Source organism: Chlorocebus sabaeus, chromosome 5 (genome assembly GCF_047675955.1).
Source record: "Chlorocebus sabaeus isolate Y175 chromosome 5, mChlSab1.0.hap1, whole genome shotgun sequence".
Lineage (NCBI taxonomy): Eukaryota > Metazoa > Chordata > Mammalia > Primates > Cercopithecidae > Chlorocebus > Chlorocebus sabaeus.
The window spans coordinates 80,986,333-81,128,744 of record NC_132908.1 but is presented as its reverse complement, the minus strand read 5'-3'; the positions used below and the strand labels follow the sequence as shown (position 1 = coordinate 81,128,744).

Here is a 142,412-nt window from a genome sequence, read left to right as displayed (position 1 = left end):
CCTCAACCCTTCCAATGTCCTTGTTTTTTTTTTCCTTATCTAATCCACAGCCACCCCCTCCCTAACCATCCCTCTCCCCTCAATGTACCTGTCATGTCATGCCCCACTTCTTCGGCAAGTGAGGACTGAGGGCTAGAGGTAGAGCATGCGGAGGTCAGAGGCTCTTGGTGCTGGGTCACCACTGCCTGGCATAGCACTTGGCACGTAGTAGGTGTGCAGTAGGTATTTGCAAACTGTAGAGACAAATGCTGCCCGATGGTCTTACAGTTGTGCCAGCCCAACTAGCCTGACACCACCAGCATGGAGCCCGTAGTCTGACAGTCAGGCCTGTTCATCTGTGGCCCCAGGGAACCCTGGGCAGCTCAAGGGACACAGGTAAAGAGAGTGTTCCTAGGATCTTGTAGAAGGGTGGAGCTCAGGTGAGGTTTAGATGAGGCAGCCCTTTTTTTTTTTTTTTTTTTTGAGACTGAGTCTTGTTGTGTTGCCCAGGCTGGAGAGCAGTGGCGCCGTCTCAGCTCACTACAACCTCCACCTCCAGGTTCGAGTGATTCTCCTGCCTCAGCCTCCAGAGTAGCTGGGACTACAGGCACCCATGACCATGCCCAGCTAATTTTGCATTTTAAGAAGAGACTGAGTTTCACCTGGTTTTACCAGGCTGGTCTAGAACTCCAGACCTCAGGTAATCCGCCCACCTCAGCCTCCCAAAGTACTGGGATTACAGGTGACTGTCACCATGCTGGCTAATTTTTGTATTTTTAGTAGAGACAGGATTTCACCATGTTGGCCAGGCTGGTCTTGAACTCCTGACTTCAGGTGATCCACCCGCCTTCGCCTCCCAAAGTGCTGGGATCACAGGCGTAGATGAGGCAGGCTTCTGACAGGCTCAGAACAAGGCTAGGTGCGAGGCAGGCAGCATCAGGCCTAGTCTGCAAAGAGGCTCCTGTTTTTTGGGGGGCCCCCAGGTCATGATAGTTATGGAATACTGAGCCCAGAAGTGGACTGTTTGGGGCCCTTCCTCCAGGTTGGAAACCCAAGCTGCTTCCGTATCAAAGTGATTTACACCCTCAAGGGAGAGGAGCAGGCTGTTTGCTTCTTACTGATAGGATTTCACATAGCAAAGTTCTTGCAAATTGGTGATTTGTGACATGCGATAACTGCTGCAGCATGTCCTTGAAAACCAAGGTTGCTTGTTAACTTTGCGGCTGGTTTTATCTGCACCTGTTATTCCAGCTTGATGAGTGGTCAGCTGGATGTTTGTTGTTGCGGTTTTAAGAAAAGGGCCTCACTGTGTCACTCAGGCTGGAATGCAGTGGCATAGTCACAGTTCACTGCAGCCTCAACCTTCCAGGGTCACGTGATCCTCCCTCCTCAGTCTCTTGAGTAGCTGGGACTACAGGTGTGCACTGCCCCACCCAGCTAGTTTTTTTGTAGGGATGGGGTTTTGTCATGTTACCCAGGCTGGTCTCCAACTCCTGAGCTCAAGCAGCCCGCCTGCCTCACCAGGTGGATTTTTATAGTCCCACTGTGGGGGATGAGCTGCAGGAAGGAAGGAGACCATTACTGCCCTCCAGCCTGGGAGTCCTGGGGACGTGGAAGGGAGCGGGCGGATGGAGGGCACATCCTAGAAGTCAGATGTAAGCACTCAGACATGGGAAGACAGTGGGGAGGCTGCGTCCACAGTGGCTCCGGGTCTCTGACTCAGGCTGTGGAAGGGGAGATGATGCACCGAGACAGGAGGTAAACTCAGTTCTGGAGGAAAGAGGCTGAGTTTTGAGGCCCTGGTGAAACAGCCTCGTGCAGATACCTGATAAGTGTGCGGTGCTAGTGGGCGAGGTCACAGTATTCCAGGCTGGAAAACCAGCAGGTCGTGCAGGGGAGGGAGCCGGTACAGGAAGGTGGTCCCCAGGGAGGATGCATGGGGTGGAGAGAGTAGAGAGAAGCCGAGAAACTCCAGAGCAGAAGCCAGAAGGGCCCAGGGAAGACCACCAGCGACAGCGAGCTAGCCAGGGCCAGGAATGGGTGCCGGGGTGCCCACGAGAGAGCTCTAAGAGCACGATCACCAAGCGCCAAATGCTGCCTGCGGGGACCCAAAGCACCCCTTGGATGTAGTGACCAGGCCCCCGGGACCAGGTTTCGGAGGGTTTGGGAAGGAACGAGCTGAAGAAGTAGGGTGACAGGTTCAGACGTCTTGGAGTGACGAGAAACCGGCTGAAGCGGGGCACGTGGGGTGGAGGGAGTCTGTTTAGCCAGGCTGTGGAGCTGGCGCCTGATGGCTGCCGGAAAGGACCTGGTGCCAGGGAAGAGCGAGGCAGGGGCAGCCGGCAGAGGGGAGGCCCGGGGAGGCGGTCCCAAGGCTCCAGGCCAGGACCAGCAGGCCGGGGAGTCGGGGGGCAGTTGCCTGGGGCCCATGAGGCTGTACTGTGGAGGCCTCTGCAGGGGAGAGTCCCGCCTCCTCTCAGCTGTGTCCACATGGGCCACTCTACTCCCCCGGGGTGTCTTCACCCCCAAGCTCAGCCTCTCCCCCGGGATCTCCCACACGCTGGCTGCTCCGCTCCAGCACCCAGCCCAGACACCCCTTCTCCCCAGGTACCACTGCTGGCACTAGGCGCAGCCGGGCCTGAGTCATCGGCCACCCTCTCCAGGCGGCACCTTGGTAAGCACGCAGCTGGACCGGATTCCCGGGCCTGCAGCCTCTCCTCCCGCAGACCGCGGCCCCGCCTCCTCGCCGCACCCACCAGGTTCGGCCCATTCCCTGTGAGGTGCGTCACCATTGGCTGACTAATCTATTGGGTTCCGCCCCACACCTCTGCTTCCGCGATTGGGACAAATGACTGCCCCTCAGCAGTGTCGCCTGGCAACGGGGAAGGGGCGGCTCCTGAGAGGAACCCGTGGGCCGCTGGATCGGACCAGACAGGACACCACCCGGAAGCCCGGCAGGGTAGGTACCTGGGCTGACGGCCGCGGTGAGCTGACCCGGAGGCACAGGCCCAGCTGAGGTGGGGACTGGAGCAGACGGGTCCAGAGCAGGCCTGGGCCCTGCCCCTCCCTGGCCTCCCATGCCTCTCCAGGCCATCGGGTCGGGGGAGGGAGAGGTGAAGGCTGCAGGGAGGTGAGGGGTAGGGACAGCTGGGAGGGATGGAGGGAGGGTCTCCTGGGGGGATCAGAATCACCCTGCACCTCCCGCTATTCATGTGGTCAAGGTAAGAGGGTGGGGAGGTGCCTTCCCCAGGGTCAAGGCCAGCCGTGTTGAAGGGGCATTCAGAGCCTCTGTGGACGTGGAAAGGGAGCGGTGCCTCCACGGAGGAGGCCAGTCTGGAGTAGACACTGAAGTGTGTGTGGAGGGTGTCTTCCTTCTTGTGTTCTGACCACACCCGTCTGGGCTTTTCCAGGACAGTTAGCTAATAACAGTTCCCAGGCCATGTAGGTGGCCAGCGCAGGACAGGTCACCTTCTGGCCCACTGGAACTCCTTGCCCCGGCTCAAGCTGCCCCTTTGCACAAGAGCCTCTGGGCTCTGAGACACAGGCAGGACTTTGAAGCCTGTCCTGATGAGGCAGTTGGAATCTCCCCAGCTTGTGGGGGTACAGAGGGCCCCTTGTGTGGCTCTAGAGATGCGGGGCCCTTGGAGTAGAGAGTTGGGGCTTGGGAGGCAGGGAGGGAAGCAGCCATGTAACAGCCTGTTGGAGAAGCTCTGAGCAGGAGGTGACTGAGCCACTCCTAGGATACTAGAGGGAACCATGGGGGCCATCCTGCAGACAATCGGCTCTTGTCCACCCCTCCATCACGGAGGCGCAGCAACCTTCTGTTCCTTCCGAGCAGGGCAGTTTCTCTTGTTCCAAGATAAGAACTCAAGGAGCCATTCTCTGTTGTCTTGGGCCCATTATTCTGTCTCTGACCTCCAGTAAGCAGATCAAATGCCCTGGGTTACCGTATTTAATCTTCTCAATCTTATGTTAAATAAATTACTTAATGATGCTTATTAAAAGCACATTAATTATTCAAGACCTTTGCAATGGGTGTAGGGACCACAGCAATGGGATTTTGTAGTAAAGGAGAGAGATTGGGCTCAACTCTGAGTATAGCATGGGCAAGTGGGAAACCAGGGAACAGGGTGGGGATCGGTGGATGGAAAATGGCTAAGGAAACATGAGGGCGGTAAGGTGGATTCTGGGTCAGGTGACCTAACAGATTCTTACTGAAGGCAGGCTGGGGTGATCAGACATCACCTAGAGCGAGCTCGTCTAACCTGTGGGCCGTATGTGGCCCAAGACGGCTTTGAATGACACCCAATGCAAATTCATAAACTTACTTAAAACATGAGATTTTTTTTGCCATATTTGTAGATATATGAGCTTATCAGTTATCATTAGTGTTAGTGGGTTTTATGTGTGGCCCAAGACAGTTCTTCCAGTGTGCCCCAGGAAAGCTGAAAGATTGGATATCTCTGACCTAAGCTTTAAACCTGGTTAGATTGCAAGTGAACAGATAATGGCGATCAAATATCAAGGATGGGTGGTTTTCTTTTTTTCTTTTTTTTTTTTTGCTAAAGCCAGATTTTACACAGAAGGACACAGATGGGCCTAGGAGCCTGACTAAGGTCTGGTCAAACAAAAAATCTTTGTCACTTCTTATGGGCTGCTGAGACTTTTGTTTTTATTTTTTTGAGACAGGGTCTCGCTCTGTCACTTAGGCTGGAGTGCAGTGTTGTCATCTTGGCTCACTGTGACCTCTGCCTCTGGGTTCAAGGATCTTCCCACCTCAGCCTCCTGAATAGCTGGGAATACAGGCACACGCCACCACACCCGGCTAAGTTTTGTATTTTTGGCAGAGATGAAGTCTCACTGTGTTACCCAGGCTGGTCTCAAACTCCTGGCCTCAAATGATCCAGGCTGGTCTCAAACTCCTGGCCTCAAATGATCCTCCCAAAGTTCTGGGATTATAGGCTTGAGCCACCGCACCTGGCTTCCATTTTGTTCCACTGCCCCACATCATCAGAAGCCAGGTTTTCTTACCTTTATCCCTACTGATGTCTGACACGGACACTTCCTTGTTGTGAGGCCATCCTGTGCACTGTAGGATTTTTAGCAGCATCCCTGGCCTCTGCCTGCTAGATGTCAGCGGCACTCCCCTCCCCAGTTGTGACAACCACACGCTTTTCTAGTCATTGCCAAATGTCCCCTGGGGGACAAAACTGCCCCCAGTTGAGCTCCACTGGTATAAGCAACCTTGACGTGTGCTCTCAGCACCAGCGTGCATTGTCTTTTTTTTTTTTTTGAGACACAGTTTCACTCTTGTTGCCCAGGCTGCAGTGCAATGGCGTGATCTCAGCTCCCCACAACCTCCCCCCACCGGGTTCAAGCGATTCTCCTGCCTCAGCCTCCCAAGTAGCTGGGATTACAGGCATGCACCACCACACCCGGCTAATTTTGTATTTTTAGTAGAGATGGGGTTTCTCCATGTTGGTCAGGCTAGTCTCGAACTCCCAGCCTCAGGTGACCCACCCACCTTGGCCTCCCAATGTGCTGGGATTACACATGAGCCACCGCGCCTGGCATGCCTTGTCCTTTAGGAGAACTTGATACAAGGGAACCCACAGAAGTCTCGCGGCCAATGTAGGGTTGTGTTATACACAACTTGGCAGGGAAGAGGCCACCCAATGTACCAAGGTGTACTCTGAAAGTCCCATGACACCAAGAAAACTTGCCAGGGACTGAAAGCTCAGGAACTTGGATTTAGAGAGAGAGAAGAATGCATTAAAGGCCTCATGTCCTCCTCCAAATTAATTAGATGTCTGGCCTGATGAAAGAGATTGAGGCGCGAGGATGGACGAACTGTGGAACACTTTGTATCATTGCCATTTCTTTTTTTCTTTTTTCTTTTCTTTTTTTTTGAGATGCAGTCGCCCAGGCTGGTGTGCAATGGCACGATCTCGACTTGCTGCAACCTCTGCCTCCCGGGTTCAAGCGATTCTCCTGCCTCAGCCTCCTGAGTAGCTGGAATTATAGGCATGTGCCACCACGCTTGGCTAATTTTGTATTTTTAGTAGAGATGGGGTTTCTCCATGTTGGTCAGGCTGATCTCAAACTCCCTACCCCAGGTGATCTGCCCACCTCGGCCTCCCAAAGTCCTGGGATTATAGGTGTGAGCCACTGTGCTCGGCCAACCATGGCCATTTCTTTATCTTGCCTGGCACAGGGCTCTCAAAGGAGACAGACTGTCCTTGAGCCATTCTGAGATGTGTCTCTTCACCAGCACTCTGCAGGCACTAAGAATGGCAGTGCCAGGGACAGCACTGTGTTCTTAGGGGCTGCCCACCTTCCCACCTCACTGGCACCAGCCCTGGGGTTCCTACTGGGGGGCTCTCACACACCCTCCTCTCTCCTGCTTGAAAAACTGGCGTTGCCAGCCTGGCTCTGCATCCAAGCCTTTCCTGTCATCTCCTGGGCCTGCCCTGGTTTGCGCCACTTCTGCACATTTCTGGGCTCCTGTCCTGCCTGTTGGCACTTGCCCAGCCCTGCACCTTTCTCCCGGCCGTCTGGGGACGGTGGGGGCTGGCCAGTCTGCACCCTGCTTCTGTTCTCCGACCACAGTGGGGGAGCCTGTTTCTGGCAGAAAGGGGGAGTTGCAGTGGGATGGAAGTGAGGGGCTGGGTGGAGTCAGGCCAGGGCCCCTTGTGCTGCAGCCCTCTGCTGCCCTCCCCCACGTGCCCCGAGTTCCACCCTCATCTCCCCATGCTCTTGCCTGTGCCCCTTGCATGCTGTTCCCACTTCCTGGTGAGCCACCTGTGAGTCTCTGAAGACCCAGCTGGAATGTGACCTTTGGGACCTTTTCCACTCTTGACTCTTCTTGTTATATCCCCAGGCCACACCGGTCCCCATGCCCTTCTCTCTGTTTCCTCTCTCTTTTGTTTTCTTTTATTTTTGAGACGAGTCTCACTCACCGCCCAGGCTGGTGTGCAGTGGCGTGATCTCGGCTCACTGCAACTTCCACCACCTGGGTTCAACCAATTCTCCTGCCTCAGCCTCCCAAGTAGCTGGGATTACAGGTGCACAGCACCACGCCTGGCTAATTTTTTATATTTTTAGTGGAGACGGGATTTCACCTCGTTGGCCAACCTCGTTTGGAACTCCTGACTTCAGGAGGTGGTGTGGCCCACCTTGCAGCCTCTTAGAGTTGAAGCAGAGGGTGGGTCTGCTTTGTTTTGGTTGCTTGGGCTGTGTCTTTGCAGCGCCCACACTCAGCCGGTGCAGGCCCTCGGAGCTGGGTCAGCCGGCGCGGCCCCCGTGTCTCGGAGCTGGGTCAGCCGGCGGGGCCCCCGTGTCTCGGAGCTGGGTCAGCCGGCGCGGCCCCCGTGTCTCGGAGCTGGGTCAGCCGGCGCGGCCCCCGTGTCTCGGAGCTGGGTCAGCCGGCAGGGCCCCCGTGTCTCGGAGCTGGGTCAGCTGGCGGGGCCCCCGTGTCTCGGAGCTGGGTCAGCTGGCGCGGCCCCTCTGTCTTGGAGCTGGGGACAGCCCCCTGCTGCTGGATGTTGAGTCCTGGCTGGAGGTTTTCCTTCTGGGCTCTCCTGCTGCTGCAAAACTTGAGCAGTAGAAGCGGTGAGATCAGATGGGGCATGGGTGACAGCCCCAAACGGGGTCGGGTAAGCCCTTGTTTCCAGCCTGTCTCTGCAAAGGGCACCTCCATCCCCTTCCAAGGAGCCCCCTACTGGAGACTTTCTGTGCAGGGGGCACATGAGCAGTGAGGCCTGTCAAAGGCCCACGCGCTGCAAGGATGGCTGTCATATAAAAGGCGGAGAAATAACTCGCTTTAGTCGGGGTGTGGTGAGACTGGAAGCTCATGCGTTGCTGATGGGAATATAAAGTGGGGAGCACTCTGGCGGCCCCTCAGAATGTTAAACAATTACCACGTGACCCAGTAAGTCCACCTCTAGGTGTCACACTGGAAATTGGAACAGAGGGACTGAGGTACTCAGATGTTCACTGCAGCACTATTCATAATAGCCGGAAGGTGGAAAGAGCTCCGGCGTCCATCAGCTCATGACGGATAGGCAAAATGTGGTCCATCCATACAACGAAATACTCATCAGCCATAACAAGTGGAATGCTGACCCATGCCACAACGTAGGTGGGCCTCAAAAACGTGATGCTAAATGAAAAGAGACAATCATAAAGGGCCACATATCATATAATTCCATTTATTATTTTTTTAGAGATGGGGTCTTGCCCTTTTACCCAGGCTGGAGTGCCGTGGCGCGATCATAGCTCACTGCAGCTGTGACCTCCTGTGATCCTCACGTGATCCTCCCACCTCAACCTTTAGAGCAGCTGGGACTGTAAGCACATGCCACTGTGCCTGGCTAATTTTTACATTTTTAGTAGAGGTGAGGTCTTGCTATGTTGCTCAGGCTGGTCTCAAACTCCTGGGCTCGAGTGATTCTCCTGCCTTGGCCTCCCAAAGTGCTGGGATTACAGGTGTGAGCCACCGCGCCTGGCCATATAATTTCATTTATATGAAACACCCAGAATACAGAAATGCATTGGGACAGAAAGTAGACGGGTGATGACCAGGGCATGTGGGAGGGAGGAATGAGAGGAACTTGCTCATGCACAGGGTTTCCTCTGAGGGTGATGAAGATGTTTTTGAACTGTGAGGGTTGCACCATATTGTGAATGTGCTAAATGCCACTGTACACTTTAAAACGGTTAATTTTATGTTACGTGAATCTCATATCAATAAAAAGAAAAGAAAGATCCTGACTGTACCCTGTTATCCCTTGAGGGTTTGAATTGTCAGGTGTTGGTGCGGACCATGACTCATGCCCCATCCTAGTAGCATGGCCTTTCCCCCTTTGGCTAAATACCTTGGGGGAATAATTCACTGTTGCAGTGACTTTGTTTATCAAGGTGCCTGTGTGGGAGAAGGTGGTTGTCTCTCCAGCAGTCTCACTGACACTGGGTTTCCGGAAAAAGTCCAGGGCTAGGAATTAAGTCACAGCACCTTTTGTCTCTTGAGAGATTTTGTTTTCATTTCTAACCATGCTTTTTTGTTTGAATCCCCTGATTTACTGGTGCTTGACTTACTCCTTTAATGAGGTTTGTGACAGTGAACAAGGCTCCAGGTCACCTGATGTCAGTGCCAGTCTCTGTTAACTCTCCTCCAGCACCTCAAACGCATGAGGCTCGTGGGCTGGGATCATATAGGCACGCTCAGTGCCAGGGAGGTCTCAGCTCTTTGCTTTGGTTGACTTGGTTGATAATCACGGCAATCTTCTGAGGCTGGGCTGTGACTTCTCCAGCTTACAACTGGGGAAACTGAGGCAGAGAGCGTTTTAGTAGCTTGCCCAAGACTACACAGCTAGGAGGAGGCAGAGCCAGGATCACAAAGGAAAAACTTCCCAACTAGTGTGTAGCAGTATTCTCAAGGTGAGTTAATCAAATACGTGTGATTGTTCAGTCTTTGATATATATTTTCCCACTCTGGTTTTAAAGAATGAGTATTTAGATTGATTAAAATACAGATTTTTTGTTCTGCCTCTGATTATATTAGCTTGGGCACTATGTTCTCAAACCCAGACTTTTTGACAATTACGGGTGTGTTTCAGTAGGTCATGGGCGTCAGGATGCGTTTTTCCAGCTTTTTTGTATCAGCTATTAATTTCTGCCACCTTGAAACAATATTAGCCAGTTCATGTCTCTAATCCCAACACTGGGAGGCTGAGGCAGGAGAATCACTTAAGGCCAGAAGCTGGAGACCAGCCTGGGCAACGTAACAAGACCCCATCTCTACAGAAGACAAAAAAATTAGCCAGGCATCATCGTGTGGTCCTGTAGTCCCAGCTATTCAGGAGGCTGAGTGGGGAGGATTGCCTGAGCCCAGGCGGTTGAGGCTGCAGGGAGCTGTAATGGCGCCACTACACTCCAGCCTGGTCAGCAGAGTGAGATCCCACCTCAGCAACACAAAACAAAAACAGAACTCAAAACCCAATATTATGTAGCTCTGATGTGTTTTGGCTGCATTTCGTGGCTCAGTCAATATATATTAACTTGACCATGTCATTATCAACATTTATTTTCTGTGATCATTAAATTTTGATTTTTCTAACGTTGTGTCTTTTCCTTCTGCAGAGAATTCTGCCAGATACCAGAAGAGATGGGGAACAGCGGAAGCCGTGTGGGGCAGAGCTTTTGTTCACGGTTTCTTCCTGAGGAACAGGCAGAGATTGATCGATTGTTTGATGCTCTGTCATCGGATAAAAACAGTCCGAATGTCTCCTCCAAATCCTTTTCTCTGAAGGCACTACAGGCAAGAGTAACAACCAGTGATTCATGTTTAGTTGGGAGCAGGGGTCTGTAGACTGTGGCCCTCAGGCCAGAATCTGCTTGCTTGTTTTTGTAATGCGACGGATGGCAACACTAAAAAGTTCCTTTTCTGTAAAGGGCCAGTAAGTTTTGGCTTTGTGAGCTGTGTGGTCTCTGTTGCAGCTCCTCTGCTCTGCTGTTACTGTGTGAAAATGGCCATAGACAATGTCTAAACGCATCCCTTCTGCTTTTTGAAATCAATAGTCTCTTATCGGTGCTAAAGAAAAGAACCTGGAGTAGATGATGAACGATTGACGTGATGTTTTGGGGACATTTCTAACTTGAGATGAACATCAGGGGAGATAGCCTGCCTCCTGTGTCTCGAGCCATGTGCCTCCTAACTGCCCTCCCAGAGACGGGGAGACAGACTGGGTGACGGGTCTGCCCTCGTGGACTCGTTGGTCCGGGAACCATGATGTGTCAGGTGCACCTGTGCCTCTAGAATGTGTATGTGTTCGATGGCTAGGAATTTTATGATATTCCTAACGAAATCATGATATTTTAGATTCAAGGCTCATCTTGCGGGGAGTTAAAAGTGCTTGTTTGCACATGTTTTTGCCCGTTCCATGGGGCTCTCAGCTGCAGGTTTGAGTGCTCAGACTGAGGCAAGACACTGACGAGGAGATACCGTCAGCTCATCTTCCTGGGAGTCCAGGCAGCCATCCTAGTAGCCTCCTTCCTCTTCTAGAATGTGCAGCGTGGGAGCAGGTGAGGAAACTGGCCAGGGAGGTTATCTAGGTCACGGCTGTGTGGTTGTGTGTGCATGTGTTGTACATGTGTGTGCATGCATGTGTGCAGCGCCACTAGATGAGAAGCGCCCCGGGAGGCCTGTGGGAACAAGCAGAATCAGCCAGGCCCATTTCAGACTTCACTGTAGAGTGGATGTTAATGTTCAGATACATACAGTTAAGAGTTGATCAGAAGACCTTGGTGATGGAATGAAGTTTCCTTGAGGAAAGGATGAGAGGTGGCTTTTCCAGTAGAACTTTGCAGACACTGACGGAAATAGGAGTGCTCTTTTTGAGTGGCGAGGGCAGAGGCCTGCCTTCGAAGAGCTGCAGACTATTGATCCTGGAATAAGCAGTGTCCACCCAGCTGGTTGTTACAGGAGAGTCCAGCTCGCAGACCCTGCTGTGCAGGATGTGATTGGCTTGTGATTTGCTCGCTCTCTCCATTAGTTGTAAATCCAGGACCAAAGCAGATTTGATGCAGGAGCCAAAAAGGAAAACAATATTTCGTTAGAACGTTATCGTCCAGGCATTAAGAATTACATTTGCTGGGTACGGTGGCTCACGCCTGAAATCCCAGCACTTTGGGAGGCCAAGGCAGGAGCATCACTTGAGCCCAGGAGTTTGGGACCAGCCTGGGCAATACAGCAAGACCCCATCTCTACAAAAAATACAAAAATTAGTGAGCATGGTGGCATGTGCCTGTAGTCTCAGCCATTCAGGAGGCTGAGGTAGGTGGATCAACTGAGCCTCGGAGGTAGAAGCTCCAATGAGCTGTGATTGAGCCACCACACTCCATCCTGGGTGACAGAGGGAGACGCTGTCTCAAAAAAACAAAAAAAAACACAAAAAAAACCCCTAAATTTAAAATTGAAATAAAAATGAATGAAAAATGCATATTGAGCCCAAGGAACATGGACAGGAAGTAAAAGCTGGTATATTTGGAAACCCCTAATACAGAGACCAAATTAGCTGTCTACAGACATATGTTACACGTGTTAATAAATTCCGACATGCAAATGGCAGCTGCTAGAATCTAGAATGAAGATGATTTTCAAAGCACAGTGAAGCTCAGATGGTGGCCAGAGGCAGGAATGACGAGACAGGAGAGTTTGGAGGCAGGGTGGGAGCAGATTGTGGGAGGGTCTGATGGCCAAGGTGAGCCACACCCAGGACGCTTAGGTGGTGTGAGCCCTTAGGTGAGAGAACATCCTGAATCCTGGTGATGCAGGAGTATTTGGTAGCTGACAGCAGCATTGTGAAGTGGCCAAGGCTGTTCTTGGCCGCCTACTTATTTTCCTGTGATACTACTGATACGGCTCCCAATGAGTGGAAGAACACTAGGGTTCTTGGTCCTCATGCCAGTTTAGATAAAATGACATGGACACATGTGGAGTGGCTTTAAGGAGCAGAGAGTTTAATAGGCAAGAAGAAAGGAGAAGGCAGAAGGAACAGGCTCCCCCATACAGAGACAGAGGGAGGGGTGGCTCCAGAGCCAAAAGAAGAGGTCCTCAAGTGCGGTGGACACCAGCCAGGTATATATGCAGAGGCTGGAGGAGGTGATGTCTGATTTGCATAGGTCTCGGGATTGGTTTGACCAGGTATGTCATTCACGTAGCCCATGAAAAAGCTGGCCCTCCGGCCCTAGCCTTTTAAGGTGTAAATGCAGGGGGCCCTGGTTGTTCTACACACATGGGGATATGTGGAGGCGGCCATGTTGCCAGGAACATGTAGGGAAAGGGCAGGAAGGCCGTGGGAATTACCATGTTGGGTGGACCCAGTTTCTAATGGACTGCATTTGCATATCAAAGGTTGCAGGCCTGGCTCTAAGAGCTGGGGCTTTACAAGAAACTTCTTCAGAGATGCTTTAAAAAATGAAAACTTCCCAAGAGTCCCTTTTCCTCTCTGTCTGCCTAAAATAATTTAGTAACTCCGAGTTACCAAGTTCAACTTGTGCACTGTCTAACCATTTTTTCTGCTTGTCCCCGGCAGAACCACTTCGGGGAAGCTGTTCCCCTGGAGATGGTCACCAGGCTGTACGATGGCATGCGGAGGGTCGACCTGACAGGGAAGGCGAAGGGACCCAGTGAGAATGTGTCCCAGGAGCAGTTCACAGCATCCATGTCCCACCTGTTGAAAGGAAACTCCGAGGAGAAGAGTCTCATAATTATGAAAATGATTTCTGCCACAGAAGGTCCCGTGAAGGCCAGAGAAGTCCAAAAGGTAGTGAGGCCGCGAGGCCCTTTGCAGCCTCCTCAGCAGTCTTGGTGACCATCGGTGGGGGATGGGGGCCAGTTACATGGCAGACGGAGGAGTAAACGAAAAAGTATCTGAGATGGGTCTCAATTAATTGAAGTTTATTTTGCCAAGGTTAAGGGCATGTCTGGGAGAGAGATCTGTGCCTTTCTCCAAAGATGATTTTGAGGGCTTCAGAACTTAAAGGGGAAAAGCAGGCTGTAGGGGAAAGAGGGAGGGTCTGGTCCCATTACTGAATCCACATTTTGTAAGAGGAAGGGAGCAGTGAGGGGAATAGTCAATGTGTGTTTGTCTTGCATTCAGTAAATCAGCACTTTACATATGATCAGGTGAGCATAGTCACTACCTGTGGAGATTTGATTTTATTTATTTTTTGAAATGGAGTCTTGATCTGTCACCCAGGCTGGAGTTGAGTGGTGCGATCTCAGCTCACTGCAACCTCCACCTCTCAGGTTCAAGTGATTCTCCTGCCTCAGCCTCCTTAGTAGCTGGGACTACAGGCGCACACCACCATGCCTGGCTGATGTTTGCATTTTTAGTAGAGACGAAGTTTCACCATATTGGCCAGGCTGGTCTCAAACTCCTGAGCTTAGGTGGTCTGCCGGCCTCGGCCTCCCAAAGTGGTGGAATTACAGGGTGTGAGCCACCACGCTGGCCACCAGTGGAGACTTTAAACCTTTTATCTATAAGCTCTCTGCTTAGGAACAAAAGGAAAGATAGTTTCTTGCATGACTCAGCTTTTAGCTTAATTTTTCCCTTTGGCAGAGTGAATTGGAGTCCTGAGCTTTTATTTTTTCCCTCCTTTGTCTTTCAAAAATCTTTCAAATCAGAAAAATGGGGGAAAAAGGGAAAAGAAAGAAGGAAAAAGGTTGAAACATTATTTTAAAGACTTGTAGCCAGGAAAAAATTTTAGGATTCATTCCAAATTGTAGAAAATAATAAAAATTGAAAAACACTGGACAAGGCTAGAATCTAATAACAGGTGTACTATGGTTTATTTTGAAACATTTTTCTCTCTCCAATTCCCCATGTATATTAAAGACAAAATCATAGTAGGACCAACTTGTTTATAAAACAAGTTTTAGTCTTATACTTAGTTCGATTATTTGCATAACGTACAGCAAGAGTAATGATTTGCCATATAGGTACTTACTCTCTCTGTTTAAATTATCTTTGCTAGAACTTTTCCTTAAGGAGTCTGAGATTAGACATTTTTATTTTTTTATTTCTTTTTTTTTTTTAGATTAGACCTTTCTAAAAGCCCCAAGCCTAGCCAAGAATGCATCTGTACCTATAGATACCCATATGACTTGGGTGAATTCTTCTCTCTCTGAGGTTCCAAGAAAACTTGGAGTATTTGGGTCTGTCAGAAAGTGACATCCTTTACTTACCACAGGTCAGGACCCTGTAAAGGACAAAGGGTGAGGCCAGTTTGTCCAGTGGCTTTTATCAGCTCTATAGGTCAGCTTTATTTTCTCAAGGTAATCTGAAAATGCTGTTCCAGTCAAAGCCTTCATGAAATAACCAGTGTCTCCAATTATGTCGTGTTAGAAAAGAAAATAGATTCTTATTGAATGTATGCAAATAATTATATTGCCATAAATTAAGAATGCTCACAAGTAGTTTCCAAATTTTGGGGAAATTAGGTAGAGAGAAAGGGATTATGTTTTAAATTTTGCTCACTAGAGTATACTTTGATCGTTAAAAACTGTAAATAGCTTAAAAGAGAAAGTTTTCTTGACTGAAAAAAACACCTAATGTTGTAAACAAAATGTCATAAAAGATTATTTCAGTCTTCTGTTAGTTCAGCCCATGCAATTAACTTCTTGCTTGATATTGGATCAGCAATCCTCATGAATACATCAGCCTCCTATGAGTCCTAGAAGTTTTCCTTTCTATTCCAACAGCACAATCTCTAAAGTTATCAGAACTGATATTTAAGAGTACTCTTCAGAGTTCTATAGCTGATTATAAACTTCCCTATAAAAGGATCAAAGTAAAACAACAATTGTGGATGTCAAAAGTCTTGGAACAGCCATGGTTAAAGACACAATTGACAAGGAAATTTGGGTACTTCTGTGGCACACAACAACTTTACATAATAGCAATTACTATTGATGACATATACTAAGACACATCAGAATCACAGGAATCTCATACAATTTTGGAACATATACTAATAACACACTTACATAAATATGGTCCAAAGATGATTAAACACCATTTCATATTTGACAGTGCTTCTTGTATGATTGTATTATACCAAGTAAGCCCAAGATGTTTCCCTTGGAGCTCAAGGGATCTACTATCAAAACAATAATCGAGGTCAAAAGGACTGAATTTTGAATTTGATTCTGGAAAGTTTGTTTCCAAAATTTGATTCTGGAAAGTTATCAGAAGTTTGAAACACTTGATATAGGCTGGGCACAGTGGCTCATGCCTGTAATCCCAGCACTTTTGGAGGACGAGGCAGGTGGATTATCTGAGGTCAAGAGTTCAAGACTAGCCTGGCTAACATGGTGAAACCCCATTTCTACTAAAAATACAAAAATTAGCTAGGCGTAGTGGCATGCACCTGTAGTCCCAGCTACTCAGGAGGCTGAGGCAGGAGAATTGCTTGAACTCGAGAGGTGGAGGTTGCAGTGAGCCAAGATTGTGCCACTGCACTCTAGCCTGGGTGACAGAGTGAGACTCTGTCTCCAAAAAATAATAAATAAAATAAAATACTTGATATCACAAAATAAGATCACAGGTCATTGTAAAATAAGTCATTTTAAGTGCTAACTCAAAGGTTTTGAAAAAAAGGCTAAGAACCTTTATTTTTCTTCTGAGCGAGGAGACTTAATTTCCCAAACAATAAGCCCTAATAAAGACAGTACGAGGCCACTTAAATCTCTGTCAAGTCTTATAAACAAATCTATTAAATTTTAATCATCGTGACCATAAGATACAATTTGTATAAACCTTTTTATAACCTTTTATAATTCTTTAAATTAAAAAGTGGGTTATGCTCCAAGAAAACCTTGTTAATCTGACACAAGGACCCAGATGCTGGTGTCGGATCAGTGTATGTTTGATATTAATATTTAATTTACAGAGAACCTCTGAACTAATTTTCTCTGTCAAAATCAGCCCTTACAATCTCATACATCCACCTCTTCCACAATAGTCCCTGGGCATAGAGGGGTTAAATATTTTTAATTTCTGGCCCTGTGTCTTGTGAACACAGTTTGATGGTCATCTTTTCCTGGATCTGAAGATGAGGCTTTGTTTTCGGTGTTGAAGATTTAGCAGGATTCAAGTTTCTTCTAGCCCTAGGAATCACAGCCCTGTGACTTAACAGCAGAAGGACTTTCAAAGCAATACAAAATGTTACATGGATATGCTAACCTTAATTTTAAAAATTTAAATCTGTTTTCTTTTCTTGTTTTTTTGAGATGGAGTCTCGCTCTGTCGCCGAGGCTGGAGCGCAGTGGTGCGACCTAAATAGACTCCCGCCCTATAGGGCAAAGCAATCACACCACGGCAGGTTTTTGTGTTTTTTTTTCGCTTTTAGGTAACTGGTCTAACAAACAGATTTTTTGTTTGTTTGTTTTTGAGATGGAGTCTCACTCTGTCGCCCAGGCTGGAGTACAGTGGTGCTATCTCAGCTCACTGCAACCTCCGCCTCCCAGGTTCAAACGATTCTCCTGCCTCAACCTCCTGAGTAGCTGGGACTACAGGCATGTGCCACCACACCCAGCTAATTCTTATGATTTTTAGTAGAGACGAGGTTTCACCATATTGGCCAGGCTGGTCTCAAATTCCTGACCTTGTGATCCGCACACCTTGGCCTCCCAAAGTGCTGGGATTATAGGCATGAGCCACCGCCCCTGGCCAGATTTTATGAGTGTGTGTGTGTGTGTGTGTGTGTTAGTCTATTAGTCTACTGCAAAGCTAATGAAAATGGTACTTGAATTAATCAGACATAGGAAGAGTGTGTCCTGGGTCATAAAGGTTTTCAGTTTCATAGAACAATTTAGACATATTTTAAAAAGTCAAGAGTACAAAATGTTACATTAGAAGAAAACATTTCTTTTGGATTTTTAAGAGGAAAACATTTTTGGCATCAGGCCACAACAGCAGTTAGAACTTGAAGGGAAAAAAGTTCAGGAGCTGACGAAAAAGTTGAAGGAGGGAGTTATTATCTCAGGTCTTCTCAAAGAGAAAACAGCAAGATGCAGCAAAAGTTCAATTTTTGGGTTAAAAAAAATTAAAACCTCTTGTGATTTTATTCATCAGTATCTTAAAATAATCTTGTTTTAACAAATTATTTAGTGTGATAGTGTATTTTTAATATCTAAGCCTAATTTCTAGAAAGACTTATAAATAATTTCCTTTTAATTACAGCCAATTTGATCACAAAAAGTTTTTTTTTTCCAGAAATCATCTTTTTTTGTTGTTGTCTGAGTGACGAGGTCTTGCTCTGTTGCCCAGGCTGGAGTGCAGTGGTGTGATTTGAACTCACTGCAATTGTCGCCTCCCGAGTTCAAGAGATGCTCCTTCCTCAGCCTCCCATGTAGCTGCGACCACAGGCGTGTGCCACCATGCACAGCTAATTTTTGTGTTTTTAGTAGAGATGGGGTTTCACCATGTTGGCCAGGCTGGTTTCAAACTCCTGAGCTCAGGCAGTTCACCTGCCTTGGCCTCCCAAAGTGCTAGGATTACTGGCATGAGCAACTGTGCCCAGCCCCCACTTTTATTTCTTTTCTTTTTCTTTTCTGTGTGTGTGTGTGTTTTGAGACACAGTCTTGCTCTGTCACTCAGACTGGAGTGCAGTGGCACAATCTTGGCTCACTGCAACTTCTGCCTCCTAGGTTCAAGAGATTCCTCCTGCCTCAGTCTCCTGAGCAGCTGGGATTACAGGCTCCCACCAGCACACCTGGCTAATTTGTGTATATATTTTATTTAATTACTTATTTTAATTTAATTTTATTTATTTTGAGATGGAGTTTCACTCTTGTTGCCCAGGCTGGAGTGCAGTGGCATGATCTTGGCTCACAGCAACCTCTGCCTTCTGGGTTCAAGTGATTCTCCTGCCTCAGCCTCCCAAGTAGCTGGGATCACAGGCATGTGCCACCACATCCAGCTAATTTTGTGTTTTTAGTAGAAACGGGGTTTCTGCATGTTGGTCAGGCTGGTCTTGAACTCCCAACCTCAGACAATCCACCCGCCTCGGCCTCCCAAAGTGCTGAGATACCAGGTGTAAGCCACCGTGCCCGGCCCTGTTTTATTTCTTTTTAAGACAGGGTCTCGCCCTGTTGCCCAGGCTGGAATGCAGTGGCACGATCTCGGCTCACTGCAAACTCCACCTCCCAGGCTCAAGTGATTCTCCTGCCTCAGCATCCTATGTAGGTGGGATTACAGGTGTGTGCCACCATGCCTGGCTACTTTTTGCATTTTTAGTAAATACGGGGTCTCATCATGTTGGCCAGGCTGGTCACGACCTCCTGACCTGAAGCGATCCGCCCGCCTTGGCCTCCCCAAGTTAATTTTTATATTTTTAGTGGAGACAGAGTTTCACCACGTTGGCCAGGCTGGTCTTGAACTCCTGACCTCAGGTGATCCACTTGCCTCAGCCTCCCAAAGTGGAGGGATGACAGGCGTGCACCACCGCGCCCGGCCCCCACTTCCATTTCGATTTGAGTAATTTGAGCTGTCTCCCTTTTTTCTGTTAGTCTAGCTAAGGGTTCTTCAGATTTTTGTTGATCTTTTCAGTGAACCAACTTTTGGTTTCATTAAAGAGTAGCTGTGTAGTAATAACTTTTTTAGACAAAGGAAAATCAGGTAACACAGTAGAAAAGCAAGGAACTTAAGAGCTAAGAGGAACTGGTCTGTTTATACTTTTGGGGTTGAATAAGGAAACACACATTTCTCTGAGAAACGAGTGTGGCACCTTCTCTGTTTTCTTTAAGGAATCCCAGACTGTTAGACATTATTTTAGGTCCTTCATACAGCGGAGGGTGGCCAGAGGAAGCAGACATGTGTGGAGGCAAATGGAGAAGACAATTCAGTCGACTGAGGGAAAGAAATCTTTTTTTCCTCAAAAAACAAGACCCTAGGAGAGACAAAAAAGCATTTTGTCCCTTTAAATATGAACACACACACACACACACACACACACACACACACACACACACACATATATCTTGGATATTAGCTTCTGATTAAGCTGACTTTAACCATTGAGCTCTTTTAAAAAATCATTTTAAATCTCTTACTACCATGTTTTACCTGGGACAAAAATGACTGCTATTTCAAAAGTAACACAAATATCAAACCAGAAAGGATTTGATGTAGGAACCAAAGTCAGGCTGTTGAGGTTAAAAAAAAAAAAAAAAAAAAAGACAGAAACTTAGCTACTGAGCGAGAGTGCGGGGCGGCTGCCCTGGGTCTTTCAGTTTGGGCCTGGCTGGCAAAGGTTACGGAAATAAAGCCCCTCAGGCAGTCAAAATCTTTTTTTCCTTTTGGTGGCCTTGTTCTTGCCTTCTTTTTTCCCCAGCTGTGGGAATTTAGCCAGTTCAGAGGCCTTGTTTCCCCATAATTTGGATTGACCAAGTCAGGTAGAGTTGATCAAACCAAATGGGAAACAGACTGAAACAACAAAACAGAAACCACAAATAAAAACAGTTCAGCAAAACAAACACGCACTCACACGCTTTCTACAATTACCAAGTGCGCTCATGGTAAGGAGAAATGAAGACCAGTTGGTTGTTAATCTTAAGTTTTAGTCATCAGGAGAATTTTTTTTTTTTTTTTTGAGACGGAGTCTGGCTCTGTCGCCCAGGCTGGAGTGCAGTGGCCGGATCTCAGCTCACTGCAAGCTCTGCCTCCCGGGTTCCCGCCATTCTCCTGCCTCAGCCTCCCGAGTAGCTGGGACTACAGGCGCCCGCCACTTTGCCCGACTAGTTTTCTGTATTTTTAGTAGAGACGGGGTTTCACCGGGTTAGCCAGGATGGTCTCGATCTCCTGATCTCGTGATCCGCCCGTCTCGGCCTCCCAAAGTGCTGGGATTACAGGCTTGAGCCACCGCGCCCGGTGGAGAATTTTTAAGACAAAACCCCAGTTCAGCTACTTTCCTAGGGATGGGGCCCAGGCTGCAGACTGCCCTCTGCAATCTTAGAAGCAGGAAAACCTCAAACTCTTCTCTGTTGGAAGCGAGCAGCAGCTCCAGAAAGTAGTTGCCTGCCCTCTGTCGCGGCGGAAACAGGAAGCCTTGCCTTCCTTTTTGGAAGCAAGTAGAACTCAGCAAAATAAACCTTAGATCTCAACCAAATTTGGGGAGATCAGGGATTTTCTGGAGCAGGGAGCTCCTGAGCCTCAGCAGATCATCCTGTTGGTTTGAGCAATGAAGACAGTAGGCATTGTGGAGCTGTCCATCCTCGGGGAGCCCTAAACCCCAATACTGTTGGGCTGAGGTCAGAAGTCCTGGACGAAGGCTTTGGGAAAACTTCTAGGCCAGCCACGTGTATCATTAGAAAAACGAGTAGCTACATACATTGCATGACCTTTCCCCACATTATGGCCCATCATAGTTGGCATTAAAGAAAATTGCCATTCTCCATGTGGACATGACGGAGGTCTCAGGTTATGGTGGAACTGTTTTTAATGGTAAAATCGTAATCTTAAAGTTTACAGAGGATCTGGTTGGCTCTGTGGTGCACGTGCTAAGCCACCGACAGGAGCTGAGAGGCTGGCCTGGGAAGGAAGCCCCAGGGCCCGCCCCCCGGGTGCAGGTGCTGGCTGCTCAGCTGCTCTCTGAGATGAAGCTGCAAGGCAAGTGTGCGTGAACTCGGTGATTTAGGTCTTTTGCTGTAGAGCGGTACCTGCTGTCTCCATGACTATAGCTGTGTAGTAAAGCTTTGAAACCAGAAAGCGTGAGCCCTTGAACCTTCTCCTAGGTTTCTAGTTTGTTGGCATATTTTTAAATAATCCTTATTTTCCCAAAAGCAACAGTGATGTCCCCACTTCCATTACTGATCTGAACCGTTTGTGTCTTGTCCCTTTTTCCTTAGTCAGTCTAGCTAAAGGTTTTTCACATTTTTGTTGGTTCTTTTTGAAGAACCAGCTTTTAGTTTCATTAATTTTCTGTTGTCTTTCTAGTTTCTGCTTGATTTTCCCCAAGCTTTTATTTTCTCCCTTTTGTTTGCTTTAAATTTGTTTGGTCTTCTCCTTCTAGTTTCTTAAGGTAGAATATTAGGTTACTGATTTGAGATCTTCTTTTTCGTATCAGCATTTACAGTTGCAAATTTCCCTTTCAGCAGTGCCTTAGCTGCATGCCATCAGTTTTGATAGGTTATGTTTTTATTTTCATTGATCTCAATATTTTCTAATGTCGCTTAGGATTTTTTCCTTTGGCCTATTGACTATGTAAAAGTATGTTATTTAATTTCTCCATACCTATGAATGCCTCAAATTGCCTTCTACTATTGTTTTAATTTCATTTCATTATGTTTAAGAACATACTTTGTATGATTTCAATCCTTTAAAATTTGTTGATACATCATTTATGGCCTATTAGATGGTCACTTCTGGGTAGTGGTTAAAGCACACGTGAGAAGAATGTGTATTCTGTTGTTGGGTGAGAAGGAGTATATATTTAAATTTACTTGGGATTAAAAAAAACTTTGTGGCAAATCACATTGCAAAGCAGACTTGCTTCATAAATATGTTGCTCTTTTGTTTTAAAGCCAGATTTTAAGGTACAGCTTGAAAATAGGTTATATTTCAGAAATTAATTCAGATGAGGTATTTGGAACTTGGAAAGAATTTTAAAAGTATCAGTAATTTGTCTTATGGATAAACTGTTCATCTGTCTACAATTAGTAGTTTTTTTTTTTTTTTTGAGATGGAGTCTCTTGTTGCCCAGGCTGGAGTCCAGTGGAGCGATCTTGGCTCACTACAACCTCCACTTCCTGGTTTCAAGCGATTCTTCTGCCTCAGCCTCTCAAGTAGCTGAGATTACAGGTGCCCGCCACTACGCCTGACTAATTTTTTTTTTTTTTTGTATTTTAGTAGAGATGGGGGTTTCACCATGTTGGTCAGGCTGGTCTCGAACTCCTGACCTTAGGTGATCCACCCACCTCAGCCTCCCAAAGTGCTGGAATTACAGGCGTGAACCACTGCACCCCTCTAGAATTAGTATATTTTAAAAGAATCATGAAAATAAAAATTAACGTTTGTCATTGAAGTACAGAAAGTTAATTCAGACGATTAAAATTATCGTTAAGGTTTCAAGTAATATATAGGTAATGAGAAATGAAACTGTTTGAAAAATAAATGGAAACGATAGGAATTTCGAAATATCAGAAGTTGGGAAGTAGTTTTACATTTTCTGCTTAATAAAATGGGCTTGAGACAAAATGTTATTTCAGCTTAGATTCAAATTTTCACTAGGCTGGGAATTATAATCGCTGTAAATGGAGCCTTTGTGTCAGCAAGAGCTTAAAATGTAAAAGCTCCTCTGGTCCTTGTAATAACTAAGCAGGGCAGGTTCTGGCCTTACCTCCATTTTCCACCTGAGGAAACTGAGGCACAGAGGTGCAGATCTTGGCATGGTCATGCTGTTCCTGAGCTTGAGTTTGAAACCAGCTTTGGAGTCCCAGGTGTGTGCTCCCACACTCTTACCCTGTCACCTCCACTCTTAGTGGGTGAGGGATGGAAAATAGGACTCCAAGTGCTGTATGATTAAGCCTGATTAGTGGTGAATGAAACCCGCTCTTCCCAGATAAACTACAGGAGTCCCAGGAAGTGCCCTACCAGCCCTTTGACTGGCTGGGAACAAGGCCCTTCCAGTGACCTTGGCAGGACAGACGCCCTCTCATGAGCGGCTCCCAGCCCCATTGCCAGGGCACCGCCATCTGGACGGGCTCTGAAATGCTGGTTGGGGAGGAGAGAAAAATGTTGAAATTGGATTGTTGAAATCAGTGCTGGCCAACAGACAAAGCAAGCCCCATGTGAAATTTTCACTTTTCTAGGGACCATGTTAAGAGTAAAGGGAAACAGGGGAAACGGATTCTAATAATTATGTCCTAAATACAATTTTGAAATGTAATGAATATTTAAAAATTGAGATAATTTACATTTTTTTTCATACCAAGTCTTTGAAATCAGGTGTGCCTTTTACACCTCCGGCACCTCTCAGTTCACACGAGCCCTGTTTTGTGTGCTCAGTAATTGCTGTGTGGCTCGTGGCTCCCGTACTCAGTGTGGGTTTAGATAGTAGCTATACGGTGACATAACAGCCCCGCTAATGCTCACTGTCCCTTTCCCCTAGATGGCAAGAGGTTTCTGGGGCCCCAGTGGCTGGACTGTGACTGTGACCGAGCCATGATCGAGGACTGGGTGTTCAGGGTCCCCCACGTGGCCGTATTCCTGAGTGTGGTCATTCATAAGGGCTTTCTCGTCCTGTGCTCGTCCCTGGATCTGACTACCCTGGTCCCCGAGCGTCAAGTGGACCAGGGCAGGGGCTTTGAGAGCATCCTGGACATCCTCTCTGTCATGTACATCAACGCCCACCTGCCTCGGGAGCAGCGGCACTGCTGGCGCCTGCTCTTTTCATCTGAGCTCCACGGACACAGCTTCTCCCAGCTCTGCGGCCACATCACTCACCGGGGACCCTGCGTGGTTGTCCTTGAGGACCATGACAAGCACGTGTTTGGTGGGTTTGCCTCCTGCTCCTGGGAGGTGAAGCCTCAGTTTCAAGGTAAGACTTGGTAACCTGAACCTCTAGGAGTGGCACAGCCCAGGCAAAGAGCTCTGGAGAAAGGGAGAGGGCGGGAGTGCTAAATTTGGCTCTCCCATCTTCTCCAAGTGTGTCTCCAGACGCAGTTGGGGCGATAGGAAAATGTGATGCTACTCAGTGGTGTTTATCACATCACAGTTCTTCAGGACAGACTGTGTGACCCCCAGTTTTCAGGTGAGGACACAGGCCCGGTTATTACACGGTGCTGGGTCTACAGGGCATGGGAGAAGTCAAGCCACAGATCCCTCGGAGGGGACCAGGAGGTGCTGATTGGTTCAGATCGGATGTTTTCCTTCCCTGGGCCTTCCTGCCCCTGCCCCTGCCCCCACCACCATGTGTGTTTGCTTGTTGGAATTTGGAAGCTTTCTGCATGACCTTGAATGTACTGGATGAAAGGCTCTAAGTAAATTCTCCTCTTTCCCTTAAGGAAGAATATTCTGATGAAAATGGTCCTTTAAAATTATTTAAAACACAGGCCAGGTGCAGTGGCTCACACTTGGAATCCCAGCATTTTGGGAGGCTGAGGTGGGAGGATCACTTGAGCCCAGGAGTTTGAGACCAGCATGGGCAACATAGTGAGAACTCGTCTCTATCTTTAAAAAAAATAAAATAATAAGGCCAGGCGCAGTGGCTCAAGCCTGTAATCCCAGCACTTCGGGAGTCCGAGGCAGGTGGGCCACTTGAGGTTAGGCATTCGAGACCAGCCCAGCCAACATGGTGAAACCACGTCTCTACTAATAGTACAAAAATTGGCATGATGGTGCATGCCTGTAATCCCAGCTACATGGGAGGCTGAGGCTTGAGAATCGCTTGAACTTGGGAGGCAGAGTTGCAGCGAGCCGAGATCACACCACGGCACTCCAGCCCGGGCGACAGTGAGACTCCATCTCTAAATAAATAAATAAATAAATAACTAGGTTTTTGAAACGTTGACAGACGCATCGCCCATCAGTGGGCTGTCCTCTGTACTCGAGAGTGGGCCACCATCCCCAGGGTTTGCCTTCGTCACTCCCCCGTACATCCTGTATCTCACCCCGCACCTCTGGAATGGTCATCTCTCCACCAGGCAGAGGTTCTGGAGGCCGGGAACTGTGTCCGGGTGGAGTTGCCCCTGCAGGAGAGCTTTCAGCAGAGGCTAGGTGGCATCTGGCTGGGACAGGTAGCAGGGGTCCCAGGTTGAGGGTTGGGCACCTCTATCTCCTAGATCGCATTGTTTCTAGGGTTCGATTTATATCTAGGTTTCAGGATGTTCTAGATCTTTATCTTAGTTCTGGGAATGGTAGGAATTCTCCCCAAATCAAAGTTTCCAGGTGCCAGCCCTGCTGGTGGGCCTTTCTAGAGACAGCAGCCTCAGCCTTGCCATGGTCACTGTCTTCTGCACACCTACTTCTCCCTGCCTCCATGTCACAGGCATGGGGCACCAGCCCAGCCTCAGGCTCCGGGGAAATTACACATTGCTCTGCCTCACTACACAGCTGAAGGCTCAGCTTTAGGATGTGAAAAGACCCTGAGCATCATGATCAGGTTAAAGCTGCTGCTACCTCCACAGCCCTTAATGTTAATTTCAGATGGACTCTGCCGGCTCTTCATGTTTTATTAACAAGCAGACTTAATCTTCCTGAAGCATACGCGAAAAATGCAGTGGCCAAGTTTTCAAACCAGAGTTCATTCTGTTGCAGTACGTGTCCGTACTCGGGAAATAACAGCAGAGGGCAGCCTCGCACCATGTATGGGACAAATGCATGAACTTTGGGTCAAGTTCAGAGAGCGTGCTGTCCGCTTGTCCTGGAAATAATGACCTCTAATATCTGAGACTTTAAGGGATTTAATAGCTGTGGGGCAAACAATGAAGGCAAATGCTGAGGAAGGTGGCCCCCTCCTTGAGTATGGCGGATCTTTCACTGTGGGGCGATGTGGCTTCGTCAACCTTTTTAAAGGACTGTTTTCTTAGTTTTATTTGAGGAAAGAAGAATTGATTATACTTAGAGCCTTTTTTGCTTGTGTTTTCTGTGCAGTAGTTGAAAAGGCCCAAGGCTTTGGATTGAACACAGGATTTTGAGACCCAGCTCTGTCCCTGGGCAAGGTGACTGATTAATTTTCTGGGCCTCAGTTCCTCAGAATTACATGAAACCATGCTGTGTGGGCAGGCAGCTCCTCAGCGGCCCAGCGCCCGGTGGTGGCGGCATGCTTGAGTATTGTTTTATGAGAATGAGATAAGGAGCCCTTGCTGTTGGCATGACTTTTTTTTTCAGGTAATCATAACTCCTCAGGTCCTTGCCCTGTATCCTGGGAAGTGATGCTTCCCCCACCTGGCCTTCCCCATGGAGAATGGCCCTTGGGGGGGGACTGGCATCTGGGCCCACGCAGCCAAAGCCTGAGCTCCGTGGCCCCGCCACTTTGCTCCGCAGTACGACAGGCTCAGGATTGCAAAGCAAAGGGCCGCGTACCTGAAGTCCAGCACGGGAGGGTCAGGTGGGGCCAATACAGTCAGGTGTGACTGAGCTGTTCATAGTGACATCTAAACCTGCCCTCAAGCCTCTGAGGCTGCTGAAACCCCAGTGAAGCAAGCCTCAGTCTGTAGCCCAGAGTAAAGTCCTTCTCTTAGCTGGTTCCGGTGGAACTTTCTAGCCTAACTACCTTCCTTCCTCCGCCCGACGCTCTCAAGCCCCACTGTTGCCTACCTGTCCCACACCTCGTCCTCATGGGATCCCTTCTCCATGGGGGGCTCTGTTTCAGGGCCTCCCTCTTGACCTTGGAAGCTGCCTCCCAGAAGCCTCCAGGATGGCAGAGGCCTCCTGGGGATCTTTCTAGATTGGAGGCCTTGGGTGGTGTCAGCCCACACTACAGACTGGGCCCTGTTTGCTTGCTCAGGGCCATCATCCTCTTCCAGCCTCCTGGTCTTGGTGCCTCCTTCTTATCTACATTCTACCATGGTGCCCCCAATTTTCTTCCTGTGACTTCTTTCCCCCCTGATGACTAGCCCAACCCCAAATTCCTATGAGCAGCCTTCCGGCTTGTTGTGACACTTATGTATGCTGGTGTCCAGGCGGGCAACTATTTTGGCCAAGTCCTCAGAACATGGTGGGAAGCGCCCCTCGCTGGGAGCTCCGAGGATGAGGCCTGGCCTACGGCCCTCTCCCCAGTGCTGAGGTGCTTATGGAGGGAAGGAGTCTCTGAGACTGGGGACCCATAGTTTCCAGAGTTTTGACTGGTACCTTTCTTCTAATGGCCTGTGTGCCCACCCCATGCCTGTGGGTGAGAGTAGACGACCACCTTTCCCAGGCTGTGCCCCTGGGGGCAGCTCTGCACCTGCAGGTTTTCTCTCTCTGCGTGGTATGTTCTTTCAGGCCAGGCTCGGCACTATGCAGCGTCACTTGCCTGCTCGGGTAGGCTGGGCTGGAGGCCTTGGTCTCTGCGGAGTGACCGCCTGCTCCTCGCTCATAAGCTAAAGGAAGCCTGTTCTTTCTGGCTTGCATGTGCTTGGCCAGCCTGGACCGACTCCAGACAGCGGGCAGAGTTGTGATCTCTGCTCCCCCGGCCAGAGCTAAAAGATGTCCATTCCTTATTAGCTGTCCCTCTAATCCCTGCACCCCCAGCTCATCCACCTGGGTCCCCAGCAGCTTGTCCCAACCCCCGGTCTGCCGACACCTGGATATGGGTGAGAGGGGTCTTGGCCGTGCTGCTTCCTGAGCCTCAGCTTACTGGCATTTCTGGCCCTCTGGGACCGGCTCAGACACTGACCCTGTTTGTTTTCTTCTCTGGCCACTTTCAGGGGATGACAGATGCTTCCTGTTCTCCATCTGTCCCAGCATGGCCGTGTACACACACACAGGCTACAACGACCACTACATGTACCTGAACCACGGACAGCAGACGATCCCGAATGGACTGGTGAGCCTGGGCGGAGCGTGGGGGTCTCGCCTTGGTGATATCCCCCCGCGAAGGTGTCAACCCCGAGGCTCAGCTCCATAGATCAGGGCAGGGTGAATGGCATTCATCTCCTCACACACGCCACGTCCAGTTCCTTCTGCCTCCAGGGCTGGTGCTGGGGGTAGTGACAGCTGGGCCAGGATTTCCCTTAGAGAAGGATGTGGCCTCTGCTGGGGCTTCTCTGTGGTTTGTGTGCAGATGGCGCACTTGACCCCTTTTCCTGGCCCTCAGATGATTGGTTTGTGGCCTTTGAGGCTAGGGATAGTGTTAGCGCCAGACCCGTCCCTGCACGTCACTGGCCTGCCTCATGCCTGGGAGTGCGGGACTGAGGGGAATGGATGGCCGGCAGCTCATGAGACAGCATGTGGGGCCCCAGTTGGGGTGACCATGGCTCCTGTCCAGCCCTCGCTTCAGCTTGGTGACGTGGCACAGAAAGCACAGGGAGGTGGGGGAGGCCTAGGCCAGGTACAGGGAGCAGGTGGGCATGGGTCCAGGCAGGCCCGAGGGCAGGAGCTGGGGCAGCATCCACGCCGAAGCTCAACTTACTCCTCCCAGCTCCCCTGCCGATTTCTTTCCTCTGCTACTTGACAGAAAGCTCTTACTGGGAAAATCCAGTCCTGTGTCTGCAGAGCTGAGGGCAGAGAAGGCTGGTCCGCTAGAGGGGCCAGTGTCCTTCCCAGGCTTACCACACTGATGCCCTGGAGAGAGGGAGGGGCGTGGCTGGGCCACCTAGAACAGCTGGCATCTTCTGGAAAGGGTGATCTGGTGGCGGCAGGAGAGAGGGTGCCAGCCTCACAGGGAGCACCTGGCAGGCCCCGGTCATCGCTCGTCATTGGCCCTGAGGGACAGAGCGGCTCTGAGTGTCAACTCCGGACAGGGTGCTCGGGTCAGAACTAGGGCGTGCCAGGTGTTCCAGGCCTACCAGAGACCAGAGGAGGTTCTCAGCAGGGCGAGGTTGAACAGCTCAGAGCCCAGCCATGTGACTAGGGGTGGAAGGCACAGGGGTTCGCATCTGCCTCTGCCTCCGGGTCTGCCTCTGCATCCTGTAAGCCACACACTCGGAGCTGAGTTTCCCAGTCTGTCTTGGGGTGAAGATCGCTGCCCGGAAGCGGGAGCACTGGTGCCCCAACATGGGGAATTTGCAGTATCAGCTTCTGTGTTCCCTTCTCCCCTTAACTGGGTGGGGCCCTGGGCCCTGGAGGTCTCTTTCTATATATATGTTTAACATTTTTAATTCTCTGACGTCACTTGTGCTTTCAGCAAGCAAATCCTCCTGAGAAAGAGCCGTGGGTGGGTGTCTGGAGACATAGATGAGTGTTCTAGTCACTTGGCATGGGATGCTTAAATGGCAGCAATTGATATATTTCGCAGTTCAGGAAAACATAGATGATGGCGTTCACACTCACCCACCCTGTCTCAGGCTGGTACTTAAGGTGAGAGGCTGGCTCGTGGTATTTGATGTCTGCAGGCCCTGGGGAGTTGCTGATGCTGTTCTCTGTCCTGGCTTCCTTTGCAGGGGATGGGGGGGCAGCACAATTACTTTGGGCTTTGGGTGGATGTTGATTTTGGGAAAGGACACAGCAGAGCTAAGCCCACGAGCACCACGTACAACAGCCCGCAGCTGTCGGCCCAGGAGAACTTCCAGTTTGATAAGATGGAGGTGTGGGCAGTTGGAGACCCATCAGAGGAGCAGTTGGTGAGTGGAGCCATCCTCTGCCTCCCAGGACGGCCTCTTGAGCCTGGGGCCTTTCTGCATTTTCTTACCATTACCGCCTTTACTCTTCTGTCTGCAGATAGTTTCTCACAAATTTGATCCTGGCAGCTGATGCTGGCTTGGATGCCAGGAGATGCATGGCTGAAGTCTTGTCTGGGATTTGTGGGCGGTTTAGTAGAGCAGCCTTGGGAAGTAGCGGGGGGTCCTCAAGTGCGAGCCCAGGTGGCCCTTCATTCTGTCTGCCCACCTGCAAGAGGAAGGTCTGGGGTTCCGTCTTCTCTTGGTCTGCACCTGATTTGCTATTGACCCCTGAACCTCCTGTAATACCTCCTACCCACCCAGCCATTGAATCCCAGAGTGGGAGGGACCTTAGGGGGAACCAGAGCCGATTCCACCCGAGAAGGCTGGAAAACTAGCAGGAAGCTGCTGCCTGTTGTTGGGCTATCATGGAACACACCCACCCTTTCTTCTCTTCTCTTCTCAAGGCCAAGGGCAACAAGAGCATCCTGGACGCGGACCCTGAAGCCCAGGCCCTGCTGGAGATCAGTGGGCGGTCGCGCCACAGCGAAGGGCTCCGGGAAATCCCGGACGATGAGTGAGGAGCCGCCTGAGCCTTCCTGGATCCCTCTGGGTAGAGGGGGCACCGCCTGCAGCCCCTCTTCCCTCCCCCATGGTTTAACTGTCATAGAGTGCCACACGGGTGACAGCCAGGTAGTCCCAGATGTGCCAACAAGACGCCCTCTGAAGCCATGTCCTGACTGATGGGTGGATCTCCCAGAAATAGACGTTTTTTAAATTTTATTTTTTGCCCTACAGGGTCACTCTCAGGATCTCTCCGAGAAATCTTAAGTGTTAAATTAGTAACGCAATCTTATACTTTGTTCTTTTTTACCAATGAAATCCTAAGCAGCTGAGACCTTTCAGACCCCTGCTGGCGTTAGGGAATCCCGCTGGCGTTAGGGAATCCCGCTGGCATTAGCGTTTGTTGGGAGCGCAACTTCTCTATTGAGGAGGGGCTTCCTCCCGCTGAGGTTCACATGGCCTCACTCAGGCCATCCTGTTAGAAGGTGGGACCTGATGGTCTGTTCTGATGGGTAAGGGACAGAGGCATCTGGATGAATCTCGACGCTTTCTGGGAACAGCTTCCAATGGCATGGGAGTTCGTATTTAAAAGCATGAACTGTATAAAATGGGGAAATGGAGGCAGGAGACTGAGGTAACATGGTCTCGTGGTGGCGTGAGTCCTCAGGAGGTGTTTGTAATTAAGGTTCCACACCCAGCTCTCTCAGCTGTTTTTAAATGAATGTGTGTCATGAATAGATGGGAAAGTTGGGAGATCTGTCTACAGAGAAGCAAAGTTGTGGTTCTCTTGCTAACTTCAAGGTGAGGGACACTGGGTGCCCTAAATTTGGGAGCTTGGTTGATAAATATATACATGGTCCATTCCATAAATCAGTGGTGAGTGACTGGCCTGGGTTCTAGACCTCTGGGAACCAGCGCCTGAGTCACACCTGTCTAGGCCTCGGTGCTGGCCTGGGTCCTAGACCTCCGGGGACTGGTGCCTGAGTCACACCTGTCTAGGCCTCGGTGCTGGCCTGGGTCCTAGACCTCCGGGGACTGGCGCCTGAGTCAACAGTTGTTGGTACAGCCATTTGCCCAGGGCTGCTCGCAAGGGGGATGATGGAAAATTCAGCAGTGTAAACTCGCTTTAAACAAGGTCCGGTGATCCCGAAATGCTGAATATCATGTAGGTGGGTTGTTGGGTCAGCAGAGCTGCCATCTGCTCACGTCTGGATAACAACACACGGTGAGTCACCAGTTGGCCATGAGGATTCTCCACTTTAAAGGCACTGTGAGCTTGTCTCTAAGATACATACCTCTGCCTTTTGTCTTTTGCCGTAAGCTTTGACCTGTTGCAGATCTGATGAAAATACAACCTCTTATTATATAGTTTACCTTGATTATAAGCCATAGTAAATCTAGCTGTTTGCATTTTGCAGACCCTGCATTTTCTACTAGGAAGTTCATCAAACCTTCCACTTAGCAATACCCCGACTCAGGCAGAATGCCTTGTAAATTAGCCTTCAAAAGAAAAGTGCACGCTCAGACAGTGTGTGGAGGAGCAGGAGCGTGATGCAGACAAGGACTCAGTCATGACCAATTGTCCTTGGCCAGTTTTTTAATGGCTTGTGGGGAACGTTGTAATCTTCTGAACTGACATGTTGGCAGATATAGAATATTAGGATGCTCAAACATCTCTACCATGAGTCCAAGGAATTTAGGTCCCTATTGTCACTTTGTTTTGGAATGTTTTTTATAAAAATGCAACTAAATACCTCACTATTAAACTGCCATGATGCCTCAGTTAAAAAAAAATTAAAATAAAGGTCTGTCAGCGTCTGTGCCTTGATGATCCTTCATTGCTGCTTCTGCCTAGGCTGCCTCAAAGGTTAGGACTTGGTCCACTCACATGCTTTCTACCTTGAGCTTGTTCTAAGGAGAGTGCAGATCACAAGTGGACCTGCCTCCAGGTGGTACACTTAGAGAAAGGGCACTGGCCCAGGCTTGGGAGCCCGGGGGATGCAGCTCTCTCCATGGGCTTCTCTTGGTGCATGGTTCTGCCTCTGGGCATTGAAGCTTTTTAGGGTGTGTGCAGGGCCGGGGCCAGTGGACCTGACAATACCTTACCTGGCTCTGAGAAACTTTTAATCCTAGTTTGTACAAATGAATAGTTTGTTCTTTTGTGAAACCAGAATGAGAAATCAGGTTCTAAGGACTAGAGGTCTCCCTACAAATGACTTATCAGGGCCTTAGAAAGTGCTAGAAGGAAGAGGTTAAAAAAAAAACTTGTCCACATTGCAAACTATTATGATTGCCACATTTGTAAGCTATTATTTTTTCCCACTGTATTTTTAAATTAAAAAGGCTGGGGCTGGTCATGGTGGCTCACGCCTGTAATCTCAGCACTTTGGGAGGCCGAGGCAGATGGATCACCTGAGGTCAGAAGTTCGACACCAGCCTGACCAACATGGAGAAACCCCATCTCTACTAAAAATGCAAAATTAACTGGGCATGGTGGTGCACGCCTGTAATCTCAGCTACTCAGGAGGCTGAGGCAGTAGAATTGCTTGAACCAGGGAGGCAGAGGCCGCGGTGAGTCGAGATCGTGCCATTGCACTCTAGCCTGGGCAACAAGAGTGAAACTCTGTTTCAAAAAAAAAAAAAAAAACTGGTTGTGGTGGCTCATGCCTGTAATCCCAGCACTTTGGGAGGCTGAAGCAGGCAGATAACTTGAGCCCAGGAGTTCAAGACCAGCCTGGGCAACATGGCAAAAACCTGTCTCTACAAAAAATTACAAAAATTAAGTAGGCGTGGTGACACATGCCTGTGGTCCCAGCTACGTGGGAGGCTGAGGTGTGAGGATCATTTAAGCCTGGGAGGTTGAGGCTGCTATGAGCTATGATTGTGCCACTGTACTCCAGCCTGGGCAGCACAGCAAGACCCTATCTTAAAACAATTGTGTACCTGGTTTAGAAAAAAAAGATAAAAGGATACAACTTAAAGTCAGTCATCTTCCTGCCTCTTGTCCAGCTATTTTCCCTCCTGACAGGCAAAGGCACTGATACAAAAATCACTCAGGTCTCCTCCCTGTGACTTGGTGCACACCTGAGCGTCACCGTGTTTTACACGCTGATGCATCCTTTGCTTTCTTTTTTAAAGGGAGGTCCGTATCCACCCACCTGCCTCCCTCTTGTCTTTATGCACAGCATGACGTCCCACCATATGGATGCTCTCGGGCCTAGCATTCCACCGTCCCCAGCTGGGGAACGTTTTGTTTGCAGCTAATCATTGTCGTGAATATCATTTATGTGTGCCTTGGTGTGATCGTGTCTGTGGGATAAACTCTTAGAATTGGAATTGTTGGATTGAGAGGTATATGCCTTTTATTTAGATATGGATGAATTAAACCTCTGGAGCTCAATTTATACTCTTAATATACCGGAGTGCCTGTTTCCCATGTTTTCAGCAACACTATATTAAAATATGTTTTTTTAAACCTGATAGACAAAAACTATATTTTGTTGATACATAATATTTACATACTTATGGGGTACGTGTATTCGTTACATGCATAGACTGTGTAATGATCAAGTGAGAGTATTTGGGGATGTCCATCATCTTGAGTATCCTTTCCACATTCCAAGCATTTCAAGTCTTCCCTTCTATCTACTGTGAAATACACAGTGCATTGTTGCTGACTACAGTCACCCAGTGCTACTATGGAACGTGAGAGCTTAACTCTTCTAACTGTATGTTTGTACCCACTTGTGGGGCACCCGGTTCTGTTGCTGTTTGGGGTACAACTAAGTAACCCTCATGCACCTAGGGGAACTGAACAAAGGGGGCAAACACGGGAATAAAAGACAAGAGACAAAAGAGTATATTTGGAAGAAGGGATCGGGGGCACCTTGCCTCTAGTGGACAAGGGCCCTGAGGTTTGCACAGCCCTCCATATTTATTAGGCAAAAGAGATAGAAGGAGGGTGGAAGGAAGGGGTCAGCTGCTCAGTCTGGAGTAGGCTTGCAAGACTGCATTCCTTGAACACCAGGCTCTAGATGTCGCAGTAGATAACCTCGGTGCCAGGGGGTGATGGCCTCCAGCAAACCTTGTGTCGGCAGGAGCAGTGGTGAGTTTGCTCACATCCTGCATTCATGATAAACAGTTTGCTATTTGATCATACAGCCTCCAGTGGAATGCTGAGTTGGTTACATCCCACGGGCCTTCGGCTCCCTGCACCCACTAGCCAACATCTCTTGCTCCCTCCCACCCATACATCCTTCCCATCCTCTAGTATCTATCGTTGTTTTCTCTACCGCCATGAGAGCCACCTTTTTTTTTTCTTCTTTTTTTTTTTAGCTGACACATCAGTGAGAACATGCAGAATTTGTCTTTGTGTCTGGCTTTTTCACTGAACATAATGACCTCCAGTTCCATCCATGTTGCTGCAAATGACATGAGTTCACTCTTCATGACCAAATAGTATTCCCTTGTGTATACATATACCCCATTTTCTTTCTTTTCTTTTTAAATTATTTTACTTTCCGGGGTACATGTGCAGGATGTGCAGGTGTGTTGCGTAGGTAAACATGTGCCATGGTGGTTTGCTGAACCTGTCAACCCATCACCTAGGTATGAAGCCCAGCATGCATTAGCTATTTTTCCTAATACTCTCCCTCCCCCCACCCTGCCACCAACAGGCCCCAGTCTGTGTTTTCCCCTCCCTGTGTCCATGTGTACTCATTGTTCAGCTCCCACTTATAAGTGAGAACACGCAGTGTTTGGTTTTCTGTTCCTGTGCCAGTTTGCTGAGGATAATGGCTCCCAGCTCCATCCATGTTCCTGCAAAGGAGATGATCTCATTCTTTTTGATGGCTACATGGTATTCCATGGTATATATATACCACCTTTTTTTAAATCCAGTCTATCATTGATGGGCATTTGGGTTGATACCATGTCTTTGCTATTGTGAATAGTGCTGCAGTGAACATATGCGTGCATGTATCTTTGTAACAGAATGATTTATATTCCTTTGGGTATGTACCTAGTAATGGGATTGCTAGGTCAAGTGGTATTTCTGATTCTAGATCTTTGAGGAATCGCCACACTGTCTTCCACAATGGTTGAACTAATTTATATTCCCACCAACAGTGGAAAGGCGTTCCTGTTTTTCTACAACCTCGTGACCATCTGTTGTTTCTTGACATTTTAATAATCGCCATGCTGACTGGCAAGAGATGGTATATACCATAGTTTCTTTCTCCGTTCATCCATTGGTGGACATTTAGGTTGTGTCTACATCTTTGCTATTGAGAATAGTGCTGCAGTAAATGTGGGCATGCAGGTATCCCTTTGACACACTGACTTCTTTTTCTTTGAGTAAATACTCAGTAGTGGGATTGCTGGATTGGATGATACGTAGTGGTGTTGAGCTCTTTTTTTTTTTCTTTGTATAGCTGTTGGCCGTTGCATATCTTCTTTTGAGAAATGTCTCTTCATGTCCTTTGTCTACTTTTTAATGGGATTACTTATTTTTAAATTGTTGGGTTCCTGAAGTGTTTTCCCTGTCTTTTTTTTCTAGTAGTTTTATAGTTTTGGGTCTTACATTTAAATCTTTAATCCATCTTCAGCTGGTTTTTGTAGATGGTGAGAGGTAGGCATCCAGTTTCATTCTTCTGTGTATGGATAGCCAATCTTCCCAGCACCATTTATTGAAGAGACTGTCCTTACCCCAGTGTATGTTTTTGGCAACTTTGTTGAACATAAATTGACTGTAGGTATGTAGACTTATTTCTGGTTTCTCTATTCTGTTCCATTGGTCCATGTGTCTTTTTTTTTTTTTTTTTTACCAATACCATGCTATTTTGGTTACTATAGCCTTGTAATAGATTTTGAAGTGAGGTGGTGTGATGCCTGCAACCTTGTTCTTTTTGCTCAGGATTGCTTAAGCTACTCAGGCTCTCTTTTGGTTCCATATGACCTTTAGGATTTGTTTTTAATTTTGTGAAAAATGACATATTTTGATAGGGATGGCCTTGAGTCTGTAGATGGCTTTGGGCAGTATGGTCATTTTAATGATAGTAGTTCTGATGCACAAGCATGGGATGCTTTCCATTTGTTTGTGTCTTCTTCAGTGTCTTTCAGTGCTTTGTAGTTCTCCTTGTATAGATCTTTTACCTCTTGATTAAATTTATTCCGAGGGGTTTTTTTTTTTATAGTAATTGTCAATGGGGTGGTTGTCTTGAATTCTTTCTCAGATATTCCATTATTGGTATGTAGAAACACTACTGAGTTTTGTATGTTGATTTTGTATCCTGTGACTTTACTGAATGTATGAGATCTAATAGTTTTTTGACGGAGTCTTTTTTTTTTTTTTTTTGAGACGGAGACTTGCTCTGTCGCCCCGGCTGGAGTGTAGTGGCCGGATCTCAGCTCACTGCAAGCTCCACCTCCCGAGTAGCTGGGACTACAGGCGCCCGCCTAATTTTTTCTATTTTTTTAGTAGAGACGGGGTTTCACCGTGTTAGCCAGGATGGTCTCGATCTCCTGACCTCGTGATCCGCCCGTCTCGGCCTCCCAAAGTGCTGGGATTACAGGCTTGAGCCACCGCGCCCGGCCTTGACGGAGTCTTTCTAGATATAGGATCATATCATCAGCAAAAAGGGACGATTTGAGTTCCTCTTTGCCAGTTGGGGTGCTTTTTATTTCTTTCTCTTGCCTGATCGCTCTGGCCAGGACTTCCAACATTATGTTGAATAGGAGTGGTAAAAGTGGGCATCCTTGTCTCGTTGCAGTTCTTAGAGGAAAGGCTTTCAGCTTTTCCCCATTCAGGATGCTGTTCACTGTGGGTTTGTCATATATGGTCTTGATTATGTTGAGGTATGTCCCTTCTGTCTAGTTTGTTGACAGTTTTTTTCAGGAAGGAATGTCATATTTTATCAAATGCTTTTTCTGCATCAGTTTACTAATTGATTATATCTGATCATATGGTTTTTGTCCTTCATTCTATTAATGTGATGTATCACGTTTATTGATTTCTGTATGTTGAACCATCCTTGCATAACTGGGATAAATCTCACTTTATTATGGTGTATTATTTTTCTTTTGTTTTGCTTTTTGAGATGGGATATTGCTCTGTTGCTCAGACTGGAGTGCAGTGGCACGATCTTGGCTCACTGCAACCTCTGTCTGCTATGTTCAAGCGATTCTCAGGCCTCAGACTCCCAAGTAGTGGGGATTACAGGCACCCACCACCACATCTGGCTAATTTTTGTATTTTTAGTAGAGACAGGGTTTCACCATGTTGGCCAGGCTGGTCTCAAACTCCAGGCTTCAAGTGATCCACCTGCCTCGGCCTCCTAAAGTGCTGGGATTGCAGGCATGAGCCACCACACCCAGGCTTTTTTTTTTTTTTTTTTTTTTTTTTTTAATGTGCTGTTGGATTCAGTTTGCTAGTGTTTCGTTGAGGATGGCTTGCTTGGATGCTAAATGGCAGCAGTGGGCTGGGTGGGTGGGCTCTTGGGCCCCTAGGCAGCCAATGTGGCATGGGAGATAGCAGTGGCAGTGGCAATGGCAGGGTGACCCTCTGGGTCCCCAGTAGTGTATGCTGGTAGTGGTGGTGGCTGTGATGAGCTGTGTGGGCCAGTCTCCAGACCCACAGGTGGCATGTGCAGGTCTTGAATCCCCGGACTCAAGTGATCCTCCTGCCTCAGCCTCCGGAAGTGCTGGGATTACAGGCGCAAGCCAAGCCACCACACCCGGCCAACAGTGCTTTTTGTGAACCAAGCAACAGTACCCATGTATGGTCAGTTTTTTACAGTTTATTTGACTTCGTTTGTGGCATTTTTCTGCCCATAAATTTTACAGTTTCTGTCATACTTGCCAGCATTTCTGCTTAAGGTTCTTTGGATTTGCAGTTTGTTTAGGCAGTCCATCTCTGAGTATTAAAAACATCATTTTCTTCTATTGTGGTTTCTGTTTTTACCTCTTAAATCTTTTATCTATTCAAAAGGCATATATGTATATATATGTGTATATATATTTTTTGGTGTGTATATGGGTGTGTGTGTGTATGTATATATATAAAATTTGTTTTTTGAGATGGATTCTCACTCTGTCACCCAGGGTGGAGTGTAGTGGCACAATCTCAGCTCACTGCAACCTCTGCCTCCTCGATTCAAGCGATTCTCCTGCCTCAGCCTCCCGAGTAGCTGGGATTACAGGTATGTGCCACCACACCTGGCTAATTTTAGTATTTTTAGTAGAGGTGGGGTTTCACCATGTTGGCCAGGCTGGTCTCGAACTCCTGACCTCAGGTGATCCAACCGCCTTGGCCTCCCAAAGTGCTGGGATTTCAGGCATGAGCCACCGTACCCAGGCTTCAAAAGGCATTTAAACATATACCCCTATCTTAGCTCAAAATAAAGTCCCATTACCTTTTATATTAAGTGGTTTATCTTTTTCCCATTGACTTATAATGATCCTTTCTCATCAACTGAATTTCTGTATGAATTTAGGTCTCTTTCTCATGTTTTAATTGCTGGAGTTTTATGATAAAAAATATTTAAGAACTGTTTTTCTATTACTACTGTTTTTTGGAATTTTTCTGCAAATGCTTGGCTGCTTAAATTCTCTGACCTTTGATTGCACTGTGACCACTTCTAAAAAATGGGATAGTACTTTCAAAATGGTTCCGCCTATGTTAATGTATATTTAATGCTGACATTTGGCTAATGTTGATTCTTCTATCCAAGAACAGGATCATCAAGCTTCTTAGGTAAATTTTTATTGTCATTTCTGAGCCTGTCAGTGGACATTTTTTCCTAAGTGATGGCTATTTTAACATAGGAAGCTCTTGATTTTTGTAGTTTTTATTCCCAGTTACCTTACTTTTTTTTTTTTTTTTTTTTTTTTTTGAGATGGAATCTTGCTCTGTCACCAGGCTGGAGTGTAGTGGTATGATCTCAGCTCACTGCAATCTCCGCTTCCTGGATTCAAGCAGTTCTCCTGCCTCAGCCTCCCGAGTGGCTGGGACTACAGGCATGCACCACCATGCCTGGCTGATTTTTTGTATTTTAGTAGAGATGAGGTTTCACCATGTTGGCCAGGATGGTCTCAATCTCCTGACCCTGTGATCTGCCCGCCTCGACCTCCCAAAGTGCCGGGATTACAGATGTGAGCCACTGTGCACCCCCCCCGGCCTTTTTGTTTTTTTTGTTTTTTTTTTTTTTGAGACAGCGTCTTGCTCTATTACCCAGGCTGGAATGCAGTGACATGACCTCAGCTCACTGCAACCTCCGCCTCCAGAGTGAAGCGATCCTCCCACCTCCTGAGTTGCTGGGACTACAGATGCGCACCACCACTCCCAGCTAAATTTTGTGTTTTTTTAGAGATGGTTTCGCCATGTTGCCCAGGTTGGTCTCAAACTTCTGAGCTCAAACAATCCACCCACCTTGGCCTCCCAAAGTGCTGGGATTCCAGGCATGAGCCACCAAGCCCAGCCTCTTACTGACCTCCTTTATCCAGTAGTTCTCCCCCTTGAGCATGTATCCAGTTTGCCTAGAGAGCTTCTTAAAATGCAAATTGCAGGTCTGCATTCCTGTTTCTGATGATGTAGGTGAACTCTTGACAACCTTATTCATTTCTTCTACCATTGGATTGTTTTAAATCTCTGCTGGAAGTCTTCAAATTACTTTATGTAATATTGGCCCTAAAGTATTGACACTCTTTTGTAGTTATGTTTTTTTCCTTTTCTTGTGTTTTCATTCTCCTAGATTAGATTCAGTTACTAATTTTGCTTTTATTATTTCTTCCTGCTTTTCTTCTGTATATATTTTTTTCAGTTTTTTGAGTTTACTAAATGAAAAAGGATGGAAGTAAATGAATACATAAAGCTATTACTTTTTTCTTGGGCCCTGAGTTATTTTGCAGTATTGTATAGATACTGATAAGTGTGTGTTGATCGTAAGCTTCTAGATTTTCTGTGGCCTTCATTTTGATTTCCTCTTGTACCTAAGAGTTTTAAAATTTTGGTATGCCAGAGAATTTCCCGTAGTCCGGTGACTTGTCTTTAATTACATAGCGTAGAGATTAGAGATGTCTTCTGTGTTATTTTTTTGAGACAGAGCCTCGCTTTGTTGCCCAGGCTGGAGTGCAGTGGTGCGATCTCAGCTCACTACTACCTCTGCCCTCCCAGGTTCAAGCGATTCTCCTGCCTTAGCCTCCTAAGTATCTGGGATTACAGGTGCCTGCCACCATGCCCAGCTAATGTTTGTATTTTTAGTAGAGATGGGGTTTCGCTGTGTTGCCCAGGCTGGTCTCAAACTCCTTACCTCAAGCGATCCAACCGCCTTGGCCTCCCAAAGTTCTGGGATTACAGGTCTGAGCCACTGTGCCCAGCCAAGAAGTCATCTATATTAGATTTACTCTTTGGAATCACTCTGAGGTTTCGTGTCCTTTCATGTGGTAAGTTAATCTCCTAATGAATTTTCTGTATCATTTTCCTGAATTTCCCGTACTGTTTCCTCTTTAACTTTGAATGTTGCGTTGGTATACTCTGGCCTATGGATTTTTCAGTGGTGATTATATCTTGTTAAATTTCCTTCTTGGTCTCCCTTAATGCTTTTGGCCTTTCTTTTAATCTTGTCTGATTAGACTGTGTCACTTCTGTCGTGTGTGTTGTTTGCCTTTACCTAGTGTGTTTTTGCTCTATGTTTGTGAGTATGTCTTATCTTCTTATACACTTTATTTTGAAATAATTTTAGATTGGTATAGAACTTGGAAAAATTGTACAGGAGTTTCTGTCACTCCATGAGTGAGTGGATAAACAAACTGTGGTACTTCCATGCAGTGGAATACTAGTCAGCCATGTAAAAACACACAGAACAACTTGAAGAGACCTACAGATATTATGCTTAGTGACAAAAACCAGTCTTAAAAGGTTCTGTACCATGATTCCATTTACGTAACATTATTGAAGGAACATTATAGTGATGAAGAAGGGATTAGAGGTTGCTGGGATTAGGAGGGTGTTACTATAAAAAGGTAGTAACAAGGAGTTTTTTAGGGGCGATGGAACAGTTTTGCCTTCTCATTGTAGCAGTGGTAACATGAATTGATGTGTCATACAGTTGCATAGAACTTGTGTTGTAGGGGGGCAGGAAACCACCCTTAGACCCAGTGATTTGCTAGAAAGCCTCACAGGACTCAGAAACTGTTGAGCTCAGAGGGAGAGGGTGACCATTCTCTACAGTTGCAGCCCTGGGGCTGTTCTAATCTGTATGTTTTCCTGGTAATAGACATGGCCGTGAGCAAGAGAGGTGTCAGTGAGCTCTGTGGGCCTCATCAATGAATTATCCCACCTGAAGATGGTTGTGGGAAACTCCTGAACCTGCAGTCAGTATCAGAAGACCTGGGCAGACTTAGCCAGCCATTTGGAGCACTGCGCCCTTAAACTCAGGTTTGCCTAACATCAGGTACTATGTAAGAACCAGTGAAATTCAAATAGGTCTGCTGATAACAATATTGTACCAAGCTTGTTAGAACAAGTTTATCTGTGTTAAAAAAAAATCCTGGGATTTTAATAGTAATTGTGTTAAACCTAATAAAACCATCTGGGGAGAATTGATACTTTTTTTTGAGACAGGCAAACAGTATTCAGTTTTTAATTTCCGTTTCCAATTGTTCATTGCTAATGTATAGAAATACATTTTTGTGTGTTAACCTTGTATCTTGTGGCTTTACTAAACTTGTTAATTCTAGGAGGGTTTTTCTTTTTTAAAAAGATGTGTTGGAATTTTCTGTGTAGACAATTATGTTATCTGTGATTTTCTCCTTTTCAGGCTCTTTTCTAATGCCTTTTAACTTTTCTTGCCATATTACACTGGCTAGGACTTCTAATACTATGCTGAATAGGAGTGGTGAGCTGGTCACCCTTGGACCTTATCCTGTGGGGAAAGAATTTGGTTTTTCATCATTAAGTATGATGTTAGCTATAGGTTTTTTGTAGATGTTCTTTATCAGGTTGAAGAAGTTTCCTTCAATTGCTAGTTTGAGAGTTTTTATTACAAATGGAGATTGAATTTTATCAAATGCCTTTTCTGCATTAATTGATACAACCATGCGTTTTTCCTTCTTCAGGCTATTAATGTAGTGAGTTATACTGGTTTTTGAATGTTGAACTTTTGAATGTTTGAATTCCATTCCTCAATTAACCCCACCTCGTCATGGTGTCTTACATTCTTCGTACCTGGCTAGATCTGATTTACTAATATTTTGTTGAGGATTTTTGTGCATATATTCATAAGGGATGTTAGTCTTTAGTATTTTTCTCTAGTTTTGGTATCAGAGTCATTGTTGGCCTCCTAAGATGAGAAGTGCTCGGTCCCCTTTTAGTTTTGGAATACAGCGTATAGAATTGACATTTCTTTACAAGTTTAGTAAAATTCACCATTGAAATCGTCTGGCTTCAGAAACTGCCTTTTTTGGAAGCGTTTCAACTTCAGCTTGTCTATTTCATCTTCAGTGAGTTTTAGTAGTTTTTGGTTTTCAAGGAATTGGTTTATTTCATCCAATTTGTTGAATTTAGGTACATAAAGATGTACATAGTATTATTTCTTATTATTGTTGGAATATCTTGAAGGGTTTGTGGTATACTTTTTCACTCCTGACATTGGAAATTTATCTTCCCTTTTTTGATAAGCTTCTTGCAAGACTGATAGTTTTATTGATCTTTTCAAAGAACTAGGTTTTGATTGATTTTCCTCTATTTTTGCTTTTGCGTTTGATTTCTGCTCTTTATTTTGGTGACTGTTTCTGTGCTACTCGTGGATGGGTGTTCTACAAATGTAAATCAAGCTAAATTGCTTAATGGTGGTGTTCAAGTCTACTGTGTCCTTAATGAAAAGAAGGTCTTAGTTTTTATGTAGTCTAATTTATATTTTATTGTTAGCATTTTGTGTCTTATTACAATTTTATCCCTAAAGTTTTATATGGTATAAGCAAGAGTTAAGAGTAATTTTTGTTGTTATTGCGACTATCAATCGAACCTGGTCTTTTGATCACTTATTTTTAAATGGGAAGTAAGTTTCTTGGGCCAGCAACATGCCAAAGGATCCTGAAAAGTAGAGCAGAAAGTATCCCTGACTCAGGGGGAGGCACCCCTTAGCAGACTGTGGAAGTGGCACAGTTCAGCCTTGACCTCTTAATGGTTCCATGGGTTGGCAGCTTCTGGAAAGACAGCCCCATTGCTCAAAAGGTTTCTTCTCTAGCCAGCCCTATGTCTGCGTCTCACTAGGAATGGCCGTCTCTGCCTCTCCTCCTGTGGCCCTGGTGTCACAGGTTAGGTCGGAGAAGGGCTTCTTCCCAGGTTTTGAATCCTACCATGGAGCACTTTGGACTCTGCCTGGAACCCAGGCAGGGGTTCACTCGTACGTTCCTTATCTTGGTCCGACCCAGCTGTTACCACCCCTGGTAGCCCTTTTCATAGCTACTGTGGCTGGGTGCATTGGTTACTTTTATCTGACAACTTGGCCAGGCCACGTTGATTTTCATCAAACGCTGGTCTAGATGGCACTGTGTAACTAACATGTAAGTCCGCAGACTTGAAGTAAAACAGATTATCCTTTGTAATGTGAGTGGGCCTCGTCCAATCAGTTGAGGACTACAAGAGGAAAAGGCTGAACTCCCTTGAGGAGGAGGAAATTCTGCCTCCAGCCTGCGTCCCCAGCTCTTCCCTGGGTCTCCAGGATGCTGGCCTGCCCTCAAGATGTTAGACTTGCCGGCCCCACAAATCCTATGAACCAGTTCCTTAAAACAAATCTCTGCATCACTCTCCATCCTGTTGGTTCTGTTTCTCTAGTGAGGCATGACTAGTAACTGGGGGGTTCTAGCTCTGGCCTCATTTCCTGAGAGATGGGGACGGAGTTCCCCTTCTGGTTCTCTTTAGTGGTTCTAGCATGGCTTCAGGCAGAAGAACGCATGGAGACCTTTCTCCTCTGCCACGTGGAAGAGCAGATCCGTTTTTGGAAGTCTGGGGGGCAGTGGGAAATCAAGCTCGTCTGCAGGCAGCAGGAGACACTGCTACTCCTGATTCCAGAGAGAAGGGCCACTTTTTGAGAGAGAATCTTGCTTTGTTGCCCATGCTGCAGTGCAGTGGTACAATCTCTGCCTCTAGGACTCGAGTCATGCTCGTGCCTCAGCCTCCCGAGTAGCTGGGATTAACAGGTGGGCATCATCAGGCCTGGCTACTTTTTTTTTTTAATTTTTAGTAGAGACAGGGTTTTGCTGTGTTGGCCAGGCTGGCCTCAAATGATCCTCCTGCCTTGGCCTTGCAAAGTGCTGGGATTACAGGTGTGAGCCACCATGCCCAGCCCTGCTCTTTATCTCCAAAAGCCTTCCCATAGGCCATTCATGATGGATTGCTGCTCACCCCACATGGCCATTAACACACAGCTGTGCGTTTCCAACCTGGCCCCTTGTATGAAAAACCCTAGGTAAACGCATCAAAAGAATAATAGCCCCTGGCATAGCTCTTTATTTAAAAAGCCCTCATTTTATGATGAGGAGCTGGGGCCTCCAGGAAGACAATGGGCAGAGTGTGACCATCCTACCCACTACCTCTCAGAAGCCCCATGTATCTGGCATGAGTGGCCTGCGTCACTGCAAGCTGTGGCACAGATACATATATAGACGTGGTTAATAAAAATCATTGTGATTTAATAAATAGTGTGACGTTTCTGGACAGGCCCCTCCTGTCTGTCCCAGAGCCAGTGGGCGTGCTGGATGGATGTGGACCTGGGTCCCCGGAGCCCACGAGATGCCTGCAGCGTTCCCAGGAGGAAAAACCGAGTCACTGACAGAAGGCTGCGGCGTCCGTCCTAAAAGTCTCCCCTGAAGAGGAGACACCGCAGGGGCCACAGGCACATCCAGATGGAGATGATTAGGGAAGGTGCCGCAGAGTGAGGGCCACTACACATCTTCGTGGTGCGTCTGGACTCTCTGGGTGCCGCAACAGTGTTTTTCGTATAGTTTGAGGAGCTCTGACAACATGAAGACAGATGAGGCCAGTCCAGTTAGAAACAGCAAATCTGCCAAAGGGGAAAACAAATGGGTCAGAGAGCACATAATGCAGCTCTGCGCCCCGGCAGGAAGCTCCTTCCCTGAACGTCCTCCTGATAAAGTGAGAGGTGCAGAGGACCAGCCCTTTTCATTACCCCCAAGGCAGGGAGATCTTCCCAACCCTGGATCCAAAATGCTACAGTTCCAGAAGGCCCTGCCCATCTTTCAAGGCAAGCTCCAGGCAGCTCCACAGCACAGGGTGGGTCCGGCAGGCAGCTGGGGGCATGTTATGGACTTGGGCTGGAAGGGGAATGAGTTTCCTTTCCCGACAGCACCTGTTCCAGCACGCTGGTGCTTGCAAATGTCCTGAGGGACCAGTCTGGGCTCCCTGTCCAGTGCACCCTGACACATTCCCTGGGATGAATTCCCAGCGTCTTCCTCTGCTCCCTTCATATGCTGTAGTGAGGAATGATCCCTGGCTCCCTGTTGCGGTGACTCCCAACACACGGGCTGCCAAGCACAACCCCTTCAGCCGTGGGAAGACGGCCTTCCCAGCAGGTGGAAACCTCCAGTGAGGACACTGTTTTGGGGGTTCCTGTTGTCTGTTCCTGCAGGGCATCGCTGGTGACCCACACTGCTTTTTGGAGGACAGGGCAGAGTTGACCATCCCAGTCTTGCCTGGAGTGCATAGGACCGTTGTCACTGCAGCCTCAGGCCTGGTGGATAATCCCCTGCCCCTCCAGATCTGAGCCACGACCCACTCTGAGCCCTGCCAGCGAGGGGGGGCCCATGAAGGCTGCCTCACCGGCCTCCCTCGTCCTCTACTCCGTGGTGGGGGTGACTGTCAGCACTGTGGGGAGAAGGGTGGGGTCGATGATTTGCCCCTGGCTCCCTCTTCCCCTCAACCCTGCCCCCACACCTGCCATCGCTGTAGCTTCAGAGAAGGGTGACACGTTCACTTGGATGAGGATGTCGAGGAGTTCCCTGGGCTCTATACCATGGCGTGTGCCCTTGGAAAGCCATGGTGACTGTGACTGAATCATGTCCCTTTCAGCCTAAACCAGAAGACAGACCAGCTCCCTGTCTTCAGGTGACCAGATCTCTAAGTCACACTACTGGCCCCAGGGTCAAGTCCAGGCTCCCCAATCCCAGGCTGAGTCCAGGCCTTGCACAGCTCCCTCCACGTGCTCTGAGCCTCTAGCCCGACGCCTGTGATGCCGATGCCCCTTGGACCCCAGTTCCTATTCCTGAGCAAGGGGCCTCTTCCTGGAGGTTTCTGTGTGTCCTCTGTGCCCCCTCACATCACCCACATTAGAGTCCCTTCCTGTGAGGCCAGAAGGGCCCTGAAGAGAGAGCCGGCCCCTGGTGAGTTCCACTTTCCCGCGCTGGCCCCTCCTGGGCTGCAGCTCCCCGCCCGGCAGCTGCCGCGCCCCCCCACCGCCCTGGTCTGAGGTCACCTGTCGTTCCAGTCCCCGCCACTCACCGAGCACTCCCAGATTCTCCGTCTGGAAGACCCTCTGCAGCGGGGGGACGTAAATGACCGCCAGCTGCCCCAGGATGGACCCGAGGATGGAGTAGAGGAACATGCGGTTCCTGAGAAAGCCGATCTCAAATATCAGCTTGGTCTGCGGGGAGAAAGTCACATGGGGGATTGTGTGCTGTCCGCAGCCCAGGTGCAGGCAGGAGAGCTCTGGCTGCCCACGCTGAGCCACAGCCGCTCAGTGCTGTGGGCAGGGCTGGGGCATTGCTGTCAAGAACACTCTGCAGCAAGGAGGGTCAGCCCTGGTCTCACCTGAGAGCGGCAGGTCAAGGCGTTGAAGAGATCGAAAAACACAAAACAAGTGAAGGTCATCGTCGTGGTGCGGGGAGTGCTCGCTCTGTCTTCAGGCATCTGGAAGGCAAGCGCACGGGCGAGAGGTTAGGCGGGACGAGACATCATTCATCCTGAACCAAGGGGCACAGGCTGCCTCACGGCTCCTGGGGCACGGCAGGGGGCCACTTATAAGCTCAGTAATAGGATGGGTCACACAGCTTCCTCCAGGTGTGAGGTCAGTGGGTGCCACACCAGGGTCTCCCCAGCACATGTTGGTTTGCTGCCACCACGAGGATGGGGGCGGAGTACCCACAGACAGAAGAAACACCACCTCCTCCAGGAAGTAACTGTCTCCCAGGGAGGTGATGCCTCCAGTTAAACCCACAGAGTGAGTGTCACTTCCTACAAGGCAGGCTGAAGGATGGCTGATGTCCAAGGCAATGAGAGCCTGTGAGGTGACCGAGTGCAGCTCTATGAGACAGACCCTGGAGTCCTGCCCAGCTCTAAGCCCTACAGGTTATGGCCAGAGCTGAGGTGAGACCAGCCCACGGTCAGAAGCTCCTGGGCAGTTTTTTTTTTGAGATGGAATCCCACTCTGTCACCCAGGCTAGAGTGCAGTGGTGCGATCTCAGCTCACTGCAACCTTCTGCCTCCCAGGTTCAAGTAGTTCTCCCACCTCAGCCTCCTGAGTAGGTGAGACTACAGGCACCCAACCATGCCTGGCTAATTTTTGTATTTTCAGTAGTGACGGAGTTTCACCATGTTGGCCAGGCTGGTCTTGAACTCCTGACCTCAGGTGATCCACCCGCCTTGGCCACCCAAAGTACTGGGATTACCGGTGTGAGCTACCATGCCTGAGTAATGTTTGTGTTTTCAGTAGAGACAGGGTTTTGCCACGTTAGTGAGGCTGGTCTTGAACTCCTGACGTCAGGTGATCCACCTGCCTCAGCCTCCCAAAGTGCTAGGATTACAGGGGTGAGCCACTATGCTCAGCCAGCAGTTCTCACCTCAACTTCCCACCACCTGAGGAGAGGCTCCTCTGCCTGGCCAGGGCAGCAGGCCATGGATACCCTCCTGCACTCGGTGGCCACACCACAGGGCTAAGCCATGAACTTGCAGCTGAGTCTTCTGGAGCACGTGTGTTAAAGTGGAGACAGAGGCAGGGCCTGGCAGCTCAATTCTTAGGGGTGCAGGGGTGCTGACGCCACTACTGGGACCCTACTCAGAGGACCACCGGATTGGCCCATCTTTTTCACCCCAAGCTGGACAAGTGCAGGGGCCTTCACGGCCTTCCCAGGCCGGTAAGAAGGCAGGGGAAACAGAGCTGTTCTGCTTGGGGCAGACGGAGAGCAGGAGGAAAAATGGATGCAGGGTTCCTGGCTAGGGTCCCTCCCTCTTCCTGCACATGTGTGACCTGCAGTGTGGTCACACGGGTCACCTGCCTCATTTCCCACCTAGGTCATTGCCCATCCTGGCCCAGAGCTCCCTGAACCTGCAGGCCTTGAAAAGTTGACCCAGGCCCAGATCAGAAGCAGTCACCTCTAGAGCATAACACAGGAGGATCTTTAGCAGGTTTCAAATTGTTTGCTGGTGACAAGGGAACAGGGGGCATCCTGTCTCATGTAGAAAGAAACCTGATGTACGGGGCCTCATGTACATTTCAACTCCTGTCTTGGCAAAGTCATCCCTACCCCGCCAGCCTCTGCAGTTCCCAGGCACACACCTGGCGACCTCCCTTCAGGGGTCACCCAGTCCCTTTGCCTCATGCTCCCCATCCCTCCGATGGCACATTGTCCTGTGTGTGTACATGTTTGCCTCTCCCAGATGAGAGCTGGGGCAGGAGGGCAGGGACTGCAGTCCCCAGCATCTGCATGGCCCCAGGACTTGGAGAACTCTTACAGAACAAGAGGGGGCGGCCCTCGCTCACCTCCTTCCAGAAGATAAAGAGGGTCCCGCTGATGATGACAACTGCGGACATGAAGATCTTCAGGATGAGGGCTCTGCTGAGGATGGTGTCCCCCACACTCCGCGGTGGCTGCCTGAGGGTGTCCTTGTCAACGGGCTCTACCCCCAAGCTGCTCCAAACAAGACACAGACGCTTTGAAATGAACCAGGAATGACATACAGGACCCTTGAGACAGCCGTGCGTAAGCCTCCCAGGCCAAGTGGGCACAGTGGGCAGGGCCAGGCATTTGCTGAACGCCCCCAGGCATCACATCTGCCCTCCTCGTGCCTTCCAGAAGTCCCAGAGCCTGAGTCCATGGGCAGCTGTGCCCCTCCATCTGTCCCGCAGGCTGAAGGAAGACCACCCACTGAGGCCAACCACACACAGTTCCATGCACCCAGGCGATCTCCATCACCATGAGGCGACCTCCCACATTGAGCCTGGAGAAACAGGCTCCAGGCTCCACCCTCCCCTGGGCCCCTCATCAGCTGAGACCTGCCTCCAGCCAATTCCACCCAGCAGGGTTGAGGCTAGACCAGCAGCAGGTGGCATAGTGGGAGCAGCTCAGACACAGCTCAGACCAGCTTCGTGCTCCCAGGGAGAGCTGGCAGGAGAGGTCACCCTCACACTTAGCTTTGGGGACACAAATGAGGACTCTCTTTCCCTTGGCAGCTGTCACTGGTAATAACAGCAACACTGAGCTCCAGCGGAAGCAATGTTGGCTCTGTGCTCACACGGTTACGCATGCGTGGCCACATGGGTCCCCTGACTCCAAAGTACATTCCTTCCCCCACACCACTTGGCTGGCCTGTGGAAGGGGATATTAAGGAGCGGGTGGACTCCTGGGCACCTACTGGGTAGCAAGGTGCTTTAGACAGCAGGAATAAAACATAAGCTCCACCTCCACGAAGCTGATGTTCTAAAGGGGACACAGATCACAATCAGACCCATAAGGAAAAGTGTGTGTGTATCTTCCTCTCTAGGGAAAAATACAGCAGGGTGAGGGGATTGAGTGGGAGTGCAATCAGGGAAGACTTCCTGAAGGCAGTGGCTGGAATGAAGAATGAGAACGAGCAAAGCAGGTTGCCCAGGGAGAGCATCCAGGCAGAGGGAGCAGAAAATTCCATCCTCGTCCTGCCCTGCTGGCCCAGGTACTTTCTCCTCTGCCTTCTACTCCCAGTTTCACTCCAGTGCAACACACTTCAGTTATCTGGGAACTCCTGATGGAAAGCGGCAGTGTGTGTTCATCCCTATAGCCTTAGGGCACAGCCGGCAGCCCCGCAGCAGGGTAAGGAGACACAGGGCTCCCAGCTGGCCCGGCCTTACCTCTGCGCCGGCGGCCCATCCATGATGATGTTGATCCACAGGATCTGCATGGCGTTGAGGGGGCTGGGCAGGTTGAACACGGTGGACAGAGTGATGAGACTGAGGGCGGAGATGCTCCTGGGGGCCACACGCAGCCAGTCAGCGGCCGCCCGCCAGGCGTGGCCCTTAATGACACTCGGAATGCCGGCCTCTACTTACGTGCTCAGCTGGAATCGGACAAAGTTTTTGATGTTGTAAAAAATCCCCTTGCCTTCCTCCACCGCATTCCTGCAAGGGAAGAGAGCCATTTACTCACAGAGAGGGCCTGCGGGAGGGCTCAGCCAGTGCGTTGGTTGCTGCAAGGGGCAGTGGGGACTTGCCCAGATGGACGCTGTACTTGGACCTCTGCTGGTTCCCCTTGCTGGCATTCTTGGGGACACATTTGTAGGAGATGGTAGTGTTCTAACAGGTGCCCCTTGGTCACTGGGAACTGATCCTCGAGCCATGTTCGCCCTTCTGTGCCAAGGGTACACTTGATACCTCCAATTAGACCATCAATTACTGTTCTGCCGAGCCCAGGGATCCCATCCCTGCCCAGACTCCCAAAGTGCTCCGTGCATCTCAGTGATTTACCAAAGAGAAGAGAGAGACGCAGCAAAACCAGTTAGGCCTAAAAATGAGGTCCGGGGGACGGTAAGGAGGGAGGGATGGGGAGGCTGAAGGACATCGCCTACTTCTGTCTTTAGAAGGCTCTTCGCGGAAGCCCTTTTAAACCTTGACCTGGGGTCACGCATGTAGAAAAATCATCTATGCACCGCACCCCACCCCGCCAGATTTTACTAAAAAATTTTGCAAAAGAACTATAGAGCTGATATTATGACTTTTTTTTCTTTCTTTTTTTACTAAGCGTGTTAAGGCTTCCTATGGCGAATCAATTGTGGAGACAGCTTTGTAAAGTGCACGATCACACCTGGCCTCAATATTTGTTCATTTGGATGTTTTGATAAAAGTTTTCCCTCACCCCCAACTACTACGATTTGCTTATGAGGACAGTCTTAGTTAAAACTAGTTAAAATTAGATCCAGAGGGAAGGTAAATGTCTTAAGAAAAAATACAGAAAAGTGAAATGGAACAAAGAGTTTTTTTTGTGTAAACCCAGAACCTAAAGAGCGCCTCGGTGGGGAGCGGTGGAGGTGTTTCTACCCAGGTCTCTTGTCAATACATGAGATTATCTATCGACACGTGAGCCTCACACTGAAGATGCTCATTGTAATCCTTTCTCACCCGACACTCAACTGCGAGCATGTATTTGACCACAGGTTTTCCTTCCAGATTCAGCTGCTGCCCACCAGCCTGAACCCGGCGGGCATTCCCAGTAACACATGAAATGCACCCACAGGCAGCAAATCCCATCCCTGCTTCATGTCCGTGACATTCCCCTGGGTGCAGCATGCGACTAGCCCCAGGGGCCGTGGACCCCATGACCCTGCTATGAAAGGCTCTTGGTGTTTGGGGTTGGGGGCACCTGCCACACTGACGAGCCCCGAGATTCAGCTCTACCTGGGGACTCTGTGAGACCCCCTCTGTCTCCACAGTAGCAGGTCCCAGGGAGAAGCTGGTGGCCCCAGGCATTTTTGCAACTAAAAAACTACCAGAAGGGCAGCTTACATGATGGCTGAGAAGTCATCGTCCACCAGGATCATGTTGGCAGCCTCTTTACTGACGTCCGTCCCTGTCTGCCCCATGGCGATCCCGATGTCTGCAGACTTCAGGGCCACCGCGTCGTTCACCCCATCCCCAGTCATGGCCACGATTGCCCCTGACTCCTGCAGAGCCTTTGGAAAGAGCAGACAATGAAGGCCTGCAGCCCGAGGACCAGCTCGCAATGCCCGGCCACGCACACCCTGTGGTCAGCCACAGAGACCTCTGTCTGGCGGGCACGTGGACTTTGAATCCCAGCTTCACCCACATTAGCTGTGGGAATTGGGTGAGCCTTTGACCCTCTTGACCTCAGTTTCCCCATCTGCAAAGTGGAAGCAACAGTTCCTTCTTCCCAGGGCTGTAGTGAGGCCCAAACTGAGACGGCGGATGTGACGGTGCCCAGCATGGTCAGGAAAGGCCCATAAAGGTGATCCATCCCCAGTAATAAATAGTAATCAACAGTGTGGCTCTGGAAACCATGAGGTACCTGGTAAGTATGACTACCTTCTTTGAGGAGTAACTCGCATAGGGATTTACTCTGTAGAGCTAAAAATGACACGAAAGAAGAAAGCCTGTCTACTAAAAGAGCTCAAGGGCAAACTTTCAGAGCACAGGCGAGAAAACCAAGCACGTTTTCTACCTTTTTTTCATATGCAGGGTCAGAAAAATCACATCAGCTCTTTATTGGGCACCTGCTGTGTGCCAAGAGCTTCATGGGCCTGGCTTTGTTTAATCCTTTACCAACCCTGTGAATTAGCTGATGGCATTAATAGTTCCCCCATTTTACAGATGAGGAAACAGAGGCACAGAGTTGAATGACAGGAATAATGCCAAAAAGCACCCAGCACTTTGGGAGGCCAAAGTAGGTGGATCACCTGAGGTCAGGAGTTTGAGACCAGCCTGGCCAACATGGCGAAACCCTGTCTCTACTAAAAATACAAAAATTAGCCGGGTGTGGTGGTGCAGGCCATAATCCCAGCTACACGGGAGGCTGAGACAGGAGAATCGCTTGACCCTGGGAGGCAGAGGTTGAAGCAAGCCGAGATTGTGCCACTGCACTCCAGTCTAGGTGACAGAGCGAGACTCCGTACCTCCAACCCACCCCACCCCGACCTCCCACAAAGAAAAAAAAAAAAAACGAAAAAGACAGCTTCTGTTGTAGTTTTTCCCTTTGCATTATCCAATTACAGTTCCCAGTTTTCAGTGTATGTGGCAAGGGTCCCCCAGTTCTCCCCTCCTCCTCAAAAGGATCCCCAGGTTTAGTGGGGCTCGTGTCCACCCAGCTAGAAATGACACTTCCCAGCATCCCCTGCAGCTAAACCTGGGCCCATGACTGCGTTCTCGCCAAGGGGCTGTGAGCGCAAGTGACGCTGGCAACTTCAGAGCCTCGTCCTCTCCAAGAGAGCTGCCCATGTGCCCCTGCTCATCCTCTTCCCCTCCCCCTGGCTATGAAAAGGTAAGCCCTGGGGCAGCTGCCCCGGACCTAGAGAAGGAAGCCACGGCCGGGCCCTGCACTGTCACCCGACAGACGCATGAGCTCCTCGAGCCACGGTATCTCTGGCCCGGCCCCAGCAGCGCAGCCTGTGCCCGCCTCACCCAGCGAACCTTGATGATTTTCAGCTTGTGCTTTGGGCTGGTCCTGAAGAACACGGACACCTGGACATGGAGACAGGGAAGGCGAAGAATCAGATTTCAGAGCTGTGACCCAGCCCCGCTGCCAGCCTTGCCTCCGGGGACCCACCTTCCCCACGCGGTTGGCCAGCTCGCCCTTCTCCATGCTGTCCACCTCCTCCCCAGACATGGCTTTCAGCTTCCCGTTGCACAGGCTGATGTTTCTTCCTTCAGGAGAACCTGTTGTGAGGGTCTGTTCCGAGGCCCCTGTCCCCACCCCTCACTCCCGGCCCTACCTTGGCCATGGGGAATACCAAGAATAAAACCATGCTGGAGACCCTTTACTGAGGACCTACTATGCTGCGTGGCCTTGGTTCTATCCACAGGATTAACTTACACCAAATGCCTTATTATCCCCACTTTAAAGGTGAGGAAACACAAGTGACTTTGCTGAGGACACACAGCTGGTAAGGAGTAACACTGGCACCCAACACGGCTCTGATTCCAAAGCCCATGAACCTTTTCACAGCCCCAGGCTGTGACAACCCATATAATAGTAACTAGAGGGGCTGGGCGCAGTGGCTCATGCCTGTAATCCCAGCACTTTCGGAGGCCAAGGCAGGCGGATTCCCTGAGGTCAGGAGTTCAAGACCAGCCTGGGCAACACAGTGAAACCCCATCATTACTAAAATACAAAAAATTAGCTGGGCATGGTGGCAGGTGCCTGTAATCCCAGCTACTCAGGAGGCTGAGGCAGGAGAATTGCTTGAACCCAGGAGGCAGAGGCTGCAGTGAGCTGAGATTGTGCCACTGCACTCCAGCCTGGGCAACAGAACAAGATTCCATCTCAAAAAAAAAAAAAAAAAGTAACTAGAGGAAGAGGGCTGCTAGCCCTGTACTGATGAAGACTGAGGGTCAGAGTGGTTCAATGGTTTGCCAGGGGTACACAGCTAAAGGCAGAGGCAGACTGAAACTGTGCATGGCCATGATGCTGCCTGTGAAGACAGTGGATGAAAAGCCCCTGACACACAGTGGGTCCTCAGTATCCATGAGGACTTTTCCCCTTTTGCAGAACCTGCCAACATTTCAGAAACAGGAAACACCTCGGAAATTGGAATGCTGGCCCACGAATACTCAGCGTCTTTTCTAAGCCCACAGGGCTAGGTGTGAGCACTCTTGACCAAGTTTGCTGAGGCTTCCCTTTGGTTGCAGCCCCCCATTGTAAAGGATGGATGGGTCCTTTCGTCCTCACCCCTGACCATGTCCCGGTTACCTATGGCCAAGGCCGTCTCCAGAGCATCTCCTGTTATCATCTTCACGGACACGCCAGACTCGGAGAGGACCTGAACTGCTTCCTTCACGCCAACTCTTGGAGGGTCAATGATGCCAACGAGACCCAGAAATGTCAGCCGCCCCAGCTCGGGCCCAGAAGCCAGAGCCAGAACTGAGGAAAGAGGAGGAGTAAGGAGGGATCACCGGGGGCTCAGGGGCCATCTGTTTTTGTTGTTTCTGTTTTTTCGTTTTGTTTTGTTTAGAGGGAGTTTTGTTCTTGTTGCCCAGGCTGGAGTGCAGTGGTGTACTCTCGGCTCACTGCAACCTCCACCTCCCGGGTTCAAACAATTCTCCTGCCTCAGCCTCCTGAGTAGCTGGGCTTACAAGTGTGTGCCACCAGACCCGGCTGATTTTTGTATTTTCGGTAGAGATGGGGTTTCACCATGTTGGCCAGGCTGGTCTCAAACTCCTGACCTCAGGTGATCCGTCCACCTCAGCCTCCCAAAGTGCTGGGATGACAGGTGTGAGGCAACGTGCCCAACCCTTTGTTAGTCCCCAGCCAGCCCCCACCATGGCCCAGATCCTCCTCGGTCTGCGGAAGGCTCAGGCATCAAGTCCCTAGACTGAAAGGGAGGACAGAGATGCCTGCAGCGGCTCTCAGGCCTACGCAGATGCACACCAGATGGAGAGGGGAGCCAGAAACAGCCGTGTGGCAGAAAATACCACTGCTGTCCGCTTGATAGGGTTTGACTGTGTCCCCACCCAAATCTCATCTTGAATTGCAGCTCCCATAATTGCCACGGGTTGTGGGACAGACCGAGTGAGAGATAATTGAATCACAGGGGTGGTTTCCCATACTGTTCTGTGGCAGTGAATTCGTCCCATGAGATCTGATGATTTTATGAGGCGTTTGCCCTTCAGCTTGGCTCTCATTCTCTCTTGGCGGCCGCCATGTAAGGCGTGCCTTTCACCTTCACCGTGACTGCGAGGCCTCCCCAGCCATGTGGAACTGTGAGTCCATTCAACCTCTTTTTCTTTACAGATTACCCAGTCTCAGGTCTGTCTTTACCAGCAGCATGAAAACAGACTAATATACCACTCATGGTATAAGACCCACCCCACTTCCCAACAAAAGTGGCCACAGAAACCTGTTTGAGCTGGCCCAGAAAGGGCCATGTGAGGTGGAGTAGGACAGGACATTTCTGACAGTTCTTGCTCTCATTTGCTCTGTGCTAACTCATTTTTTCATTGCCAGCAGACAGACGTAGGGGAGCTGCACAGAGGTTAAGAAAAATTGACAGGGGAGTGACCCAGCTGAGGGCTTGAGCTGTGAGCTTGCTGTGAGCTTGCCCTGGGCCGTGACTCTCTTTTGGTGGCAAAGAAACCAGGCCCAGCTCCTGCCAACCGGGTGATCTCAGAGGGGGTGGTGGACTTTTCACCTCACTGACACCAAAGACAGGGCTGGCATCCCTCCTGCACCGATGACACTGCTGCTCTTCCTTCCCTTTTCCAATGCCCCCCCACCCACCAAAGTAGAAGCAGGAGCATCCCCTGCTTCTAGTGGCCACCTGGCAGCCCTCTGTCCCCAGAGGTCCTCACTCCTGCCTCTGTGCTCCCCTCACCCCGACTCTCCTTCCCGCTCCGTGGGGTTTGTCATCTTCCCCTGGATGTGTGTGGGGTGGGGGGTCTCAGAACCCAAGACAGGATTCACTGACTCTGCCAATCCTCACAGCAATCACTCCAGGGGATCTAGCAGGTTGGGGCTTCTCTAAGTCACCCGGGCACTGCCCCAGGCCTGCCAGGCAGCAGGCATCAGTTCACGGTCACCTGCTGAGGAATAACATCCCTTCTCTTCTCAGACCAGACACGGGTTGGGAAAATGCACAGGCCTTCTCTAAGGCCAGTTCCCAGGTGGCAGCTTTCCCAGCCACAGGTGGGAGACAAGCTCATTTGTAAACACAAAAGGACCCGCGTGTGGACTGGGGGACACAGGAAAAGGTCTCACTGTTCCTCTGCCACTGACCCATTCTCATGACGCTCTCCCCCAAAGTCTGGAGCAAGCCCCTGGAACGCGTCCTCATGCGCTGCAGCAGCAGACATCCGGGCGAAGGCACTGGCTGCACTAGGCCGGGCTGTCACCCGGGCTAGCTCTGCTGCCCGGTGGGATTCAGGGCGTGGCCTCACACAGGCACTTCATGGTGCCCGGCACGCAGGTGGGGCCCAAGTGCCAGGAGCAGATTTAGAGGCCAGGACCACGTGGGATGTTTACTTACTCACGTGTCCACTCTTAAGTGAGCCGTTTCATTGTCAGCAGAGGCGCGATGTGACCAGAACAGGGAGCTACTGAAGGGCTTGGTCCTATCAACCATGACGAAAGCAGCTGCCACCCACGTGCCAGGTTTTCTCCCAATCCCTCCACTGTGCAGGAGGGATGCCACAGCTCCGTCTCTGGTGTCAGTGAGGTGAAAAGGACCTTCTTACACCAGCCCCTCTCAGATCACCCAGCTCGCAGGAGCTGGGCCTGGCTTCTCTGCCACCGAAACAGAGTCAAGGCCCAGGGCAAGCTAAGACGGGATCCACCGTCTCTTCCAATCCTTACAGCAATCAGTGAAGTCACTACTCTCGTGCCTTCCTTATGCATATGGGGAAACTGAGGCACAGTATTTACCTGTGGGCCTATTGTAGACCCAGCGCTACACAAACCATTTGGGAGGCAAAGTGCCCGTGCTTTGGGGAATGCTCCCCTCACTCAGGAAGAGGGGACACATGCTCGGCGCTGGCTTCACCGTGCCCCAGAAAGCCACAAGAGTCTCGCTCTGTACACCTGTGAGCAAACTTGCCAGCAACCTACAAACGCTGTTCCCCGAAGGGGAAAACCAAGGCTCCTGAGCCAATAAGGCCAGCCCAGCACCTCTCACCTCCCCGCAAGGGAACACCAGCGCCCAGCAGCGCTTCTAAACGCTTCCTCTGTACCTGGCTAGGGTGACAAATGACACCAGGGGAAATGTGAGCTTTAATGTTCAGCCCATCAGGGAAGGCACTGGCTCTGCTGCAGAAATTTGAAAATGGCCAAGGGAGAAAATATATTCCTTGACTGAAAAGAGCTTCGGGTTTTCCCGACAAGAGGCAATGAGCAGAAAGACCTATTGGGAAAATCAATGTTTGGGGTGCAGCCCATTCACCTGCCTTAGGAAACTCAGCAAGGGAGGGTCCCCCTCTTCTGGGGATTAACAGGGGTCACTGAGGAACTGGGATGAGGTGGGGGCCTGCCTTTCATGGGACCATCAGGTTCCAAGCACGCGTCGTTGCTGTCAGCATGCTGTCTGACTCCTTGGGACAGGTGACCTCCTTGACTGGGAATCCTGCCTGAATGCACTTAAAAGTCAATGTTACATGCAAGCTTAAAGCTCTGGGCTGGGGCCACAGGCACTGACCCCGCAGACCGAGGGACCCCATCCTCTTCTCTTCCTGCAGGCAGAATGACCTCTGCTGGGGTGTCAGCGGCAGGGGGATGCCTCCGTTGTTGTACATGGTGCAGTAGCGGATCACCTCTTCCAAGGCCCCCTTCATGAAGTAAATGTCTTCCTGATCCTTAGAAAAGACAAAGGGAAGAAATCCACTACCACTGGAAGCCTTAGTTCATAGTAACCATCACCCCACTCTGCACAAGGTTACAAAGACACACACAGGGACGTTGGCAGTGGAGTTATTTATAGTGGGCTGGTGCTGTTCACAGGTGCTGGACAGGTTCGCTAAGTTCCGGAATCCCATCCATGGAATGTTTTGCAATCCAGAGAAAGAACAAGGTCAATCTTCAACCTGTACCACCCTTGTTCTTTTTTCAGTTCCCTTGTTACAGTCACTCAGAGCGTCTTGTATGTTGCATGCATGGGAGGAATCATCCCAGCTTGGACTATGCCTTTGGGGGGTGATTAACTGGGAATATTTCTGTTAGACTGTTGCCTCCCTAGGGCATCACTAAGTCTATTTTGTACCCACCCCCAGCACTTGGCTTGTCATAGTGAACCCACGTGAGTAGGTGATCATTTTTCCTGTGTTTTTGTTAAGCTCTGTCATGACAAATATGTAGACTGTAAGCTCCACGTGGGGAGGCCCTGGGTCAGTGAAAGTCACACTGTATCCCCAGCCTCACTACTGGACCTACCTGGCTCACGTGGGTGCACAGTGTTAATATAACACTGTTATAAGTTAATATAATATTAATTATATGTATATTACATTATATTATTTATATGTATATTCTATATTATATAATAATATATTAACTTATATAATTATATTACATATTATATAATTAATATGTTACTATAACAAGCTTATATTAACCAACACAGGCATCTAAGACACAATATTAAAAGAAAATCTTAGGGGGGAAAAGTAAATTACTAACACTATAAACAGTGACCTTGTTTTGAAAATACCATGCAGATGTTGTCATTTGCATATTTAGAATCTACAGTGCTCCATCCCAGACTTAAAACAGAATTACCGCTGGGTGGGTGGTGGGCAGGGAGGGAAGAGGGGTGGAATGAAAAAAGTTTTCATTTTTATGTCATATTTCTATACTTTTTCAATGAAAAATATTACCATTGCCTTGCAGGGAAAAAGATGTAAAGGTCTAAAAGTTTTTTGAAAATCCATAATCCCTTCTAAGCCCCTGAAATGTACAAGGGCCTGGCATGAGCTGGCCAAGCTGCCCACAGCCCTGAGTGGGAGCTGAGCAATCTGCATGGGCAGACACGGTAGATTCTAGAAAGAGTGAGAAGGAAGAGGAGGGGTGGAGAAAAAGGTAGAAGGCAACAAAAACTTAAAAAAATAGCTTTTAATGAAAATCTGAAAAGTCACCACAAATCTGAAAAGAAAATTTAAAAAATCAGCTGTAATGTCCACCCGGGGTGGCCACAGCTTGGTATGTGTTCCTCTAGTCAGGAACACCATGTGTGCACACGCTGAGGCACCGCCCAGACATGCCTTCCGTACTGAAGGATTTGCTTCCCGGTACGACAGGAAGAGGAGCTAAGAAGTATAAAAAACTTAGCACAGGGCTGCAAAGAGAGGACTGGCAAGTTGGCAACTGGTGTTAGCAGCAGGGCTTTAGTCAGTGGATTACAGGCTGGTAAATGTCAACATTTGCACCTGCATCAGAATCTGCAGAAAACGAAGGTTACTGGGTCCCATCCCTGGACCATCCGCCTCAGGAGGTCTGGCATGGAACCTGAGATCTGCATTTCTAATAAATTCTCGTGTGATATAACCGCGGCTACTCCGGGGACCCTGCTGTGAGAACTTCTGTTTTAAACAAAAAGCCAGAAGCAGACCCAAGAGAATCAAAGGTTTGATGGTGATTAGGTTTTTCCATGTATTTGGAATGTCACAGAAGCAGCCAGGAACTTTCAAATTATCCTTGAAGTCCGCATTTTGCTTGATTTCTGGGTGTGGGCCTGGGCGGAAAGAGAGAAGAGGCTGAAGATTCAAAGGGCTCACCTCAGTCTTCAGACTGCATTTCACCGCCATCCACTTCTGCTCTGAACTGAATGGAATCTCTTTTTTTCTTATGTATGAATTTTTAATATCACTTAAGTCCATCTGGAATAATAAAATGCACATTTTTAGTGAGTCATCTGAAGCCAATCTCTATACAACGCTCAGTCCATTTAAATTATTCACTGTTCAAACCACCTCTGGGAGATAAGAAATCCAAGCATTTAGCACACAGAAAAAAGGCCATTTTTTCTATGTGGAAAAAATGGAATGTCCCACCTAGAGAAAAAGAAAGTCTCTTCTCTTGGCTGCAGGGTAGACCCGATGGTCTTTGCAACAGCTTCTATCTGAAATCTGCTTAGAAACAAACCTGCAGTGCTTCTGCCGGAAGGAACATTTCAGACTTGAAGGTGTAGCAATTTCTCAAAAGGAACCCCCAGAGTCAGCAAGGCAGCCCTGCTGTCCACAGCCTGGGGTCCTCGCCAGCCCTGCTGTCCACAGCCTGGGGTCCTCGCCAGCCCTGCGTCCAAGTCTGGGGTCCTCGCCAGCCCTGCGTCCAAGCCTGGGGTCCTCGCCAGCCCTGCGTCCACAGCCTGGGGTCCTCGCCAGCCCTGCGTCCAAGCCTGGGTCCTTGCCAGCCCGGCCCTTTGTTGCTCTTTGATGGCTTTTGGATTAGTGACATGACAACTCAGAATCTCAGTTTCCCCAAGTGTAAACCAGCCATGACCCATGCATCCCACTGCCCCACAGGGGGTGAAAATGGGGTGCAGCAGGGGCACAAAAAGCTACTCCTTTTATGTAGAAAGTGCAGATACGCGTACAACACAGTCTATCTGCAGTATTACATTTCACGGGGAGGGAGTGGGGTGATTAGGGAAAAATGCCTAAAACTTCTCCTTAGTGGGGTTGAATTGTACCCCACAAAAGATATGTTGAAGCCCTAACCCCGGAACCTCTGAATGTGACCTGATTTGGAATAGGGCCTCTGCAGATATCGTCAATTTGAGGCTATTAGGGTTGGCCCTAAGCCAACATGACTGGATCTAAGAGGAGGAAGGCTGGGTGCAGGGGCTCATGCCTGTAATCCCAGCACTTTGGGAGGTCAAGGCAGGCGGATCACAAGGTCAGGAGATCAAGACCATCCTAACATGGTGAAACCCTGTCTCTACTAAAAATACAAAAAGTTAGCCAGGCATAGTGGCGGGAGCCTATAGTCCCAGCTACTCGGGAGGCTGAGGCAGGAGAATTGCTTGAACCTGGGAGGCGGAGATTGCAGTAAGCCGAGATCAAGCCACTGCACTCCAGCTTGGGCAACAGAGCAAGACTCTGTCTCAAATACAAAAAAAAGAAGAGGAGGAAAATGCTGCGTGGAGCCATGGCAGGGAGCACCTCATGACGGAGGCAGAGCTTGGTGTGAGAAGCCAAGGCAGGCATGTGTGTGCGAGTCAAGGAATGCCCGGGGCTGCCGGTGACACCCAGAAGCTGGAAGATGGAGCCTGGCCCTGCTCACACCTTGATTTCAACTTCTGGCCCACAGAGCTGTGTTTCAGTGTGTTTTGGTTACTCTAAATCACCAGCCAGTGGTGCTTTATTTCAGGACCCTAATCCAGGAGCAATAATGGAAGAAAAGTTGGGAACCACTGGCCTGGTCTCAGTGCCGTTTAGAGCAGGAGAGACAAGTAAGAACCACGAAGTGCTTGCCCCATGCCTGTCACTTCCTACGTGCCAGCCAGTGTTTATTCTGTATTCTAAAATCTTAAGCCAGGCCCCAGGAAAGAGGAAAATCATGACACATTAAGGAAATCTCCCAGCTTCTAGGTTCTGGAACCTCTCTCCTCTCTAGGCTGCAGGGGCGGCTGGTGGCGGGAGCAGGGTGACACATGGGTGTCATTCCTGCCAGACAGTCAGGCCGGCACCTTCCCTTCTGGGCATCAAGGAGTTGTTGAATGGAGCAGACTCAGCACTATTTTAAAACGGGAAATGAGCTCCGTTCACTATTACAGACGCTGCAGAGAGGATCGTCATCTTCTGTGAATGGAAGGAAAATCATAGGATGTCATGATTTCTGTTTGCTTTTTTGAGACAAAGTCTTGCTCTGTCGCCCAGGCTGGAGTGCAATGGTGTGATCTCGGCTCACTACAACCTCCACCTCCCAGGTTCAAGCAATTCTCCTGCTTCAGCTTCCCGAGTAGCTGGGATTACAGGTGTGCACCACCATGCCCACTTAATTTTTATATTTTTAGTAGAGATGGGGTTTCGCCATGTTGGCCAGGCTGGTCTCAAACTCCTAACCTCAGGTGATCCGTCCACCTTGGCCTCCCAAAGTGTTGCGATTACAGGTGTGAGCTGCCATGCCCAGCCTTTTTGATTTTTGAGGCAGGATCTCACTCTGCCATCTAGACTGGAGTGCAGTGGTATGATCATAGCTCACTGCAGCCACAGACTCCTGGGCTCAAGGGATCCTCCCACCTCACCTCCTGAGTAGCTGGGACCACAGCCATGCACCACCACGCCCAGCTAACTTTTATATTTTTTGTAGAGATGGGGTTTTGCTATGTTGCCCAGGCTGGTCTCAAACTCTTGGCCTTGAGTGATCCTCCCACCTTAGCCTCTTAAAGTGCTGGGATTTGAGTCACTGCACTCAGCCTGTAATGACTTCCCAATGCTCTTACACTGGGGAAAAACGACTGATCTCCTGTCACAGGGGCTTATGAGAGGGCAACCACCTCCCCCGCACCCAGCACCAGCTTCGGGAAGGCAGCCGTGTGGGAGGTCGGAGTCTTGCACTGGAGGGAGGGACAGGTAAGTTGATAACAGAAAGCAGTGAAGTGAGCCCGGGGTGAGAAGAGGTGTCTGCTGGGATGGAAACTGGAGTGAACTTGAAGAGAAAGTCGGTGCTCGCCAGTGAGGACAGGCAGGAGCAGTCAAAGTCCAGGAGGAAGCAGGAAGGGGGGTGAGTGCAGGGGCCAGGCTGGGTGGCAGCAAGGGGTCAGTGCTGGCAGATGAGCACCTTGAGTCAGGCTTTTCCCTTGACCTTGATGGAGAGGGGTCTGATCAGACCCGAGTCAGAGACAAGTCATACCACAGAAAGCACGGGGCAGGCGGGGGAGAGGAGCTCCCGCAGTGTCCAGGGGAGCCCCGGCTGTGGCTGAAGAGGAGGGATCCAGGCCAAGGGGCCATGGAAACAGACGTGGGAGCTGACTGGGGCCATCTTCCTCCTTCCTTTGCTCCCTCCTTTTAACCTCTTCCAGCCCCTCCTTTCCCATGTCCTTTGTCCTCTTTTCTTGCTTTCTTGTCACCTGCATTCCCAGCCCATGTTTTTCTGCCTTTCCTTCTGCTAACTTGTGCACAGAGCGCAGCAGACCCCCATCAGCCCCCATCCATCCCCTCCACACTGCAAGCAGCCACTTGGTACATGACGCTGGGCACAGAATGACCTGGGGTAACCCTGCACAGCCACAGAGCCCAGGATGTAACGCTGAGCCCCAGAGTCACTGGAATGCATTCCCAGGAACCAGCCCCCCCGCAATGGTGCCTCGGTGAGCACAGGGTCATGTTGGATGCACAGGGAGTCTCGTTCCGCTGTCTGTCGCCCCAACACCCGACCAGGGCCTGAACCACAGGGAGCTCTTAGGACTCTTTTGGAATCGCTGGAGGAGGGATTAGAGACCTGCAGAACTTTCTGAAGTCCCGTGGAATCTCAGAGCTCACCTCCTCTACCACCAACAGATGGCCCACGGCCAGCTTGGGCCATTTTCTTCCATGATTACCTAACATCCCTAGTCCTGTTAGCTCAGACAGGAGCTGGCTTTCTACCAATGAATCCAGCCCCGAGTGGAAGAATTGCCCACACAGACACCCCAGGACATCCTACCTTCATTGCCAGGGCCATCAGGGCACCCTCGGTGGGCTGTCCCATCACGGCGTTCTTTCTGATGACTGCATTGTTGGCGACACAGCCCGCCTAAAAGGGGATTATCCCAACGTCTGTAGTTAGTACTGGGCTCATGAAAAAGTTAGACACTGTGGGCTTTTCCCAGTTTGATAGCTGGGGCTGTAGGGACGAGACTTGCTCTTCAAAACAGCCCAGCGTCCTGGCTTTTTAAAAGGAGCACCGTGACTGTTTCTTGGCTGTGCTGAATGGTGGTTCCCACAAAGCCACCATGAGGGAACCCAGCAGGGAGGCAGGTGGACGGGTGGTGATGAGGCAGGTGACAGGGAGTGACCTGTAATGGGGATGATGGCGTTTCCACTTGGGGTGACAAAGTGTTCTAGACGGTGGCGATGGTTGTACAACTTGTGAGCATAATGAAACCACTGAATTGTGCACTTTAATGGGGTGCATTCATGGTAGATGACTTCTGTCTCAATTTAAAAATAAATATTTAAAAAATGAACAAGAGACAAGCAGAAAGAGCGGGATTCCCGGCGCCCTTCCGTCCCAGCCTGGTGAGCCTGGACACTCACATTACTTCTCTGCCCATTTCTTTTCTTTTTTATTGTTACTTACTAGTTTTGCATATTTTTGTTTCATCATTCATTCATTCATTCATTCATTCGAGACAGAGTCTCACTCTGTCACCAGGTTGGAGTGCAGTGGCATGACCTCAGCTCACTGCAACCTCTGCCTCCCTGGTTCAAGGCAATTCTCCTGTCTCAGGCTCCTGAGCAGCTGGGACTACAGGTGTGCGCCACCATGCCTGGCTAATTTTTATATTTTTTAGTAGAGATGGGGTTTCATCATGTTGGCCAGGCTGGTCTTGAACTCCTGACCTCAGGTGATTCACCTGCCTTGGACTTCCAAAGTACTGGGGTAAAAGGCATGAACCACCACGCCTGGCCATATTTTTGTTTTTTAATCTGAAAAACTGAGACAGCGTTCGCTGTGATAGTGAAGTGGCCCCTGGAGGCAGGTCCTCTGCAAGTGGCGCTCACTGAACTGTACAGATGAGGAAGGGTGCTATGTGGGGAGGAGTGAGCCCCTGTGAAAGGGTGAGTACAACTCGGATTGCAGGACTCATCACAGCAACAGGGGAGCATTATCACAGGCTAAGTAATAGGGGAAATTTATCACACGCTCGCTTATAGCAATAGGAGAAATTCATCACAGGCTCATTTTTTACCATTCATCAGGCACGTCTCTGTGCAGGAGTCTCCTTAGAGCCCTCCCAGTGGGCAGTGATTAGAATAGAGAATTCTAGCTCTTCTTTTAAAATATTGTTTTAAAAAAATAATACAAACAGCATCTCACTATGTTGCCCAGGGTGGTCTCAAACTCCTGGCCTCAAGTGATTCTCCTGTCTTGGCCTCCCAAAGTGCTGGCACAATAGGCATGAGCCACTGTGCCCAGCCTAGCTCTCCTCTTACCTCTGATGTCTCCATCAGTTTTGGGGCCATTTTTTCAGTGCTATGACAGCCTCACCCCTGGGTGGTCCAGTCATTGTCAAGAACCAGTAAGTCCAATGACTGTTTCCCTTTTCAGAGAAAAGCCCCAGAAGCCCCAGTGTAAATGCCTATTGCCCCCGTGGTGCTTTTGACACCTACCTCCACTAACTTTCCTACTGAGACATTGGAAAATTCCTTAATGACTTCCTTGGATGGTAGAAGACACACAGTCCCTCGACCGTCATACCCAACTCCGCTGACCTGCAGGGCGAGGCAGAAGAAAGGGTGTTGCCAAGAGTCAAAAACATGCTCCCCCGGTGGGCCCACAATCCCTGTCCTGGGGATTCATTCCAAGGACATAATCCTAAACGTGGACAGGGCTTTCAGTATGAAGATGTTCTCTGAAAGATTACTGATGAATCGGATACGTCACTGATGGACACAGTGCCAGGCATTAGTAAACTGCAGCAAGTTTACTCAGTGGGACACTCTGCAGCCAGTACAAGTGATGGTTAAGAAAACTAAGAACTAGCATAGAAGAGTGCTTATATTCTAAGAACAGGGGCGGGCAAATGTGTTAGCCTTTGCAGCCTATTTCCAAGGTTGTCGTGGCTACTCAGCTCTGCCGTTGCGGCACACTGAGGCATGAAAGCAGCCATTGGCAACATGTACACAAATGGGTGAGGCGGTACACCAAGAAAACTTTATTTTCAAACAAGCACTGGCCCATGGGCAATCATTTGTTCACCCCTTGCTTTGGCCAGTTTTGTAGAAAAGATATCAGGATAAAAAATTGCACCTTCAGGGAGCTTCCAACTGAGCCAAGCACACAGAAGACACTGAAAAACACGAGGGGACTTGGGAGGCTGAGGTGGGAGGATCCCTTGAGCCCAGAAGTTAGAGGCTGCAGTGAACCATGATTGCACCACTGCACTGCAACCTGGGCAACACGGCAAGACCCTGTCTTAAAAAACAAAACAGTCTGGGCATGGTAGCTCACATCTGTAATCCCAGCACTCTGGGAGGCCAAGGCCGGTGGATCACCTGAGGTCAGGAGTATGAGACCAGCTTGGCCAACATCTAGTGAAACCCCATCTCTGCTAGAAAATACAAAAATTAGCTGGGCATGGTGGGCGTGCCTGTAGTCCCAGCTACTTGGGAAACTGAGGCAGGAGAGTCGCTTGAACCCAAGAAGTGAAGGTTGCAGTGAGCCAAGATCAAGCCACTGCACTCTAGCCTGGGTGACAGAGCGAGACTCTGTCTCTCAAAAACAAACAAAAAAACCACAAATGGACTAATCATGGTTAGTTTATCATGGAAGGTATGGAACTTTTTTTCTAGCTGTTAAATTTTGAAATGTGCTTACAATTAATAAGTAACGAAAAAAGGAGGCTACCTTAAATTGGTCGTCTTTTGAAAGGAAGTATGGGACGATTAAAAAGAAAATCAGGCATGTTAGCAAGGAGATTGTAAGATGACCTCAATTTCTTTCTTCCTTATTGTGTTCTGGAAGACACTGTGTGCTTTATCTAGAAAGGAGACAGCCTGGCTCGGTGCATCTTTAAGGCCTGTAAATTCCTCTGGGACTCACCTCGGCATGAAGCCCATCTGACGTTACAAGCTGGGTCACTGTCATTTCGTTGGCAGTCAGAGTACCCGTCTTATCAGAACAGAGAACACTGCAGCAACCTGGCACAACAAACATCAGTGTCTAGAAAAGTCGCCACCCTCAGGCTTGTGAAACCCCCAGGCTGGATTGCCCCGACAGCCAAGCCCCCATTCAATTCCACACGTGATAATTCCACCGGCCGGAGTCCCTCACCTAACGTCTCCACGATGGGTAACTTTTTCACGATGACCCGCTTCTTGGCCATCCGCAGCACTCCCAGGACCAGCGTTACCATGACGACGATGGGCAGACCCTCGGGAATGGCCGCCACAGCCAGGCTGGAGCGAAAGGGCAAATGAATCCCCTCCTTAAGGAGTGTGTGACTCTCAGCTGGGGCTGGCAATGCTTTGGCTGGTGAAGCTTGTCTTAGGTGTCCCCAGCGTCCTGGTTCTATTCTCCCTTCCCAATCCTAAGGTGCACCTGCCTCCTCCTTCAGCACCCGTTGTCCTGAGTCCTCCCCTGCAGACCCTGCTCTTGGGAAGGGACCTAGCCTGTCAGTCATCTGCACCTTAGTGTGAATTAGTCTGTCAGCTGTTTTGCCTCTTTAAAAGTATCTTGTATTTACATTATTCTCATTTATTAGAAAAGGCTTGGGGTCCCATGAAAGGAACTCCCAGAATCAGACAATAAGTGGGAGTAAGAGTTTTCAGTTCCAAGGGCCCTCATGGGTCCCTTGAATTTCACTTTCCATGAGCGTAGTGGTGTAGACACTTCCTGTGAGGAAGCCAGACAAGGAAGTCCAGGTCAGGGGAGGTGAAGAGCCACAGCGACGCTCTTGCCTACTGTGTGAATCTGTTTCAGGGTATCTGCTCACTTCTTTCTTACCCCTCCAACTCTCCCCGTATGGTGCGACCCCACTCCCCTATAACCAGGTTGACTGCATTTGAGGGGAGCGTGTGACCCAAGCTGAGCCAGTGAGATGCTGTCTTGGCAATGAGACTGGGGCTACAGCACACGGATGCCCCTTCCCTGGGTGTGTCAACAGGTGACAGGATGTGTGGAAGAGGCTCCTTCTGCCCCTTTTGGCTGAGACTCCACAACATCAGGGCCGAATGGACACACATCCCACACTCCTGACGTGGTGGAAAGGTATGACGCCTGGTGCCTGGTGTCCAGTTTGACATGGCCAGGGGTGGGCTGTAGATAGGGCAAGAGTGTTTGCAAGTGGGCCTCTGTTGAAGCTGGGTAGTGGCTACATAGTGTTCACTTTATCATCCTCTCTGCTTTGGTACATGCTTGAAATTTTCCTTTAAAAAATGTAAAAATAAACATGAAGAAACCATGACAACCCACATGTCCATCAGTGAACAAATGGATGAGTCAAATGTGGTCTATCTATGCAGCAGAATACCCTTCAGCCATAGAAAGGAATGAGGCACTGGCACACGCCACCACGTGGATGAGCCCGGAAAATGTGCTGCTGAGTGGAAGAAGCCAGACACAGAAGGCCACTCAGTGCGTGAGTCCACTCATAAGGGATGTTCAGAATAGGGAAACCTACACAGAAAGAAAGATTGCTTAGGACTGGGATGTGGGCACAGGCGGGAATGTAGAGTGATAGCTAAAGGGCATAGTGTTTCTTTTTGAGGCGATAAGCAAATGTTCTAGGCCGGGGGTGATGGCTCACACCTGTAATCCCAGCACTTTGGGAAGCCCAGGCGGGCAGATCACCTGAGGTCAGGAGTTTGAGACCAACCTGGCCAACATGGTGAAACCCCGTCTCTACTAAAAATATAAAAATTAGCTGGGTGTGGTGGCATGCACCTGTAATCCCAGGTACTCAGGAGGCTGAGACAGGACAGTCACTTGAACCTGGGAGGCGGAGGTTGCAGTGAGTCGAGACTGTGCCATTGCACTCCAGCCTGGCGACAGGGTGAGACTCCATCTCAAAAGAAAAAACAAAATCTTCTAAGGTCAGGCACAGTAACTCAAACCTGTAATACCAGCACTTTGGGAGGATCACACTGGCAGATCATTTGAGCTCAAGAGTTCGAGACCAGCCTGGGCAATATGTTTTTATTTCTACCAAAAAAAAAAAAATATATATATATATATATAAATTAGCTGGGTGTGGCAGTGTGCACCTATAATTCCAGCTACTCAGGAGGCTGAGGTGGGAGGATCGCTTGAGCCTGGGAGGTCAAGGCTGAGGCTGCAGTGGGCCGTGATCACGTCACTGTGCTACGGCCTGCATAACAGAGTAAGACCCTGTCTCAAATAAATATAAAATAAAATAAAATGTTCTAAAATGGACTGTGGTGATGGCTGTATATATCTGTGAATACACTAAAAACCATTAAATTATATGCTTTAAATGGATGAATTATATGATATGTGAATTATATCTCAATAAAGACGTTTAAGAAAGAAAAAGGCCGGGTGTGGTGGCTCATGCCTGTAATCCCAGCACTTTGGGAGACCGAGGCGGCCAGATCACCTGAGGTCAGGAGTTCAAGACCAGCCTGACCAATATGGAAAAACCCTGTCTCTACTAAAAATACAAAATTAGCCGGGTGTGGTGGCACATGCCTGTAATCTCAGCTACTCAGGAGGCTGAGGCAGGAGAATCGCTTGAACCCGGGAGGTGGAGGTTGTGGTGAGCTGAGATCACACCACTGTACTCCAGCCTGGGTGACAAGAGTGAAATTATGTCAAGAAAGAAGAAAGAAAAGAAAAGAAAAGAAAGAAAGAAGGAAAGAAGGAAAGAAAGAAAGAAGGAAAGAAGAGGGAAAGAAGGAAAGAAGAAGGAAGGAAGGAAAGAAGGAAAGAAGGAAGGAAGGAAGGAAAGAGAAAGAAAGAAAGAAAGAAAGAAAGAAAGAAAGAAAGAAAGAAAGAAAGAAAGAAAGAAAGAAAGAGAAAGAAAGAAAAGGAAGGAAGGAAGGAAGGAAGGAAGGAAGGAAGGGCAGACTTTGGCTGGCGACGGGGAGGGGAGGAGAGATTTTGAGCAGGTGAGGGAGGCTGGCCAGATCCTCCCCATCAAACCTCCACCCAAGGCCAGGCTGAGTGGTGGGGAGGATATGACTTAAATGGAGCTCCAAGTGCTGTCATTGCATGGAACCAGTCTGTACAATTTCTAGAAAGAGACTATTTAGAGGACTAGAAGTGATGTGGAATTTCTGTTATCTGAGACACCAGAAACGTCCTGGGAGAAGGGAGCCACTGTCTCTCGCCACACCTGCAGCCCAGCCACAGCCAAGGCCAGGAACCCTGCAGAAGCCCCTGAACACACCCCCGGTCCAGGCCCCGGGTCCAGGCTGCCCAGGAAATACGTGAAATTGGCCAGTGGGAACGAGACCACGGGGCGATCCCAGAGCCCAGGCCCTCCTCTAAAAGAAGAGCCACCACCAAATCACCAGGGACGACAGCAATGCACAGTGCTGCCGGGCCTCCCACGCTCCCCAAGAGAAGCTGGAAACCCAGGATCTTTTTCATGCAAACTCCCAATTTTTAGATATTGGCAACAAATTCCAATGAAAAAAATACAGTTGAAACAAAACATATTTTCTGGCTATATCTCACACAAGGGTGGCTGGGTTTGTTTGTGATGGAGTCTCACTCTGTCGCCCAGGCTGGAGTGCGGTGGTGCAATCTCAGCTCACTGCAACATCCACCCCCCAGCTTCAAGCAATTCTCCTGCCTTAGCCTCCCATATATCTGGAATTACAGGCATGTGCCACCACACCTGGCTAATTTTTGAATTTTTAGTAGAGAAGGGGTTTCACCATGTTGGCCAGGCTGGTCTTGAACCCGTGACCTCAAGTGATTCACTTGCCTCGGCCTCCCAAAGAGGTGGGATTACAGGCATGAGCCACTGTGCTTCGCCTGTTTTTTGTTTTTTTGAGACGGGTTCTTGTTCTGTTGCCCAGGCTGGAGTGCAGTGTTGCCACCAAGACTCACTGCAGCCTTGACCGCCTGGACTCAAGCAATCCTCCAGCCTCCGCCTCCCTGGTAGCTGGGACACAGGCATGCACCACTATTTTTTACTTCCTAATTTAAAAAATTATTTGTAGAAACAAAGTTTCACTGTGTTACCCAGGCTGGTCTTGAACTTCCGGGCTCAAGTGATCCTCCCACTTCAGCATTCCCAAGTGCTGGGATTAGATGCATGAGGCGCCAAGCCTGGCCAAGTGGCGGTTTTTATCCTCTGCATTAGAAAATCCAGCAGAGCAAGGAGGTATACAGTAAATAGTTGCTGCATGAAGAAGTGGGTATAACAATGCTTAGGCCTGCGCTGGCCTAGCACACAGGGACACTCCACCTGGGTTGGCTGATAGGCAGAACACTTGGTGAGAATCCATTCAGCCAGGGTCACACAGGGAGACCATAATTCATCAGAGCGAAGACACAGTTGATTGTGAAGGGCACCATTATTTTGTGTAGTGCTCAGAAAAGAATAAACACGGCCAATTTATCAGTAACACCATGCTTTCTAATTACATCGCTTATTAGAAGTGGTCTGATTTCAGGGGAGTTGGAATGTGAAAAAGAATGTACATCTCAGAATCAAAGAAAGATGGTACGTTAAATGTTGGCAACAAATTCCAATGACAAAACAGGCAGTTTGAATAGAATGGTTGTGAATGGTGACCTTTCACCCAGGGACAACGGAACAGGCAGGGACAAGTTAAATAAACCAAGATTATAGAATTTGATCAAGGGGCTGTGCCCGGTTTCTACAGTGACAGCCAGAAGGCTTCGCTTTATGGCGAAGGTTTTATGGCACAGGCTGTGAAGCCCAGCTAAGCAAACATTTGTGGAGGGTTATGACGGGGACTTTCATCCCATATGGCAGGGGAAGGGCATCTTTGTATTACCTGGATGAATTCATCATAATAAAGAATTAATCCGCAAGCTAATAAAGATTAGAACAGGCCGGGTGTGGTGGCTCACACCTGCATTCCCAGCACTTTGAAACGCTGGATCACTTGAGCCTGGCCAACATGGTGAAACTCGTCTCTACCAAAATACAAAAATTAGCCAGGTGTGGTAGCAGGCACCTGTAGTCTCAGCTACTCAGGGAGGCTGAGGCAGGAGAATCGCGTGAACCCAGGAGGCGGAGCTTGCAGTGAGCCAAGATCACATCACAGCACTCCAGCCTGGGTAACAGAGCGAGACTTCACCTCAAAAAAACAAAAACAAAACAAAAATTGATTAGAATGGACCAGGAAAAGCAAGTGCCTTGGATCATCTTAAATGTCACTTAACATATAGGGAATTCGTTTGTTTGTTTTTTTTTTTTGAGACAGAGTCTCGCTCTGTTGTCAGGCTGGAGTGCAGCGGTACAGTCTCAGCTCCCTGCAACCTCTGCCTCCAGGGTTCAAGTGATCCTCCTGCCTCAGCCTCCCGAGTAGCTGGGACTACAAGGTGCCCACCACCACGCCTGGCTAAGTTTTGTATGTTTAGTAGAGATGGGGTTTCACAATGTTGGCCAAGATGATCTTGATCTCTTGACCTCATGATCCATGATCCACCTGCCTCAGCCTCTCAAGTGCTGGGATTACAGGCATGAGCCACTGCGCCTGGCCCAGGAATTCATTTTAAAAAAGTTCTTAAAGTTTTAAAAAAATGATTCTCTCATTTTACTTATTTTGGAAAATCTCCGCTGGCTAAGCTGCCGTTTCCGTCTTCTGTTTCAGTGGTTTTGGGTGGCTTTAATCTGGCACTAAAACTGAAAAACCTCACCCTTTCAAAATCACAAATGAGAGGGGGAACAGTTCTCCCACGTGCAAGTCCACTCGCGTGGATCAAGCAGGAAGCCTGTGTTGCAAGGGAGGTTAGGACAAGAAACCAGAAGTGACCAATAGTACAGCGTGGGGAGAGAATCGGGCGATTTGGGGCTTGGGCGCAGAAAAGCCTCTCTTGCTTTTTCTCCTGGAAATATTTAATAGTCTTTCTTGGCTCATGAAACTTTTCATGGCTTGTAAGACAGGGATGGGATGCACCATTATTTGCAGGAGGGTTTTTTGTTGTTGTTGTGTTTTGAGATGGAATCTCTGTTGTCCAGGCTGGAGTGCAGTGGTGTGATCTCAGCTCACTGCAACCTCCGCCTCCCGGGTTCAAGCGATTCTCCTGCCTCAGCCTCCTGAGTAGCTGGGACTACAGGCCTGTGCCACCATGCCCAGCTAATTTTTGCATTTTTAGTAGAGATGGGGTTTCACCGTTTTGGCCAGGCTGGTCTCGAACTCCTGACCTCGTGATCTACAGGAGGTTTTTTTTTCTCATTTTTTTTTTTTTTAGATAGGGTCTGTCTCTGTTGCCTAGGCTGGAGTGCAGTGATGAGATCATGGCTCACTGCAACCTTGACTTCCCAGGCTCAAGTGATCCTCCCACCTCAGCTTCCCGAGTAGTTGGGACTACAAGCTTGCACCACCACACCTGGCTAATTAAAAAACATTTGTTTTTGCACAGACAGGGTCTCAGTATGTTGTGTAGGCTGGTCTCAAACTCCTGGGCTCAAGGTATCCTCTCGCCTCAGCCTCTCAAAGTGCTAGGATTACAGGTGTGAGCCACTGTGCCCAGCCTATTTAGGGGAGTTTTTAAGCATTCTGTCTTCTGAGAGTCCTGTGTTCTCTGGCAGCTTCCTTGAGGCTCACATGTCTCCCTCCCTGCCACCACCCCTGCCTCCAAAGGCTCAGTCACCTGAGAATGCTGTTCAGGTGTCTTGGCCTCTTCCCTGGTCCTGTTCTTGCTGGAGCCCGCTCTGGGGGCTCAGTGTCGAATCACAGCCTCACGTTCAGAGGGTGCTCCCTGGACCAGCTATGTCAGCACCCTTGAGAGCTTGTTAGAAATGTGAGTCTCAGCCAGGCGCAGTGGCTCACGCCTGTAATCCCAGCACTTTGGAAGGCAGAGGCAGGAGGATCGCCTGAGGTCAGGAGTTCGACACGAGCCTGGCCAACATGGTGAAACCTCGTCTCTACTAAAAATATAAAAATTAGCTGGGCGTGGTGGCGGGCACCTGTAATCCCATCTACTTGGGAGGCTGAGGCAGGAGACTCGCTTGAACCCAGGAGGTGAAGGTTGCAGTGAGCCAAGATCACACCACTGCACTCCAGCCTGGACAGAGCGAGACTCCATCTCAAAAATAAGCAAGCCAACACTGCATGTTCTCGCTCCTAAGTGAGAGTTGAACAATGAGAACACTTGGACACAGGGCGGCGGACATCACACACCAGGGCCTGTCGGAAGGGTGGGGGGAAAGGGGAGGGAGAGCATTAGGCCAAATGCCTAATGCATGTGGGGCTTAAAACCTACATGATGGGTTGACAGGTGCAGCAAACCACCATGGCACATGTATACCTATGTAACAAACCTGCACGTTCTGCACATGTGTCCTAGAACTTATTAAAAAAAAAAAGCAAACAAAAGAAAGGTGAGTCTGAACACATTGGGTGCAGTGTAGACTGCTCAGGTGATGGGTGCATGAAAATCTCAGAAATCACCACTAAAGAACGTATTCATGTAACAAAACGCCACCTGTTCCCCAAAAACCTATTGAAATAATAAAAAAAGAAATGTGAGTCTCAGGCCCCGCCCAGCCCCGAGTTGGGGGAGTGGACATCCCGGTTTACCAGGCTGTCTCAGGGACCTTCCCCTTCTTCAGCTCAGCCTGAGACCTCGGCTCTCCAGTGCCTACTTCTGCAGGTACCCTTCCAATGCCTCAAACCCCACCGGCCCCAGTACAGCTCAGCGTCCTGCTCCAGTGCCCCCTCCTCCCAGCCCCCGCTTCTGTAATAAGCTGGGGCTCCCACCTCCCACGTCCTTCAGCCTCTAAATCAAGGGTGGCCAACACTTTTCAGCTCTCTGCTTCCAAAGTGTCACAGAGACGGCCTGGCGTGGCATACTGGGAAACGCTCTGATGATGAGGTTAGGAATAGGAGAAGGAGCTGTGAGTTTCCCCATGATCTAGGCGACTCCATGTTCTCGTTCTGGTCACAGAGCTCAGCTGTGGTCCCCTGCAGCGGCCCTCAGACATGTTCCCACCACCAAACCTTTGCCTGTGCTGTTCCCCCTGCCTGGTACACCCTTCCTGCTCATCTCCTGACTCAACTCTCCACCCAAAACCCTCCCCGGCCACCTCTTCCAGTCCATCCCTTTCTACCTCCCTTTTTTTCTTCTCGAGATGGAGTTTTGCTCTGTCACCCAGGCTGGAGTGCAACGGCGCAGGCTCACTGCAAACTCCGCCTCCCGGGCTCAAGTGATTCCTCTGCCTCAGCCTCCCGAGTAGCTGGGATTATAAGCGCCTGCCACCACAGCTATTTAATTTTTGTATTTTTAGTAGAGACAGGGTTTCACCATGTTGGCCAGACTGGTCTAGAACTCCTGACCTCAGGTGATCGTCTGCCTTGGCCTCCCAAAGTGCTAGGATTACAGGTATGAGCCATCACACCTGGCTGATTGACCTATTTTTGAATATTTTATATAAATAAAATCATACAATATGTGCAACTGGCTTCTTTCACCTAGCAAAACAGGTTCAACATTAATCCATGTTGCAGTATCAATCAGTACTTGATTCCTTTCTGTGGCTGAAAAATATTCCACTGTACCTACGTTGTTTATTCTTTCATGAGCTGACGGACATCTAAGTTTGTTTACATCATGGGTGTGATGTATTAATTACATATATATACATAAGAACAGACACCACAATAATTTTCCACACGTCACCTAAAAGCATCTTGCAGACAGCAGCTGCATGTGCGTTACCGTCCGGGAACCACTGGGCCTGATGTGAGCCTAGACATGGGTTGATTCCTCTCTGTCCTGGAATAGCCCCTAGCCTTCCTTCCAATGGGACATACCCAGTGAGTGACAATCCCCAGCCCTCTGCTTCCCTTGCCCTTGGTAAATAGCCACGGAAGAACTACCGACGAAATCACACCGCTGCACGATGCTGGGCTGCCCGTGCCTCTCCCTGTCTCGGTCAACAGGACCCAGAGGCTTGGGATGACTACACAGAAGAAGGGCGGGTCCCCTTGGGTTAGCATCATCAAGTGATAATGACTCCCAGCCCTGCCATCCTCGTGTGGCCTTGGGCTCCACATCCATTGCCTCTCTGATCGCCTCCTCTGTAAAACAAGGGCTTGGATCGAGTTCTAAACTAGTAATAATGTGTGCGCTTGCATGGACTAACTCCTTTAATCCAAACAGTCGCCCAAGGAGAGGGTACATGAGCATTTCCGTTTTTGAGAGGGGGAAACCGAAGCACAGAGAGCTGAGAAACTTGCCAGAGGTCACAAAACCAGCAAGTGGCAAAGTGCAGAATTTAAACAGAGGTAGGCTGTCTCTGGGGTCCTTGCTCTTAGCCAGAAAGAAGACCCAAACCCACAGGCAAGGAGTGACAAGAAAGCTGATACAGTTTGAATGTGTGTCCCCACCCAAACCTCATGTTGAAACAGAAGCCACAATGTTGGAGGTGGGAGGAGATGGGATGATGGGGTGGGTCCCTCATGAATGGTTTAGCGCCATCTCCTTCGAGCCGTTCTTGCTAGAGTGAGCTCCTGAGAGATCTGATTGTTTCAAAGCATGTGGCAACCCCCCCACCCCCCCTGCTCTCCTGCCCCCACTCTTGCCATGTGACATGCCTGCTCCCCCTTCCCCTTCCACCTTGATTGGAAACTTCCTGGAGCCTCCTCAGAAGCTGAGCAGACACCACGCTTCCTGTACAGCCTGTACAACCGTGGGCCAATTAAACCTCTTCCTGATAAATTACCAAGCCTCAGGTATTTTCTTTTTAGCAATGCAAGAACAGCCTAATACAAAAGGGCCCCCCGGATTATATGTCATCACTCATTTTGCAGGCATTCCCCAGGCACTCTGTACCTGTCGGAGAACGTGCTATTGGGAGGCTGGAGTTTGAGTGATGGGGTGGCACCTTCCCCAACCCTTCCTGTTCTGCAGCCTCCCCACCTTCTCTTGCTGCAGGGAAGGGCTCAGAGCCCATCACCACCCTGGCAAGGCAAGGGGCAGCCACAGCACCCTTACCTGACCCCAATCGTGAACATATTCAGCAGCTGTTTCCCTTGCAACCAGCCAATGAGCATGATGAGACCTGGGGAAGAGACAGAACATCCTTACCTCCACATGCCGCACACGCTGATGCCTGGAGGGATTCAAACCCACTTCCTTCAAGAGTTTACAGGAACGCACGCACAGAGGAACGACTGATAACCTCAAACACTTTCAACCCCTCTCTTCTTTTTTCTAAGGGAGATACGTTTATACCTACAAAAACCTGGTTTTACTTTCTCAGGAAAGGTCCAAGCCAAGTTTAAGTTAAAGACTCAGTCAGTTTATTTTGGACTGTTTGCAAGCATTTACATCTTATTCCCAAAGTTTCCCATCTGCTGTGTGTATCCAGAACATGCCCTCATGCGGTGTTTGCTGTGGCAAATGCAGCTGTTCCTGCGACGGGCAGATGGGCCACGGGTTTTTATTTTAAATTATTTTATTCTGTGGTGCTCGTGATTAAATATACTTCATTTCTGTTTTCCTTCATTAATAATTTACCCAATATTTAGTGCACACCAGGTACTGCACTAGGTGTGCGAGACGTGGAGGTGGTCACAGATAGACCCTCAAGGCACAAACGGCAGGAGCTGCCCTGGGGCCTGTGGAAGTTCACGAGATGCTCTGGCAACGGGGAAAGGTGCTCGGGTTGCCTGGTGCAGCCTGAGCCTCGTCATCTATAAAGTGGGGCTCACTGTTGTGCCCCCCTCAAAGAGTACTTCCCTGGTTTAAGGTATGACAGTCTGTGCTCAGAACAGCTCCTGGGCCACAGCAAACACCAGTCTAATAGTTAACTCTTGTTGCCATCATTGTCGGAAGGAGTGAGTAGGGACTGGGAAGGTGGGTGGGGTTGCCCGGTGACACCCTTGGAGAGCTTTCTAAAGAATGCCAGCTTTGCTCTGCAGGGGCCAGGGGGCCAGGGATGTTTGCTGCTGGGTGGTAGTGGGGTGTGTGTGTATATGCGTGTTGAGCGGGGGCGCTACCCCAGTATCTGTTAGTTTTGTTTTGGGCATCCTACAATGAGCTACTAAACTCAGTCATCAGTTAAAATCTTAGCTAGAGCCCAAATGAACTCAAATGAAATAGATTAGCAGGGGAACTCTATTGGAAACAGGGGTGAGGCAGTGAGCCTGGAGCCACCCCCACCCTTGTGGCCTTCTCATAGCAGAGGGCTGGAGATTCCTCACAGGAGCTCACAAGATTCAACTAGGTACATCTCTTCCGAAATCCATGTTCAGTGTCTGTACATCAGTAGCTTGAAAACGGCCACACTGAGAGTACTTACACCGTGGGAACTGGCAAATGCTACTTTCCTCCAGAAGACTTAACAGTATGGTGTGATTTTCCTGCACCTGCCCCTTGGGCCTTCTAGGGGGTCCGTGGGACTGAGTTTCAAAACTCTCCCTCTGCTATAGCAGTTCTTAAAATGTTAAAAAAAAAAAAAAAAAAAAAAAAAAAAAAAAAAAGGACGGGTGCGGTGGCTCATGCCTGTAATCCTAGCACTTTGGGAGGCCAAGGTGGGCAGATCACTTGAAGCCAGGAGTTCGAGACCAGCCTGGCCAACATGGCAAAACCCTGTCTCTACCAAAAATACAAAAATTAGCTGGGCATGATGGTGCATGCCTGTCATCCCAGCAACTCAGGAGGTTGAGGCAGGAGAATAGCTTAACCCAGGTGGTGGAGCTTGCAGTGAGCTGAGATCACGCCACTACACTCTAACCTGGGCAACAGAGTGAGACTCCACCTCAAAAAAAAAAAAAAAAAAAAAATCTGAGTGGTATAATGGGCTTTGCTGTGGACATGTCAGTTTAAGTTCTAATTTAACTTAAGAAACACGGGATTACATAAGCTGTTTCTCTCAAGACTGTTCTCTGGCTCTGCAGTTTTGGCCACACTCACCAGCACCTCCCTCATCATTGGATGTGCTATAGGCAGTGGCTTGTTGGTTTATTCCTGGATTAAATTTTTCACTCAACAAATATTTACTGAGAATCTATTAGAGGCCACGCACTGGTTGATCCTAAAGGCTGGAATCCTAAAGGCCAGAACTGGAAAGAGCAGAAAGAAGCCAGTGAAGGGACTGGGCAATACCATGAGGATGTTAAGGCTTAAGATCTAGATTCAGGACTGCAGCATCATGTCAATGCTGTTTGGCATGCTACCAAAGGTCAGGAAGTCCCAGCCCAGGCACAGGCTGCTTAGAAGCATAGAAAAATGGTTGGGTGTACAGCTAAACTACATTTCCCAGTCTCCTTTGCAGTTACATAGGCGATGTGGCTCATTCTGGCCAATAAAAGACAGGCAAATTGATGACTCCACTTCCTGGTCTGTGCCTTAAAAATGTCCCCCACAAGCCTCCATGTTCTCTCTTTCACCATCTGCTGGCTGAACAGAAATATGGCATCCAAGGACCCAGAGGAAGACAGAGCAACAATATAGTAGGGGCCTGGGTCCAAGTCAGTGTTTTTAGACAAGCTGTCCAGGAGAGCCACTGGAGCAGGAATACACCCATGGACTGTGGCGTGAGCAAGGAACAAGTGTTTACTGTTAAGCCAAGAAAATGTAGCGGTTACTTATTATAGCAGCCAGCCTGGTCCAACTATACAGAAAGCTCTTGTTGCTTTTTGAGAGCCTCTGATCCCAATCCCCAAGCCGCATGCAGCTGTGCAGCAAGATATTTGAAAAACGGCCATGGTGGCCACCCTATGATGGTTCCCCTCCATCTGCAGAACCCAGTACAGAAACTGCTCCACTTACCGATTATGCCAAAGGAGAAGAGTGTCAGTTGCTTTCCTAGCCTGTCCATGCTTTTCTGCAAAGGAGTTTTAGGTGTCTGAAAGGGTGAGCACAATGGGTTAGTTGGACAAGATCCCAGCTTCTGCCTGCCTTTGTTCAAAATGTCTTCACCTTGCCATCCTGCAGCTCGAGTGATGATCACACAGGGGTACACATATGGCAACATTCATTGACTTCCGCACTGAAGAGTTGTGCGTGTTACTGTCTGAAAATTGTATCTTTACGAAAATGCTAACAAATGTCTTAAATGTTTAAAAGGAGGCCAGGTGTGGTGGATTAGTCCTGTAATCCTGGCACTTTGGGAGGCTGAGGCAGACAGAATGCTTGAGCTCAGGAGTTTGAGACCAGCCTGGGCAATATGGCAAAACCCTGTCTCTCTAAAAACAAAAAACCAACAAAATTAAATGTTTAAAAAGTATACTCATATTAACTACACGCCTCTCATTCCTAAGGAGTAGGCAGGGCTGATACTATTAGCCTATAATAATCTCAAACTCCAGCTTACAAAAATCCCGAAGCCCCCTCCTGCCCCTTACCTCTTCAGCCTGCATCATCTTAAACACTTCTCCGAACTGAGAGCTTTCCCCTGTTCCAATCACGACCCCCTGTGTCCAGGAGAGAGAGAAATATGAAATCTAAGGGCTGGGAGCCTGTGGGTTATGGGAGCCCAAAGCCTTGGAACCCCAGGGCTTACCTGGCCCCTCCCATACTGCACCAGGGTCCCCATGAAGACGATGTTGCTGAGGGTGGTGAGGTCCCCGCTGCCTGTCAAGGGGCTGTCTGTTTTACTGCATGGCTCGGCTTCCCCAGTGAAACTGGATTCATCCACCAAGAGGTCTGTGACCTAGGAGAGCAAGGGGAAAAGGCTGTGGAATCTCCTGTAACCCGAAGAATTGGTGTTAAAAGCACAAAATGGTCCAGCACCTTCATGGACATGAAACCAAGAACACAGTGAACCTAAAGAACGAGTGTCACAATGACGGCCTTGGGGGCCTCCAGGATCAGAAAAGCTTTGCATGAGCAACCTCTCTTAAAAACATGAAAGTCTCATCTCTTCACTTAACATTGTTCAAAATTTTGATTAAAAAAACAAAAACAAAAACAAACGAAAGCAATGGCTATTTTAGGATATACCTTTTAAAACACCTGTGTGCGTCTCCTCACACGCAGTCCACTCTTCACCTTGGAGATGCCTGTACAACCTGTGTGGTTCCCACACAATCCCACACAATAACCAAGCCAGGTTATTCGGTGAGAATCTAAGGCAACAGTAACACCAGAAACACAGACAGGGACGCAGAGACACCCACACACCCTGGCAAGGGGAAGGGAGGTAGTGATATTTGTAGAACACTGACTACGCACCAGGCCCTGCGCGCAGCTCCCCACAAGGTTTAATCCTCAGACCTCACCACCCCCAATGGAAGACGCTATTATCTTCTCCACTTTGCATGTGGGTAAACTGAAGCATGGAAGAATTAATTTTTTCAAGTTTCCACAGCCAGTTAGTGGCAGAATAGAGACTTAAACCGAAGCTCTGGTTCCAGAAACTATACTCTTAACCATCTTGTAAAACCGCAACTAGACCTCAGACTTACCACATATCACTCCCAAGGAGAGGCTTCCAGGACCAGAACTGTCCCAGGCACCTCTGAGTTCATAGAGGGGGGCTGGGTGGGCCTGTCCCTCGGGACCTGGTCATGTAAGCGTGTTACACCAAGCTAGAGAGAAGCCTTCTTCCACAAACCACCAGAACCATAGCTAGATCAGTGATTCTCAAACAGGGACCTGTGACTTCTCTATAATTTTAAACTGCTTACATTTAGTAATCATCTTTTAAAAATGTGTGCACTGCCATAGGATCTCAGTCCCCAAGAATGACAGGGGCCGCCACTCGCCCAGGTAATGCCCGTCTCCCTGCTCCTTTCCTAATGGACCCCACAGCATCGGGGAGGTGAGGCCTTCTGCCGCACAGCCACATTCCTGCCTCCCTGTGGCTCCTGTGGTTCCTGTGGCTCCAGCTCTGGACAATGAAGCATATGAAGTCACTGAGTGATGCTGGGGAAAATCTTTGAAGGAGGCTCAAAGAACATTCTGGAAAATACCTGGCTGGGGCTTCTCAAAACTGTCAAGGACAGCCGGGCACGGTGGCTCACGCCTGTAATCCCAGCACTTTGGGAGGCTGAGGCAGGCAGATCACTTGAAGTCAGGAGTTCAAGACCAGCCTGGCCAACACAGTGAAACCCCGTGTCTCCTACAAATACAAACATTAGCCGGGCATGGTGGCGGGCACCTGTAATTCCAGCTACTCGGGAGGCTGAGGCAAGAGAATCTCTTGAACCCGGGAGGCGGAGGCTGTAGTGGGCCGAGATCGCCCACAGAACTCTAGCCTGGGTGACATAGAGAGACTCTGCTCAAAACAAAAACAAAATCGAAACTCTCAAGATCAAGGTCAAAAACAAGGAAAGTCAGAAACTGTCACAGCCAACAAGAACCTCGGAGACATGACCACTAAACGGCACATGGGATTCTGGAGCAGAAAAAGGACATTAGGGAAATCTATGGCAATCTGAAAGTGGATGGACTCAAGGTAACGAGAAGGCATCAACATAGGTTCCTTAGTTGTGACCGATGCACCTAAGTAAGCCAAGGCATTAAAACCAGGAGAGGATCCTGGGTGAGGGGTAGATGGGAATCCTGAGCTGAATTTTTCTGCAAATCTAAAACATTTCTAAACAATGAAGTCTCAAAGGTGACCCCCACTCGGGGAAGGCAGCTAGGAAGAGGAGGAGGAAGGAGGAGGTGGCGTTTGGAAGAGAGGAGGGACACGGGATGGGGGGTGAGTGTGGGTTTGGACAGATGGGGATCTGCCCATCCATATCCTCCGCTGGGCCAGGGACTCCTTTGGGCACCGGGAATATCGCAGTGAATGGGATACGATCCCTGCCTCAGGAACATGATACTCCCTGGAGGAGGGGGAGGGACTGACGATAAACAAGCATTGAATGACCACCAGGGTGCACAGAGCAGGGAGGGAGGCCCCTCAGAAGAGGCTGTGGGTGGGTGGCAGAGGGGAAGGTCTGGGAGGAGGGACAGGGAGCAGAGACCTCAGGGATGAGATAGGCTAAGTCACATGTGGTGGGGGGAGGGTTTTAGGTGCCCACAGGGCGGTTGAAACCAACAACTTATCTCAGCGTGAGACAAGTAGCTTGGGTCTCCTTTGCCTAAAACGACTGATGTTTTGCCAAAAGCTGCTGTCTCCAGGAAACCCTCCCTGACTACACCAGGCAAGTCTCTCCCATTTCGGAAATCCAGGATTCCCAGTACTTCCACTCATGGGTACCTTGGCAGTCTGGAACAGTACTTGTCACTAGTAGATTTAGGTTAGTCTGTCACTCTGGGCTATAAACTCATGAGCACAGGGACCAGCTCTGCTTCCTGCAGTGTCCTCGGCACCCAGCCCAGGGCTTGGTACATAGTAGGTGCTCAGGAAACACTTGTTGAATGAGTGATGTGGATGGGGAGTGGGGCGGGGGGCCCCAAGGCAGGCAGGGAAGAGGGAGGGGACCTGGAGAAGGACCGGAGTGTGGCCCGCTGAATAATGCCCCCCACCAGCTTTCTCATGATGTCCGCATCCTAATCCTCAACTTGGGAACGTGTTCTCTGATGTGGTGACAGAGACTTTGCAGACATGACTAACTGAAGGACCTTGACATGGGGAGAATGTGGTCTGGGTGGACCCAGTGAGATCACAAGGGTCCTTATAAGGGAGAGGGAGGAAGAAGGGTTGGAGATGTGTTTGACATCAGGGAGATGTAACAGAAGCAGTGGTGCAGGGACATGGGGCCATGAGCCAAGGAATGCAGGCAGCTTCTAGAAGTTGGGAAAGGCCAGGAAACGTCTTCTCCCCTGGAGCCTCTGGAGGAGCATGGCCCTGATAGCACTCTTTTTTTTTTTTTAAAGATGGAGTCTCACTTTGTCACCCAGGCTGCAGTGCAGTGGTGTTATCTCGGCTCACTACAACCCCCACCTCCCAGGTTCAAGTGATTCTCCTGCCTCAGTCTCCTAAGTAGCTGGGACTACAGGGGCTCACCATCACACTTGGCTAATTTTTGTATTTTTAGTAGAGATGGGATTTCACCATGTTAGCCAGGCTGGTCTTGAACTCCTGACCTCAGGTGATCTGCCCACCTCAACCTCCCAAAGTGCTAGGATTACAGGAGCGAGCCACCGCTCTCAGACCCTGATAGCACTCTTGATTTCCACCCAGTGAAAACAATTTCAAATTTGACCTCCAGAGGTCAGACCATACCTTCGCCTTGTTTTCAGCCCCTAAGTAAGTGGTCATCTGCCACAGCAGCCACAGGCCACTGATACATCAAGGAAAGCCAGGGGCAGAGGCAGTGCCAGGAAGAGTCTGAATGGCTGCTTACAGGGAGAGAGAGAACGTCCTGGGGGTAAAGACATGGGCTGTGGAGCCAGAGGCCCGGCGTCATGTTCCCCTCCACCGCCCACCGCCATGTGACTGCGCAGGGCCGCGCAACCTCTCCGGGCTGCTGGGTCCGTGTGGTAAAATAACACAGAGGAAAGATTACAGTGCTGGTCTCTTAAGAGTGTTGGGAGATGAAATGAAGCAATTTTCATACGGTGGTCAGCATAGACCTGATATACTGAAAAATATTAGTTGTCTTCCTACGACAAAAATAAAGGCCGGCAGAAGATCGGGTGGCACCTCCAGACCAAGAAGGAGTGAAGTTGGTTGTGTGTGGGTTTGGCAGATGGGCAGGAGGGGCTTCTGGTGATCTCCCAGGCTCCCAGGGCACAATCTCAGGAAAGGGGCAAGGAGGGGTGAGGGGCAAAAATAGAGTCGGGGGCACAGAACCTGTGGCCACCAAGGAGGCATGCCCAGCCTGAAGACGGAGGCACAATCGCAGGCTCACCTCCTGTCTCCCACACGCAGGGCTCATGCCCACCCGGTGCCCCCACCTCCAAGATGAAGCGTCACCTGGAGTCCCTTCACCTTCGACCCAATTCCCTTTTTCTTTTAGACATGGCTGGGGAGAAAGAATGACCAGTGACCCAGGCTTGCTGGCTGTACCAGCTCAGCCTCTGACTGAGGGCTTCCTCTGTTTTAATTCTGGGAAAACGAAAAGAATGTTCTGGGACCCCATATACTGTGCACAAAGGGCTATTACTTTAAGAGCTTTCTTGAACTTGCTGCTTCCTGCTGAAACTGCTGGACAGAAATGGTTTTAAAATATACAGTTGAAGCACTCCTGGATCTCAGAGCTTAACAGCTGATAAGCATTTTTCACTGAATAGACAAAGCTAGTGATAGTTTAATGGAATTGCAAAACACCACCAGGAAAATCCATAGAGTGTTCACAGCCAGTAGCTTTAAAATAACCTTTGTGGTATCAGTACACAGGTACAATACTTTCTGTACAGATGAGGTGTCACTATGTTGCCCAGGCTGGTCTTGAACTCCTGGGCTCAAGCAATCCACTCATATTGGCTGCCCAACGTGTTGGGCTTATAGGTATGAGCCACTGTGCCCAGCCACAATTTAATTTAATATAAGCAGGGTAGAGAGAAATCCAGCTGAACCAGTGAGGAAGTTATCTGGGGTGTAAAAAGTTGTTTCAAAGAACCATTGTATAGACAGATAATGATAAAAAATAAAAGCAATCACCAGTAACTGGTGACCGTTTACCCCATGAAAGGCACGTGCTAAGCATAGCACAGGTCATAGCTTGTTTCATCATCACAATAACCCTGTGAACTGGAAACCAACATCAGCCCCTTTTAGGGATGAGGAGATCAAAGCTCAGAGAGGTGAATTCCTTCCCCAAGTCACACCGTAGGAGCTACAGGACTCCGGGTTCTCTGACTCCCAACACACACTGCGGTAATGGCAGCCCCCACGCTTGTCTCTCACTCACCGCGCCAGGCGCCGTTCTGAGCACTTGGCATCTCTGAAGTTTTTTAATTTTCACAAGTACCCTATAGGCATCACCACCCCCCCCCCCCCCATTTTGCAGATGAGAAAACTGAGGCACAGAGAGGTTAACTAACTTGCTCGAGGTTGCAAGGCTTTGAATGATGGCCCCAGGGCTCAAGCCCAGGCTAATGTCCAGCCCCAGGTCATTGGCCACCTCTCATATGGCCTCTCTCTGCCTCGGCACCTGTGGTGGACCTGTGTCCTTCTCACGGGCTCCCTGGCATCTGGGGCATCCCCTGTTAGGACCCCCCCTCTCTCAGGAGAAGGAAAACATGGAAAACCTGAGACTGGCTTCCCCAGTCCTCTTTGCAGGTGGTGATTGACCACAGACAGCAGTTCCTCTGACTGGATCCAGGCACCCCAGACTTGGCGTCAGATGCTGACTGCTGGAGCTGAACATGGCGAGAGCCTGGGCCACAGCACATCTATTTCTGGTGCTGCAGAGGGCACCACCCTGAGCCTGAGGGCGTACCCTCCTTCACTTTGGTACCTGAACATCTCCTACCCTTATCTCTGCCCTGCCTGGAAATCTGAAGGTCACGGCAGAGAGGCTCAGTGTCCAAGTGGCCACACATAAGCCCTGGCTGCTGCCTCCTATTTCACAGACAGGCTAGGAATGTTATAAACACAGGTCCCAGGGGGCAGCTCCCAGCCCTCTGTGCTCCTCTCCATCCCCTTCCCTTATGCTGCCCATTTAACAGTGGGTCCTTGATTCTACAGTTCCTGAGAATGCATCCCATCAGTAAATACATCAGGCAGATAATCTGTGTCTAATTCTTCATCATGCAAAGCTTTGAACAGTCCTTACACATTCTTGGAAGGATTCTTGAAATAGATTACTCCCATCAACTAAATCATGTCGAACTTGATGTAAGCTCTTGGTAACCCCAGATAATCTCAGCAGAGTGCCTCAGGCCTGGCTCTGTGAAGCTGTGGCACCCAGAGACCCACAAAGCTTGCCCCACAGCCAATGTCCCCAAACCTCACCACCCTAAAAGCGTGTGCTTCTTGCTCTGTTGCCCAGGGTAGAGTGCAGTGGCATAGTCTCAGCTCACTGCAACTTCCGCCTCTTGGGTTCAAGTGATTCTCCTGCCTCAGCCTCCTGAGTAGCTGGAATTACAGGCACCTGCCACCACACCCAGCTAATTATTGTATTTTTAGTAGAGATGTCGTTTCACCATGTTGGCCAGGCTAGTCTTGAACTCCTGACCTTAGGTGATCCACCCGCCTCTAATATCACATCTTTCTAACATTTGTGTGTCTGTTTCGAGAGGCAACTCTCGTATCATTCCTCAAGCCCACTTTGGTTTAATTTGTTATTGCAGCCTGCTTTAAACTGGAAAACCATATAGCCAAAATTTGTTAGGCTTAAAGTGAGAATGACAATTTATGAAACATGGTTTGAGGGGCTCTATGCGTAGAATATGCTTGTCTGCTAACTTCGTTCTGGTCTTGTGTGCATGCATGTGCGTGTGCATGTATGTCTCAGCAGCTGTGTATGACAGAGACTGTGCATACCTACAATAAGCTAAGTGTCTGCTCCTTGACCAGCCCCATCAAATACCCCATTGACAAGCATTTGGGACCACTCACCTCAGTGAGTCGGATGTCCGCAGGGATCCGGTCTCCGATCGAGAGAGATACGACATCTCCAGGAACCAGTTCTCGAGCAAGCAGGTGCTGGAGTTTTCCTTCTCTTAGGCTGCATTTGACGTGGTAAAAAGCAAGAGCATCCATGCTGACATTCATTTTTATGCACTTTGATGCATTTGAACAAGGAGAAAAGAAACACACTTTTCTCTTTTAATACACACCAACCCTGTGCCTTTAGGGTGTCACTATTTTGAAATTAATATATCCTATAAGACTTCAGGGAAAGTATGTGGTTTCTGGGCATCCCCGGGCCACATCTGAAAGACGAGGCCATTGCTATTTACCCTGCCTGGAAACCAGGTGGGCCACATGCCGCAGGGAGGCTCCTGGGGTCAAGGTCAGCGGTTCCAAAGCCTCCGAATGCAGCCGGCAGAGTTCTGTCCTCAGAGCACACAGCACTCAGGGTGCAGGGTCTGTCTCAGGAAGTCAGGGATGGCAGAGCCTTGTCATAGCTGGAAGCCCAGGACCTCCATTCCCGCGGGGCCGTGACCAGCTGCCCTCAGACTATGGATGTGCTTCTGTGCAGGCTCCGACTGGAATCCCCCACAGTACCGCCCTTGGCCCATCCCAGCTGACTCCGACCTCCCACCTGGCCCCTTCAACCCCTCCTGCATATGGCAGCTGGAGCGCTCTTAGGACCCCAAACCAGATCCCAGCTCCCTCCTGCTCCAAACCCTCCCATGGCTTTCCCATGACCTTGGTACCAAACCCAAAGATCTACTCCGGGGCAGGCCAGCCTCCTGCAGCTCCCATCTCATTCCACCCAGCCCCCTTAAACACGCAGCTCCTTCTGGTCTTAGGGGCTTATGCAGACCTCAAACGCAGGAGCAGAAATTCCCCTCTTCCTTGTTAATGGAATGTGATCTTGTTCAGGTATCCACCCTCTCCCCACAGCCATGTGCCCCAGGGAGTGGGTCATGCCTGGCTAAGACCCCTGCTCTTGACTGGCTCAGGCATCAGCACATCACGCGACACTGGGCTGTGAGACGTGAGTGGATGTTTGCTGGGGGCTTGTGGGAAAAGATTTCCTTACTGTATGTGCATGTGTGCGTGCGTGCGCGCACACACACACACACACGCATACCTTCTTCTATAGGGCCTTTGCGTGTTTGGCTGTGATGCCTGGAGCTATGGCAGCCGCCTTGGGACCATGAGGAGAGCCAACCAAGAACCAATCCAACCCCTATGAGCTCAAGGTGGCAGGGTAAGGAGGTGAAAGGGCCAGGCCCTGGGTGCTCTGCTGAATTAAGTAACCCCACAGCTCCCACCTCAGATCCCTGGCTATGAGACAATATATTTTCTTGGGGTTTGTGCACTTGGACTTTCTGTTCCCTGTAGCCAAGAGCACCTGCCAGAGATACACCTGCTGCTCCCTCAGCTCCACCCATGGCTGGCTCCTCTTCCTCAGGCCTCAGCTTAAATGTCACCTCCTCTCTAAATGTCAGCCTGATCGACAGCTGTTTAGGGTTGTCCTCCCCTTCCACCAGTCACTATTACATCTCAGTGGGATTTATTTGTTTTGGTGGCCTTGGGCATTTTTTGGCTTTCATGTACCTGGACAATTCCAAAATCATCTTGTTTCTTCATTGGCTGATTATGTACTCCCTTGGAAGGAATGTGAGCTCCCCAGAGGCTGAGGCCTCTCCCTTTCTTCCACTTATACAACCTCAGTGCCCCTTCCCCAGGCATACAGTAGGTACTCAATACATATTTGATGCCTGCCTCACAGATGGAGTAACACAGGGAGGCGGTCCCGCATGGCAGGGTTTCCCCTGACTTGGAAACGGGTCTCGGCGACTCAGAGGGTAGGCTTCACCTCCTCAGCACTCTTTCAACTCTACCGGGCTGCCTGACACGGCTGCTTTTGTAGATAAAACCGTTTTTCAGAAGTGACCTCCCGGGAAACATTAATAATGCATGCTATTCACCTGAAAGGCCAAGACTTGATATTTAAGCTTAAGATCGGTTCATCAAATCACATAAATCATTTATGCTTCCGTTTGCTCAGTTAATGATGTCACATGTCTGGATGTCTGACAGCGTTGTTCTTCTGACCCGCGAGCCCAGATGTTTCCACTGCTCCTGTGGCCCTTCTACAATGGACTCGCCCTCTCTGATGTGAGTCAATTCTGTATCCTCCTCTTCTTATTTGGTCCTTCGTCATTATCCGCCTTGTATTATACACACCCCCCTTGAATGCTGACTCTTTCAGACAGGAGACCTTATCTCATTAGGGCTCTCTACCTTAGCCCCATGGCTCAGTTGTACAACGTGTACCTGGGATGTATACTAAAGCTCTCCCCGATAATTATCCTTCAGAAAATACGGAGTTGCCATATGTTTGCCAAATGTTGGAAATGGGTCTTAGAGACTCAGAGGGTGGGCTGAGTTGTTCCCAGGCGCCGCAGATCATGAGATACTTTTACTTTTTTTTTTTTCTGAGACGGAGTTTCGCTCTTATCACATAGGCTGGAGTACAATGGGGCGATCTTGGCTCACAGCAACCTCCACCTCTGGGTTCAGGCAATTCTCCTGCCTCAGCCTCCCAAGTAGCTGGGATTATAGGCACCCACCACCATGCCCAGCTAATTTTGTTTTTAAAAAAATTTTTAGTAGAGACAGGGTTTCACCATGTTGGCCAGGCTGGTCTTGAACTCCTGACCTCAGGTGGCCTGCCTACTTTGGCCTCCCAAAGTGCTGGGATTACAGGCATGAGCCACTGTACCTAGCTGATCACAGGATACTTTCTATCACTTTGAGTAGAATTGTCAGATGCCATATTGGACAGGGCAGATGATATTAGTAGAACATTTCCTGCAAGTTGGATCGCACAGGGATACGCTAAGCAGAAATGGCCATGGGGTACTGGCAGATTTTTAAATCTTTTCTCTTTCCTTGTTAAACATCTCTGGTAAGAGCCGTGCAATAACCAACAGCACCAAGGAAAGGTCTAGGCAGGAAAGAGGCTGTTGCGGCTGCTGAGTGGTTACTCAAGTTCACTCTCTGTACCCTATACTGCAGACAATGTTCTCTTGGCTCCGCTTGTTAAAGACCTGGATCTTACTCTCCTGAGTGCATTCACTGAGAATTCAAATAAACCTCCAAACCCTCTCCCTAGAAAAAATACACAGTTCTGCACACTATTTCACAGGCTTTCTGGGCTACCCTCTTCCCAGAGTCACTCCTGCCACCTGTGGCCCTCGGGCTAGGCACCCTGATTTAGACACTGAAGATGGAGTTGAGGCCCAGAGAGGTTGAGTGACATGCTCAAAGACACACAGCAACCTGTTGGCAGGCAGACACCAGGCCTTAGAACTCCCAGGGAGATGTGGTTCTCTTGTCCGACACTACCAAGGATACAACTTTCACCAAACATTTGCCAAACTCTCCAGCTCACTGGCTCCTCCAGTGAACCAAAAAGTCCCAGGGAGGCCCTGACTTACCAGTTACATTCTGGAGGAACCAGCTTGGTCAGCTCTTCCAGAGATTTCTCCGACCTGTACTCCTGGCAGGAAGCACATCAGATGTGCTGTTCAAAGGTGGGGACTCCATGAAGTTCCTGTCCCGCCCGGGTTACCATGACCGGGACCTCGGGAAATACTCACCTGGATGAAGGCCACAGTGACCACGATGAGCACGGCCTAGACAGCAAACGGAGGAGGGTGTCAGTGCCAGGGGCTCGGTGGGAGGGGGGATGGGGCGTGGCAGGCTAGGGCCTTGTCTTTAATGATTGATTTCCTTTCTTCTTGCAAAATAAGTGCACAGTGCAGAAATTTAGAAAATATACTGGCCAAAAGAGGAGGAAAAAATTGACACTATCTTCTACTACCCAGAAGTGCACATTTTGGAGTACCCATCTAGATTTTTCTACGTAGACACACTTAAGGCACCGCATCATATAATATGGACATATTCTTTTATAAACTGCCATTTTCACTGAACATGCTGCAAACACCCTTCACCATAGCAGATGTGGATCTTACTCCAGCCTTTTTTTTTTTTTTTTTTTTTTATTTGAGATGGAGTCTCTCTCTGTCACCAGGCTGGAGTGCGATCTCTGCTCACCGCAACCTCTGCCTCCCGGTTTCAAGCAATTCTCCTGCCTCGGCCTCCCAAGTAGCTGGGACCACAGGCACACGCCACCATGCCCAGCCGATTGTTTTGTATTTTTAGTGGAGATGCGGTTTCACCATGTTGGCCAGGATGGTCTTGATCTCCTGACCTTGTGATCTGCTTCTACTTGGCCTCCCAAAGTGCTGGGATTACAGGCGTGAGCCACCGCGCCCAGCCTACCCCAGCCTTTTAATTGGAAGTAGCAAATTCCATCATGTGGAATGAGTGTTTGTATTTTAAAAGACCAGCTGGAACAAACAGAAAGAAGTGGGGAATGACAGCCATCAAAAGGTGCTCAGGCCAGGCATGGTGGCTCACGCCTATAATCCCAACTACTTGGGAGGCCAAGGTAGGAAGATCACTTGAGGTCAAGAGTTTGGGACCAACCTGGCCAACACAGGGAAATCCCATCTCTGCTAAAAATATAAAAATTAGCCAGGCATGATGGCAGGCACCTGTAATCCCAGCTACTCAGGAGGCTGAGGCAGGAGAATTGCTTGAACCCGGGAAGCAGAGGTTGTAGTGAGCTGAGATCATGCCACTGCTGTCCAGCTTGGGCGACAGAGCAAGACTGTCTCAAAAAAAATAAAAAAATAAAAAAGAAAGAAAGAAAGAAAAAAAAATGTGCTCAGGAGAAGCCAGACACAAAAGGTCATGTACTGTCTGAATCAATTTTTTTCTTATTAAAGTTCTAGGATACATGTGCAGAACGTGCAGGTTTGCTACACAGGTATACATGTGCCATGTTGGTTTGCTGCACCCATCAACTCGCCATTTACATTAGATATTTCTCCTAATGCTGTCCCTCCCCCAGGGCCGCCACCCTATGAGAGGCCCCGGTGTGTGATGTTCCACGCCCTGTGTCCCTGTGTTCTCACTGTTCAACTCCCACCCATGAGTGGGTCACGCAGTGTTTGGTTTTCTGTCCTCGTGATAGTTTGCTTAGAATGATGGTTTCCAGCTTCATCCATGTCCCTGCAAAGGACACGAACTCATCCGTCTGAATCCGTTTCTGTGACATATCCAGAACAGGTCAACCCACAGAGATAGAAGCAGATCGGTGGTTGCCAAGGGCTGGCAGGAGGGGGACAGGAAGTGACTGTCTGGTGAGCACAGGGTTTCCTTCTGGGGTGATGAAAATGTTTTGGAACCAGGCAGAGGAGGTGGTTGCAACAAGTCATGAATGTACAAAATTCCACTGAATTGTTCACTGTGAAATAATCAATATTTTATTATGCGAATTTCATCTAAATAAAAAAAAAGTGAGTGCTCAGTGGTTATCTCTGGGTAATGGATCAAGGGTATTGTTCTTCGGAAGGCAAAATGCACAGCCCAGGCTCTATTCCACCCATCCCAGGGTCATGGGAAAGGAATTCCCTGCAACACTGCTCTAGCAAAGACCCAGAAGCACCTGTGTGTCCACCAAGCAAGCGGCGGCCGAATAAACCAGGGCACCTTGATATTAGGGTAAAGAAGGATGTGGATTTGCTTTCCTTTGTTTCTTCTGTATGTCGTTTTCCCCACTCCTACAGCAAACTCTTTTTTTTCTTTTTTGTAACAAGCAGAGACTCAGCAGACCTGTGGCTGTCCGCCCAGGAGCCGAGCGCTGTCAGGAAACTCACCATGGCGATGCTGACGGCGTCCTCATACTCCTTGGTGAGGACACTCACCAGGGCAGAGCCCAGCAGCAGCAGGATCAGGGGGTTCTTAAACTGAAGAGGAAATAACAGGGTGGGACACGTTCTTTAGTCTCAGGGACCAGAATGGGTTTCTTACTGTGCAGAAGCTTGTGTGACAGGGATCTCAGTTCAAGGCCAGGCTTCCAGGTCAACACTATGGTGACCGAGGGCTGGGGAGACCACCCCCATGAAGTGGTCCTCCTCTGCCTGGAACTCCACCCCACTGACCCTCCCGGAGTCGTCCTGACACTGACGCCCTGAAGACACCGGCCTCGGCCCTGCCTTTGAGTTCTTGGCCTTGCCTCTCCACATCTCCATGATGCTCCAGGCCAGACCTTCAGCAAGATGCCAGTCCTGGCTCAGAACAGCCAAGGGTCCTCTCTCACCACACCAGCTTCCCAAATGCTGCACATCCCAGTCACCAAACTTGGTGCCAACCTGCTCCTGTCCCAGCCTCTAGAGACTCCAATGATGTCCCTCTTTAAAACAGCTGTTCCCAAAACTTCCTGAGAGTATTTTTACTTTATTTTATGTACCTACCCTTTCATTGCAGAGACATCTCATGGAAGCTCATGTTCCAGAGGATTGAAAAGAAATGCATCAAACCGGATTCAGAAGGCAGACCACAGATCAGGATGAGGAAGAGAGTCCAACTAGCAACAAGGGCTGGGCGCAGGGGCTCACACTGTAATCCCAGCCCTTTGGGAGGCTGAAATGGGAGGACTGCTTGAGCCCAGGAGTTTCAATCCAGCCTGGGAAACACAGCAAAACCCCATCTTTACAAAAAGAAAATGAAAAAGTTAGCTGGGCATGGTGATGTGCACCTGTGGTCCCAGCTAATCAGAAGGCTAAGGCAGGAGGATCACTTGGGCCTGGGAAATTGAGGCTGCAGTGAACCGTGGTGTGCCACTGCACTCCTGCTTGGACAGCAAAGAAACCCTATCTCAGAAAACAAGTAATAATAATGCACCAGGTCTGGGCACCTTAATTCCCAGGCTGCCAAACTCCTGGCGCTTCAGGACCTCTGCACCCTGCCCTCCAGCGACGTCCTCCATCCACATCCTCACACTGCTTCTCTTCTCATTTCACTCAGGTCTCTGCCCAGACGCCACCTCCTCAGAGCACCAGCCTAGTGCCTCCCTGCCATCCCATCCAGAGCCTTAGGTCGTGTTAAGGTAGAATTCCTAATGGTGAGACTCCTGAGGCAGAGGAACAGGGCTGCCTTGTGAGGTAATGAGTTCCCCGTCACTGGGGGAAAGATAGGAGAATCACGACATTTGGCACGCAGGAGGAACTCAACACACGTAAGGAATTAATAAGGGAGTGCAGAAAGGATCTGTACACTCAAAGGCAGGAAAACCCAGCCCATCAGGAGCTCCCGTCCAGTCTTACAAGGATTCCCACAGATGCAATGCTGAACCGACAAGCTATAAGATGAATGAGCAGGTCCTATGCTCTCAAGAAATTTAAGAGATTTCATTCTGAGGAACACCCTGGGTGGATGCTGGAAAAGGATCTTTGGTGTGAAGGAAGATGTTCACAGTGGGTTTCGACAGGGCAGAGTGGAAGGAGGACAACCAGGGGAAGTGGGGGAGTGGGTCCTAGTGGAAGGGGTGCCAGGGCAGAGCAAAGAGGCCTCTAGCCGCAGAGGGGAGCTCCTCCCTCACAGCCCACACTCAGCCTCCTTCCCTGAACCCCAGCTTCCAGGAGCCTCCAATGCCTCTTCTCAGCCCTGCAGTTTTAGGAAGCTTCTGGGCTAGCCAGAACGACCTGCATATCCAGAAGCCTATTTTGGTGCCAAAACACATCGATGAATAACACTCCCAGAACACTGAGAACTGAGCCATGATCAGGGAGGGGACCTCAAGGAGAGTGGAGACAGAGGATGCTGCACGGAGGACTGTGATTGGTTCCAGAATCGACCAATGGAGGAAGCTATAAACACAGAGCCAATAGGAAAGCAGCTGAAGCCAGGGGCAGCCCAGGGGCCAAAGAATGAAGAAGGGGATGTCAGGGATGGGGCCAAGAGCATGCAAAAGGCTGGAAAAGGGGATCTAAGGCCATCTAAATGCCCTCAGGCACCTGGAAAATTCTGCCTGTTCACTGGGCCTTTCTGAACTGGTCCTGCAAAGGTGGCGGGGGCTGCCGACTTCTAGACTGAAACTTGAAGCCATGTCAATTGCAGTTTTCTCTTTCCTCTTCTTAGTGGCTTCCAGGCATTTGACTGTGTGCCTTTCATTCAGCACCGCGCCCGCACGGATGGCAGCAGCTAGCAAGGGAAGGGGCTCTGTGTGCAGCTCCCTGGCTGCACTTCTCTGCACTGCTCCTCGCTGCTATGTGACTTTGGGCCCAGGTTACAGATTCTATAGGACACCCAGTTAAATCTGAATTTCATATAAACAAGGAACTTTTTCTTTTTAGTATAAGCATGTCCACTGTAATATTTGGGACACACTTATACTAGAAGTTGCTTGTTTATCTATCTGAAATTCACTTTTGTTGTTGTTGTTGCTGTTGTTGTTTGAGACAGGGTCTCACTCTGTTGTCCAGACTGGACGCAGTGGCACAATCTCAGTTCACTGCAGCCTCCACCTCCCAGGTTCCAACAATCCTCCCACCTCAGCCTCCTGAGTAGCTGGGATTACAGGCATGCACCACTACATCTGGCTAATTTTTGTATTTTTAAAAGAGACGGAGTTTCACCATGTTGACCGGGTTGGTCTTGAACTCCTGAGCTCAAGTGATCCACCCACCTTAGCCTCCCAAAGTGCTTAGATTATAGGCGTGAGCTACCACGCCCAGCCTGAAATTGAAATTTGTAGGGCATCCTATATTGTTATTTGTTAAACCTGGCAACTCTGGGGAAATCTTTCAACCTCTGTACTTCTTCCTCAAGTGCAAAGCCCGGATTAGGAGGAGGATTAGTAAGTGCATGCTTACTTATTCACTTACTCACTTAGCGTGGGGCCTGGGGCCTGCTCAACTATCTACGAATGTGATCACTGTTTTTCCTGAACGTGGCTGCCTGGGGAGTTAGTGATTTGCTCACGGTTGATGCTCAGGCTGGCTGGGGCAGTGCGAAAGGGGCAGGAGCTGTCCAAGGATGCTTTCCATCAACACTGAAAGATGGAATGGCTGCTCAACCCTCCCTGGCTTATGCTTGTTAATGCAAAGAATGACACCTCTGGTCCTACCTGATCCAGGTATTTCTTCCACACAGGTTCACTGTTGTCAGCAACAAACTCATTCCAGCCATGGGCCAGCCGGCGCTGCGTCACCGAGAACTCTGACAGCCCAGTGTTTAAGTCCACCTGGAAGGAGAGGTTAGGCACAAGCTCACTGATGGGCCCAGCAAGGAATGAGGCAACAAGGTACAGACTCCCACCCTGGAAGGCAGTGGCTTCCATGATGGGCCAGGGACATGGGCTTGTCCACCAAGGTGCTGGGACTTGTTCAAAGACCCCATGCAGATGGGGCAGAGAGAGGAGGAAAAGACCAGTGACCAGTATAATTACAGCAGAAAAGATGACTATGACTCTGGTCTTAAATTTCAACAAATGGAACTGCAGTGTGGACTTCCAGCAATGCAGAAACACATATTTTCTTCTTTTAAAAAAATAGGTCTTGGGAATGTAAAATGGTACAGCTATTATGGAAACTGTGTAGTTGTTCCTCAAAAAATTAAAAAGGGAGTTACCAGATCCAGCAATTCCACTTTGGGGTATATACCCAAAGGAACTGCTAGTGGGTCTCCAAGGATGTTTGTACAACCACATCCATAGCACTGTTCACAAAAGCAAAAAGGGTGAAACAATCCACCAATTTGTCGAGGGATGAATGAATGCATGAAACGTAGTGTACACACACATTGAAATATTATTTAGCCTCAGAATGAAAGAAAATGCTGACATGTGCTACAACATGGATATACCTTTAAGTTGAACCTTGAGGATGAAGTTAAGTGAAATAAGCCAGTCACAAAAAGACAAATTCTGTTGATTCCATATATGAATTACATAGACTAGTCAAATTCAGAGAGACAGAAAGCAGAATGGTGGATGCCAGAGGCTGGAGGGAGAGGGGATGGGGAGTGAGTGTTTAATGGAGACAGACTGTTGTACAAGATGAAAAGAATTACCGGAGATGCTAATGTGCTCCTGCCTTACTGACTGTGGGTCTTAAGACCCTCCCATGAGAGGGTGCCACCCTATAATCTAGGGGAAGAAATGATGTCATGAAGCTTCCCTAAAAACCCAAAGATAGGATTCAGTGAGTTTTCACGTAGCTAAACACGGGGATGTTCCTGGAGAGTGGCACCCAGGGAGATGTTTGAACAGCTATGTTCACAGCAGCACTGGGCATGGAAGCTCTGCGCCCCTTCCCCAATTACCTGCCCTATGCATCTCTTCATCTGTATCCTTTGCCTTTATAATAAACTGGTAGGGCTTGGTGGCTCACGCCTGTAATCCCAGCACTTTGGGAGGCCAAGGCAGGCAGATCACCTGAGGTCAGCAGTTCGAGACCAGCCTGACCAACAGGGAGAAACCCTGTCTCTCCTAAAAATACAAAATTAGCCAGGCGTAGTGGCGTGTGCCTGTAATCCCAGCCACTCAGAAAGCTGAAGCAGGAGAATCGCATGAACCTGGGAGGCAGAGGTTGCAGTAAGTTGAGATTGCACCACTGCACTGCAACCTGGGCAACAAAAACGAAACTCCATCTCAAACAAAGCAAAACAAGGCAAAACAAAAAACTATAATAAACTGATAAATGTAAAAAAAAAAAAATTCTGGAGATAGAGAATGATGATGGCTGTGCCACAGTGTGAATTTACTTAATGCAACTACAATGTACACTTCACAATGGTTAAGGCCGGGCACAGTGACTGACACTTTAGGAGGCTGAGGTGGGGAGATCGCTGAACCCAGGAGTTCAAGGCTAGTCTGGGCAATATAGCATGATCTTGGCTCTAAAAAAAATTAAAAAAAATAGCCCATTGTGGTGGCAGACTCCTGTAGTCTCAGCTACTCAGGAGGCTGAGGCAGGAGGATTAAGCCCAGGAGGTGTAGACTTCACTGGGCCTTGACTGCAGCACTGGACTCGAGCCTGGGCAACAGAGTGAGACCATGTCTTGGAAAAAAATAAAAACCATGGTTAAGATGGTAAATTTTATGTCATGTGTTCACCACAATCAGACATTTTTAAAAATAGACCTGTCTTAAGAAACAAGAATATTTTTTGAAATGATAAACAAAACTGACAAACCTTTAGCCAGGCTAAGAAAAAAAGAGAGAAGAACCAAATAAATACAAACAGAAATGAAAAAGGAGGATTTACAAATTATACCACAGAAAGTCAAAGGGCCAGTAGTGGCTACCATGAGCAACTATATGCCAATAAATTGGAAAATATAGAATAAATGGATACATTCCTACACACACAGACCCTACCCAGATTGAACTATGAAGAAATCCAAAACCTGAATAGGCCAATAACAAGTAATACAATTGAAGCCATAATAAAAAGGCTTCCAGTTAGGAAAAGCCCAGGACCCAATGGCTTCACTGCTGAATTCTACCAAACATTCAAGGAAACGATACCAATCCTACTCAAATTATTCCGAACAATAGATGAGTAGGAAATACATTCTACGAGGCCAGCATTACCTGGATACCAAAACCAGACAAAGACATATTTAAAAAAGAAAACTACTGGCCAATATCACTGATGACTAGTGATGCAAAAATCTTCAGCAAGATACTAGCAAATTAAATGCAATAACACATTAAAATGAAAATTCATCATGATCAAGTGGGATTTATCCCAAGAGTTCAAGGATGGTTCAACATACATGAATGAATTAATGTGACAGAATGAATGACAAAAACCATATGATTATTTCAATTAATACTGAAAAAACATTTGACAAAATTCAACATCCTTTCATGATAAAAACCCTAAAAAAAACTGGGTATAGAAGGAACATATCTCAACATAATAAAAAACATATATAACAGACCCAGGGCTAGTGTCATATTGAATGAGGAAAAACTGAAAGCTTTTCCCGTAGGATGCCCACTTTTACCACCGTTATTCAACAGAGTACTGTAAGTTCTAGCTAGAGCAATCAGACAAGAGTAACAAATAAAGGGCATCCAAATTGGAAAGGAAGAAATCAAATTATTCTTGTTTGCAGATGATATGATCTTATATTTGAAAAAACCTAAAGACTCCACCTAAAGCTATTAGAACTCATAAACAAAATCAGGAAAATTGGAGGATACAAACTCAAATTACAAAGATCAGTAGCATTGCTATATGCTATGAGAAAGCAATCTGAAAAAGAAATCAGTTAAGTAATCCCATTTATGATAGCTACAAATTAAATATCTAGGAATTAAAGAAGTAAAAATCTCTACAATGAAAACTATAAAACGTTGATGCAAGAAACTAAAGACAACACAGAAAAATGGAAAAATATTCCATGTTCATGGGTTGGAAAAATCAATATCGTTAAAATGTCCATACTACCCAAAGCAATCTATAGATTTAATGGAATCCCTATCAAAATACCAATGACATTCTCAACAGAAATAGAAAAAACAATTTTAAAATTTATATGGAACTTCAAAAGACCCAGAATAGCCAAAACTATCTTAAGGAAAAACAACAACACTGGAGGAATCGTATTACCTGACTTTAAATTATGTTACAGAGCTTTAGTTACCAAAATGGCATGGTACTGACATAAAAACAGATACAGAGATCAGTGAAACAGAAGAGAGAACCCAGATATAAATCCACACATCTACAGTGAACTCATTTTTGACAGAGGTGTCAAGTACATCCACTGGGGAAAGGGCAATCTCTTTGATAAATGGTACCGGGAACACAAAATCTCCATATGCAGAAGAGTGAAATTTGACCCCTCTCTCTCATTATCAACAAAAATCAAATCAAAATGGATTAAAGACAAGATGGGCAGATTACCTGAGGTCAGGAGTTCCAGACCAGCCTGGCCAACATGGCAAAACCCCATTTCTACTAAAAATACAAAAATTATAGCTGGGTGTGGCAGTGCATGCCTGTAAATTCCAGCTACTACAGGAGGCTGAGGCAGGAGAATCGCTTGAACCCAGGAGGCGGAGGTTGCAGTGAGCTGAGATTGCACCACCTCACTCCAGCCTGGGCAACAAAGTAAGACTCCATCTCAAAAAAAAAAAACAGAAAAAGAAAAAGAAAAAAGATTAAAGACTTAAATCTAAGATCACAGACTATGAAACTACCAGGAGAACATTGGGGAAACTCTCCAGGACATTGAACTGGGCAAAGATTTCTTGAATAGTATCCTACAAGCACAGGCAACCACAGCAAAAATGGATAAATGGAATTACATCAAGTTAAAAAGCTTCTGCACAGCAAAGGAAATCATCAACAAAGTGAAGAGACAACCCACAGAATAGGAGAAAATATTTGCAAACTACCCATCTGACACGGGATTAATAACCAGAATGTATAAGGAGCTCAAACAACTCTACAGAAGAAAACCTAATAATCTGATTTTAAAATGGGCCAAAGATCTGGATAGACATTTCTCAAAAGAAGACACAGGAACGGCAAACAGGTACATGAAAAGGTGCTCACCGCCGGGCGCGGTGGCTCAAGCCTGTAATCCCAGCACTTTGGGAGGCCGAGATGGGTGGATCACGAGGTCAGGAGATCGAGACCATCCTGGTTAACACGGTGAAACCCCATCTCTACTAAAAATACAAAAAAATTAGCCGGGCGTGGTGGCAGGCGCCTGTAGTCCCAGCTATTCGGGAGGCTGAGGCAGGAGAATGGCATGAACCCAGGAGGTGGAGCTTGCAGTGAGCCGAGATAGTGCCACTGCACGCCAGCCTGGGTGACAGAGCAAGACTCCGCCTCAAAAAAAAAAAAAAAAAAAAAAAAAAAAAAAAGGTGCTCACCATCACTGATCATCACAGAAATGCAAATCAAAACTACAATGAGATATCATCTCATCACAGTTAAAATGGCTTTTATCCAAAAGTCAGGCAATAACAAATCCTGGAGGTGGAGAAAAGGGAACCTTTGTACACTGTTGGTAGGAATGTAAATTAGTACAACTCTAGTGAACAGTTTGGAGGGTTCCTCGAAACACTTAAAAATATGCTGGGCGCGGTGGCTCACGCCTGTAATCCCAGCACTTTGGGAGGCAGAGGCGGGTGGATCATGAGGTCAGGAGATAGAGACCATCCTGGCTAACACGGTGAAATCTCGTCTCTACTAAAAATACAAAAAGATTAGCTTGGCATGGTGGCGGGTGCCTGTAGTCCCCGCTACTCGGGAGGCTGAGGCATGAGAATGGCGTGAACCCAGGAGGTGGGGCTTGCAGTGAGCCGAGATCGCACCACTGCACTCCAGCCTGGGCAACAGAGAGAGATTCTGTCTCAAACAAAACAAAACAAAACAAAAACTAAAAACTAAAAATACAACTATTATATAATCCGCAATCCCACTCCTAGATACATAACCAAAAGAAAGGAAATCAGAATATTGAAGAGCTATCTATACTCCCATGTTTATCGCAGTACTATTCACAGTAGCCAAGGTTTGGAAGGAGCCTAAGTGCCCATCAACAGATGAATGAATAAAGAAAATGTGGTACATATACACAATGGAGTACTATGCACCCATAAAAAAGAATGAGATCCTGTCATTTGCAACAATATGGATGGACCTAGAGGTCATTATATTAAGTGAAATAACATAGTGACCTCTAGGCACAGAAAGGCAGACTTTGCAGGTTCTCACTGATTTGTGGGAGCTAAAAATTAAAATAACTGAACTCATGGAGATAGTAGGATGGTTACCAGGGCCTGGTAAGGGTAGTTGGGAGAAAGTAGAGAGGGTTATGGGTACAAAAAATATAGTTAGAAAGAATAAATAAGACCTAGTATTTGCTGGCACAACAGGGTGACTGTTGTCAAAAATAATTTAATTGTACATTTAAAAATAACTGAAAGAGTGTAAGTGGATGACTTGTAACACAAAGGATAAATGCTTGAGGTGATGGAGACCCTGTTTACCCTGATATGATTATTACACAGTGGATGCCTGTATCAAAGGCACACAGAGACACACTATATCTCTGGAACCCATAAATATCTACCTACTATGTACCCACAAAAATTAAAAAAGAAACAGTAGCTAAAACAATTATATTGTGCCCAATACCATTCAAGTTCTTTCTGTAAACAAATTCATTAAATACAGCTGATTTATGAGTAATAATGGAAGGAAACTTTGTTGTTCTGGTCACAACAAAAGTGTCCTTGTTTTTAAAAAGCACATAACAAGCAAACTACTTGCTGGTAGAGAAAACGGGGAAAACAGAACTGATTTCTAGATTCTTTTGAATAGTGAAAGAAAATCTAGCTCATTTTCTAGGTAGGGACAATGTCTAGGCAGAGAAGAAATGCTTCCTCCCCCTCTCCAAATACTAATACACAGGACTTAAATTTTAACAGACTTGAGTTACTCTCAAGAAAAGACACATCAAACATTGGCTTCCAACTTCCTGAAATTGTAGCATGTGCCCTTTTACTGGGGGCTTTTTATCTGCTCTCCCAAAGTGTAGTGGTGAGTACGCACGTGCACGCACGCGTGCACACACACATTTGTGTGCAATGCAAATGTTTCTTGTCTTGCACAGGCCAGGAATTCAAACTCACTCGAGAAACTTGGGAGAATTTGCTTTTAGTACCTGGCAAGTCCACGGATTATAAAAGACGACAGGTGGGAATACCGTATGATGAAGAGTTTGGGTTTTGATGTGAAACAGCTGGACTCTACGCTGGGCTGTGCTACCTCTAACACTGGACTGTGGCTACTTTCTGCATCTCAACTTCATCTTTCATCCCTTCATGTTCTTGCCAAGAAATGTGAGGCTGAAGAGAAGCGGCGTACAGGGTCTGAAAGGATGCCGTCTTCCGGTAAGGGCCTGGTGAACATGAGCTCTACTGACAAGTACTGATCATCTACCTGTGGAATCTGAACCGTTCAACATCAACAATATTTTCCAACCTTGATGACAAAATTGGTTATAACACAGAATTTCAAAGCACTGTTCAGGGATTTGTGTTGCTTTCTTTTAAACATAAAACCTTATCACAATTAGCACCAGATGCAAATTCAATTCTTACACAAAACGCTTTGGCCAAATCCTCTTTCTGGCATTTGCAGGCTTCCTTGGGGGACAGGGCTGTCACCTTCTTCTCTTTCTCAATAGCTTTCAGCTCACTCTGTTCATCAATCTGTGAAAAGAGCAGGGTTGCTGTTTAGCAGATTGAACTTTTGTACTGATGCATTTTTAAATTTATTTTTTATTTTTATTATTTTATTTTTTTGAGATGGAGTCTCACTCTGTCACCCAGCCTGGAGTGCAGTGGCATGATCTCAGTTCACCACAACTTCCACTTCCTGGCTTCAAGAGATTCTCCTGTCTCAGCCTCCCAAGTAGCTGGGATTACAGGTACGCATCACCACACCCAGCTAATTTTTTTGGGTACTTTTAGTAGAGACGAGGTTTCACCATGTTGGCTAGGTTGGTCTCAAACTCCTGACCTCAGGTGATCCACTTGCCTTGGCCTCCCAAAGTGCTGGGATTATAGGTGTGAGCCACTGTGCCCAGCCAGATGTGTTTTTTTTTAAAGCATAACATACACACAAAGTGTGAATACGTTTACAGCTCACAAACTAACCCTTATAACCAGCCTCCAAATTAAAAACAGATATGACTGGTCCCCAGATGCTCCCTTGGCCTACCTACCTACCTGAGGGGTAAATGCTGTCACGGTTTCAATCCTCATAGATTCGGTTTGCTGGGGTTTGAACTTTATGGAAATGGTGACATGCAGTATACACTCATACATGCTTTCCTGTCTGATTGCTTTCACTCAACGTTGTTAGTGAGATTTATACAAGATGTTGCATGTAGCAATAGTATGCTAATTTTCACAGCAGCTTAGTATTCCACTGTATGAGTATTTCACAGCAGCTTAGTATTCCACTGTATGAGTATTTCACAGCAGCCTAATTAGTATTCCACTGTATGAGTAGATCACAATGTATTTGTTCTCCTGTTGATGAACATCTGGGTTCCAGTTGTTAGTTGTTGGCTAATACTGATGCATCTATTTTTAAGCACTTTTTTTTTTTTGGTCACCCAGGCTGGAGTGCAGTGGTGCAATCATAGCTCTCTACAGCCTCAACCTCCCAGTCTTAGGTGATCCTCTTGCTTTAGCCTCCTGAATAGCTGGGGCCACAGGTGCATGCTGTGATGCCTGGCTAATTTTTTAATATTTTGTAGAGACAGGGTCTCCCTATGTTGCCCAGCCTGAGCTGGCAACAATTCAATTATTAACAGAATTGAAACTTGTAAGCAGACAGAGTAGGGCAACAATATACATATTTAGAATCCTGAACCTCAGACTTCCAGGATTCTCGCATCAAGTATGCACCATATTGCAGAGAGTGCCTCCTGCTGACGATAGGCGGTATCACAGCCTGGTTCTATGGGACATTTTAAATAACCCAAGAAAAGTGGAGGGGAAACACAACCAAGTTCTGGAAGGCTCAGAACTCTGTGTTGAGACTCACGGGCCTGGAAAGAAGCCACGTGAGACAGCTGGAGGTTTTGGGAGGCTTTGCTAATACAAAGGAGACCTCAGAAACAGGGAAGTGTGAGGCATTTTTGCAAAACCATTCCTAGTGTCCTGATACCTAGGGTGTGATAAGAATCTTTTCCTTTTCCACCAGGTTACTGGAAACTGGGAAGGAGGAAGCAGGAGAGGTATTGAGTAACTTCCTCCTTTAGCTGTAACAGAGATTTCAAAGCCCTCTCTTCCTTCTTGCCAGTCGCCCTCCCCAACCCCAAATCATTTCCTCCCACATGCCTGTTTGCTTAGAAAAGCTGTGCTAGCCACCTCATTTTCCCGGAGCTGCTTCTTACTCATGCCCAGTGCCCAGGAGCACAGCAGCGATTACACAGTTCTTTAAGCAGGCTTAGCCATCCATTGGGAGTCTTCCTTAAGTCAACATTGCATTCTTTGTAGAGTTACTTCAAAGAAAAATGTGGATTGCACAGTAAGACTTTCCCCCCCATTCTCAAGATCTGGTTCCGTTGTACCAAATAAAGTGCTTGATTCTTGCTCACACCACAGGTGGAGGCAGGCTGGGGGCTTGGCACTCCCCCCATCCCCCGCATGACCTCAGCTGCCCTTAGCCTTGCCATTTCTGACTCACTACGCCGAATTCACTTTTCCTTTGCCTTTTTTTTTTTTTTTTTTTTTTTTGAGATAGAGTCTTGCTCTGTCACCCAGGCTGGAGTGCAGTGGTGTGATCTCGGCTCACCACAACCTCCTCCTCCCAGGTTCAAGCAAGTCTCCTGCCTCAGCCTCCCCAGTAGCTGGGACTACAGGCACGCACCGCCACGCCCCGCTAATTTGTTTTTGCATTTTTAGTAGAGACGGGGTTTCACCATGTTGTCCAGGCTGGTCTCAAACTTCTGACCTCAGGTGATCTGCCCCCTTCAGCCTCTGAAAGTGCTGAGATTACAGGTGTGAGCCACCGTGCCTGGCTTGAAACACGTAAATCCCATCTCTCACACACACAGACACAGACACATGCCCCGTGCTTGAAAACACTTGCAGAGATTCCAGTGCTCTCAGGATAAGAGTCCAACTACCTTCAATGTGACTACCCAGAACGCACACAGGCTACAACATGGATGAACCTTGAAGACGTTATGCCTTGGTGAAATAAGCCAGACCTGAAAGGACAAATCCTATAGGATTCCAGTTACAGGAGGTACCTAAAATAGTCAAACTCACAGAGACAGAAAGCAGAGCAGAGGTTACCAGGTGCTGGGGAGTTAGTGTTTAATGACTACAGAGTCTCTTTGGGAAAGATGAAAGAGTTTTGGGGGCAAATGTTGGTGATGGTTGCATAACAATGGGAATATACTTAATGCCAGTGAACAATACCCTTAAAAATGGTTAAAATGGTGAATTTTATGTTATGTATATTTTACCACAATAAAAATCCAGAAGAAAAGGGCCAGACACGGTGGCTCATACCTGTGATCCCAGCACTTTGGGAGGCGGAGGCAGGCAGATCACCTTAGGTCAGGAGTTCAAGACCAGCCTGGCCAAAATGGCAACATGGTATTTTGTAAAAATACAAAAATTAGCCAGGCTTGGTGGCAGGTGTCTGTAATCTCAGCTACTCGGGAGGTTGAGTCAGGGAGAATTGCTTGAACCTGGAAGGTGGAGGTTGCAATAAGCCAAGATCACGCCACTGCACTCCAGCCTGGGCAACAGAGTAAGACTCTGTCGAAAGAAAGAAAAGAAAGAAAAGGAAGGAAGGAGAAATCCAGAAGAAAAGGATCAAAGGCACCCATTCCTCTGCCTTTGAAGACGGGACTAGCAGGTGCCCCCAACCTTTCTCAGGTGCTCTGGACACCTGAAGGCCCAGGGCTGTCCACCCACATGTTCCTGGAGAATGAGCCAGATGGACTGAGGAGGTCATGGGGTGACAGGGTGCCATGCTGTAGTAACACTGGAGGGGAGGGAGGGCTGGCTGCCGAGACTTCCCTGACTCCCCTGTGTTTTGTGATTGCGGGGGCAGAGTCCAGAGCCCAAAGGGGAGAGGATGCAGCCTCCGACTTCCCTCTGTGAGTAAAAGCCACCTACACACTCCCAGTTCTGTAACCAACGGTACTGGAAACAGGGACTGTGCTCACAGCAGCATGGCTCATGACACCCAAAAGTCAGACACTGCCCAATGCCCATCCACGGATTATGGAGAAGCAAAATGTGATCCATCCAGGCAGCGGAGCATCAACTCAGCCTTGAACAGGAACGCAGTACTGCTGCACGCGGACGTTGTTAAACTGTGGCCTCTGCAAAACCGTTCTTTGAAAGCCTAACACCTGGTACACCAGAATGTGACTTTATCTAGATGGGGTCTTTACAGAAGTGATCAAGGTCAGATGAGGTCAAATAGGAGCGATGTTCTTGCAAAAAGGAGAAATTTGCACAGAGATAAACATGCACACAGGGAAGTTCATGTGCAGACGCAGGAGAGAGCCCTGTGATGATGGAGGCAGAGGCTGAAGTGATGTGTCCAGTGGTCAACAAATGCTGAGGATTGCTGGCCATGCTGGAAGCCCAAAGACAAGCGTGGAACAGATTCTGCCCTGGAACCTCCAGAGAGAGCACAGCCCTCCTGACTCCTTGAGTTTTGACTTCTAGCTTCTAGAACTGTCAGACAATACATTTACATTTAAGCCACCACATTTTTGGTACTCGGTGACCACAGCCCTGGGAAACACATTTCCTACAACACAGATGAAATTGGAAGACATCACGCTAAGCACAGGAAGCCAGACACAAAAGGCCACACGGTATGTGATTCCACTCACAGGAAATGCCCAGAACAGGCAAATTAATAGGAGCAGAAAGCAGATTGGGACTGGGGAAGGGGGAATGGGGAGAAACTGCTAATGGTACAGGGTTTCTTTCAAATCTTTCAGAACTGAATAGAAGTGGTGGCCACTTGACATTGTGAGTGTACTAGATCCAATTACAATGTTTACTGTGAGATGGTTGATTTTGTTTTGTGAATTTCACCTCAATAAAATAAGAATTTTGTTTTTTGTTTTTGAGGCAGAGTCTTGCTCTGTTGCTCAGGCTGGAGTGCAGTGGCGTGATCTGGGCTCACCACAGCCTCCGCCTTCCAGGCTCAAGCAATTTGTTCTCCCCCTTCAGCCTCCTGAGAAGCTAGGACTACAGGTGTGTGCCATCACACCAGGCCTTTTTTTTTTTTTTTTTGGTATTTTTAATTGAGACAAGAATTTGACCTTGTTGCCCAGGCTGGTCTTGAACCCCTGGACTCAAGTGATCCACCTGCCTTGGCCCCCTACAGTGCTGGGATTACAGGTGTGAGCCACCATGCCCAGTCTTTTTTTTTTAAAGCCATTTACAAGCTGCAGTCAGGAACTCCCTCCACCACCTAGAAACTGTCCTCCTGACTCTCTCCTGGGTCCCACCTGTGTCAGTCCCAGCCCCCTCCACCCCCACTGCCCCCACACCCATAGCCTCCCATTCACTGGCCTCCCGTCCTCTATCCTCATCCCCCTCTCACTAGCTCCTCGCATAAACATCTCAGCGTGGGTTTCCATTCTAAACATAACCTCTTTTCTGGGCCTTGCATTGGAAATACAGCTGCTCCTTCCTCATTTGCCAACATCGAGCTTTTAGAAGCAGTGTCTACACTTGCTGTCTCTACCTTTTCATTTCCCATCCACTTCTCAATCCACTTCAGCCAGGTCTCCAGGTCACTGTTGTGTTTCAAGGCCACCAGGACATAGCCCTGGACCCAATACACTGTGAGCAAGGGCTCGCTCTGCCTCACTCCAGTCTCGTGACTCTCAGGAAACACAGCCCCGGGTTGGTGACTGAGCTCGTGGATGCTGCCACTCCTTGCCCTGCATTTGGGGGACTTCTACCTGGGATGCTCACCTCGGCACCCCCCCTCATCTTATTAAGAATGCACAGGGGCCAGGGGTCTAATCTGCCCCGGGGTGATTCCGATCACACAGCTCCATAATCTAAATGGCACTTAATGTATCCTTTTTTGGAAACAGGATCGCCCACTCTGTTTCCAGAAACTGCAGGTTCCGGTATACCCCCATCCTTGTACCCAACCCCAACACACACTGACGGTTTCTCTCCAAGTGGGCGCATGCCCGCTGCTAATCAGCACATTGCCATGACCCAGAATGGCCCACCTTGAAGCTGATGCGCTCAAAAACTGGAAACAAACTCAGGGTAAATTGTGGGGAAGGCTGATCAACTGTAATGCACCTACGCTGTCGGGCAGCCAAAAACATCCCCCGAGTTGTACCAAGCCTCAAGTCAAGGCCCATCCACCAGTTTAAAGGAAATACTGGAGATAATAGACACGTGGAATGACACCACGGGGACACGATCACTGGACTGTGGGAACTGCAGGACACACAGCCCAGCCTCCCCAGCATATAAACTACAACAAAAACACAAGGGCGCACCGGCTCACGACCGCAATCCCAGCACTTTGGGAGGCCAAGGTGGGCCGATACCTGAGGTCAGCAGTTCGAGACCAGCCTGGCCAACATGGCGAAAGCCTGTCTCTACTAAAAATACAAGAATTAGCTGGGTGTGGTGGTGGGCACCTGTAATCCCAGCTACTCAAGAGACTGAGGTGGGAGAATCGCTTGAACTCAGGAGGTGGAGGTTGCAGTGAGCCGAGATCACGCCACTGCTCTCCAGCCTGGGCAACAAGAGCAAAATTCCTTCTCAAAACAAAACAAAACGAAAAACACAAGGATGAAACCTGCAGACGCAGAGAAACATCAGAGACCCCAGCCAAGCACAGACTGGGACCTCACTTGAGTCTCGATTTGAATAAACCAGCGTGAAGCCGTGTTTAGGAGCCCACCAAGGGAACCTCAATATTGGCCAATATTTGATTTTCTCTAATTGTTAATATTTTATGATATGATCATGGTAATTGTGATATTTTAAAGAGTTCTTATCTTTAGCCATATATATGCAGAAATATTTATAGATGAAATGCTAGGAAGCCTGAGATTTGTGTCAAAACAATCTGGGGTAGAGAGGAGTCAAGATTGGCTCCCCTCATTGGCACTGGGTAAGACAGTCATGTGGGCTCATTCCATTATTCCGTCTATTTCTGCATGTGATCGGAATTCTCCAACACAAAATACAAAATTAAATGTAACATTAAAGAGAAAAGAGGTGTTCTATGATTTGACCTAAGGAGACGTCACTGATGTCATAAAAAAAAAATACCTTTTGCAGAACAATGATCATAATATAATCCTAGTTTTGTTTATAAAAAAAAAAAAAAGAGGAAGGAAGGAAGGAAAGATGAAAGGAAGGGGAGGGGAGGGGAGGAAAAGGTAGGTGAGGAGAGGGGAGGGGAGGGGAGGGGAGGGAAAGGGAGTCACATAAAAGAAATTGGAAACAGTTTCAATTCAACTTTGTGTGAGTTTCCCATGGCTGCTTGGTTTCCAGGGCTGTAACAAAGAACACCACAAACTGGGTGGCTTAAAACAACTGAAATTTATTCTCTCAGTTCTGGAAGCTAAAACTCTGAAATCAAGGTGCTGGCAGGGCCATGTTCCCTCTGAACCCTGCAGGCAAGATTTTTCCTTCCTCTCCCAGTTTCTGGCAGTGGCTTGACAGTCTTCCGCTTTCTTGGCATGTGCATGTATCACAGCAATCTCTGCCTCCGCCAGCACGTGGCTGTATTCCCCAGCGTCTCTGTCTGCTCTTCTTAGAAAGACCCCAGTCATTAGGTTAGGGCCCACACAACTCTAGTGTGAGCTCATTTTAATTTGACTGCATGGACAAAGACCCTATTTCCAAATAAGGCTGCATTCACAGGTACCGGGGGTTAGGGCTTCATGCGTTTGGGAGGACACGCCTTGACCATGTGCATTCACAGATGGGAGAGATGGCGGTAGCTGCCCCAGGACTGTGGGGCTGAAGGGTCCAAGGCTGTAGCTTCTTGTAGTTTTGTAGACATCTGTCCACTGTGAATCGCAAGTGTTCCTTTTGTAATGAGAGTGGTGCATCCTGGTAAAGGTCAGAGAGTGTCCCTAATTCTCCCTCTCCATCACACCTGATTTGGGCAGAACAAAACCTTCCCTTTTATTTTGTCTGAGACTGAGTCTCACTCTGTCACCCAGGCTGGAGCACAGTGGTGCGATCTTGGCTTACTGCAACCTCTGTTCCCCCAGGGCTTAAGCCATTCTCCTGCCTCAGCCACCCGAGTAGCTGGGATTACAGGTGCCCGCCACCATGCCTGGCTAATTTTTGTATTTTTAGTAGAGACGGGGTTTGAACATGTTGGCCGGGCTGGTCTCAAACTCCTGACCTCAGGTAATCCACCCACCTCGGCCTCCCAAAATACTGGGATTACAGGCGTGAGCCACCGTGCCTGGCCCCCTTCTCTTTTGTGTTTCTCTTTTTTAAAGCTTTTAATAAGACGAAATCCACACAACAAAAAGTTAACTGTTGTAGAGCATACAGTTCAGTGCATCTAGTACCTTCACGATGTTGTGCAAGCACCACGTGAAACTCATCCCCAAACACCTTCAGCCCCCCGCACCCCCCACCTGAGAGGAAATCCTGTGCCCAGGAAGCAGGCGCTCCCCACGCCCTTTCCAGCCCCTGGGGCGACTCATCTGCTTCCTGTCTCTATGGACGTCATGGTCCTGCCTACTTCACATCCATCTTCTGTGTCTGTGCCTCCTTTGGAACCTCCAAGATATTATGTGCCTGCTTCAGACAGACCCACACGGGCCATGGTGAGCGGAGCCTCCCTAGCCCCAGGGAAACGGCCTAGGAGAGAAACGCTTCTGAGAGACGCTGCACCAAACAAGCGCAGCTCAGGACTGATGTTTCACCTACCAGAGGCTCCCGAGGGGACCACGAAGTGCACATATGGCCCCTCCTGAAAGGTGAGTTGGCAGGAAAAGTGAGCTGTGAACTCACTCCAAAGCAAGGGAGCCAGCGGCACCTCCAGGGGAACAGCCTCGCTCAGCCCAGCCCCACTGTGGCGCCCTCCCGTCCAGCCCTGGGATTCCGTTCGTTGCGAACTTGGACTGCGTTAGACCCTAGTCATCCTCCCTGTTAGAGGGCTTATGCAGACATGCATTTCTTCAACATATTTCACCAAAGCCTAGCCCGTGCCTCAGTTTCCTCCCCTGGAATGTGGGAGGCTAAGGGTATAACAGCCGGGATCCACAGGGCTGCTGTGGGATAAAGGAAAGTGAGACTGGGCACAGTGGCCCAGGCCTGTAATCCCAGCACTTTGGGAGACCGAGGTAGGTGGAGCATTTGAGGTCAGGAGTTCAAGACCGGCCTGGCCAACAGGTGAAACCCTGTCTCTACTAAAAATACAAAAAAGTTAGTCAGATGTGATAGCACATGCCTGTAGTCCCAGCTACTCGGGAGGCTGAGGCAGGAAAATTGCTTGAACCCAGGAGGCAGAGGTTGAAGTGAGCTGAGATAGAGCCACTGTACTCCAGCCTAGGCAACAGAGCTAAACTCCATCTCAAAAAAAAAAAAAAAAAAAAAAAAAAAAAAAGGGAAACAGTAAGTATGAAATTCCCAGCACAGTGCCCAGCACCAGGGAGTACTGAGGGCACATGAGCCTTAGGGTGACAGCGGTGACCAGTGGTGGGGACAGCAGGAGCCCTTGTCCTCAGAGGACACCAAGGGGCCCGAAGAGGGCTGCCATGTTTAAGAAACGAAAATACAGATGCCAGTTACCTTTGCACTCCGGATAAACACCAGATGATTTTCCAGTATACACACACACCAAGTGCCGTGTGGGACATGCGTGCACTACAATTATTGTTTGAAATTCAACCACGACTGTGTGTCCTGGGTAAATCTGACGACACCAGGCATGAACAAGCCGAGAGATGCTCAAAACTCGCGTGGTGGTGCCCTGCTGGGGTGCAGCTAACCACGAAGGAGATGGGCAGGCCCCAGTGCAGGTTGTGGGGGATCTAGAAAGGCACCCAGGAATTGTGAGAAAGTGATTGAGAGAGGTACTGGAATGAGGGGACCTTCTGGACTGAGGGAAGAACAGGCGTGAAGGTGCTAAGAAGAAGAAAACAGCTCATGCGGGAATCCCAAATGCCTTAGGCTGTAGAAAGCACTTGGCCCTTCGGGGTTTCAGAGAAAGAGAAGAGGCAGAGAGAGCCCCAAGGATAGTGAATCCTCCAGTCCCAATCCTTCAAGAAGTTCACAATATAGGCCAGGCATGGTGGCTTATGCCTGTAATCCCAGCACTTTGGGCAGATCACGAGGTCGAGAGATCAAGACCATCCTGGCCAACATGGTGAAACCCCACCTCTACTAAAAATACAAAAATTAGCCGGGCATGGTGGTGCGCACCTGTAGCCCCAGCTATTCAGCAGGCTGAGGCAGGACAATCACTTGAACCCAGGAGGTGGAGGTAGCAGTGAGCCAAGATCGCACCACTGCACTCTAGCTTGGCGACAGAGCGAGACTCCATCTCCAAAACAAAACAAAAACAAAAACAAAAGAATTTCACAATATAGGGCGTGTAATTACTGGGATCCATGCCATTGGAGAGAATCAATGCAAGAGTCACAATGACACAAGAATAAAACAATCAGGTGGGCTTCCTGACAGAGATGACATCGGAGACACACACCTGAATAAGCCACACTCCAGGCAGATGCTTCCTTCTTTCCAAGGCTCCTCTATCCTTCTCCCGCAAGGCACGGATCTGGGCATCCTCTAGTTTTATCTTAGTCCAGGATTCTCAGAGTGTGGGCCTCAGGCCAGCATCACCTGGAAATTGTTAAAAATGCAGAAACTCAGGCCCTACCCTGGGCCTACTACCTCAGAAGCCCTGGCAGTGGGTGGGCAGTCTGTGTTCCGGCAAGTTCTGTAGAGCACTCTGACTGATGTGCTCAAAAGATGACAATGGTTTTGGGTGTTTTTTTTTGTTTTTTGTTTTTTGTTTTTGAGACAGAGTCTCACTCTTTCACCCACGCTGCAGTGCAGTGGCACGATCTTGGCTCACTGCAACCTCCGCCTCCTGGGTTCACGCCATTCTCCTGCCTCAGTCTCCCAAGTAGCTGGGGTCACAGGTGCCTGCCACCATTCCCAGCTAATTTTTGTATTTTTAGTACAGACAGGATTTCACCACATTGGCTAGGCTGGTCTCCTGACCTCAGGTGATTCTGCTCGCCTCGGCCTTCCAAAGTGCTGGGATGACAGGTGTGAGCCACCACACCTGCCTGGCCAAAAGTTGCTGCTGGTTCTTATAAAAATACACCGGCCGTGGGCTCGCCCGAGACCAGCAGATGAGTGAGGCCATCAGGGCGCCACAAGCCCCCAGGTGCTTCTATTAAAAAAAAAAAAAAAAGGGATGGGATCTCACTATGTCACCCAGGCTGGCTGGCCTTGGACTCCTGGGCTCAAGCAATCCTCCCACCTCAGCTTCCCAAAGTGCTGGGATTACAGGCATCAGCCCAGTCTTCCAGGTGATTATAATATTCTGAAATATACCCAGAGTTGTCTGAGAAGGGCTGTCTTGGGAGACACACTCAGGGGCCAACCCAGCCAGGTCCTATTCTTGAAGGACCGCAACCTTGGAGGAGGGAAAACGCTGTGACCTTCACTGGTGCGCTTCCATGAATACCTGTCACTCATTCTCTTTTGTTCCTCATAGTATTCTAAGTATGCTGCTTCATGGCTGTGCCATAGTTTATTTAAGTACGTGCACGTGGCTGGCATTTTGTGTCCAGTTTGAGGTTTTTTTTTCTTTTTTTGAGACAGTGTCTCACTCTGGCACCCAGGCTGGAGTGCAATGGCATGAGCTCGGCTCACTGCAACCTCCGCCTCCCTGGTTCAAGTGATTCTCCTGCCTCAGCCTCCTGAGTGGCTGGGATTACAGGCGCCCGCCATCATGCCTGGCTAGTTTTTGTGGAGATGGGGTTTCACCACGTTGGTCAGGCTGGTCTTGAACTCCTGAGTTTAGGTGATCTGCTCACCTCAGCTTCCCAAAGTGCTGGGATTACAGGCATGAGCCCCCGGGCCTGGCCCAGTTTGGGCTTTTATACAGAACACTGCTGTGACCATTCATGTGCAAGTCTTCCAGGAGATGCAAGCACCCAGATGTGCTCAGAAGTGGAACTTAGTCTAGGGTTATCATAGTCTCAGGTTATCAGAGCGTGGCATGCTTGTTCAGTGATAGTCGTCACCACCAGTTTTCCCCTCATCTGCACCCCCAACCCCACCACCCACAGGTGAGTGGTGACAATTGAGCTTAAGACCATGTGGGAAAATGGGGAAGAACATCGCAAGAGAACTCAGAAGGGCCTGCCTGAGTATTTTTTAATGTTAGGGACAAAAAACAAACAAAAAAACCCTAAATGCAGCCAACAGAGTAGAGGAGGCATCACCAGGCCCAGACTCAGCCTAGTCTGGCTCCCCCCACCTACGCTGTGTGACCCTCAGCAAGCCCCTTGATTTTCTGAGTCGCAGTTTCCTCCTCTTTAAAATGGGAATGATGATACCTCGCCCCTAGCACTGATATGAGGAAGGGCTTCTGAAATTTCAGCCTCAGGTCAAGAGGGGCTTCAGAGGTGTTTTCCAGCCCCTGAAGTCCTTTCTAGGTAGCATCTGTGTGCGTCTGTGTGTGCAGGTGCAGTGGTAGTGTGTCGCAGTGAGCAAGGAGCTAGCAACAGCACAAAGTGAGATACACAGAGTACGAACCTTGCTCAGGGGTGGCCAGTGCATTCGGGCCAAGAGGCGACGGCTAGGCAGAGTAGTGGCCAATGCAATTGTTGGCAAGGTGAGGAGATGGGTTACATACAGGGAAATTGTGCGATAAGGAAATATACTAATGGTAATGGTAGCTGGTGTTCTTACTGTTGATGAAAAGAGTTAAAAATATACAAAGCGCTGGCACAAACCCTGTGGTATTTATTGGACTGGAATCTATGGAGATATATACAGAGACAGATATAAAACTAAATATAGATCTCACAGCATATGCACACTTACGCCACCTCCTCTGAGAGGGCCCAGGAGCCATGGCACCCAGTAACAATGAACACATAGTACCAGATCTTGCTTTCTAAATATAATTCTTCCGGTAAAAAGAGCCAAGGATCCTGGGAGAAATGGCTTTTTCCGGGGCCAATGTACAGAAAGTACAAAATGAAGCTGAAGTTTCCCATTATGCCAGAAAGGGAAATGCTCAAAGGATAATGGAAAAAATGTCAGGAGGACATGGAAGCCATCTTGAAGGGGTTCCCACTGGCCAAAACACAATCAGGCATCAAAATAAATATTGATAGTAACAAATCATAACATATTTAATCAACTAGGAGTCTGATATGGCCTGGCTCTGTGTCCCCACCCAAATCTCATTTGAATTGTAATCTGAATCCCCACATGTTGGGGAAGGGACCTCATGGGAGGTGATTAGATGGTGGGAGTGGTTCCCCCATGCTCATGATAGAGTGAGTTCTCACAAGATCTGATGGTTTCATATGGGGCTTCCCCCTTTGCTCAGCATTCATTCTCTCTCCTGCCGCTCTGTGAAGAGGTGCCTTCCACCGTGACTAAGTTTCCTGAGGCCTCCCAAGACATGTGGAACTGTGAGTCAAAGAAACCTCTTTTCTTTATAAATTACTCAGTCTCAGATATTTCTTCATAGCAGCATTAGAATGGACTAATACAGAGTCCTTGCATTCCTACCGATATCAATAAATAAATGACCAAGTCAACAGGGAGAAGAGAAAGCTCTTCCTTATAGAAGACCGTAAATAAGGGAGAATGATGATGATGGTGATATGGTTTGGATTTGTGTTCCCCACCAAATCTCATGTCCAATTGTAATCTCTAATGTTGGAGGTGGGCCTGGTAGGAGGTGACTGCATCATGGGGGCAGATATCTCATGAATGGTTTAGCACTATCCCCTTAGTACTGTCCTCATGACTGTGAGTGAGTTCTCATGAGATCTGGTCATTTAAAAGCATGTGACACCTCCCCCTGCTCGCTCTCTTGCTCCTGTTCCCACCATGTAAGACACTTCACTCCTCCTTTGCCTTCCACCATGATTGGAAACTTCCTGAGGTCTTCCCAGAAGCAGAAGCCACTGTGCTTCCTGTACAGCCTGCAGAACTGTCAGCCAATTAAACCTCTTTTCCCTATAAATCACACAGTCTCAGGTATTTCTTCTTCTATGTGTGTTTTTTGAGACAGAGTCTCACTCTGTTACCTAGGCTGGAGGGCAGTGGTGCAATCTTAGCTCACTGCAACATCCGCCTCCTGGGTTCAAACTATTTTCCTGCCTCAGCCTCCCAGGTAGCTGGGATTACAGGCATGCATCACCAAGCCTAATTTTTTATTTTTAGTAGAGACCGGGTTTCACCATGTTGGCCAGGCTGCTCTCAAACTTCTGACCTCAAGTGATCCACCTGTCTTGGCCTCCCAAAGTGCTGGGATTACAGGCATGAGCCACCACGCCTGGCTTCAGGTATTTCTTTATAGCAGTGTGAGAAGGGACTAATGTAGATGGAATTAGAAAATCACCATTCAGCAAACAGTGTGATAGTAATCCATTCAGCCAAGCATTGTCCATGCATGCTGAACTTAATGAGTGAAAATAAAATGAGAATCAGGTACTGATACTGTCTCAACATATGTCTCTGTAAGATACTTAATCATTACAAAGGAGAAAATAATAGCTTTAATTAAGGCAAATCTGGCAGATGCTGTCTTAGCCAAGGGGCCAAATTTGTCACCACCAGTAACAAGACAAACAGCTGGGTGGGCCTCCCAATATCATGTACTAAGGAGGACACAGTATCATGCCACAAGGCTTTCTCCAGAAGTGTGTAACCTGAGCCAAATCCCGAGGAAACATTAGACAAACTGAAATCAAGGGACATCCTATGACTTTCTGAGCCTGGAATCTCTAAAAAGGTTGAGAATACAAAAGACAAGGAAAACCCACAGGAGTATTCCATACAGAAGGAGACTGGGGGATGTGGCAACTAAGAGCCACATCCTTTCCCTATTACTGGAACAACACTGATTGGAACTTGTGGACTGGATGGTCATGTTGCATGGCTGTTCATTTCCTGATTTTTGGACTCTGTTGTGATTAATGAAGATTGTCATTTAAAGAAAATAGGCTGGGCGCAGTGACTGACACCTATAATCCCAGCACTTTGGGAGGCTGAGGTGGGAGGATTGCTTGAGCTCAGGAGTTTGAGACCAGCCTGAGCAACATGGTGAAACCCACTCTCCACAAAAATATAAAAGTTAGCTGGGCATGGTGGCACATGCCTATAGTCCTATAGTCACAGCTACTGGGGAGGCTGAGGTGGAAGGATTGCTTGAACCTGAGTTGGAGGCTGCAGTGAGCTGAGATTGTGCCACTGCACTCAGCCGGGTGACAGAGTAAGATGCTGTCTCAAAAAACAAAACAAAACAAAAATACCCACACCCCCAACACACACACACACACACACACACACACAGATATATTCAGAAGTAACAGAGCATCATGTCTGTAATTTATGCCTAAATGGGGGCGGTGAGGCTGAGGACGATGCAGCCAGTGTAGAAATGTGCTAATGATGCTGAGAGACCCGGGAGGAAGGATGTGCAAAAGTGTTTGTGCTATCATCTTCTTACAACTTTTCTGTCCATTTGAAATTATTTCCAGACAATAAGTGAAGAAATGATTCCAGAATAATGGTATGGCTGGGAAGAAACAGCTTCATTCCTATATTCAGGTTCAGTCTGCACTGGCTGAGCATGTACTATGGACCAGACACGGCTGCTTATCATCACGCACACCTTCACTCCTCTATCTGACCAAAAGTTCAAGTTGGCAGGTGCTGTGCCCATTTTGTTGGATGGGCAAACTAAGGTCCTGGATTTGAGAGCTTTGCCCAAGGTCACAGCAGGCGAGTGTGGAGTGAGGGTTCGATGCAGGCTTTCCTGCCAGCCCACCTCTCTGTCTCTAGACACACAGCTGTGCCTCCCTGGCACTGATTCACACTCAGTTTTGGGACAGTGAGGCTGGTTCCTAGTGGACCTGCTTGTGGTCTGAGCAGCAGAAAGCAGTAGGGCCACTGAGCTGTGCCCAGGATGACAAGGACAGTGGCTCCCAGGAACCCCCTAGCTTTGCTCCAGGAAAGGCTCAGCGCTGGGTCCCAGCATGTCCCTAGGAGAGGAGGCGCCTCTAGCTCCAGCTGTAGACTCTTGCCTGTCTTGTCCAGGAAGAGGGGCAGTTCTTCCTTCTGGCTTGGCCATTTCTTCCTTCCTTTCCTTCCTTCCTTTCTTTCTTTCAGATGGAGTCTTGCTCTGTCGCCCAGGCTGGAATGCAGTGAAAAGATCTCAGCTCACTGCAACCTCCACCTCCTGGGTTCAAGCGATTCTGGTGCCTCAGCCTCCAGAGTAGCTGGGACTACAGGCGCCCGCCACTGTGCCTGGCTAAATGTTTCGTATTTTTAGTAGAGATGGGGTTTCGCCGTATTGGCCAGGCTGGTCTCAAACTTTTGACCTCAAGTGATCCTCCTGCCTCAGCCTCACAAAGTGCTGGGATTACAGGCGTGAGTCACCACATCTGGCCATGCCTTGGTCATTTCTATGGTCAGCCTTTGAGCCCTGGCTGCATTGGTGTTGAGCTGAACAGATCAGCCGCCATGCCAGGAGGCACCTGGGTGCCCATCCTGCCCTAGGACTGACCCTGAGAGACGGCAAAAGGGAGCAGACTGGGAGGCATGAGTCAAGTCAATCCAACTGTTCTTAAAAGGGGGTGGGGAGGTTTCTGTGAAGAATGCATTTGAAGCCCATCAGTGACAGACTGGATAAAGAACACGTGGCACATATACACCATGGAATACTATGCAGCCATAAAAAAGGATGAGTTCATGCCCTTTGCAGGGACATGGATGAAGCTGGAAACCATCATTCTCAGCAAACTAACACAGGAACAGAAAACCAAACACCGCATGTTCTCACTTATAAGTGGGAATTGAGCAATGAGAACACACGGACACAGGGAGGGGAACATCACACACTGGGGCCTGTCAGCAGGTGGAGGGCTAGGGGAGGGAGAGCATTAGGAGAAATAGTTAATGTAGATGACGGGTTGATGGGTGCAGCGAACCACCATGGCACGTGTATACCTATGTAACAAACCTATACGTTCTACACATGTACCCCAGAACTTAAAAAAAAAAGAAAGAATGCATTTGAAGCAGAGGTGTTCCTAACACCAACAAGGAGTCCAGGGGACTCGAGCTTAGAATTCAGGCAGCCCTGGGCCCAATTCCATGAAGAGTTGTGTGACTCTGGGCAAATGACTTCATTTTCTAAGCCTCAGATTTCTACAGGGATTTCTGTAAGGATTCAAAACTATGTGGTATATCCATAGATGTTCATTATAACATTGTTCTAAAAACCAAAAAAGGAAACCAACTAACTGTCGGCAGGAAATGGGTTAAATACAAATGCCTGTACGGCCATGGAAGATGTGTTGACTCACATGCACTGCGGGAATATGGGAGCGTGGAGTGGGCACAGAATAGCGGGCCCAGCAAGAATCAGTGAGGGAAAAGACACTCATGTAGTTGTACGATACTTTTTAAAAATATTTTTTCTTTTTTTCAAGACAGAGTCTTGCTCTGTCATCTAGGCTGGAGTGCAGTGGCGTGATCTTGGCTCACTGCAACCTCCGATTCCCAGGTTCAAGCACTTCTCCTGCCTCAGCCTCCTGACTAGCTGGGATTAAGGCGCGCGCCACCACACATGGCTAATTCTTATATTTTTAGTAGAGATGAAGTTTCACTATGTTGGCTGGGCTGATCTCAAACTCCTGACCTCATGATCCACCTGCCTCAGCCTCTCAAAGTGCTGGGATTACAGGCGTGAGCCACCATGCCCAGCCTGTAGTTGTATAATAATAATTACTAATAATTAAATAATTATTACTAATAAAAATCACCATGATCAGGTGCTACCTTACATGCTTAATGTATATTAAATGATTCCAATCCACAACAGACCCCCTGATGTATGTACAGTTAGTTACTACCCCATTGTACAGAAGAACAAACAGAGGCAGGGAAAAATTAAGTTTGCCTGAGGTCTCACAGCCGGCAAATGGCAGAACTAGAATTTGCATCCAGGCAGCCTGGGCTGTAGACTTCCGTGCTCTTAACCACAATCCTGCAGCCTCTCTAGACTTGCACAGAAAAGGGGCCAAAAACACCCAGGCAAACAGTAACCTGATTGCCACAAATGGATCAGAAACAAACAGGACCTTCCTCCCTCCGCCTCCCCCAACCCCAAGTCAAGGGGGAAAATAGGATACATAAAGTGGGAGAGTGAAGGAGGAATTTTAAATTGTGCCAATTTTTATTTATGGTTTATGAAAAAAAAATTAAGACAAGTATAGACAGGAACAGAAGGAAAAAAACCATACAATTCCTGGTTCACACAAGATAGTAGATAAATAGCAAATACTATTGGCAGAATTCAATAAGAAGTGAAGGCAAAACTGTCACTCAAATTTCAGTGTGCTGATATCTGGGGGAGGGGGTAGAGGGAGGAGAAAGGCTGGTGAGATAGGTGTTGCTGAAGGAGACTGACTGTTTATAGACTTTCCCTGGGGAACAGGCACCTCCCAGATCACAGGGGAGGGAGGCCAGCTTATCTTTCCTGAAATCTACTACAGGTCAGGCTGTAGGCTCCAGGGTCCGCAAAATGTGGCTGATATAAAAAAGAAAAATAATAAATGCAGGAGCACATGTAGCCCAAATGTAAGGCTTAGCTCTCTGAGTTCCTGCCATCTCCTCCAGGAAGTCTTCGCAGATGGCACTGGACTTTAACAGTAGCATTCCCACTCAACCCCCACACCCAGGCCACACCTACCTTCTTTCTTACATGCTCTGCTTTCCTTCCTGGGGCTTATCTCAGTGTGTAATTATGTACTTACTGGAGTAATTATTTGATAGGCATCTTCCTTCCCCACCAGAGCATGAGCCCCACTCAGTAGGATTAGAGCTTTGCTCACTCTTTTGTCTCTAGTATCTGCAAGAGGGGCTGGCAAACAGGAAGATGGGTCTGAGACACACAGAGAAGCTAATCATCCAGAGCAGTAGTGCTCACACTCCGGGGAGCCTCAGAACCCCCCCGGGGGCTTGCTGAGTCTCAGATTGCTGGGACCCAGCCCAGAGTTTCTGATTCTGTAGTTCCAGGGTGGAACCTGAGATTCTGCATTTCTGGCAAGCTCCCAGGTGATGCTCATGTTGTTGGTCCCCAGCCCACACTTGGAGGACATGTTGTCAAAAGAAAGAATCAGCCAGGCACCAAGTGGCTCACACCTGTAATCCAACACTTTGGGAGACCGTGGTGGACAGATCTCTTGAGCCCAGGAGTTCAAGACCAGCCTGGGCAGCTTAGCAAAACCCCATCTGTACAAAAATTAGCCAGGCATGCTTGTGTGCGCTTGTATTCCCAGCTATTCAGGAGGTGGGAGGATCACTTGAGCCCAGGAAAGTTGAGACTGCCATGAGCCATGATTGCACCACTGCACTCCAGCCTGGATAGCAGAGTAAGACCCTATCAGGAAAGAAAAGGAAAGGAGGGGGAAGGGGAGAGGGGGAAGGGGAGTGGGGAGGGGAGGGGGGAGGGGGAGGGGGGAGGGGAGGGGGGAGGGGGAGGGGGAAGGGGAGGGGGGGGGAGGGGAAGGGAAAGGGAGGTGGGAGAGGAGGGGGGAGGGGGAGAGGAGGGGGGAGGGGAGGGGGAGGAGGGAGGGGGGAGAGGAGGGGGGAGGGGAGGGGGAGGTGGGAGAGGAGGGGGGAGGGGAGGGGGAGGAGGGAGGTGGGAGAGGAGGGGGGAGGGGAGGGGGAGGAGGGAGGTGGGAGAGGAGGGGGGAGGGGGGAGGTGGGAAGGGGGAGGGGGGAGGGGGGAAGGGGGAGGGGAGGAGGAACCTAGCCGTCGGAAGGGGAGCCCAACACTGCCCTCCATTCTTGCACCCAACACCTCCACTTTCACACCAGGACACAGGAATGTGGAAAGATGACACCTGCCTAAATCCATGTGGCCAGCGAGGGATGGGCCCCGTCTGCCCTACACCAGTGGCTCATGGTTAAGAGTGGCCACTCAGGCCAACACTCCTTCCCCTACACCCAGAGCCCCCAGATTCGGTCGAGGTGGAGAGGCAAAGACAGGGAGGGTCCTGAGAGGTACACGGGGGTGAAATAAGCAGTTCTAGTTAGCCTGGTAGTCAGCATCCGTGGTTTGGCATAGGAAAGTGAGGTGCAGTGCCTGCCTGTCATCTCTTCCCCCTGGGTCTCTGCAATCACAGATCTTGGGCCCTTCTCTTCCGTGTCTCTGTTTGCACTTGAGTTTCAAGGTGGGCCAAACAACACGTCCTCTGCTGGGCTCTCTTCTCTCCAAAAGGCCACAGGGAGTCTTAGGGAAGGTCACAGGAATATGGCCCGGCTAGAGGGGCACCGTCCCCACATGTGAGGACTTGGGGCAGACAGCAGTGGTGATAAACATTTCCAGAGGGGCTGCAGCCTCAAGAGACAATCACGCATTTTCTCCTTGTGGCTCACAGCTCCTCAAAGAAATACCTTTCAAGTCAATTTCTACACAGAACATGGTGTTGGACTGAGTTGTCCAACCCCGACATCATTCCCAGGCTGAAGCCCTAAATCCCACACCCCATGTCCTCAGAAAGTGACTGTACTTGGACATAGGGCCTTTAAAGAGGTCACTACAGCTAAATGATGTCATTGGTGCGGCCTTAATCCAATACAACTGGTGTCCACATAAAAGGAGCAGATTAGGATGCAGCACACACAGAGGACAACCGTATGAGGACACAGGGGGATGGCGGCCATCTGCAAACCAAAAAGAGAGGCCTCCGGAGGAACCAACCCTGCTGGCACCTTGCTCTCAGACTCCTGGCCTCCAGAACTGAGACAATGAATGAGCTGTGAGGAAGTGGAGTCTCCAGCAAGGGCAGCTGGCTGGACAACTTTGGGATGCACATTCATTGGCAACAAAGACGCCTCTCCAGCCCACTCCACCTTCCAGGCAGGAAGAGGGAAGACAGGTGATCTGGATTAAAAGCTCCCACCAGCTGGCTGAGACTGAGCACACGGCTTCCACTACTCGCTGAGACTGAGCACACGGCTTCCACTACTCGCTGAGACTGAGCACACGGCTTCCACTACTCGCTGAGACTGAGCACACGGCTTCCACTACTCGCTGAGACTGAGCACACGGCTTCCACTACTCGCTGAGACTTAGCACACGGCTTCCACTACTCGCTGAGACTTAGCACACGGCTTCCACTACTCGCTGAGACTTAGCACACGGCTTCCACTACTCGCTGAGACTTAGCACACGATTTCCACTACTCGCTGAGACTTAGCACACAGCCTCCACTACTCGCTGAAACTTAGCACACGATTTCCACTACTCACTCAGTCTTAGCACACGACTTCTACTACTAAGTCTCCTGTGTTCTTATCACCATCATGTGAGATGCCTGAGAGACCAGAGGTGCTAGGATTATTAGCCCCTGAAGTATCCACAGATCCAGGTTAACCCCAGGACAATTGAGAAGAATCGCTGACAGTCCACAGGGAAGGTATCGATTGGATGTTTCCTCTCCGACAAGAACCCTTCAGCAGGGCCAGCCTCATGGGCATGAGGCCAGTACAGCTGCGCAGAGATCCCTGTGCAGGACGAGTGTTGGGCTTGAGGCTTCATGCTCCAAGCTGCCATCTTGAAATGCGTAATCATTGGATCTGAATGTGGATGTGAAAATTTAGTCCCATGGGATGATGTATACCCGGGGCTTGGCATCTCCCTGACTCCACCCAGTGGCCACGACCGCCCTCCCCGGTGAGGGACACCTGGGAGGGTCTACACAAGGAGTGTCCAATCTTTTGGCTTCCCTGGGCCACATTGGAAGAAGAATTGTCTTGGGCCACACATAAAATACACTAATACTCATGATAGCTGATGAGCTAAATAAATAAATAAATAAATTGCAAAAAAAATCTCATAATGTGTTAAGAAAGTTGACGAATTTGTGTCGGGTTGCATTCAAAGCTACCTTGGGCTGCGGGTTGAACACACTTGGTCTACACTCACCCGGTAGTAATCCCTTGTGTGGTGGAGAGCAATAATCTATAGCAAGTGGAAGTCACCAGGATAGTCAAGGGAGGGATCATAGAAGATAGAAGCAAGTGTCTTCCTGCTATTGGCAGTCTGTTCCATGAATTCTGTAGCCAGTCCTGCCCTCAAATCAACCTCATCGCCTTACCTGCCTTCCTTGAACCAGAGACCTTTCCTCTCTGCCCTTGGTCATTCCAAACTCCCCTGTGGAAGTCCCAAATGTGCTGACCCAAATTACTTACCTCTGTGTTGGGAAGCCCCAAAGGGTTGCAGGAGCCCCCAGATGGCCACATACAGACCCTCCCGCCATCCCATCCTCCTCTTTCTCCCACTGGCACCCCAAGTGCTGGGCTGGCATTGCTCTACACCACCCCCCGTGGGGATCTGGATTCTTGTCTAATAATGCTGTTTACAGAACCACTCCCACCCAGCTACGCCCACCCAGCCCTGAAAGGCAACACAGACCTAAAAACCCACAATCCTTTCTCTCCCCTTCTTTTGTTCAAACTTCCTCTTTATTTTTCACATGTCCTTTTTTTTCTGGCTACAAAATTAAACCATATTTGTGGCTGGAAATGTGGAAAATGCACAAGATTACAAAGAAGAAAATTTGTCATCCCAAGATTAAAAAACCACTCAAAATGATCTTTTTCCAGATTTTATTATCTGCACATTATAAAAGTTTGTTTTTTCCAAAAGAAATTACGACCACCTGTTTCCACTGAATGATGCATCATGCAGGGCAAAGATGGCAAAAGAATCGTGGAATCCACGTGGGCGAGCAGACAGATGTCTAGTCCTTCTGTTTTTCTGTATGTTTGACATTTTTCTTTTTCTTTTTTTTTTTTTTTTTTTTGACAGAGTCTTGCTCTGTCACCCAGGCTGGAGTGCAGGGTACGATCTTGGCTCACTGCAATCTCTGCCTCCCCAATTCAAGCGATTCTTCTGCCTCAGCCTCCCAAGTAGCTGGAATTACAGGCACATGCCACCACACCCGGCCAATTTTGTATTTTTAGTAGAGACGAGGTTTCACCATGTTGGTCAGGCTGGTCTCCAACTCCTGACCTCAAGTGATCCACCCACCTGGGCCTCCCAAAGTGCTGGGATTACAGGCGTGAGCCATTGTGCCGAGCCGTGTTTGACGTTTTTCATATTAAAAATGTTAGATAGAATCTTAGCCGTCCACTGTGTCATTACATATTCTTCCACAGCATCAGTTCCAGTGCCTGTGAGAATTCTGTTACCTAGATATCCCAGAATACGTGTAAACAAACCTCTACTCATGGGCATTTTTAAATATTTTGAATATCTCATTCCTTGTTTTAAAGTTTTTGTTTTCATCATATCTGATATGAGACAAGTCCTTTTTACCAGGTGTCTATATTAACCTTCAAACCACCATCCAAATATCATCCATGTCAACATCTGACTTAGACAGGTTCATCTAAATACTCTACATGATTTTTGAGGTCCCTGAATAAGCTTTCTGCTAATTCCCTTTTTCTCCTTTTCGATAGATTATTAGGTGGGTTGGGAATAAAACCCAAACTCTTGCATCTCATAACTTGTATTTCTTTGTCCATGAAAGAGAAACAGCAGCTGAATGTCTACCCTTGAAGATAGAGCAGTTGCCTGTGTTCTCAACCAGATGGCCTCTGATTTAGGAGAAATACCGAATCTACAAACAACTTGTGTGCACACAAATAAAACACACAGGACCACCCATCAGCTCCCAGTCCCCATCCCTAATATGATGGCCACCAAGCAGCAACCATTTAACACACTGGAAGTTCCTTCTAGTTTCCTCTCCCTAGGAGTTTGGGACCAGGATTCTTTACCCTTAATTTAAAAAGCTTGTGACATTAGGATTGGGGGCAGGGTTTCCGGGATGCCATCTTCCGAGCCTTCAAGTTTTCTGAGAACTTACTAACGTTGAAAGTGTTTCAATGACTGTCTGATTCACACAGACCTTCCGGGGTGGGGGGCAACTTACAACTAAGGACTGTGACGAAATACCAGCATGCATATTTGCATCCATGACAATGACCACAGCACACACTGTAGCGTCCGAGTGAAGGCTGATACCCACTGAAAGCTTCAATGGCTCAGAGAGAAAGGTTAGCAAGAGAATTGAGTCATCACACAGTGCACAATTGTGGAATCGGTGAGAAAACTCTAAGACACCTAAATATTGAGAAGTGTAGTCACGTTGCAAGCAGGTGCCTTACATGAATCCAGTCTTTGTACATAGCAGCTGCCACAGTCAATGAGCACTAAGTGTAGTAGTAAACACAAATAGACACCAAATGAAGAAATACTCTTTCAACAACGCCCAACACTGACATTATCTTCAAGTGAACGAGCCAGTTCTATGGTAATCAGATGACAGCCTTCAAAATTGGCATTCGCAGGCTGCTTGCTGGCAGTTGGACTTGAGTTTGAGTCTGATTATCCTAAACTAGCAAACAAATTCCTGACAAGTGTAAATGTCATTTTGTACACACACGCGTTAGCAGACATTCTCAGCATCAGCATTTTCAAAATCAAAAGTCCAAAAGAGTTTAAAGAACAGAACTCAAGATGAATGAAAACACTAACCAAAACAGATAACTAGTGAGCAGATGACATGTCAGATGTGGTTCTAGGGTTTTTTTTTTTTTTTAATGTGAATGACATAATTTAAGGAAATACTTCTTTCTACTATTCCAATGGGCAGCCTTTAAGGCGGTACCCAGTCATCACTCCCTCCCAGTACCCATGGCCTGTGTAACCCCTTCCCTTTGAGTGTAGACTAGACCTAGACTTACATCAAATGAATAGAAGATGGCAGAAGTTAGGAGATCTCATTTCCGAGACGAGATTCAAAAAAGGCTTTGGTTTCCAGTGTCTTTTTTTTCTGTTTTTTGAGATGGAGTCTTGCTCTGTCACCCAGGCTGGAGTATAGTGGCGCAATCTTGGCTCACTGCAACCTCCACCTCCCGCATTCAAGTGATTCTCCTGTCTCACTCCTCTGAGTAGCTGGGGTTACAGGCACCCCCTACCACACCCAGCTAATTTTTGTATTTTTAGTAGAGATGGGGTTTCGCCATGTTGGCTAGACTAGTCTCAAACTCCTGACCTCAGGTGATCCACCTGCCTTGGCCACCCAAAATGCTGGGATTATAGGCGTGAGTCACCATGCCTAGCCTGACTGAGTTTTAATAGAACATCACCAATATATCAAAATAAGGCTGTTCTATTTGTACTGTATAATTTTATTATAACTGTTTTTTTTTTTTTTTTTTTTTGAGAGGGAGTCTCGCTCTGTCTTCCAGGCTGGAGTGCAGTGTTGTGATATTGGCTCACTGCAACCTCCGCCTCCTGGGTTCTAGGGATTTATCTGCCTCAGCCTCCCCAGTAGCTGGGATTACAGGCACCTGCCACCATGTCCGGCTAATTTTTGTATTTTTAGTAGAGAGGGGTTTCACCATATTGGCCAGGTCGGTCTTGAACTCCTGGACTCAAGTGATCCACCCACCTCAGCCTCCCAAAGTGCTGGGAAAACAGGGGTGAGTCACTGCGACCGGCCTAAATTGATTTTATAATTGAGTTATAAGCAAACAGTTATGTTTATTACAGGTTTTATGCTTATACTTACTTGAAGTCACACTTTCATACAAATCATTTAAGACAACACTGGCCAGGTACGGTGGCTCATGCCTGTAATCCCAGCACTTTAGGAGGCTGAGGCGGGCGAATCATGAGGTCAGGAGTTTCAGACCAGCCTGGCCAACATGGTGAAACCCCGTATCTACTAAAAATATAAAAATTAGCTGGGCGTGGTGGTGGGTGCCTGTAATTCCAGCTAATCGGGAAGTTGAGACAGGAGAATCTGGGAGGCGGAGGTTGCAGTGAGCCAAGATCACACCACTGCACTCCAGCCTAGGTGACAGGGCCAGACTCTGTCTCAAAACAAACAAAACACTGCAGGGTTTCAGTACGTTTATTTAAGAAAATGCCCACACGTTGCTAAATTCTGAGAAATACTAATGATTTGCGAGTTTGGGCAAGCCTTGGGTTAAGGTTGTGTGTGCATGAGCCTCAGAATGCCCATGCATATACTCTTTTCCAGTAAGCGAGTGTAATCTCTTAAAAACACAAATCTGACTGTGCCTGTTTTATCACAGTTCTAACGTTGGGCCCATCTGTGAAGAAATGAATGACTGTCATGTCTTGACTTAAAACCCTTCAACAATCCGCCACTGCTCCAGGGATAAAGCCCACACTCTGACAAGGCTCCGTACGACCCTCCTCTGCAGCCTCATCCTACCAACTCCAACACCTCTCCCTCTTTTGTCTAGAGCTCGCTGTCAACCGCTGCCCTTCATCCAGTTCACTCTTTGCCACTCCTATTCATCTTAAACATCACGTCTTTCTCCCAGCTCTGACACATCGGCACTAAACAGTGAACTGTGACCTGTTGTTGGGTGCCTGTCTCTGCCTCCCAGATGGGGTGCCTGAGGGCAGGGAGCTGTGCATCCTTATCAGCCTCAACCCCAGCCTGTAGCACCCACTTGACACACAGAGGGAGCCCCTCTCCATGAATCTAGGTTGAATGGATGGGTGGTCACTACATGTGTCGGTTGGGATCCAAGCCTCACCCTGCAGAGCCCAGAAGGAGGAATCTGCTCACCAGCCGGGAAGGCAGTGGGTTGGGGCTATACCTGCCTCAGTTAAGAGATGGGAGCCCTGAGGGGCAGAGACAGCTTCCCCCGGAGTCAGCGCTGAGTCACCTGGGAAGCAGGAATTTCTGGTCCAATCTCTTCCTTACCTTAATGTTCAGGTCAGCAGTGAGAAAGTTTTTCTAGTAACTAAATTAAGGAGGCCTCTCAAAGACCTTTCTTTTTGTTGTTGTTTTGTTTTGAGACAGGGTCTCACTGTTGCCCAGGTTGGAGCACAGTGGCATGATCACAGCTCACTGCAGCCTTGACCTCCCAGGTGCAAGCAATCCTGCTTCAGCTTCAGGAGCGGCTAGAACCTCAGGTGCACACCACCATGCCTAATTTTTAAAATTTTTTGCAGAGATGGCATCTGGCTATGTTGCCCAGGCTGGTCTTGAAGTCTGGGGTTCAAGTGACCCTCCTACCTCAGTCTTCCAAAGTATGGGGATTACAGGCATGAGCCACTGCGCCCGACTCAAACACCTTTCTTTCCATTCCTGGAAATGCTGAAATCCAGTCTCCAGTTCCCCTCTTAACCACCAGTCCTCTGTCTGGTCCTCTACTCTTTGATTCTCCATTGCGCCTAAGACCACTGGTCTCAAATAAAGCATCTCCTGGTTTCTCAGCTGACCGTTGGCCTCCTCTATGAACTGTGTTTTGTACACACCTGTATCCTCGGCGCCTGGCAAAACTGGCTGTCAGGAAATGCTCACTGAGCAAACGAAAGTGGCCCCACTAGGAGCTTCACATCCTCATTGATCACATGATGGCAGTAAAACTTACCTTGGAGGTAAGAGGCTCAAGAGAAGACACAGCAGGTTCTCAGTAACAATCACTATTAGAACTGGTGTAACTGGTCAAAGTGGCTGGGGGAGGGGAGGGCTGAGGCCTCCTACAGGCATCCTGGATGTGGCATATAATTAGTGCTCATAAAAGACGGTTCCAACTATTGTAGAAGTAATCACCTCAACACACATTGCCTCCTTTCCAAACCCTGGGAGGAAGGCGTTTCAAGGAGAGGACACGAGTATGAGAGCAAAGGAGGTGCTCAGACCTGAGCTGACCTGGCAGGAAGTGAGTGCCTCGCCCAGCCTCCTGGCTTCCCCACCTCCCTCCCTCCTCACACTTCCCATCGATTTTCATCGTTATTTCTTGGGTTTGCACAATGCTGCCTCTGGAGACAGCACGCCTTATTTCTCAGCTGGCCTTTGGTGCCGGCTGCGGGTATCACCAGCCTCCTGGTGCGGCACACTGCCCATCGTCACGAACCCAAGGCCTCAGGATGCTGCTGAGAGCACCCGGGTCCACAGCCAGGTGGGAGAGCATACCAACAGACCAGCTCAACACCTGTCGGACCTTTGAGAACTCTTCTGCAAAGCTTTGGAGGGATGAAGTCCACCTAGCACAGAGGTCAAACTCTCCCCAGCATCTCCCTTGAGGTTACATCATCCACGCACCTGCATTCCTGGACATCCTATGAAACCTGATGGTGGCCAACTACACATCAGGAGTGTTTGAAAAATACCTGGCCTGATGCAAAAATTGAAAGATGGAAAGGAACAAACAGGAATGGCAACGTAGGAAAGGCAACCTCTGTTGGCAAATAAACTTCAAACTCCTTTAGCAGAACGTATCACACAAGTAGAAAAATAGATCACAGCAAATTAATGGAACTCTATATCCTATCAACATTAACACGCCACTTCAGAAAAATCGAGATTGTTCAAAAACTGCTAGTTACGTGGTCCTGTGGTCTACCACCCTAATACCAGAATTCTTACATCAACAGGGATGTATAAAACACTATTTTTAAAAAGCCCGAAACACTATCTTTAAAAAGCACGAATACTTAATCTCACAAACAAAATGTTTTGACCATTAGTATTATTTGGGAGAAAAAAATAAAATTTTAAGTCAAATACTTTTTCAGCTTTTTAAAAATTATTATTAAAAGGTAATTGTACCTTTGAAGTTTCCTCTCACGGGTCAAAAGGCTATTGCCAAGTCATAGTTCTCATTAGCAACCCAGGGGACTTGTTCAGAAATGGTATTTTTGAATGACTGCTTAAGCTTAAATGAAAAAAAAAAAAAGTGCAACGACCCTCTGGCGTGCAAAGAAACGCTCTGCAGAAATTCAGTACCCCCTTGCCCTTAAAGCACGCAAGGAGTTCTGTTTGCGAAGCTGAAAAGAAGGGTGTTGGGTCACCCTCAAGCCTGGCTTCACCCCTGACTTCCAAGAATCCAAGGAACAGGAGGGGCTTTATTTGAGGGGCTTTATTTGACAGCTTTGCCACTTTGTTCCCTCATGAACCGCCCTGCCCTGGCACCCTGCTGCTTTACCCCAGCGGGTCCCCTGGAGGTTGCAAAGCAGGCCGACAGCTCCGGGTGGCTTTCTAAAAGTGCCTGCCTGTAGGAAGTGAGGCTGGGAGGTCCCTCAGCTCCAACTTTGCTTTCCATTATTGCTACAACATTTCAGCAATCTTTTGTTTTTTGCATCCCTCTAATTTTATTTTCCAATTTAAGTTTTAAAAATCCATAAAGCAGCCCAAGTCTGGAGACCCAGGAATTTTAATTCTCCGGAGTCAGAGAAACCTAGGTTAAGTTCCCAGCCAGGTCACCTCCTAGCTCCGGGCCCCTTAGGCAATATACTTAACCACTCTCGGCCTCAGTTTCTCATCTGCAAAATGGGTTCACGTGAGGGTTCAGTGCTGAGCTCCCCGGGCCAGAGCACACATGAGAGCGTGGCTGCTGTGAGGACGGCTTCTTTCCGGAACCAGGGGAGGAGGACGAGTTCGCGAATCGCAGCGCGAACGCGGGGTCTCGGGTCGGGGACGGTTACGACAGAGGGGATGGGGGGTCGCGTCGCACGCCCGGCGCGGGGTCGCCCGGACTCACCAAGGCTTCCTCCTCGTCCTTTTCCAGCGCCTGGTACTGGCGGCCGCTGCCCGAGAAGCCGAGTTTCTTCAGGAACTTGGAGACGCGTCCCTCGACCATGGTGAGCGGGCGCAGGCACTGCCTGCCTCCCTCGGTCCCCGGCGAGGCCCGGGGATGGCTGCGCGCGCCCAAGCCTCCTGGGCCAGACCCGGTTACCAGGGAGCTGTCTACCTGCCCGCGGCAGGTGAGGCCCCGCCTCCGGGGCGGGGCTGCGCGCAGGGAGGTGGAGGCTCACCTGGCCCCGCCCCGCGAGCTCGCCTGGGACCCCAGGGCCCCTGGGGACAGCGCCGGCTGGCCATCAAAGGCCCAGGGAGCGGCTGCGTCGCCTCAGGGCTTGGGCTGTTTCCCACTCTTGCAGATCCTCAGAATCACCTGGAGTGGGGGAGGTGGAGGAGCAAACGCTGGTTTGAAATCCGGATTCCCAGACCCCTCCCTGCCCAGTTACTGGGTTTGGAGCCGCCGCTGGGAGCTGAGTTTTTAACAAGCCCCAGGTGATCCTCTTGAGGAAGGCAGTGTGGGCCGCTCTAAAGCGCCTGGAGCGAGGTGGTTGGAGCCGACTCAGACTCACACCTGCGGCTGGGCACGCTGGATGGGTCACGTGGCCTCTCTGAGCCTCGGCAACCTAGTCTGTCATTGAGCGGGGAGCAGAAGGCTAAGACCCCCACCTCCAGGGCCCTGGGAGTGAGTCCGGGAACAGGAGCGGCGGACAGCCCTGCTGCCTTTGGCTCTTGCGTGGTCTGGGATGGTCAGGCCCCCTGTCCTCGTCTGCAGGATGAGCGCCGCTCTTGCTCATAGCGGGACCTGAGCGGGTTCCTTACATTTTGTGCGCCTTGGTTTACTGCTCTGCAGAATGGCCACCACCATAGACCTTCTTCACAGTGACATTGAGAGGCCCCAGCGGACAGTGCTGTACAGGAAGGTCTGGAGCAGGGCTTGGCTTAGAGAATGTGCTGGTGTCCCCATGACACCATCCTCATGATCGTCATTATCATCAGAAGGTTCTGGGCTCAAATGGCTCCCAAAGTATGTGAGTCCACACACAGTGTAGACAGTTGCCAGCTGCCAAGTGGGTGCTTTGAAGTGCCAGGGCTTTCTTTGGCTTCAGGTGGGTCTAGATCCATAACTAGACCCACCACTTAGCAGAGGCTGGGGCTCTGGGGAAGGCCATGCCACCCACCTTTCCACTGGCTTCCTCATCTCTACAGGGAAGCTGCTTACGGACTACAGGAGGTGGCCTCTGCATTTATCCATGAAATTCAGCCGCCTCTTTTGAGCAAATATTTGCCACCTACCTCAATTGCTCCTGAGGGTTGACTCCAGCCCACAAAAACCTGTGGGGCAGTTCCAGTGGCCCTTCTTGTATCTCCTGCATCTTCCTCTTTTAAGGAAACAAAGGCTACGATATCAGCCTGCTCCCCCCACCCCCCAGTTTCAACAAAGGTGCAGGAATAATGGTAACAGCAAACCTCTGATGTGAGTCAGTCCAGATTTGAATCCCAGGAATGTTGCTTTCAGACCTTGGGCAACTTTCTTCACCTCTCTCCACCTCAGTTTACTCATCCATAAAATGGGGACATCACTACCTACCTGTATGAGTCAGGGTCCCAGTAGGAAACAGTAACTTGAGGAGAGTTTGAGAAACAGACTTTTTACAAAGGTGTGGGGATGATGTAGAGAAACCAGAAGCGCTATGCCATTAACGAAGACTAGCAAAGAGTGAGAAGTGGCTTTGTTCCCACCCAAGGCCTGAAGGAGCAGATGAGAGAGGAGTTACCCGGAAAAGGGAGCTCTGGGGGGCTGATCACTTCAGCAGAGGGCAACAGAGCCAAGGACGCAGCCTCCTGGGTGGAGAATCCAAAGAAGGGTGGAGAGTGGTGTAGAGGAGGCTGGGCTGGTGGCTCACACCTGTAATCTCAACACTTTGAGAGGCAAAGATGGGCGGATCACCTGAGGTCAGGAGTTTGGGACCAGCCTGGCCAACATGGGGAAACCCCGTCTCTATTTAAAATACAAAAATTAGCCAGGTATGCTGGCGTGTGCCTGTAATCCCAGCTACTTGGGAGGCTGAGGCAGGAGAATCGCTTGAACCCGGGAGGTGGAGGTTGCAGTGAGCCGAGATTGTGCCACTGCACTCCAGCCTGGGCGATAGAGCAAGACTTCATGTCAAAGAAAAAAAAGTGTTGTAGAGGAACAAGTAGGAGACATCCTGCAGCCAACCTCAGCATCCTATGGTAAAGGCTGAGTGAATGCTTGCACAGGTAGAGTACCCAGTAGTATGACATAGTAGTACCTGACATTGCAGGCTCTCAGGCGCTTCTATCATATTATTAATATAAAAGAACATATGGGAACTTGGCTCAGTTATTTCTTAGGTCCTTCCCAACCGGCATTCTGTGATTTTAAGATGATGTTGGATCCAGGGAAGAAGAATGCCTTGTTGGCATCTTCATGTTTGTCCAAGCCATTAACCAGTCATCTCTCCAGGCGGACCAGCATCCCTGGAGCAGGGGATTTGAAAGCTCAGCCTTCCGGATCCTATCATCATGGCTTCCGCTCCAGCCCAGAGATGTCAAGGCTGGAATTCCTGGGCTAGGTTTGAAAATGCTCAGGGCATTCCGGAAGGAAACTCTAGGTGGTGGATGTGTACATGTATATTTTAGAGACAAGGTCTCACTCTGTAGTCCAGGCTGGAGGGCGGTGGCGGGATCATAGCTCACTGCAGGCTTGAACTCCTGGGTTCAAGCAATCCTCCCTCCCGAGTAGCTGTGACTACAGGTGCACAGAACCACACCCAGCTAATTTTTTAATTTTTATTTTTATGTAGAGATGGGGTCTTGCTATGTTGCCCAGGCCAGTAAATTAGGTTTACGGTGTGTAAAATTGGGTAAATTAGGCTCCACCAGTGTTGGTTATGGTAAATGCTGTGCCTGAAACATGGCAAATACTCCAAAATATTTATTGAATGTGTCTCTCATAAACAATAGATCATTAAAATGTATATTTAACAGAACTTTCAATGAATGATTTGCTTTATAATAGGGAAATGTATTGTGTCTCCATTGTTATAGCTGTCACTGTTAGATTGACGTCTGTCATCCTCTTTCATGTTTTATTTCTGTGCCTTTTGAGGCAAGCACTCAATTTGCTGTCAACTTTTACTTTGGTTTTGGAATAAACATCTCATTGAAAGTTCTACTGGGAGCTACCTGAAAACATTTCAGAAACACAGACGAGTATTTACAGTCTCTTTTGGTTTCCTTTTCCAGATTTAAAGAAATTTTCCAACTTTAATTTTTGTTTTTCTAACCTCTGCATCCTCTTATATTCTAAGTAATTTAATTACCCAAACTCTTCTCGTTTTTTGAGACAGTCTTGCTCTGTTGCCCAGGCTGGAGTACAGTGGTGCCATCTCGGCTGGCTGCAACCTCCACCTCCCAAGTTCAAGCGATTCTCATGCCTCAGCCTCCAGAATATCTGGGACTACAGGGGTGCGCCACCATGCCCAGCTAATTTCTGTGTGTATATATATATTAGAGACAAGACAGGGTTTTGCCATGTTGACCAGGCTGGTCTTGAACTTCTGACCTCAAGTGATCTATCTGCCTGCCTCAGCCACCCAAAGTGCTGGGATTACAGGTTTGATCCACCGCGCCTGTCGCAAGCTCTTACCTTCTGAGTTGGTTTTTGTTGTTGTTGTGTGTTGTCCATTTCCCTGTCAGTTACACCTGCTATTTATGTTTGTCTTAAACGACCTTTCTGAGCTCTGTCACTTTGTTTGGATTCTGTGGTCATCCCCACAGACTTCAAGATTCTGTTTTTTTCAAGTTTTTCATTTATTTTTTCTGCCTTCAGCCTGTAAAATGCTAGAGCCCACTTGCAAAGAATCTAACAAGACAGTTGGCTGGAGAACTTTCTGGGGTTTGCAGCTCAACGCCTCAGTGATTCTGCAACATTGGCCAACGATGAATGCCAAGGGTGGGACCCAACCAAAGGCATCCAGCCTTTCTCGAAATGTCTGCTCTGGGCACCTTGAACAATGAGGTCATGCTCTGCAACTCCCATTCACTCTCTATGTCAAAGTGGTGTCTTTTCACTGCCTGCAAATTATCCCCAGCAATGCCCCAGCACTGCTGGGAGCCGTGATGCAACCTCAAGCCATCTGTATCTTGTTTGGTAACAAACTTCACTCACAAATTCTCTAAGAGTGGCGTTGAAGACATCCTTTTTGGAAAGGGTACACTGTACAAAGGTATGTTTTGTGCGATTTGTTTCAATTTTAAGAATTAGGTGGAAGTTATGGTACCTTTCATAAACCCTTGATTCTGTTTTGCAACAGCTGTGCATACAGGCAATAATCATTTTATAGATGGGAACATTGGGACTTAGAAAGGTAAAACCATTTCATTCACTTAACAAATATTTCTCAGCACCTGCCATGTGGCACTGGAGATGGAGCTGGGAACACAACAGACTCTTTCCCTGCTTTCCTATCTCATCTCCTAATGGGGGAGACAGGCTGTGGACAAATCCATGTGTAATGCAAAGTCAGGCAGTGCATGTCGTGGGTTGAATAATACCCCCTGCAAAAGATATGTCCATGTCCTAACTCCTGGAATCGGTGAATGTGACCTTATCTGGAAAAAGATCTTTATAGATATGATTAAGGATCTCAGGATGGAATCATCCTGGATCAACTGAGTGGGCCCTAAATCTAGTGACTGTGTCCTGATAAGAGACAGGAGAGAAGGTCACCTGAAGATCAAGGCAGGGATGTGACCACAGCTGCAAAATACCTGGGTCCATGAGAAGCTGGAAGAGGCAGGAGGAATCTCCGCACACCCATCATGGAGCCTCCAGAGGGAGCACAGGCTCCCTCACACCTTGATTTCAGAATTCTGCCTCCAGAATGGAAAGAGAATAAATTTCCACTGTAGCCACCCAGTTTGTGGAGCTTTATTGCAGCAGCCCAAAGAGACTAGGACAGTGGGTGACACTAAGAAGAAAAGTGAGGCCGGGTGCGGTGGCTCACGCCTGTAATCCCAACACTTTGGGAGGCCGAGGCAAGTGAATCACCTGAGGTTAGGAGTTCGAGACCAGCCTGGCCAACATGGTGAAACCTCATCTCTACTAAAAATACAAAATATTAGCCAGGCGTGGTGGTGGGTATGGTGGCCTGTAATCCCAGCTACTCTGGAGGCTGAGGCAGGAAAATCGCTTGAATCCAGGAGGAGGTTGCACTGAGCCAGGGTTGTGCCACTGCACTCCAGCCTGGGTGACCAGGCAAGACTCAGCCTCAAAAAAAAAAAAAAAAAAAAAAAAAAAAAGAAAGAAAAGAAAAGAAAAAAGTGAGCAATATGGGGCCTGGAGAGTGGGGCCTCTTGTAGCTGGAGGAGTCAGGAGAGGTAAGACGGGATCTCTGTGGGTACAGGGCAGCAGGGAGGGGTGGTGGAGGGAGTATTCCAAGCAAACAGAAGGGCAGGAGCTAAGGCCTGGAGTTGGAAACAGCTCTGTTGCCACGATAGTGAGACACCCTTATGTGAACCAGTCTATGCATTTGCACCAAAATGAGGGTCACGCTCACATGCTCCCCACACACAGCCTGTTTCCAGGCGCTATTCATGTCTTACTTTCAATGTTTCATAACCATTATTTGCTGAATGACAGGCAAATGTTGGCTGAGCACTTCCTGTAGCTATGGGCACTGCTGGGCTTCTAAAGGGCTTAATTCCAGCAGAAGCAACAAGGCACTGCCCCTTGGAACATGACACCAGGTGCCAAATGAACATGGCTTGGGACTTGCTAAATTCCGGGAAGTAAACACACAGCACAGATGCCTCTGCACCTCCTCCCTCTTCTGACCTGCAGCAGGCATCAGTGTTTGATCACCAGGCGGCACTTCCCCCTTGGCTGGGACAGGCCTCAGAATCCTCCTTATCAAACTTCAAGTAGCCACTGACAATTGTTTGCACCTGGCAAATTAATAAACCCATTTACCAAAGGATTTTCAGAATAAGGAATGATGGGAACAGGGAGGAGTTATGGAACCTTCCAGAAGATAGTGGGATGGCTGAAGGAGAGGATCATCTGTCCATGTGGAGAGAAAATTCAGGTAGGGAGACAGAAAGAAGACCCAGACAGAGAAAGGCTGACCTCAGAATTCCCAAACTTCAAGATCTTTTCTCTTTCTCTTTTTAAGCCTGCCTGCTTTAAAAAAGAAAAAAAGTTTTTCAAGAGACAACTTCTGACTATGTTGCCCAGGCTGAATTCCAACTCCCGGGCTCAAGGGAGCCCCAGCCTCAGCCCCCTGAGAACACCCCCCACCCAGCTCTTTTCTTTTAACTTCTCCAAGACCTCTTTTCACAATTCTTTCCCAGGCCAATGGATGGTTGTCCAGTAGGATGTTGTCTACCAAACACCATGGCAATTATTAAGTGCAAAACTGACTCCTTTTAAAAAAAATTTTAGTTGTGAGAGCAGAAAAATTGCACAGAAAATAAAGAGTTTCCCTGTGTCCCTTCTCCCAGCCCCACCCCCACCCCGTGTCTCTTATAAATAGCATTGTGCACTGGTGCGGTACATTGATACCACTGATGGGCAAACATTGATTTATTATTAACAAAGTCTTTTTTTTTTTTGAGACAGAGTATTGCTCTGTCGCCCAGGCTGCAGTGCAGTGGCACGATCTTGGCTTACTGTAACCTTGCCTCCTGGGTTCAAGTGATCCTCCTGCCTCAGCCTCCTGAGTAGCTGGGATTACAGATATGCATCACCACACCTGGCTAGTTTTTTGTATTTTTAATAGAGACAGGGTTTTGCCATGTTGGCCAGACTGGTCTTGAACTCCTGGCCTCACGTGATCCACCCACCTCGGCCTCCCAAAGTGCTGGGATTACAGGCATGAGTCACCGCACACGGCCGGTCCCTTGTTTACAATAGAGCTTACTCCTGGAGTCGCACATTCTGTGGGTTGTGACAAATGTATAAATGACATAATGACACGGGTCCACCATGGCGGTGTCATGAAGATTAGTTTCACTGTCCTAAAAACCCTCTGAGTGCCATTAATTCATCCCCCACTTCCCTGGACCCCTGACAACTGCTGATCTTTTTACTGTCTCTGTAAGTTTTGCCTTTTCCAGAAAGTCACACAGTTGGAAATGGGACTCCCTTTCAAACTTACTCTCCCTTTAAAAATTGAAAAGCATCCAGGCCTGTCACTCAAGAGAATTGCAATCCAAAGCAAAGAGGCCCGGGGCCTTCCCTGTTTAAACTCTCCAGTTTGTGCCTACCACGGTCACTCACGGAGGTAACCACCCTGATTTGGCCAGGACGGTCCCAGTTTTACTGTGGATGTCCTGGCATCTTGAAACTCACAAGAGATGAGGTCATCCCCTTGGTTTAAACTCCAGACTCCTTCATAGGCCACACCAGGGCCCTGCAGCCCTGACGCCTGACTCTCTCCCCATCGCTCCCCTTCTGCCATTCTAGACCTCCTTCCTTGTCTAGGCCCCGGGCACGTGCTCTCTCTCCGCCAGCCTTGGCCTGACCTCTTCCCTCTGTCTGGAACATGCGCCAGAGGCCCCAGCACCCCTAAATCTCACCCTGCCTACTCCTGCACATCCTTGAGGTTGTAACTGAGTTGTCGCTTCTCCAGAGAGGCCCCTCCTTATCCCTGGACCAAATGAGATCTCCTGCAGAGGGGAGCCCCACTGCACCCACGGTTTCCCCAGAGCGATGGCAACTTTATCACAGTTACAAGTTTAAAAGAGGGCGCTGAATGCAAAGAGCGCTAACATCCACCAACAGAGAGCAGGTGAACAGCACGTGGGATGCCCAGAGGATGGGACATTGTTCAGCCATAGAAAGGAATGAGACACCCATCCACACGACAGGATGGATGGGCTTGGAAAACATGATCCAAGTCAAGGAACCACTCAGGTGATCTGCCCAAAACAGGCAACTCCACGCAGACAGGAAGCTGATGAGTGGTGGTCAGCGGCTGCGGGGAGGGGCATTGGGAGCTATTGGCATTTCTTCTTTGGGTGATGGAAATATTCTGGAATTAAAGGGAGGGTTTGCATGCCCTTGTGAATATACTAAAACCCACTGAATAACGCTTTTAAATGAATTTTTTTGGATTGTGTCTCGATACAAATATATTTTAAAATAGGTTCTGAAGACATACTTGTTGAATGGAAAATGAATGGATATTTTTAACTGGGAAGCCTGATCAGAAGTTAAATCTATGATTTTTGTTGGGTTTTGGATATACTAGAGTTCAAAGTTCCCAGTTTCTCTCTTTGCAAGTTCCTAGAACCCTGGGTTTCCCGAGTTAGGTTGTGCCTGAAGGGGTGAGGTCAGGTCTCAGGAAAGTAGCTCTTTTTTTTTTTTTTTTTTTTTTTGAGACGGAGTCTCGCTCTGTCGCCCAGGCTGGAGTGCAGTGGCGCAATCTCGGCTCACTGCAAGCTCCGCCTTCCGGGCTCACGCCATTCTCCTGCCTCAGCCTCCCAAGTAGCTGGGACTACAGGCGCCCGCCACTGCGCCCGGCTAATTTTTTTCTATTTTTTTTTTTAGTAGAGACGGGGTTTCACCATGGTCTCGATCTCCTGACCTTGTGATCCGCCCGCCTCGGCCTCCCAAAGTGCTGGGATTACAGGCGTGAGCCACCGCGCCCGGCCGAAAGTAGCTCTTAGAAATGTAGGAGGGGTGGGGTGGAAAAGGGTCTGGGGCTGGATCTTCCTTTCTCCTTGTCTGGTGTAGCCTGTTCCCCAGACTCAATTGCCTGCTGAGGAATTCAGAGCGGCTTGGAATCACCTCCAAACAAGGGCACAGGGTGGTGATAGCCTCCCCTCCCACAGTGGGTTCTCAGTAACACAGAGAGGTGGTAAAAATGTACATCAGAGTGCATCTCTCCCCATTTCAAGCCCCCCAAAGCTTGCTGTACCAGAAGCTGCTGCCCCCCCTCCACTCACCCTCAACAAAGTCTGCTTACTGCAAACACCTGAGGCCCTCTGCTTAAGGGATTTTATGTTGGCACCTGGGCCAGAGATAAGGCAATGTTAACTCCCTGTTCCACTTCCTGGCATTCCCCCATGACTGAC

At 48.7% G+C, this 142,412-nt stretch overlaps 2 protein-coding genes across 10 annotated transcripts; one reads left to right on the top strand and one right to left on the bottom strand.

The window, feature by feature from the left end:
* Nucleotides 1-2,402: 2,402 nt before the first annotated feature.
* On the top strand, nt 2,403-32,164 carry MEAK7 (MTOR associated protein, eak-7 homolog). 8 transcript variants are annotated; one of them, XM_073015611.1, is made up of 9 exons: nt 2,404-2,938; nt 5,898-6,003; nt 10,120-10,297; nt 13,074-13,304; nt 21,008-21,152; nt 23,653-24,081; nt 27,893-28,011; nt 29,567-29,746; nt 30,250-32,164. In XM_073015611.1, exons 3-9 carry the CDS (start codon nt 10,145-10,147, stop codon nt 30,361-30,363), a joined length of 1,371 nt encoding a protein of 456 aa, XP_072871712.1. In that variant the 5' UTR covers nt 2,404-2,938; nt 5,898-6,003; nt 10,120-10,144; the 3' UTR covers nt 30,364-32,164. The 8 variants fall into 8 exon arrangements, with proteins under 8 accessions (XP_007992422.2, XP_072871712.1, XP_007992420.2 ...); XM_073015612.1 differs by lacking the exon at nt 2,404-2,938 and adding an exon at nt 3,092-3,109; XM_007994231.3 differs by lacking the exon at nt 5,898-6,003 and having other exon boundaries at nt 2,403-2,996.
* A 7,119-nt stretch (nt 32,165-39,283) lies between these two features.
* On the bottom strand, nt 39,284-133,450 carry ATP2C2 (ATPase secretory pathway Ca2+ transporting 2). 2 transcript variants are annotated; one of them, XM_007994226.3, is made up of 28 exons: nt 133,273-133,429; nt 104,035-104,145; nt 97,027-97,143; nt 93,776-93,865; nt 91,646-91,681; nt 91,484-91,545; nt 87,981-88,089; nt 81,081-81,230; nt 80,923-80,991; nt 80,348-80,423; nt 77,567-77,633; nt 67,736-67,860; nt 67,505-67,602; nt 66,073-66,174; nt 64,403-64,492; nt 60,532-60,633; nt 58,461-58,617; nt 55,028-55,198; nt 53,885-53,982; nt 53,749-53,799; nt 52,111-52,277; nt 50,662-50,730; nt 50,464-50,580; nt 50,272-50,357; nt 49,120-49,268; nt 47,172-47,270; nt 46,863-47,004; nt 39,284-45,408 (listed from the first exon to the last, which is right to left on the bottom strand). In XM_007994226.3, exons 1-28 carry the CDS (start codon nt 133,369-133,371, stop codon nt 45,290-45,292), a joined length of 2,928 nt encoding a protein of 975 aa, XP_007992417.3. In that variant the 5' UTR covers nt 133,372-133,429; the 3' UTR covers nt 39,284-45,289. The 2 variants fall into 2 exon arrangements, with proteins under 2 accessions (XP_007992417.3, XP_007992416.3); XM_007994225.3 differs by lacking the exon at nt 50,272-50,357 and having other exon boundaries at nt 49,120-49,267; nt 133,273-133,450.
* Between the last annotated feature and the right edge of the window lie 8,962 nt (nt 133,451-142,412).

Coding starts and splice junctions, on each gene's coding strand:
- MEAK7 (XM_007994227.3), top strand. CDS start 3,057: ATGCCTCTCCAGGCCATCGGGTCGGGGGAGGGAGAGGTGAAGGCTGCA. Junction 13,305..21,007: donor AGGCCAGAGAAGTCCAAAAG/GTAGTGAGGCCG, acceptor GTAATCTTAAAG/TTTACAGAGGATCTGGTTGG. Junction 24,082..27,892: donor GGTGAAGCCTCAGTTTCAAG/GTAAGACTTGGT, acceptor GGCCACTTTCAG/GGGATGACAGATGCTTCCTG.
- ATP2C2 (XM_007994226.3), bottom strand. CDS start 133,371: ATGGTCGAGGGACGCGTCTCCAAGTTCCTGAAGAAACTCGGCTTCTCG. Junction 104,146..133,272: donor AGGACGAGGAGGAAGCCTTG/GTGAGTCCGGGC, acceptor CTCTTTTCACAG/ATTGATGAACAGAGTGAGCT. Junction 91,682..93,775: donor ACGCCGTCAGCATCGCCATG/GTGAGTTTCCTG, acceptor TTTGCTGTCTAG/GCCGTGCTCATCGTGGTCAC.